Source organism: Eublepharis macularius, chromosome 15, assembly GCF_028583425.1.
Source record: "Eublepharis macularius isolate TG4126 chromosome 15, MPM_Emac_v1.0, whole genome shotgun sequence".
NCBI classification, from domain to species: domain Eukaryota; kingdom Metazoa; phylum Chordata; class Lepidosauria; order Squamata; family Eublepharidae; genus Eublepharis; species Eublepharis macularius.
The window spans coordinates 53426243-53542734 of NC_072804.1; the positions used below are offsets into that span (position 1 = coordinate 53426243).

At 47.3% G+C, this 116492-nt stretch overlaps 2 protein-coding genes across 2 annotated transcripts; both read left to right on the top strand.

The window, feature by feature from the left end:
* The first annotated feature begins 7481 nt into the window (after positions 1–7481).
* Positions 7482–33330, top strand: CLPTM1 (CLPTM1 regulator of GABA type A receptor forward trafficking). Its single transcript, XM_054999812.1, has 14 exons — positions 7482–7558; positions 12913–13031; positions 20731–20854; positions 21491–21649; positions 22591–22708; positions 25413–25498; positions 27294–27414; positions 28062–28306; positions 29887–29980; positions 30578–30768; positions 31533–31628; positions 31890–32025; positions 32184–32351; positions 32474–33330. Exons 1-14 carry the CDS (start codon positions 7499–7501, stop codon positions 32785–32787), a joined length of 2031 nt encoding a protein of 676 aa, XP_054855787.1. The 5' UTR covers positions 7482–7498; the 3' UTR covers positions 32788–33330.
* Positions 33331–45826: 12496 nt separating this feature from the next.
* Positions 45827–105928, top strand: AXL (AXL receptor tyrosine kinase). The gene is given in 19 exon segments (XM_054999499.1): positions 45827–46647; positions 59159–59357; positions 63982–64082; positions 65774–65956; positions 81637–81717; positions 82749–82864; positions 84282–84477; positions 85510–85649; positions 87822–87970; positions 90287–90445; positions 90571–90662; positions 92498–92593; positions 99875–99952; positions 100400–100492; positions 102608–102729; positions 103132–103241; positions 103365–103524; positions 103769–103905; positions 105367–105928. Coding segments are annotated over 19 exon segments (2649 nt in total). The 5' UTR covers positions 45827–46574; the 3' UTR covers positions 105731–105928.
* The last annotated feature ends 10564 nt before the right edge of the window (positions 105929–116492 follow it).

Consider the following 116492-nt stretch of genomic DNA (forward strand, 5'->3'; position numbering starts at 1 on the left):
CTTCAGTTCTCTGGAATCCCCCTCCAAACGGCACACACACACATTCACACCTTATCATTTATTTATTTTCATTTATAGTGTGCCTTTCCCACTGGGACTCAAGGCAAATTACAAGAAGGATAGAACTGTTCAGTTATTGGGTAAACCAATTATAGCCCATGATAATTTCAGGTGGGTAGCCATGTTGGTTGGCAGTAGAAGAGCAAAATTCAGGTCCGCTAGCACATTTGGGACCAACTACATTTCTAGGGTATAATCTTCCAACAATCAAAGCTGCCTTCATCAGAAAATGTTTGTTTAACATTAAAAATTCCTAATAAAACAAGTGGAGCTGGGACTGAAGAACTGGAAGCAGGGCTTTTTTTCAGGGGACACGCACTGGTACAGATTACTGAAACCTCTTTGGGGAGTACAAGCACCTCTTGGGCATTCGGGGATCGGGCGGAGAGGGGAGAATATCATGAGTACCAGCACCTCTTTAGGGCGGGGGGAAGCACTGACAAAATAGAAACACATTAACCACAACACAGGTTACCTCTGGAGCATTGGGCTGTCAAGGCCCAGACTGGCTCCTCTGAGTAGCAGCAGAGTTTCCAGTGGAGGTTTTTCACATCTCCTACAAACTGATCCTCTCTACATGGCACGTGTCACGTGTCACATGTTCATCAAGTGTAGGGAGACACCATGTTAGATGGAGAGCAGGAAGAGAGCACTCCTCAGAGGGTTTGTCAATTTCATCTTTGCCTCCCTAAGGTTCTGTCAATTTCACTTCTCCCCTCTAAAACTATGTTGGATCCCAACCAGAAGGCAGTGAGGAATGGAAATGGGCTGGAGCTGCCTTCCAAAGCTGGGCTTGGACCTGGAGAGGTTATAATGGGCTGAAGTTTCCCTTCTGGCACTTCACAACCCCTTCATACAGCTCCAATGTATAGCAAAGCCTTTGCCCTGCTGCCGGCTCTGTCTTTTTAAACTACCCTTCCCAGCTAACGTTGCTTCTCCCGACATGTGTTCAGATGTCTCGGAGATGTGGGAATTGAACCTGGAACCTTCTGCAGGCCAAGCAGATGCTATGCTGCTCAGCCACAGTCCCACCCCACAGTGCACCTTCCCCTCCTACACATGGTGTTGTGGTGTAGTGGTTAGGCTAAGATCTGGGAGACCAATGTTCAAATCCCCACTCTGCCACGGACACTTGCCGAGTGATCTTGGGCATATCATGTGTACTCAGCCTAACCTACCTCATAAGGTTGTTGTGAGGATAAACTGGAGAACGGGAGGCTGTCACAAACCGCTTTTGAGTCCTCACTGGAGAGAAAAGTGGGGTATAAAGGAAGTGAAATACATAAGTAAAAACATACTCTCTCCCTTGTACTGTTGTTTTATGTCATTAATGAAACTGTATAATATCTCATTAAAAAGGAAACAAAAACCTCTCTTTTATATCTGAAATATTAAAAGATCATATCAGAGTGAAGAATGTGTTGCTGGGGCAAAGCACCTCTTCCCCCCAAAGGACCGGGCCCTGGTGAGACCTATTCTTCATGAATGGCCAGTATCTACTATTCTGTTCAGCACAGGTTTGAAGCCGAAGGAGCCTTCTTCAGACTTAAGTCTCTCTTATTTCATTTAAACCCCCCCTTTTCTTCCCAGTAGAGACTCAAAGGGGGCTTACAACACCCCCTCCTTCCTCCATTTTATCCTTTCCACAACCCTGTGTGATTGCTCACCCACCAAGCTTCCATAGCAGAATGGGGAATCGAAACCAGGTCTCCCAAGGAACAGAAAGAGGGTCGAATCTTCTATAGTACTTTATATTTATATTAAAAGCCATGTTAATTAGTTATATTCAGAAATAATTGGTGATATTGCTATTCATTGTTATTGTTAAAATGGAAATGGATAAGAGTAATAATGAAATAATGAGTTTTCTATTATTAAATAATAAGCAGGAATACGTTTAAATTCTGTTTGTGGAGTACAGATGGGAAAATATATACTAGTTAGGCTCAATAATTACATTAATTTCTATTTTAATATTGATAAAGGTCATGTTTTGCGCTCTCTGTATTTTAACAACCCTTGCAGCATATAGTTTTATATTTGTCTTGATTTCCCCCTTTCTTCCCCCCTTTTTTTCTTTTCGTACCTCTTTTTGCTTTAATAAAATAAAAATTATTATTAAAAAAAGAAAAGAAAGAAACTAGGTGTCCCAGATCATAACCTGACCACTACACCACACTGGCAGGTTGCCAACTGACCAGAAAATAAATGCACCCTGCTTTGCTTTTGTGCCTTTTAGGGACAGTTTAATCTTCAAAAGTTAGAAGGCGGAGCTTTTCAAGGGACAGAAATCACCCTTCTTGTTCAACGTTGGCTGTGTGTGTACCATACTGCATTGTGCTAGGAAATGGGAGGACCAGGTTCAAATCCCTGTTATTTCTGGATGATCAGGGGCTAGTCTTGCCTACATGACAGTAAGGTTCCCAACCTGCAGGCGGTGGCTGGAGATCTCCCAGAATTATAACTGATCTCCAGACTACAGAGATCAGTTCCCCTGGAAAAAACAGCTGCCTTGGGAAGTGCTCTCTATGGCATTAGACCCAGCTGTGTCCCCTCCCAACCCCAGCTCTCCCCAGGCTCAGTCCCCCAAATCTCCAGGAATTTCCCAACTTGGAGCTGGCAACCCTAAGGACAAAATGAAGAAGGCAGAAGCATGCGGTTCTGTTAGCGTTGTTTGTAAACCTCAGGGCTTTTTTTCAGCTGGAACACAGTGGAACGGAGTTCCGGAACCGCTTGAAAATGGATACGTCTGGTGGCCCTGCCCCCTGATCTCCAGACAGAGGGGAGTTTAGATTGCCCTGACAATCTAAACTCCCCTCTGTCTGGAGACCAGGGGGCGGGGCCACCAGCCATGCGATCATTTTCACAGAGGGTGATTTAAACTTTTTAAAACTGACCCAAAGTGATATCATTGGTCCTGGGAACGTGCGCACGTGTGGTACCAAAGGCACCACCTCCCGCCAAGAGTTGACCCCTGTGCTAGCAACCCACTGAGTTCCACCACCTCTTTTGCCAGAAAAAAAAAGCCCTGGGCCATTTCCACACACGTTGAATAATGCACTTTCAATGCACTTTAGCGATCCTTTGGAATTGGATTTTTTGTTCCACACATGGAAAAGCAGTTCCAAATGTTCACTAACTAGTATTGAAAGTGGATTATCCAACGTGTGTGGAAGCAGTCCTGGTCACCCTAATCCGCCTTGAATCTCAGCAAGAAAGGCGGACTATAAATGAAGCAATTGGAGGTGCACGAGCAGATTCTTGGGGTTGCAACGAAAGGTGGTAAGGTGGGTGCGTGTTGTGTGCGCGCGTGTGGTCTTTTTGTCCTGTGTGTGTGTGTGTGTGAAGGTCCCTTTGCATGCAACAGGCAAGTCGGAAGGATCCACCTTGGAACCCGTTCCTCCCTCCCTCCTTCCCGACTGCGCGCACCAAAGGCGCCTTTGCATCCCGAGAGCGCATCGCTGCTGGAAGCGACTCCCAGGCTGCCGGCCGGCCGCCCTTACCCGCCTCTCCGCTCTCTCCGGCGGCCTCTCCAAGCGGCTCCTCCCGCAGGCACCGCCGGGGCTGGAGTTGTTCTTCCCGGGCCGCGTTTCCCTCCCCCGCCTCAAGCGGTTCCGTTTTGGGCTTCCGCGTTTCTTGGCTCATGTCTTTGCAGAGGGATGGAGAAGACCGGGAACTTTTTGCAGTTACTGGAAAGGATGGAGGGGAGGCGAAGCTGACATGACCGGAACCCACGGCCCCCTCCCCTCTTTTTTGGCGCCGGAAGCGCCCGCTTGCAATTTAAAAAAATTGGCCAGAGGAGCAAGCACGTGGTTTAAACAGGGTTGCCAGCTCCTGGCTGGGAAATTCCTGGAGATTGGCGGGGTGGAGTCTGGAGAGGGCAGGATTTGGGGAGGGGCAGGACTTCTGCTGGCTATAATGCCATAGACTCCACCTTCAAAGGCAGCCATTTTCGCCAGGGGAACTGATCTGTCGCCTGGAGATCAGTTATAATCAGGGTTTTTTTCCTAGGGAAAGAGATGGTGGAACTCAGTGGGTTGCCGGCACAGGGGGCAACTCCTGGCAGGAGGTGGTGCCCCTGGTACCGCATGCGCAAAGTGTGCGCATGTTCCCAGGACTGCGCAATGACATCACTTTGGGTCAGCTGGAACACGGGTGGAGTTTTTTTAAGTTTAAATCGCCCTCGGCGAAAATGGCCACATGGCCGGTGGCCCCAGCCCCTGATCTCCAGACAGAGGAGAGTTTAGATTGCCCTCCGCGCATGGCCCAGAGGGTGATCTAAACTCCCCTCTGTCTGGAGATCAGGGGGCGGGGCCACCGGCCATGTGACCATTTTCAAGAGGTGCTGGAACTCCCTTCCACCGCGTTCCAGCTGAAAAAAAGCCCTGGGTGTAATACCGGGAGATCTGCAGCCACCACCTGGAGGCTGGCAGCCTTAGGTTTAAATCAGAACTAACCTGCAGTGCCAGCAGTGTGGGGGAAAGGGGGAGCTGAGACTAGCTGTAATTTTCCAAGCTTGGTTATATCCAACGGGACAGGAAGCCCGTAAAAAGAGGATCAGACCGAACTTACCTCAAAAACAACAACAACAACAGAAAAGAGCAAGAGTCTAGTAGTACCTATAACCCTAACAACATTTGTGGTAGGGTATGAGCTTTAGTGAGTCACAGCTCTCTTCTTCAGCTCACCTAGTCTTATAGGTGTTACTGGACTCTTGCTCTTTTCTACTGCTACAGACAGACAAACACAGCTAACCCATCTTGAATAATAATAATGATGACCAGGGCTCATTTTGAGGGGGAACGTGCAGGAACACAGTTCCGGTAGTTCTCCAAAGAGGTCACATGTCAGGTGGCCCTGCCCACCTGGTTTTTGGCCATTTTGGGCCTGTTTTGGCCTGGATTGGGCCCAAAATGGCCAGTATCAGGCCTAAAATGGCTAGGATTGGTCCCAAAACGGCCAGGATCGGGCCTCTGATGGGTGGTGGATCACTCTCCTGCTAAGCAGTGGCCCAATTCTGACCATTTTGCCCCCCTTTTCAGCCATTTTCAGCCCCTTTTTGCCATTTTGGGCCCAATTTTAGCCCTGAATGGCCAGGATTGGGTCCAAAACAGCCAGGATAGGTGAGGTCAGGGGGTGTGGCATATGCAAATCAGTTATGCTACTGACACATTTCTGGTGCTGTCAAGGGGCGTGGCATATGCTAATGAGTTATGCTAATGAGTTCCTGCCGCTCTTTTTCTACGAAATGACCCCTGATGATGATGATAATAGCACTTATATACATCTCTTCTAGAAAGACTGGTGCCCTACTCAGAATGGTGCTTTTGCATACGTTGGATAATGTGCTTTTGATACACTTTAGTAGTAGTTTGCAAGTGAATTTCCCTGGTTCTCACGGAAAACTCCAGTTGCAAACCATTGCTAAGGTGCACTGAAAATGCATTATATAATGCATATGAAAGGAGCCAGTGTTTCAGGTGGGTAGCCATGTCAGTTTGTAGTAAAAGAGCAAGATTCGGGTCCAGTAGCACCTTAAAGACCAACTAGACTTCCAGAGAATCAAAGGTCCCCTTGTCGGTGTTATTTTTCACAATACAGTTGAGGAACTGATTCTGAGAAGAATGCTTTACCAAAGGCTATCTGCTGAGCCCATGGCACTAGTGGGATTTGAACCAAAAGAGTGTTGATTTGCAGCCCAACCACTTAACCACTATGCTACAGCAGCTTTAGCAGCCTGTTTCTAACAGTGGACAGTCAAGAGGTATGTGGAAAGCCCATGCACAGGGCAGAAAAGCAACAGTCTCCTCCCTGCAGTGCTTTGTGCCCAATGTCTAGTATTCAGGGATAGACTGCTTTTGTGCATGGAGGTTTTATCTAGCTGTGATGGCCATCACATCTTCAGTTCTCAAGTAATTACAGAGGCTTGTGGAAAGAGGCTTGGAATCTACCCAAGCAAGCACTGGAACTTTTAAAAATGTTATTTATAGTCTGCCTTTTTCACTGAGACTCAACGCAGATTACACAGTGTGTGTCAGTACAGTCCCTTCCAAAGACATTTTCACATTTCAAAACTATTGAGAAAACCATGAAAGAGCTGGGGTATGTTTATTAAGAATTGCTTTAAAAATGCATGAGCGACTCTTCTCCCTCATTTTGTCCTCACAACAACCCTGAAAGGTAGGCTAAACTAGGCCAAATTCACCTGGCAAGCATAGAGGGATTTGAACCCGGTTTCCCAAATCTTTGGCCAGCTCTCTGGCCAGCACAACACACCAGCTCTCCACGGGAGTAGTACTGGCCTATTTTACGTGGCTGTTGTAAAGATCACCAGAACAATGTACATGACTTTCTTTGGGCGTCAACAATGTAATCCTCAGAGGAGTTAAACAATGTAGTCCTCAACAGAGTTACACCCTCAATCCGATTGACACCAAGGGATTGAAAAAGATACAACTCTTTTTAGAATTGTGGAAGTGTTAAATGAATGCTAAACATTTTTAGAGGACAACTGCAGATATACTTATTTTTAGATATTTGGAAACTTTTTTTAGTGTAGATTTCTCAGTACTGTTGTCATCTGTTGAGGTATGAGGCTTATTCTTTTACTTACTTGTTTACGTTATTTATAGCCCGCCTTTTTCACTGAGACTCAAGATGGATTACACAGTTTTCATACACATTTCAATGAACAATGTAATAGGGTATATGAATGCAAACCTGCAGCGATGTAAAAGTAACATTTTTTCCCAAATATAATTTAAAAAATTTCAAAGGAACAAATGCTAAACGCTAAAATTTGTGACATGGCGCTTGGGGTTTTCCCATTTTGCAGCGTGTGGAGGGGTGTCCAAGAAAGCAACTGGATAAAATCTACCCATATTAAGATTTTATTTTTATTTATTTATATTATCTTTAGTCAGCCTTTCTCACCGAGACTCAAAGCAGATAACACAGTATATACAGTCAATTTCAAGGATATTTCCATAAACCATAAAACAGGATCTATAAATGCAAATTTGCAAAGATTTAAAACCAGCAGAAATCTAATACAGAGTTGGAAAGCACGGACATTGCAGGTGTCGGAGGAAGATCCGGGTCCAGTGGCACCTTAAAGCCTAAAGCCCCCTTCTTCAGCGGGTTCCGTAACTACCTATGTCAAAATCAAAAACAGTCCAGTACCACCTTTAAGACTAACCAATTTTATTTTAGCATAAGCTTTCGAGAATCAAGTTCTCTTCGTCAGATGCCTGTCAAGTAATGCAGAGCAAGGAGACATTCTTGATGCGGAGGCGCTCGGGGATTTACGGTAGAGGAATTCTTGTTCCAGGGGAGAAAGGGGAGGGGCCAGCGGATCACGTGCCCCGGCAAAGAGAGGAAACAACGCGATCGGGTGAGGAGGTCTCGCGAGAGTTACGCGAGGCAACGGCGCAGCAAGATGGCGGCGCCGGAGACGGAGGTGGTGGCGGCGGTGGGTCCCGGGGCTGGCCCTGAACAGGTAGCACTGGCGGGGCTCGCCCCTTTTCCCTTCTCCCCCACAGTGACCAACCCTCGGTGCCTTTTCTTATTTCCACCCCGGGCGGCTGCCGGTCTCCTGTCAGCTTCTCGCTTCTTGCCCCAGCCCCCCCCCCCAGGGCATTTCCCCTCATGCCCCAGCCCCGCCCCTCGGGCTCGTCATGTGATGCTCGTCACGGGTCCCCATTGGTCTCAAGGGTAGGCCGTCCCTCAGGCCCCTCCCCCTTCCTCAGGGCTGCTTCCTCGTTGGCAATGAATTGACTGGGGAGGCACCTCTGACCTAGGAAGAGCCTTACAACAACCCTGCGAGGTAGGCGGGGCCATGGTAAGAACTCCAGGCTGAGCCTGCTGATCTGCGTCCGTACCCTGTTGGGTGGTGGGAATTAGGATTGCCGGTTCCAGGTAGGGAAATTCGTGGATCTTGGAGAGGGCAGGAGCCTTAACTGAGTACAATGCCAAAGTGTCCCCTTTCCAAGGCAGGCATTTTTCTCCAGGGGAAATGCTCTCATTCGCCTGGAGATCACTTAATTCCAAGAGATCTCCAGCTACCGCCCTGAGTTTGGCAACCTTAGGTGGAAACGTGTTTTAGGGTAGTGTTGGGGGGGCAGTACCCAACTGGAAAGTGGTTGGGGCAGTAGAGAGGGAGGAAAGCAGAGAAAGTGCAGAAATGGAAACCACTGAAAAAGTGGGTGACACCTGAAGGGTTCTCAGTGTCCCCCATTGGTTTGTTGGGGTGGAGGGGTAAGAAACGATTTTCTTAAGAAATAGCAGGAGGATAGGCCACACACACCCAGCAGAAAGTAGGCCTATTAGTCTGCAGTAGAACAGCAGCATTGGCGTCAAGTGGCACTTTAAAGACCATCAAGATTTTTAGGGTGTAAGCTTTTGAGAGTCTTTAGATTCCAGGAGGTGTGGAGATCCTTGAGCCTTTATATAACAGTCAGTTGATGGGGCGGGGTGAAGCAGAGAAGGGAGTCATTATGTAAAGGTGCAGTGCTTCTTGTTTAAAAAAGAAGTTAGCATCTGTAGTGAGATAAGATTCCTGTGTCTGTATTCAGCCTGGGGGGGGGGGGGTCCCTTAGTCTGAATTTATAAATGAACTCAAATTGAGCAATCTCACTTTGTAATCTGCCTTTGAAGTGAACCACTTTTAGGTCAGCAAAGGAATGTCCTGGGAGATTTGAAGGATCAGTGAAAGGAAGTTGCTCACCATTCTAGATCCCCCTGCAGGAGCCACCACCTTTCCTTGAGCTTCCCTCTCTGTAATGTTGCTCTTGTGAGCTGGGCCCGGCCCTTGGAGCATTTTCCTCTTCTTCCTTTTGCTCTGGCCTCAGGCTTCTTCCCTAGGCTGCTACTTCTGTACTTCTGCCCCTATTGCTTGCTCCTTCAGGTGCATTCACTAAGGGGGATATGCTTTCTAATAGCCTGCCCCTTGGGGAAGAGGGAGTCTTTTTCTGCACCTGGGTAACCTTTTAAGCAACTCACTTCTGCATTCTACTTTCCCACCAAAAGAAGAGCCCTTGATGGGTGGCCACTTCTCTTCCTCTCCCACCCTCTTGTACTCCACTATACTACCTCAGCAGTTCATATCTTCAGTTGGGAAGCGGCTGTAGCTCAGTGGTAGAACATCTTGGCATACAGAAGATGATGATTCCAGATTAAATACTTTGCATCTCCAGTTAAAAGGAGCAGGCAGTAGAAGAGCTTTACCTGAGAGTCTGGAGAGCCACTGCCAGTCTGAATAGACAATACTGACAATAGACTAACTGTGAAATCCCTGTAAGAGTCTGCTTCATTTTGTGTACGTTCAGTTAATGGATGCCTCTTGATTCTCTTTTCCTTCCTTCCTCTAGGTTAGGGGGCTGTCCAGCCCACTCTTCAGTAGCTGGTTATGTTAGGCTTAACATTGATGGGGAAATGCTGTTCTCTCTTTTTCTGGGAAAAGTGGCCTTTGGACTCTTATTAACTGAACTGTTCCTCTTCCGCCTTCCTCAGTGTAAAATCTCCCTTTTGAGCACCTGCCTGGATTGTCTTCCTCTATTTCTCAGGTCCCTCTATCTAGGGGTGTCTTTTTATGAGGGATGTTAATGCACATGTACAAAAAAAATGTTTCATCTTCTAAATGAGGCCTTCCCACAACTCTAGGACTCCTTTATTTTTGCATTAATTATTTGTTTATATTATTTATAGTCAGCCTTCTTCACTGAGACTCAAGGCTATTTGCTTTAGTGTGATCAATATACATCTGCTCTTCTCCCCCCCCCCTTATGGTCTTGGGGCTGTTGCAGACACCAGAAGAAAATGATACTCTTTTCTCAGCTACCTATTCTAGATTAAACAGCCCAGTTTCCCTTGCAGATGTCCATTTGCCCCTCAGTCAGCAGTTGCCCAAGCAGTGCACTGGTGCATGTTAGTGTTGGGTGAGAAATGGATTAAGGAAACTGTTAAAGGCTGCTTCTGCCTGAAGCAGATATCCACCGAGGGTGCTGCCATCTTTGTGAGTGTCTGAATCAGTAACCTGCCCTTTCCTCCTGTTTGCTTGGGCTCTGCTAGGGGAAGATAATCCTTTTGTATCACAGCATCAAATACGATTGGAATATTCACCCCTGATACTGCAGAATTGTCCATCCTCTAGAGGTGGCTGGCTGTTGTGTCTCTGAATGAGTTTCTGATCTGCAGTTGTCTACTTCTAGACTGAAGGCAACTTCAGAACAGTATCTCCCACAGACACAGCTGAGTTCTCTGTAGATGGGTTATTCTTGCTCTTTACACCATTTTGGTACATATAAGAGTACCTTAATGATGAGAAGTTTGGGAAGCAGTACTGTATGTGGCTGGTTTTAGTTTGAGCCAAGAGGAAAGGTGAGGTATAAATATTTTAATAAAGAAAAAGTAGCTGCATTTGCAGGGGGGGCGTTACCTATTTGCTTCACTTTGTGCTGGGAAACTACCCACACATTCCCCGCCTTTCCTTGATTACCTGCCATCTATCCCTTAAAATATCTACATTTCCCCCACCTTTGGGATTCCCCTGGACATTTGTCACCTGGAGCTATAGTGTTCCTTCCCCTTTATTCTCCTTTTCCCTGCTTATAATGCCCTTTTGCTGAAACCCAGCACCTCCTTGGTTTTAGATGTAAAATGATACGTACTTGGATTTGAAATGAAATGCTGTCCAGGTTTGGAGTATTAACTTTTGACTGCAGATTTTCCCCACTCTAGAGCTGCTCTTGAGGAAGAAATGAGTCGCTGTAGCAATAGGATTGGGTGGCAAAACTGACATTTTGAAGTTGATAGTGTGCATATTCTCCAGTGAATCTGTTCCAGATCCAGAGGAGTTAGCTGTGTTAGTCTGTAGTAGCAAAATAGAAAAGCATCCAGTAGCACCTTTAAGACTAACCAACTTTACTGTAGCATAAGCTTTTGAGAACCACAGCTCTCTTCGTCAGATGCATGTACACTGTTTGTTCCAGTGTATTTTAAAAAGAGTGTTACACCCTTCTAAGCCTATTGACTTTAATGGGCTTTGGAGGTGTAAACTCTCTTTAAGGTGACGCTAAGGAACCTGCCCCCAATTCTTTTTCAGATTGAGAGGAAACTTGGATTTAGGACTTCTTCAGTTAAACTGAATTAGTAATGGTGAGCTGCTTTGCCCTAAGGACCGATACAATCAACATAATTTAATTGTGGTTTTTTAATAAAATTGTATCGGACGTGAACTAGTGCCTAAACAGTGTTCATCTAAATGCTGGAAATGCTTAATGCAGATTCTCAGTAATTCTAAGGAACAGCCTTATGATTTGGGCCAACAGAAATATATACGTGGATTTCCAAAAAACTTAACAAGCATGCCGTACCAAGGGGTTCTTACTAGTGATTGGGATAAGAGGGCCAGCCCTCCTGTGGATCCATAACTGTAAGAAAACAGAGAGGGCAGGAATCCATGAACAGTTTTCACAGTGGGGAAAGAAGCAGTTGGGCCCCCCAGAGTTCTGTATTAGAGATAGCACCGTTTAAATTAAATATTCTTAAATTAGTTCAGGTAGCCAAGTTTGCAAAAGATGCCACATGATTTAGGTTAGTGAGGACACAATCAAGCGAGTGTGCTGTTGAAGATTTTCTCCGAACTGAGTGGGCGGGCAGCCCAATGGCAAATGATGTTCAGTGTAACATCATTTTGGTGCAAAATTTCCTAATTTTGTGTATAAGCTGAACTGAGCAGCCTGAATTGATCTTGGAGTCTTGCTGAATATCTGAATAAGAACACTGTGTGACAGCACTTTAAAAAGGGCAAAATCCATTCTACACTTTTAGGAAATGGATTTAAAGTAAAATGACCCAGTGTCATAATATCTCTGTATAAATCTGTGGTTTGTCTGGATTTTTAACACAGTATGCTGTTCTATGAGATCCCAAAAAAGAAGGCATAGAGATGGGAAAAGTGTCAGCAAAGATTGTTAAAGGAGTTGGCACATCTTCCCTACAAGGGGAAAATGAAAGCATTTGCAGGCTTCTTCGTTTAGGGGAAAATATAATGATAAGTGGAATATGGGTTTATAAAAAGAATGGACAGTGTTGAGAAAACAAGAGAGGTTTTTTTTCTCCCTTTGTCATGATTCAGGGTCACCTAATAAAATGGGTCAGTGGTAGGTTCAGGGCAGATCCGGGGAATGAACATACTTCTTCATGAAGCCTGTAATTAACTTGTGTAAATCACTGTCACAAGGTGGTTTTGAAGGGGAATTATACAACTTCATGAAGGACCGATCTAGCAACAGCTATTAGGCATGGTGGCTGTGGAGCCTCAGGTCAGAGGGCAGAGAACTTCAGCATACGTTGCTGGGGGTAAGGACAGGGTGGGCTGTTCCTTCATGCCCTCAGCCTGCCTCCCAGATGCTTCTCTCTGGCTGTTTGTGGAAACAGGGAGCTGAGCTAAAGGCACCCCTTGGCCTGACCCAGAAGCGTTGTTCTTATGTTGTCTGAATTTTCACATGTTCTGGGCAGGGATGCCTAAGGCTGGGTGGTAGCAGCTGGTGAGTTCATAGCTGATCCGAGCTATGAATAAAGAACTTCTTCGATTGCACCACAGCCTCTTACCCAATATGCTGCCGCAACTCTCCGGATCGGTGATGTGTGACGCTTTGCGTATTATTACAAACGCTGCTTAAATGGTTTCTCCAGAAAATGAAATGGTTCACATTCCCCTAAAGGCAACTAAAAGGGGGAGCGTTGTCTTGTTAGATCGCTTGGAGTTGGTTTTGCAGTTGTGTTTTTTCACCTTCTCAGTTTCTTATGATAAATGGCTCTGACACCCCGTTTCTCCCCCCTCCTTTAAAGCAAGTGACTAGCAATGGAACTGCTGGGGGAGGCGAAGGGGTTGCTGAGACCCAGCAACAGAATCAACCCCAACAGCAAGCGCCAAACGCCTGGCAGGTCATCAAAGGAGTTTTGTTCAGGTAAGATCTTGATCGTTTTAGAGCAGTTGTCATTGTAGGTCTTGTATGTATATATTAAAAGCTAAGCCAGCTTCATGGGAAGGGTGCATGTGAGAGACAGAGCGTTCCTGTTTCCCCATCACAGTGCCTTTAGAAGTCACCTTTGGGATTTACAGACCGTGGGTTTGTTTTGATGAAAGCAGCGACACCCATTGTAAAACAGCCACAGCTAATAGGAGTACGCAGCATTTACACAAACAGCCACAGCTAATAGGAGTACGCAGCATTTACACAAACAGCCACAGCTAATAGGAGTACGCAGCATTTACACAAACAGCCACAGCTAATAGGAGTACGCAGCATTTACACAAACAGCCACAGCTAATAGGAGTACGCAGCATTTACACAAACAGCCACAGCTAATAGGAGTACGCAGCATTTACACAAACAGCCACAGCTAATAGGAGTACGCAGCATTTACACAAACAGCCACACCTGATAGGAGTACGCAGCATTTACACAAACAGCCACAGCTAATAGGAGTACGCAGCATTTACACAAACAGCCACAGCTAATAGGAGTACGCAGCATTTACACAAACAGCCACAGCTAATAGGAGTACGCAGCATTTACACAAACAGCCACAGCTAATAGGAGTACGCAGCATTTACACAAACAGCCACAGCTAATAGGAGTACGCAGCATTTACACAAACAGCCACAGCTAATAGGAGTACGCAGCATTTACACAAACAGCCACAGCTAATAGGAGTACGCAGCATTTACACAAACAGCCACAGCTAATAGGAGTACGCAGCATTTACACAAACAGCCACAGCTAATAGGAGTACGCAGCATTTACACAAACAGCCACAGCTAATAGGAGTACGCAGCATTTACACAAACAGCCACAGCTAATAGGAGTACGCAGCATTTACACAAACAGCCACAGCTAATAGGAGTACGCAGCATTTACACAAACAGCCACAGCTAATAGGAGTACGCAGCATTTACACAAACAGCCACAGCTAATAGGAGTACGCAGCATTTACACAAACAGCCACAGCTAATAGGAGTACGCAGCATTTACACAAACAGCCACAGCTAATAGGAGTACGCAGCATTTACACAAACAGCCACAGCTAATAGGAGTACGCAGCATTTACACAAACAGCCACAGCTAATAGGAGTACGCAGCATTTACACAAACAGCCACAGCTAATAGGAGTACGCAGCATTTACACAAACAGCCACAGCTAATAGGAGTACGCAGCATTTACACAAACAGCCACAGCTAATAGGAGTACGCAGCATTTACACAAACAGCCACAGCTAATAGGAGTACGCAGCATTTACACAAACAGCCACAGCTAATAGGAGTACGCAGCATTTACACAAACAGCCACAGCTAATAGGAGTACGCAGCATTTACACAAACAGCCACAGCTAATAGGAGTACGCAGCATTTACACAAACAGCCACAGCTAATAGGAGTACGCAGCATTTACACAAGGCTACAGCACGTTTAGAACACTTCATGAGCTTGGTGTACCTTGCACCTGTGCTGTAAGGTGCGCCAGCATCATCATACCCCTGTATTTAAGGGTTAAGAAATTAAGTGACTTGCCTAAGGTCTCTGAGTGAGTTTATGGGTATGATTAGAGGAGAGGGCTTCTGTTTATTCACAGCTTGGTCTTTCACCCATTCACTATGTGCTCAAGAGGCAATCTAAGGCCTAGTTCTCACAAACACCAGCCAAAATGTTAAATCTGGATCTCCACTATATTGTTTCCGAATGCAAGTTGTGTCATTGAATGTGCCTTGCTTTTTTTTTCCAAAAAAAAGAATCATACCTCCTATCCCCGGTATAGAAAACGAGCGAGTAAGGGAAAATTCTGGACAACAAACCATCTCCCCATTGTTAATTTTCTACATGCAAAGAATCTTTGGTGATGTGGCCTCCACCTTATAGAGAGGTATAATTGAGATACAGCCTTACCACCTCCGTTGCCTTGCATCCCAGAGAGCATATTTCTCCACAGTTGATCTACAGCCACATAAAATTATGCGGCTGCTCAAGCTGTGAACACCTGGGGCTGAAAGAGTTCCATGGCCAAATGCATTTAGTGAGGCATTCGACTGCACAGCCAGCCTCCTTTAAGTACATAACAAACAATTCTGCTCACTTATTGCCAACATTTTTTACCAAATCTCTCACACATCTGGGGTCTTTAATACTTCCATCAGAGCCAACTCCTTAGATGTCATTTGGAAACCTGATAGTTTGGTTTATGGGTGGCAGACAACGGAAGTTACAAGTTGCATAGACCTCTGGTTTCTGCTTAATGCATTGCTTGCAAAAGAGGTGCTGATGTTCCTGAAACTTGATGCAAAGAGAATGGAATGCTTCCCCAAAACAACATGAATCTTACAGGATAATCCAAAATCCCAGCGTCTTTCAGGCTGAACTGCTCTCCTTTGCAGGAATATTTATTGCCAATGGTAGCTGTGTGGAAATAGGAGTTCAAAGAGAGGAGCATTGCCTTAGATTCAGAATGATATACAACTGCGTTCCTCTATGAAGTCTCTCTTCATCTCACTAACATTGGTAGCAAATACGCTCTTGAAGAAGTGGGATTTTGGATTACTCGGTTGGATAATTTGTTAAATAAATTTTAATAAAAGTAATACATTTTTCTGCACGCTTCAGTAATCTTCCTTTCCTCACGTGGGCTTCGTTTGGTCTGTTTTCTAGACCACATTCGGAAGCAAGCCACGGAGACATGCGCATTCTTCTCTTCAATTTGTTCAATTGCTGCTCAGCACAAACCGTCATTTGCCCCAAGGTCTGATATTGGCAAACTGTGGTTTGCGTTTGTCCTCCAAACCACAATTGGAAACCTTTTTCAAGCCATGGCTTGCTGCCTGAGCTGTCAGTTTACATTAGATAGCAATAAAGGAATAGCTGTTTGTGGTGGCATAAGGAGGAGTTTGTGGCTCAGCTCCCATTCTACAACTCCAGCTTGTCTGAATCAAATAACTGAGTCTTACTTTCTGGCTAAACATCTCATAATATGCTTGTGGGCCTTGTGCATAGCTTCCATTGTGCATAGCATCCATTGCCTTTTTCTAGTTTGTACTGAAGGCAGGTATCGATGCCTTTCCCTACAATCGGTAATATCCACATAGAAACCTTCCTTACCCATCCCCTTCCAGAACCAAAGGGGCTTGTTTATTTTTTTTTCTCCCTTACTAATCCAAGGGGTTTGGGTGTGCTAACCATACATCTTTACATCTTCCTCTCGTTGTCTTACAACAGGCCAATGAGGAACGTTACATGGGTTTGCTTTCTTGAAGACCATCCGTGATTAAGCAGGGGTTTGAACTGGCATGCTTCAGGCCTGAACTGACTTGTGGCAGAGATGTATTGCTTGCCTGTGCCAGAGTCATCTTTTTTGTTCTCCCTCTTAGCGTGCGTGCCTGTCAGAAGGGGTGGTGGTGAGATTGGGAGAGGTTCCTCGAGTCCCGGCTGCAGTTTTGTCCATCTCTTTTTCCGCTGCCTCAAAACGGAGAACATCTCTGACTTTTTTTAGCCCCTGTGTTCTTGTGCAGGTTACTGCCAAATTTTCTGCTTACTGCAACAGCCAGCCATGGCATTGATTGAGAGCAGGACTGTTCCACACATGATTAGATGTTGTGCTTTAGCGCCTGTTCTGGATAGTCTTGTCTACACAGGCAAATCCAGTTGCAAATGATTATTACAGCACAACAATATAATGAAATCCTCCAATGTGCAGGTGCAGTCCAAGTTGTGTCTCGACCAACGCCTGTTTTTGTTGCTGTTGGACAACTGTTGATAGAGAGATGCTTGAACATGCACAAAATACTCCAATTTCCCACAGTGCACAGCCATGCCTTGGCCCTTCACACCACACATTTCCCTCTTTTAACACTCCCCCCACCCCGCTAGGAAGATGTCGTTAATTCAACAAAAGGAAAGAGGAAGGTATTTCCACTGCCACTTTCTAGCCTTAACGAATCTCTCCTGCTGAAGGACTAGCACTTCTACACTCTTTACTGCAGCACCACTTAAAGGTTGCACCTCTTTGCTTCACCTCCCATGTTGCATTCACCAGCTACTATAGGGGCTGGCATGTGCACGCTTGCGCACTCTGGGGATGAAGGGATTTACAGCCACCCCCTTCCCCTTTCTCCTGCTGGATAAGCGTAACTGAGCCCTGATCTGGATAGCCCAGACAAGCCCGATTGGTCAGAATTCAGAAGCTAAGCAGGATTCACCTTGGCCAGTAATTGGATGGGAGACCTCCAACAAAGACCAGGTTTGCAGAGGCAGGCAATAGCAAACCAACTGTTGTTAGAGTCAGCTATGACTTGAGGGCGCTTTCCACCACCACGAGCATGACAGAATTGTGTGGCGTGGGTCCAGGAACCAGGTGACTTGCATTCAGATGACAAAGAAGTTCAGTAAAGTAATCGTAGCACACGCGCAATCCATTTGCGCAGCAAACTGAGCAGTGATTAAAATGAAAAGTGATGTAGCCACAAATCACCTTTTCCTGCTTTTCTACATCCCCTGTGAGATGGCCGTCTGCACACCTGTGGTTCTCGGATACCCTGTCCCTGTGAAGTTGATTCATTCCTCTGTAGCTTTCCCATTGCTAGCTGTAAACTTGTAGAAAGATGCTTTGAGCATGTAAAGAGTGCTGACCCAATTATTGTAACTTTGACATGAATCCTGAGGTGTCGGTGTTTCTCCACAAATCCAAACAGAAAACTGTCTTAAGGGTTACGTGATATTTATATTTTATATTTATGTTTCAATTTATTGAACATATACCAGAAAGTGTACAGAACATATACCAGAAAGTGTACAGAAAGATAAAGGACAATGCCATAAAAGCAAGATGATGCTTACAGTGAACAGTGCAATAGACTACAGTCTTATTCTCTTCTAAACGCATCCTCCTAGACTCTTCCCAAAGGGCACCTGGCTGCTGCATCTTCTGTTGAGATGTGCCTTTAGTGTCGCAGCTGGGAAGGGAACAGTGGCTGGAAACACACATTCCACCTGCCTATTCTTCCCCTGTGCAGTGTCCTCTTCTAGCAGTGATGCAGAAGTGGCACATTGGCTTTGCTTCTCTGGAAAATCAGAGAGCCAGTCCTCGGCATCTGTCAGAAACAACGGTTAGCTGCCCAGCCCAGAGGTTCGGAGCTTGTTACAAGCTCAGGACCCGCTGTGTTCTTCAGCAGTGGATCGATCCATTGTATTTCCCTAGCTGTTTTCAGTAGTGTTGCTGCAGTGAATGATAAGAGTCAGAGTCAAAGGTAGACTGTTTTTGAACACAGAGTTTCTATTTAGCCAATGGTCATCGACATATAGCCATCGACCGTAGGTGGAGTCAGTTCGTTCCTCACGCTATACACGATGGTAAGTCTTAAGGCAGACAAACAAAGAGAAGGGCTCCCCTGGACAAAACTGCAAAGGAAGGAAGGCCACCGCCCACCGGAGGGTAACAACTACAAAAATTTAAACATAATTCATAAATGTCGACCTGAAAACTTTATTTAAAGTGCTGGAAGTGCACTTTCAATGGCCAAATGGATTCTCCGTCTATAATACACCCCATTTGGTCATTGTAGTTGTTTGGCAAAAAGATGTTTCGATGGTCTTGATAATATTGAGCCTTTGAGAAAGAGCCCTGTCACTGGCGAGATTGTAACTTTGTCCATTGTCACATACCTCTAACGTCATGTGACTCTTTGTGGCACATGGTCACAGCTCAGTAGGTCCCATGTCCAGTAAGCTCCAGACCTTCCCCTCAGCTATGAAATTTACCGGTAGCAATTTTAACCAAGTGGGGAAGCATCAGAGGCGGGCTGTGTTCCAAGGCCTTTTCCCCAGACCTCCTGGTATTGTCGAAGGCTTTCACAGCCGGAAAACGATGGTTGTTGTGGGTTTTCCGGGCTGTATTGCCGTGGTCTTGGCATTGTAGCTCCTGATGTTTCGCCAGCAGCTGTGGCTGGCATCTTCAGAGGTGTAGCACCAAAAGAAACGTCAGGAACTACAATGCCAAGACCACGGCAATACAGCCCGGAAAACCCACAATGACCATCCTCCTGGTATATGTTGCAAGTTTTGGTTGAGTGGCCAGGGAACCAAGTGCAACTGCTTTACAGGCTGCATTTGACTCAGAGACTCTCTTCTAGGCTTTGTGCTCCTTTCCACTCGGGGACAGGAGGTCGGACACAGTCCACCGAAGGGGCCACTTGCAAACTACTCACAGGCCACCCAGCACGTACCAGTTGTTGAGCCAGCCCTCCTTGGTTGGAGGCAGCAAAGACCTCCTCGTGCCCTTTGTGGGATCCAGTGTGCAGACTTGGGATCATTGAGCACAGATGGGTTAAGGCACAGCTCTTGAGAGATCCCTAGTCTGTATTTCGCGTTGCGATTTTAGAATATGCCAGTTGGCCATGGCTAGTCTAGTTTTTCATTTTGTTTTGAAAGAAGCCACATGTAAATCGTTTCCACTGAGCAGTGCAGGATAACAGCCCCTTTCCCTTCCAAATGCAGAGCTGTTTGAAGGAACAGTTTTAGTATCACGAGACGCTGTTTCTTATCCCCACCAGTCTTCAAAGGATCCTCGCTTGTAGTTTTTTCCTTTTAACAAATCCTGCCGAATCAGCCAGGCTGGCAAACTGACATTCTAAAAGGGGGAATGTTTTGAAGGGGAAGGAGCAGAGGGATGAAAGCCGTGCCACTGTCTGGAGGGTGAGCCTTCATGAAGGGCACTACGGTTTGAAAAAGGGGTACTGCATGTTACCTATTCCCTAGGGTGGTTAAAACGGAGCTGGGGGGTGGGACACACGCTGCATTTTAAGTTCCTGCAGCCTTTGCTATTTCCGAGACAAGCTGGAAAATGTCGGAGTCGTGCCCGTGTTGGCGCAATTGCAGGTAGTGTGCAAAGCAGCCCAAGGGGCAGAGCTTCGGGGCTGGCAAAATGCCCGTAGGTGTGTTGGGAGGAGGTAGGGATTGCTTGCAGGGGTTTGATTCTTTCAGGCCTGCCCTGGCAGAGGACAGCTACGCACCATGATGAGGAGTGTGTGTGTGTGTGTTGGGGGGGAACAGCAAGTTTTTCTCTTCACTACAGTGTTGTCTCCTAGGGCAGCCATTCATCACACAGTTGGGTGTCAGGCATCCGCTTAGACGGGAGAAAAGAACAGGATGTGCCTAAGTTTAAGCAGAGAGAAGAAATTTCACATTGAAGGCCCCACGGGGGGGGGGGGGCAGGCCCCCAGCAATGACTGCCTTGCTCGTTGCTGCCCGCCAGTGGACAGTGAGCAGGCTGGCCATCTTTCATGCACCCAGCTTGCCCGTTCCATCCCACTGCTACACTGCTACCACCTTTGCACCATTCTTTCCCTATATGGACAAAAGCTTCGCCGGATCCTCCTGGCTGCTTTGCCTTTTACAGCCCAGTGCTTCTTTTTCCGGCCAGGGGGAAGTGTGCTGCAAAGCCATGGTTGTGTGCTTTTTTGGATAACATTTGGGATCTGGCGTTGCCAGCCCTTCAGAGTCTGCTCGGTTTAAGCATTGCTCCTGTTTACGAGAGCTGCTTATGAACCATGTGCGGCAACTGCCGCTAGAAAGAGAAGGCTGGCGCTGTGGCATTAATTGTTTGCTTTCTCCATCCCCAACCCAGGATCTTTATCATTTGGGCCATCAGCAGTTGGTTCCGTCGTGGGCCGGCACCACAGGACCAGACCACCGCTGGTGGAGCACCCAGGGCACCAAGCCGCAATCTCTTCCCTAAAGACACTTTAATGGTAAGCGCGGCAGGGACTCGGTTCAGCTGGCCTCTGGGGCTGGCAGCTGAGCATGACCTCAGTATGTACAGCCTCAACTGTTGCTTGGACATGATATCCAGATTGGTACATTGGGTGTAAAAAACCCTCTGCACCTAGGCAGTTGCGATTTTGTCTATAAAGCAGGTAAAGTGGCCTAATTTTTCTTGTTTTGCTTAGTGGATTCTGCCATGTTTGCTCTTTGGCATACTGCTTCTGCTTCCATTACGCAGGGTGTGAGCCAGAATGTGCCACATACACACAAGTCCTGAGATCAACAACCCCTGAAAGTTTTATTCAGCGCTGTTTTCAAGCAGTCATTTCCCATCTCTTATCCAAGTATCTCTTCTCCATCTTAAGGACTAGAAACATGGCTGTCGTGTTTCTGTTGTAAATAAAAATACAAATACTGGGATTCTTAATTTGGAGGGGGCCGGGTTTGCCAAATACTGCCTTTTGTGTATAGGGTTTAATGTGCTCCTGAGGTATTGCTGTTCACTCATACAAGTTACAAAGCGACGGGGAAATTGCGGGGGGAGAAGCAAAGGTCTGTGTTTATTCTGCCCTTGGGTCTGGGTTGCTTGCTTTGGATTTAGCCTCCTTTTCTTCCCCCTGCAGGATCTTTATGTCTATATCTCAGAGCATGAGCACTTTACAGATTTCAACACCTCCTCGTCACTTTTTTGGGAAAAGCGGGATCTCGTTTATGGGGATTGGACCAGTGGCGAGAATTTCGATGGGTGCTATGAACATTACGCAGAGTTGGATGTCCCTGAGGTGTGTGTGCGTGTGTGTGTGTAACTGTTTCCCCTTACTGTGGGTTTCGCTCTTCCTCCTCGTCTCCCGTGAGCGGTCCATGCTTTCCCTCTCCCACCAGTAGGAGGCAAGCCTGCTACAGAAACAGCCTACCTAGAGCAAGACTCGCAGGCTCCTTCTCTCCCTCTTTAGATCTGCACTTTCCCTGCCTCAGCGGCTGACACAGAACCACGGCTGGCTCTCCAGCCAAGCCATTCAAACGGTAGCACAACGAGGATGGAGCAGTGATGTTCCCAGCCCCCCCACCCCCGCCCCCCGCCAGGTGACAGCCATCCCCTCCTGGGCCCACACTGCTGCCATCCAGGTCCAATCCCGTGGCAGTGCCTCCAGGAGCTTGGCTTGAACCTGGCATGTGGAGATGTCAACTAGGGAAGAGATGAGTGACAAAAAAACCTTGACCCAGCCCTAAGTAGAGCTAAGAGAGAGATGAATGGCACGCAGTCTGAATGTCCTATATGGAGGTGAAGGTTGTTGGCCACAATGCTTCACAGAGATGGATAAGGTGGTCCCTTTGCCGTGGCGTATATGTGATGCGTGCCCAGTGTGCCTGGCGCGGACAGATAGAGAAGCGACATTGCACTGTTAAATTCTGAAAATGCCAAACTGGGTTGAATGGAGATTTGGGTCCCCTTGGTAAGAGAAGGAAGTGAGCCAAGCCTTGTTTCCTGGGATGTTTCTCAGTGAAGATTTTGGCATTTAATGCACAAGTTGAGCTCCAGGAATTGGGGGTGGGGGTGAAAGGGAAGACAGAACTTTTGGGTTACATTTTGAGACAGCTGTTTTGTATGTTTTAATGCAACTGGCAGCCCCCGTTCTAGTAGCAGGCAGAAGCAGTTGGCCACTTCTTGTTGTGTGTCTGATGATGCCGATGTCATGGCTGTGGTGCCTGTGTGTGATTTCAGAGCGTCCAGCACAATGGCTCCATGTTCATCCACGTGTACTTCACAAAGAGCGGGCTCCATCCCGATCCAAAGCAGAAGAACTCGTACAAGCGGCTCTCCACAGTCCACACGTCACGAAGTAAGCCTTTCGCAAGGATGGATCCTGCCCCCTTCTCTCGCTGGGAGGAACAGTCGTAAATCATGGGCAAGCGTATTTTCATGCTACCCTGTTGGATCTTATATTTTTTAGTTGTAATCCTCTCTGAGCCCACTTGCAGGGCGAGTGGAATATAAATCTAATTAAATAAATAAGAGTTCTGTACTCACCACAATCTCCTCTCCACTCTCCCATTGCCTCTACCTCTGAGCCTTTCTGCTCCAACCTGCCATCCCTTCTCCCTTTCCGCCTTACGACTTCTCCCTCTTTTCCTTAATATCTCCTCCATGCCAGAAGTCAAGGGGCTAGTTAGCATCTTGTAAATCGGCGTTTGCTTTCTGTAGATTATTTTACAGTGATAGACTGGCAAAACGAACTTACTAACTAGAAAAGCAATTAACCAACACAGTAATAAATATTAAATAGAAAATGTATACTTAATCCTGGCAGGTAGAAATTACAATTTCAAACACACAGGCACTTGGGGGGGGGGGATTTTACCTCATCATCTGGCCAGTCCTCTCATAAAGTGACAAGTGCAATATTGGATTATTATAAAAATGCTGTATAATCAAAGAATCACACAACTACATCAAGTCAAATGACACAATCTGGATTCTGAAAACTGCACAGGTAAGTTCAATAAAGAGTTCTTGTGCAACATTCATTAATAGTTTGCTCAAGAACACTTTATTGGGCTTACCTGTGCAGTTTTCAGAATCCAGATTGTGTCGTTTGACTTGATGTAGTTGTGTGATTCTTTGATTGTACAGCATTTTTAGGATAATTCAATATTGCACTTGTTACTTTATGAGAGTATTGGCCGGATGATGATGTGTAAAAAAAAAAAAAATTCCACAGCGCCTGTGTGTTTGAAATTGTAATTTCTACCTGCCAGCATTAAGCATATATTGCATATCTTTTCTATTTAATATTTATTATTGGGTTGGTTAATTGCTTTTCTAGTTAGTAAGTTATAGAGGTTTTCCTGTTTGTTTTGTAAATTATGTGGCACGGGGTGGTATGGGGGAGCCACGTAGCTCTAAACATGCTGAGAAGCTGCCGCCTGTTAACAGCTCCCCAACATATGCCTCGCCCTTCGGACCCGTTACAGTTGGCGGTCTGTACAGATATACCCAGGCATGCTCATATCTGAGCAAGTCCCGTGCCTTTTGGAGCGTTTTCATTCACACGCTTCGCAGAATGACGTATTGCTAGCCGATCTGCTCATGTGGAGACCAGCAGGCTTGTATGACACTTCAGCAGAGTTAGAAAGAAAACATCTTGGCGAATGTTCATCAACCTCCCTTTAAAAAAAAAAAAAAACCAGTAGTCGCAGGGGGTTCTTTGAGAAGTGCCATAGGCATTCAGCACAATGACTTTTGCAGTTATTCTCCAGGAGAGGGGAAAGGTGTGTGTGTGTGGAGCAAGAGATTACATGGTATAGAGCAGCGGTCCCCAACCTTTTTGGCACCAGGGACTGGTTTCATGGAAGACAATTTTTCCACAGACCCCGGGGGGGGGGGGGGAGCGCGAGTGGATGGTTTCGGGATGATACAATTGTGCACTTTATTTCTATTATTACATTGTAATACATAATGAAATAATTATACAACTCGCCACAATACAGAATTCGTGGGAGCCCTGAGCTTGTTTTCCTGCAATTAGACGGTTCTATTGGGGTGATAGGCGGCCACCTACCTCGCCGGCTCCCCAGAGCCGGCTCTGCACTCGCTCGCCACCCACCTCCTGTGTGGCTCGGTTGCTAACAGGCCACGGACCGGGAGTGGTCCGCGGACCGAGGGGTTGGGGACCTCTGGTATAGAGATGAGGGGGAAGCAGGATGCTTGTTGGCTAGCCCCAACCCTTGACAAAAAAAATCTTTTTTTGAATGCAGATACTAGTTAAGCAGACGGGCTTTTATTCTCGCCAGAAAAAGTCTAGATTTCTTCCCCAGAGGAAAACAAAAAAACAAAAATTCCCTGCTCAAAATACATTTTGCAAAACGAGCACATTTCTCCATATTAGCTTACTCTGCTTATTTGGAGGACTTAGAGGGGGGGGGGGTTTGGACAAGGACTGGCAAGTTGCTTTGTAGGAAAAAATATTTTAGAACAGTTTTTGGGGTCTTCATGGTTCCCCACCAGAGGGTGTCTCTTCTTGGCGTACTTTTGGCTATGTCAGGATAGCAACCTTTGGGGTGCAGCCCGTGAAATTGAATAGTTTAAAAATGAAAAAAAAACAACCATAACCTGTTTTGGCTTTTCCTTCCCTTGTTGCTTGATGTGTAAGTGTGCCATTTCTCCTTGTTGTTTGTTTTGGTTTGGGGGAGGGGAGTGTCTTGCCATTGCATTTTGCAGCATAAATGTGTGACCGTGAGCATGGAATACATGTGCTGAGGATGACGGCTGTTAGCCAAGATGACTCAAGGGAGAACCTCCTTATTCAGAGGTAGTAAACCTCGGAGCACCAGTGCTTAGGGGCTAACCTCAGGGGTAGCCCTTAGCCTTCCTGCCCCGTTCGTTTCTCCAGTGTATGAAACAGCCTGCTGAACCGTGAGGTTATGGTACGTAAACAGCACGCTGAACCGTGAGGTTATGGTACGTTGTGTTAATGCTGCTGTTGCCTTGGCCTGCTGACGTGGTTTTATGCCTGCTTATTCCTGTCCTCTCCTCCTCCTTTGCAGTGATAAATAAATACAAGCGCAGACGGTTCCAGAAAACCAAGAACTTGCTAACAGGGGAGACTGAAGCGGATCCCGAAATGATCAAAGTAATGCTAGCTTCTCATACCAAACACTCTGGCTTTTGTGCTTTTTCAGCCCACTAGGGTCAAAGTTTTTTCGTAATGAGAATGGTCTTACGGGCTTCTGGCTGGTGGATCTTTCTACTTGTGCCTTTGTTCCTCATAATTCAGCCTTCCCGATCTCATACGGTTGGCAGCCAAGGTTCTGAAAGACTTGAACCTTTGATGAATTGGCCTCAGTGGGCAGTTGCTGGACTTCGTGCTGGGAAGTGATTTTCACTCTGCCTTTTTGTTTCAGCTCCCTGCTCCATCAGATGCTGAAACTTGCCGTCCCTTCCTAAAGGGTGGGCGTGGGGGGTTCCCACAAGTTGATTTACTTACAGGGGTGGAAAGATAATACAGGGCTGGTTTGGGGAAGGAGGGGGAAAAATCTGTTAAAGCTGCTCCAGCAAAAGCCAGCGTTATATTTAAAGCTTGGCCTGGAAATGGTTGTTTGTGGTTTGTGGGGGAGAAGAGTGATTAAGTGGGCCCTGCTTCCCGGAGCAACTGTCTGGCCACGGTTGAAAGAGCCACACCTCCCCTCGCACCCGTTCGGCACTTGAAATTGTGGCTGCTCTGTTAACATCCGCCCACCTCCATCTAGCTTCAGAAGAAAAACCTGTACATCTTTGGATGAATAAGCACCGCTGCCCTTCTGTCACAGCCGTGTAGCTTCTGAGGGCCGTTCCAAGAGCTTCCCTGCGCCCAGCCAAGGGCCGTTGTCAGGCCTGCTGGCTTCTGCCGCAAGCCTGTGATTTCTGGCTGAGCTATAATTAGAGCGCGCCTTTTTGGCCATCTCCACATGTGTTCTGGGCCGCAGCGAAGAAAGCCTTTTGAGAGCAGTTCAATTTAAAATGAGTAAAAATCTTTAACGATCCAGGCATATGCAGCATTTCTACCGCTGGGCCTGATATTCTAAACATCCTGAGGTTGCAGCTCAGTGTTACGCAGGTCCCCCGTGCATTTAAAAAATGTATAACCTTCCCTGTTGGCTAAGCCATCAAGAAATCGAGATAAATCTTGATAAAAAAATCTACAGTTGCTTTAAAAAGCAACAATGATCTAACCAAATACGCATTGCTGTAGTTGATGGGGTATGGAGAGAGCAATAATTCCCCTTCCTGGTGCTGGAGCACAGACCGTGCCGTGAGAAATGTGATAAATCCAGTCCCTAGAGGCTCCTGTGAGCCCAGAGGACTCCTCCGCTGTTGGACTGTGCCCGATCGATTGTCTCTGCCTGGCCCTTTTTCTAACCAGCCTCTGCTGTTAGTGGGTAAATCTGCCACACTTCTGCCTCCGGTGCAGTCAGATCATTCCGTCTCTCCCAAAGCCGAAAAACAACCCCCACCTGGCCGAGGCTGCCAGTTATGTCCCTCTGTGAGTCATTACTCTTGGCCTCTCGTCTTCTCATTCAGAGGTGCGCTTAGAACAATGACTCCTGGTGGGCAAGGAAAATTCCTTTGACGGCGGGTAATTCTTAACCTTTACACAGTTCAGAATCTGGAGTTTGAATGCGGGTAAACGACTGTCTTGGGTGTCACAGATTAATCAGTACAGCCGATGCCTTGGGATGAGTTGATTCTTCAGGGGCAGCAGTTTTGACTTCTGTTAGGGAAATCGACAACGGTCGCCCCTCAAAGATTTCCCTTTGGCTTGCCTCGGAGGTCCCCCATATGTCACCCATGGGGGCCTCTGGTTTACCAGAAGAGGCCTCGCTGTCTTGGGAGCAGTGTCTGGGGATGCGCTCCCTGCCCCTTACTACCATTCAGGCTTTTCATTGTAGAGAGCCGAAGACTATGGCCCTGTGGAGGTGATATCCCACTGGCACCCGAACCTCACGATCAACATTGTGGATGACCATACGCCGTGGGTGAAGGGCAGCGTTCCTCCTCCGCTGGACCAGTGTAAGGACACAGAGTGTGGCCCGGGGAACATTGTCGGTTGGGGAAGGGGCAGAAGAAGGGTGTGGATTTTTACCCTGCAGTGGCACAAACAGAGCTTTCACTCGCCCCTTCTTGGTCATTTTTTAGCACTATATTTTATGAGTGATAATAACAGTGACATATTGGAAAACCTAAGCAGCAAATCCACCAATGGCCTTTGAAATACAGCTCCATCCTGGTGTATTTACCCTGCTCTAGATAGCCCAGGTGAGCCTGATCTCAGAAGCTAAGCAGGGTCGTCCTTGGTTAGTAATTGGATGGGAGATCTCCAACAGAGACCAGGTTGCAGAGGTAGCCAATGGCAAACTACCTCTCCTGCCATTTGTCTGTTGCCATGAAAACCTCACCAGAGGTCACCATAAGTCAGCTATGGGCACTCTCCACCACATCCGCCTGGTATATTTAAATAGTGAAATACAGAGTTTTTAAAATATTTTCACTGGACATTCCCACCCACCCCAAAAAACCCTCCATATGATGTGACTACATAATTGTTCACTGCTGCAAGTCGGTCATTTTGCAAACATAATCAGTTGGAAACCTACACAGATACATTTTGCTTATTTCATTTTTATAAACTCACGGTCACGGTCTGCTTTTTGCTGCAGATGTGAAGTTCGATGCTGTGAGCGGCGACTACTATCCTATCCTGTACTTTAACGACTACTGGAATCTGCAGAAGGATTACTTCCCCATCAACGAGACAGTGGAGCGGCTGCCCCTGCGCCTCTCCTACTGCCCCTTGTCGCTTTGGCGCTGGCAGCTGTACGCTGCCCAGAGCACCAAGTCCCCCTGGAATTTCCTGGGCGAGGATCTGTACGAGCAGTCGGATGAGGAGCAGGACTCCGTCAAGGTGAGAAGGGGGTGTCGGGCTCCTTCGTGACGCTTCTGCCTGTTGAGGGTCTTCTGGCACACAGAACAACGTCCAGGCCGGTGCCAAATTTATTGTCCTGTTAATGGTTTCTGTTATCACATAGGAATTTTGGTTTTTTACACATCGTATTTTTTGCCATGTTTTCCAGTTGGAAGTAACCCAAAGCAGAATACAGGTTGGATTGAGACTAAATTTTCCCCTAACAGATGTCTCTGTGTGTTATGTGCCATCAAGTCTCCTCCGACCTCTGGCAATCCTATGAATTGTAGACCTCCAAAACGTGCTGTCATTAACAGACTTGCTCCGATCCTGCAAACTGGAGGACGTGGCTTCTTTTATTGAGTCCAGCCACCTCATTTTGGGTCTTCCTCTTTTCCTATTGCCTTCCACTTTTCCTAGCATTATTGACTTTTTCAGAGATTCTTGTCTTCTCCTGATGTGACCAACATACAGCCTTGGTTTTGTCCTTTTAGCTTCTAGGTAGAATTCAGGCTTGAGTTGATCTGGAACCTACTTATTTGTCCTTTTTTTTTTTTTTGGCTGTCCAGGGTATCCGCAAAACTCTCCTCCAGCACTACATTTCAAATGAATCCATTTTCTTCCTGTCAGCTTTCTTCACTAACAGATAGGGAGGTGTAATTTCCACCCATTTCCTTTCCTGTGTTTGACTCCTGATTTCCCTCTCGTGCCATTCTGGACAGTCCCCCCCCCGCCCCCCTGCCCTCCGAACAGCATTTTGGGGAGATCAGAGGGGGAGGCAGGAGAGTTCTGTTCCGCTGAAGGAAGTGCCTTCCATTCGCAGAAAATGTATTCCAGATTAATCCCCACACCTTTATATCCTCGAAACACCACTCACGAAAAGAACGACAGTGTCATCCGATACCTTGCGTGAAAACACGCACAAGTACAGTTTAACTTTGTAACGGCTTCTGTTTTCTTGAGCGAGCCAACTCTTGAACCAATGCCTGGGGTGTTGTAGGAGAAAGTCTTTTTACCTGTGGAGGGAAAATGGTTAGGAATGTGACGAGGCCAGTGTCCTTTGGGAACAAGTTGCGCCAAGTGGGGGCCGTGACCAAGAAGGCCTTGCTGGTTACCCTCACAGACTCTGGCCTGATTTAAGTGTCATACCGGCTGAGGTGTTAAGCACTCTCCTGTAGGACTTCAGACTTGCACGGTGTCTCTATTTGTGACTCGGAGATGGGAAGAGTGAAAAGTGCCTGGAGCAACCAAAGGGGGAGGAGTTGGGGGGATGGATGGGGGCCCTCAACATTCTTCTTACAATAAAGTCCCACATACTCTCCCCTCTGTTTGTAAACAGGGGCTGGTGCTTCCCACTCCCATCTAATTTGGCCCTGACGCTGCCAAGAAACCTGACTCCATGAGTACTAGAAACTTGGAGCTGGGAATAAAAACTGAGGATTTGGAAATTGTGAAAAAAGTCAAATTCCAGGATGGGTTTGCACATATCTGGCAGGTTCCTTACTGTGGAAACCCAAGCCATTATAGAAACACCTGACTCCTCTGACCCCCTTTCACCCTCTCCTTTTTTTTTTTTAAAGGTTGCTCTTTTGGAAACAAATCCATACCTGCTAGCATTGACCATTGTAGTTTCTATTGTACACAGCATATTTGAATTCCTGGCTTTCAAAAATGGTAAGTTCCATGTTGGAGATTATTTCCACCCACCCCTTCCTTTTTTAAAATCTGCCACCATTTAAGATCAGAGCAGGGAGCCCTAAGCAGAGTTTGCGTCCCGGCTGCATTGTGGCTTCTGCTGGCCAAAGTATGAAGCCAGCCAGCATCCAATTGTGGTGCCAGCAGAAATCTGCTTGGGCTGTGTGTGTGTTTGCGTATGTGGAAGGATCAGGATTAGAAGTGGGCATGAACTGAAATACGAACCAAAGTTTGTCACGAACCAGGCTTTTGTTTGTTTGTTCGCGAACTGGTGGTTCGTCGGAGTGCATTTCTGACGAACCGCGATGATTTTTAGGCTGGTTCATTTGGTTCTTTTTTCAGTTTGTCCCTGAAGACAGCCTGGTGCTGATGAATCAGTTTCCTAGGCAATGTGGTGGGGGGGCTTTCTGCAAATCTCTGCTGACCCAGAAGTGACGTATTCACGAACCAAACAAACTGGGCAGTTTCATGCCGGTTCATGGTTCGTGAACTGCAGTGAGCCGCCCTTTTTCTGGTTCATGCCCATCTCTAGTCAGAATTCTCTTTTTAACCTTGTTTCTTTTCTGCTTTTCTTAGATATCCAGTTCTGGAACAGCAGGCAGTCCCTGGAAGGGCTTTCTGTCCGCTCAGTGTTCTTTGGGGTGTTCCAGTCACTCGTCGTCCTGCTCTACATCCTAGACAACGAAACCAACTTCGTGGTGCAAGTTAGCGTCTTCATCGGGCTTCTTATCGACCTCTGGAAGATCACCAAAGTTATGGACGTCAGGGTAAGAGCCCAAGAACGTAGCCTGTCAGTGCACGTCTTGCCTCCACAGCTCTGCCCAAACCAGTCCAGAAACGACATTACCAGAAGAAGACCCAAAATCCTGGGGTCAAAATGAACTGTGCAGACTGAACATGTTTGGATACATTTGCCATACTCATTGAGCTTCTGTTACGTTCGATTTCTTGAAGGGAGAATTTCTGGGGAGGGAATTAGCAGAGGAGGAACAGAGGAGATGGTGTAGGGTTGGGCAAATACTAGAGTTTCTCTCTTTTAAGGGCTGGAGATTCTCGCGAGTATCACTTCTTGTGCCTGACCATTGATTCTGCAGGTGCACACAGACTATCCACAGTTATGTGTTTCAGTCTGTTCCCTTTGAAATGTTAGCAGTTTAGTGAAAACTTGGGATTTGGGTTGACACAAGGTGAGAAGGACAAATTCAGGTTTGAAAGTCTACATCATCTTAAGCTTTCCTTCCCGTGAGGCCACCATTCTGGGTCTTAAATCTCCTTGGCAAGCTGGCTCTTGTTGGCTTACGATCAAAATGAGGTCTGGAAATGATTTTCCTGCACAACCACAATCCTGGGATGGGCATTTCCTCGAGCCTCATTTTTCTTTTCCTTTGAACATGTGGCCGGGCTCATTCACTTGGAGCCAGCTGGCTCGCTTCGCTGAACCGTTCCTTCGCTTTAGTAACCATCTGATGCCTTTCCTCTCCACACATCCCCACCTTCTTTTTTCCTTCTTCCCCTGGATGACGATCGACAGCTGGATCGGGACAATAAAGTTGCAGGGATCTTTCCACGCATCACCTTCAAAGACAAATCAACATACATAGAATCGTCTACCAAAGTCTACGATGACGTGAGTCGAGGGACTGCTCTTGGGCCCCGGCAGGGAAGGAGTGTTCCCTTCCGAGCCTGTGATTTACAGCAACCAGGATCACTGGGTTTGGGGAGGGGGGAGAACAGTGACTCCCAAGAAGCAGGTGAGAGTGAAACTCCCAGTGACCATCCGGTTAGGCAGCTGGAGGGCTAGTCTGGTGGCCCCAAGTGTCCCGTTTTCTCTGGGACAGGATTTGCTGTTCCCCGCCAGACCCTTTCCGTTGCACATTTTCCTACACAGATGGCTTTCCGGTATCTGTCCTGGATCCTCTTCCCACTGCTGGGTTGTTACGCCGTGTACAGCCTCCTCTACATGGAACACAAGGGCTGGTACTCCTGGGTTCTCAGCATGCTCTATGGATTCCTCCTGACCTTCGGTGAGTGGCGACGATTCCACTTCCAGTGGTACCTAAAGCCAGAGTCCTGCAAAAACCAACACCGCACTTCCGCCTGGGCGGAAGCAGGTCTCTAGGGAAGGACCCACACTGGTGATTTGGGGGGCTTCCTCGTACTGATCTTCCCTGTCCCCTCACAGGTTTCATCACCATGACACCTCAGCTGTTCATCAATTACAAGCTGAAGTCGGTGGCCCATCTTCCGTGGAGGATGCTCACCTACAAAGCCCTGAACACGTTCATCGACGACCTCTTCGCCTTTGTCATCAAAATGCCCATGATGTACAGGATAGGCTGCCTCCGAGACGGTAATTCCTCTTCCCGCAGCTCCTGCTTTGTGCTCCCCCCTTCCTCACTCCCCCCATAGAGAAGATTTTCTGACCGCCAGAGCTCTCTCCTTCCCTCTTCTCCCCCCCCACTCCCCCTACAGATGTCGTCTTCTTCATTTACCTCTACCAGCGGTGGATCTACCGGGTGGATCTGACCCGAGTCAACGAGTTTGGGATCAGCGGAGAAAACCAAGCGTCTCAGACGACGGCAAGCATAGCTCAGCAAGACAACCCCTCTGCACTGCCAGCCAGCAGCCCCCTCGGAGCGATTACGGAAGGGCCAGCCAACGGAGCCCCCCCGGCAGTGACGGGGGGAGTAGCCAATGTAGATCCAGTAGCTGGCTCAGCGGGCTTGCCAGACGGTGTTCCCAAAGCACTCCCTTTGAAAACAGCAGAGGAGAAGAAAAAAGATTAACCTGCTCTAACTTTTATTTTTTAAAATCCCTAACTTGATGACACTCTCACTGTTGGATAATGGACAGATGGCAAAGGGGTGGGACGGGACGGGGCAGGAGGGCAAAGCTGCTTCGATCCTCCTGGGTTCAAAGCTTTTTATTTTATATTCCAGTAAACTTGTGGGGGGTGGGAAAGGGAGGAAATTGTCGGGGGGGGGAGAGATTGAAAAGAGAGCGCTTGAGACGTTAGTGACATTCAGTGTGACAAGCTGTATTCCCTGGGGGAGAAACGCCACCCCGCCCGCCCGCCCCTCCGTAAATCTGTGTTTAAAGCAAAACTCCACCAGTAATAATTGTGATCTCCATTCCATTGTGCTGGTATTTAGAACATTGTTATTAAGGAGTTCTTCTCCGACTTGTGTCTCCGTTTCATAAAGAGAGCTGATTATCAGAACAAAAAAACAACAACACACACACACCAAAACCACAAAGTATCGTTTCTCATCATTACATCCTAATATGGACTTTGGATTTAATAAATTCATATGGGTGTTTAAGTTAAAAAAAAAAAATCGTGCTGCGGCTCCTTCCTCCTGTTTCTTCTTACCGGTCTTGATTGGACATGTGCCTCTCAGTTTGGGGGAAGTGCCAGACCAGGTGCCGCTTGTGGAACCGAGCTCAAAATTCAGCTTGCTCTCTTTTTGAAAAGCAAGCTTCTAGCCCTTATGGTTGCTTAGTCACATGAAGCTCTGTTATTCCCTGCTGCCCAAACATCTTCATCGGCTTTAGTATAAGAAAAGCTGTGTTCTCTCTTCACGTGATCCGTGATTTCCTGTGCTTCTATCATGTCTTAGTTCTCTCCGCCCCTTTAAACTGGAAAGCCCCTTTAGCTGTTCCTTCTACAGAAAGTGCCAGTTCTTCCTCAGGTCGTTTGAAGGACCTTTTCCTGTATTTCTTCCTGCTCCAGAACCTTTTTTGTGGGGTTGGGTCATCAGAATTGTTCGCAGTGCGCTCCAAACACAGATTACCCTTTGATTTGACATTGCTCTGCTGGCTGGTTTTGGATCCAGAGGAGTTAGTCTGTAGTTGCAAAATATTAAAAAGCCCGGTAGCACCTTCAAGACTAGCCAACTTTATTGAGGCATAAGCTTTCGAGAACCACAGCTCTCTTCATCAGATGCATCGTCAGCTTTCGAGAACCACAGCTCTCTTCATCAGATGCATCGTCAGCTTTCGAGAACCACAGCTCTCTTCAGCAGATGCATCGTTGGCTTTCGAGAACCACAGCTCTCTTCAGCAGATGCATCGTTGGCTTTCGAGAACCACAGCTCTCTTCATCAGATGCATCGTTGGCCTTTGAGAACCACCGCTGTGGTTCTCGAAAGCTTATGCCTCAATAAAGTTGGTTGTCTTAAAGGTGCTACTGGACTTTTTACTATTTTGCCGGTTTGGGTTTCTGCATGAGGTGAGGTAGGACACACACACACACACCCTTCTGCTTTATCCCAAGGAGTGAGAAACCCTCTTCACTAGGTGTACAGACCATATGAAAGGGGATTGATTTTCTGCAGATCAGTTCGCAGCAAAGGCAACACCAGTGTGGGGCAACTGCCTCAAACGTGCCTCTCGGGTCCTAAATTCTATGCCAGGTTACCAGATACTCCTAGCCCTGGCCGCCTTGGCAGCCCTGTGGCACACGCAGAGCCCTGACAACAAGCAGTTGGCATGTGATTGCCACCTCTCTGGTGTGCCAGCCACCAGTTCCTCAAAACCAACCCAGCCTGAGACTAAAATAGCTGCCTCGCTCATGGGTTTGACCTTCTTACGTGAAAGATGAGATTTTTTGTTTTACTTTGTTAATAATGGTGGTCATCAGAGCTTTTTTTCTGGGAAAAGAGGTGGTGGAACTCAGGACCGCACAATGACGTCACTTTGGATCAGCTGGAACAAGGGAGTTTTTTAAAGTTTAAATCGCCCTAGGCGAAAATGGTCACATGGCTGGTGGCCCCGTCCCCTGATCTCCAGACAGAGGGGAGTTTAGATTGCCACGGAGGGCGATCTAAACTCCCCTCTGTCTGGAGATCGGGGGCGGGGCCACTGGCCATGTGACCATTTTTAAGACGTGCCGGAATTCCGTTCCACCACGTTCCTGCTGAAAAAAAGCCCTGGTGGTCATGTCTCAGGAATGCACTTTGAAACAGCTCCTCCCTGCGCTGTTCAGTGCACTTGGGCCAAGCTGTGTCTCTTGGAAGCGCGCATAGTGGGAGCCCTGCTGTATGCGTGGCCCAGTGCAGACATTACAGCATCACTCTTTAACAGCATCAAGGAGAAAGGGAGCATGCACGCTCTTTCACTTGCCTGTGAATCTCCCGTCCCTGGAAACAGAGCTGATGGGGTTGGCTTGGCTGAGCCTCTCCCCCTGTTTCTAATCCCAGAATGCTGCAACCTGCCTCGGCTTTGTAGATCAAACAAAGGTGTCTCTCATTTTCTGAAGTTACGTAATTCTGATGGCTTTGAGTGGCAAGCAAGAAGCTGCAAAGCCGGTCGTCCTAGAAATCTTGCCTGTTGGCAAGCCTGCTTGGGCCACATCTGGAGCGCAAACACATTTCCTGAGGTATCTCCAAGCCCACTGCAAGAATGATACGCCTTAAGAAAGGGAAACGAACATCTGCCAAGATGCTCAGATTGTAGAGATTTTGCCAAACTACCGATGTCTGAGTGATCACAGGCAGTCTTGGGCACCTCGTTGCCTATGTAAATTGTTGGTTCCTGAGGATGGAGTGGCGCTTTGGTGCAAAGAACCTTCCCCTGTTTCCAGAGGTTCATGCATCGGGAAAGTTTCTTGCATGGAGGGGAGCTGAAATGGATGAATAATCTTGGTTGGGGGCCAGTTCTCTGCTGTGTTGATTTTCTCCACAGCATGCACTCCTGAGCTTTGTCTGCTGTCACTTATAAACTCTCAGCTGGGTACTATGTGGCTTCTTGGTGTTCATGCGCTTGCACCAAAGCTCCTGTACAGTAAAGACAGGTTGCATTTGCTGTTTCCCAGTTCCTCCCTCCTGCCAACCTTTCAGAAATCTGATCCCCAGGTCTGGGGTGAAAGTGGAGGCTGACAGCTGGCACTCTTTCAGCATGGCCCAACATTTTTCAAAAAGATATCCCGAATCCTCCCCAAGAGTAAAATGGACAGTGAAAACAGATTGTCTCTAGGAAGGAGGGACTGTTCATAAGGCACTGAGTGTGAGAGAGAAGGGGAACTTTCAAGGGCATTACTGTAAGAAGAAAACGGGATATATGACCGTGTCAAAATACAGGAAAACCAGGAGGTTCAAACTTAGCCCAAGGCTAACCCTGTTTTTTTGGACAGGTTTGTTTCAGATCCCTGGGCGAGCTCCGTTGTTGCACAAAATGGGGACAGGGTGTGGTCTCAGCTGGCCTGCAGGCTCTGAGTTTCATGCAACTGTTGCTGAGGAAAACATCTGGAACCAGATGGCAACAGCTGGGCACTTAGCCACCCGCCGGGTTGGAAAGGGCATTTTCCTCTGCGGAAACAAATGAAGAGGCAGGCCGAGGGGGAAAGCAGGCTTGCCTGCAGGTTGGCAGCTACACATCTGGCCCATAACAGCCCCGGATAACCCTGGCTCTGGGGCACAAGTGGTTACCGTCCTCTACTGCTGTTGCATGACCTTCAGGAGGCCCCACAGTGCCGGGAGGATGACGCTTGTTTTCTTGACAGAATTTGGCGATTCAGCATGAGGTCTGGGAAGGGTGGAGAGTCTCTGTGGACAGCTGTGCAGTTGATAGGATTACCCAATGGAAGAGGAAGGGGGGGGAGCGTCTCCAGCCGTAATAGCTGTATAAGAAAAGGAGATTTCACCAGCTTCTGTGATAACCTGTACCTTGCCCGATCTCATCTTCTGCATTAGTGGCCAGGCGCAAATGGCCTCGTGGCTAAGTGTTATCTTTTCGCACAAGGCCGTGACAGTCTCTCTTTTGTTGTGGTGGTGAGTTTGAACCTTAGCAAGTTTCTCGTCCTTTGGCCTGTGAACAAGAAAAACACCGCACAAGTCTGTTTTGTATTTCTGAAGCTAGCAAATAGATCAGTTAGGAGCTGGTTAAAAAAGGACAGAAAGCTGGTTAGAACTGGCTGCCGGGTAAAGCAGATTTCAACACTTTCTTAATAAACCCATTAAGATGCGCTGTGTCATTGGTGTACTATGTGACAGTCCCCTTCTGTGGAGGTTGCCCATGGTCTTTTTGCAGAATGCCACACCCCGGGCCTTTCTCTCGGTCTGTCTCCTTGTCTTTGTTTGGATCGGGACTTATCCCTGGGACTGGCCTAGGACAAGCAATCAGTTAAGACCAGGGCTTTTCTTCTGGGAAAAGAGGTGGTGGAACTCAGTGGGTTGCCAGCACAGGACCACACAATGACATCACTTTGGGTCATCTGGAACCAGGCAGGAGTTTTTTAAAGTTTAAATTGCCCTCGGCGAAAATGGTCACATGGCTGGTGGCCCCGCCCCCTGATCTCCAGACAGAGGGGAGTTGAGATTGCCCTCTGTGCCGTTCAGCGGCGCGGAGGGCAATCTAAACTCCCCTCTGTCTGGAGATCAGGGGGCGGGGCCACCGGCCATGTGACCATTTTCAAGCGGTGCCGGAACTCCATTCCACCGCGTTCCTGCTGAAAAAAAGCCCTGGTTAAGACAGTGTCTCTCTCCTGAAACGCTGGGCCAAAAATCACCACTGCGCGCACACAACGTTCTGAGACGAAGGGAGAACATTCCCTGATCAGAGTGACGCTTCCGAGCCGGCTCCAGCTTATTTATTTTTTTAATAGAAATGTCAAAATTTAAGCCTAGGTATTACAGAATCCCATTTGCTGCAATCTGCCATTTCTCAGTTCTAAAAGGAGGCGGTGACAAAGCAGAACTGCTGGTTCCCAACTCTTAAAGGATCCTGGCAATCCGCTAAGGATGATTAAAATAGCATTTGCCAATCTCCTCGTCCTTGGCTCCAGAAAGGAAAGTTAATTCCGAGTTGTCATGGGTTGCAAGAAGGGGGGGGGGACCCAAAAATGATCCTTGTGGTCCCTTGAAGTCTAAAGATTAATGAGGCTGAAGCCTTTTTTGTCAGGTATTGAAGAGAAGGGGGGTGGGAATGGAGAAAGCAGTCAATTTTTGAGCTGGTGTAAGATTTGCCACAATACTAGAATGTCAACCACCAGGGGGTGCTCTGATAACCATAGAAATCACATCAGCACTTGAGAATGAAGAAATCAAAGCAACGGCTGTTATTTTTCAGTCCTTACAGGAGCCACAACGGCCCTGTGGCCTGCATTTTATCCTACATTATCCCCATTTTGAGCATCTCCTGTGATGCTCAGTCTAACCTACCTTGCCTGGACGTTGTAAGGATAAAACGGAGAGGGAGAGAGCCATGTTCTACCTTGCTGGGATGTTGTAAGGATAAAACGGAGAAGGAGAGAGCCACGTTCATTGCCCTTGGAGCATCTTGTATAAATGGAATACCTACGCTTCTGTATGCTGGATAAGAGTCTGTATTGAGAAAGGCTTGTGGGTTCATTCCATTATGAATCTGGCTGGGATCTCGCAGCTGAGAATCCAGGGTTGAGGATGCGGAGATGATGTGCACTGTTTAGTCCTGCCTGTACCAACGGAGCTGAAGCTGACCCATTTCCATCCTCCAAATATTTTTTTTCTGCAACTATATATCGTACTTAAGTGACATCCTCCAGTTTGCAGGATCTGAGCAAGTCTGTTAATGATAGGATGTTTTGGAGGTCTTTCATTCATTGGGTCGCCATAGGTCAGCAGTGACTTGACAGCACATAACACACACTATATATCTGGGAGGTCTGGTCCCCCAGGTATTCATAAACCCCCTACCATGTCTGCAGATGGCCTAGTTTGACTTGCCCTCCTGATAGGGCTTGACCATCAAATTTACGGCAAGGAGGAGTGGAAATACGGCCTGAATCCATTCATTCCTCAAGCCATCTTCCAGTTTCTCTAAAGAGCTGAAGCCCAGAAAGTGTTCCCTCTGCACCCTCCTTTGGTTTTTCCTCCCCTGACACAGAAAGGCCACGGGCAGGGCAGGATGTCTTCTTATCTTTGCTGCCTCAAGGAAACTTCTCTGTCCTTGGCCGAAGAACCGTCTCCATATCTGCTCTGCTTGCACTCCCACCGCTCAAATGTGCTTGCTTGTTTCTGATGTGTTGGCCTTTCTAAACCAGGGGAAAGGTCTGACATCCCTTCTCAACCAGCCAGGGATCCTCCCAACACTTGCTTGATTTTAACGGGAAGAGTTGGGGGCACTGGCGACCAAGAGCGGGAGCATTGGCGACCAAGAACAGGAGTTTTAGTTCTCTATTCTTTTATTATTTTATTTATTTAACGAGAGTGCTTCCCTGCCTCACAAACTAAAGGTTCCTGCAGTAGTTTTGTTGCCTGTCAGACATGGATTGCCCTTGAGTTTACCAGGAAGGTTCCAAGTGGGCAGCTGCCCTGGGTGGCTACTAGGTGCCAGTGGCTAGCTGGCAATTTTCAGCAATGCTACCTCTCTGGTCCAAGCTATGTATCCTCTGTGGCCCCTTGGCTTGACTTGTTTTAACATTCTAGTCTGCACCTCTCCTGTAACTAAGCCTAAGTACAAGTAAGGAAATGAAAGCAAATCTTTCTTCTCTTTACTCCCGCCTCCCCCTCCCAAATTTGAGACTGTAAACTCCTTGGGGCAGAGACCTGCTAAGTGCTCTAATGTGTTGTATAAGTCAATCAATAATAATAGCCAGGGCTTTTTTTCTGGGAAAAGAGGTGGTGGAAGTCAGTGGGTTGCCCTTGGAGAAAATGGTCACATGGCTGGTGGCCCCGCCCCCTGATCTCCAGACAGAGGGGAGTTGAGATTGCCCTCCGCGCCAAGAGGCGCGGAGGGCAATCTCAACTCCCCTCTGTCTGGAGATCGGGGCGGGGCCACCAGCCATGTGACCATTTTCAAGAGGTTCTGGAACTCCATTCCACCACGTTCCCGCTGAAAAAAAGCCCTGATAATAGCCCTTTTGCTCTCAGTGATCCCTTTTTCTAGAAGGAGTGAAGCACAGCCAACCATGGTCCCCCAGGACAAGTCAGGAATGTGCAACTTCTGAGCTGGAGAGAAGCGCACGAGGGGTTTTGTTTTGCAAGGCTTTGCCCAGTAAACAGGATTTATTCCTGGTTCAAGCCCACTTGACTATCCTCATGGGACAGCTGGAATGTGAAATATGGGGTCTGCTGCTTCGGAAGTCTCTTTTTCCCCCCATCCAGTGTGAATGAGAAGAAGATAGGGGGAAGGGGAGCGAGAAGGAAGCCAAACCCAGCCTCTGGGATTAAAATGAAAGAAGACTCCTATGGCTCCTTTAAGGTTAACACAGTTTTAACCACAGGAGCTTCTACACCTGATCTGCCTAGTTTGGCATCCTCCAGGTAGAAGTGAGCCATGTTAAGCTGTTGCAAGTCAAAACAGGCAAGGAAGGAGTCTTGTGGATCATAAAATACTGACACGTTTTTATCCCTGCCTGTGCGCTCTTGAGCTAGAACGCACTTCGTCAGGTGTGTGAGGTGCATTCTCATTTGGCAGGTATGGAGATTTGGGGGTGGAGCCTGGAGAGGACGGGGTTTGCAGAGAGCAGTGACCTCAGTAGTGTATAATACCATAGAGTTCACCCATACGAAGTTTCCATTTTCTCGAGAGGAACTGATCCCTATGACCTGGAGATCAGTTGTAATTCTGAGAGATCTCCAGCCACCTCTTGGAGGAGTCCTAGTTCTCCTAATTCTGGAGAAAAAAGCAGAAGAGCCAAAAGGCTGTGGGTGTCAGGAATAAAGGGTGTGATATTAAAAGTAGTTTTTTTAAAAAAAGGAGTTACCCTTATATGCAGTTTCCTTGATTACATTTGGATTTTACATAATTACATCACACCCTGAACTTCCATTTCATGGCCTCTTGACCCTGCTGCTGTTTGCACTTTTCATAATCTTGTTGTTACACATATATAAAGTGTGGATATAACTGTGGAGCCACCTCATGCAGCTGAGGAAGCAGACACTAGCCTACAAAAGTTTACACTTGCGTAAAAATGTGTCAGTCTTTGTGGTGCCACAAAACTCTTGCTTTTTGTTTGTTTGTTTGTTTGTTTGACCTTAGCATTTTATCTGTTCTCTCCTTGTCGTCTTCTGCCTTGATTAGCTTTGTCTCAAGTGCTGCCAGGTTAGTTATTTTGCTACCTGTGCAGTACTTTTACATAGCACTGAAATGTGAGGATCAAATGAAGAAGGGACAGCTGTGTACACTGAGCAGTTTGAAAAATGGGATAAAAGAGGAAGGCAAGAAGATAAGATCGTCCTGGAAAGAGCAAATATCACATTTTTCAAGCGAGAAAAGAAAGACATTTGAGATAAGCTTTGCAAGAGTTCAGCTGCAGGCAAAATTGTTTTCTATAATGGAAGTTCCCAAGACTCAAGCACCCTGTCTGTGAGTTGCCGCTGGTGATTCTGCATGGAGGGGAAATTACGCTGCCCGTGCAAAGGAATATTTTGAATGTCCTTCGCACAGGCTAGTTTTTCAACTTGGAGTTTTACCCTAATTGATCTCTAGTTGAGGGTATGCATTCTGAGCGAAGTGGGAGAAAAAATGGCAGAGATCTATGGCATCTCTTTTGTTTTAAGTAATATGAAATGTCTTTTATCCTGGCCTGGATAGCCCAGGTGAACCAGATCTCAGAAGCTAAGCAGGGTTGGCCTTGGTTAGTAATTGGATGGGAGCCCTCCAATGAAGACGAGGGTTGCAGAGGCAGGCGATGGCAAACTACCTCTCTTTGACTCTTGCCATGAAAACCCCAGCAGGGGTTGCCGTCAGTCAGCTATGACTTGATGGCTGTTTCCACCGCCATGAAATGTCTTTGGATTTAAGACTCTGATCTGAATGGAAGTATTAACGTTGTTTTGTCAGCTTCACTTTCAGCATAGATCAAGAAGTGGGCACAGCAAGGCAGTACGAACACTGTGGCATTTTTTAACAACTTCAGATTTTCATCCTACTGTTCCTGCTCCCATTTTGCCGGTACGGGAACTGAGGCAAAGATTATGGAAAAGACAACCTGGTTGCCAATCAACATCTTTTTGTTTTCCAGCCGCCTCTGCCCCAATGCCCTCAACAACTGTGTGACAGCCATAAATTATGTGGCCGAATCTACATTTCCAGGCCAGGAAGTTTTAACTTGTAAAGCAGTTTGCTGTACATGGTGATCCTGCTATTATCTAGATCCAGAGGAGTTGACCGTGTTAGTCTGTAGTAGCAAAATCAAAAAGAGTCCAGTAGCACCTTTAAGACTAACCTCCTCCCTCTCCCCTCCTAATTGCATCTCCTCTCTCCTCCCCTCCTCCCCCCTCCTCTTCTATATTTGACCAGTTTCTGTACCATGCATCTGACGTAGAGAACTTGATTCTCGAAAGCTTATGCTACAATAAAATTGGTTAGTCTTAAAGGTGCTACTGGACTCTTTTTGATTTTGCTATTATCTAGGATCTTTCACAGTTGAGTTTTTGCAAGCTGCTGTGGGGACAGGAAGGTGCTTGAGAATCCCCCCTCCGTGAATCACGTGTTGGAGGAACGGTGGGAGAGTCTGTTGTGCTATCCTCATACTTATGTGCAGTCCGAATTGTTACACGCCCAGGAGGAAGTGAGGAGTGATACTCACGAAACGGGTTAATGTTATTTGCCTGCAAGTCCCCGTCGGCGTTTGCTTCTATATATGCTTTGACTCCATGGACTGTTAATGTTTCTTTGGCACAAGCTCCCACCTACCGATTCTTCTTTGACATTTTTGGCATTTGCACTTTAATTGATAAGATTTGTTCCGGACAGTGACATTTTGCACAATTATATACTTGCTACTTACCTGTATCTATGTACTTGAAGTTGATTCTGTATAAATTGGCTTACAACTATGTATGTATTTATAGCACTTTTGCACTTTGTATTATGAGTAATTAGATTACACTCAATTTTTGACTATATCGTAGCCCTGGTTTGTTGTTCCTGCTAATTTGTACTAGGGTTGCCCTTGTTAGTTTTGTGTTAGTCTGTAGTAGCAAAATCAAAAAGAGTCCAGTAGCACCTTTAAGACTAACCTCCTCCCTCTCCCCCCCTAATTGCATCTTCTCTCTCCTCCCCTCCCCTCCCTCCTCTTCTATATTTGACCAGTTTCTGTACCATGCATCTGACGAAGAAAACTTGATTCTCGAAAGCTTATGCTACAATAAAATTGGTTAGTCTTAAAGGTGCTACTGGACTCTTTTTGATTTTGCTATTATCTAGGATCTTTCGCAGTTGAGTTTTTGCAAGCTGCTGTGGGGACAGGAAGGTGCTTGAGAATTCCACCCTCTCCAACCCATATAAAGTCCCATTACCACAAGCCAGTTCTTGGATAGAGCTGTTTTCTGTTAATACGATTGGTTTCCCGACTACCCTTCATGATGGGTAATGGTTAACTAACTCCAGCAATCTCGAGCTCGAGTAAATAGACATGGCAGGGACCACCAAACACACAAACAATGGGGTGTTTGAAAGTCCTTTTTCTCGTGTATTTTATTTATTTTTACAAAGTTGGGAAAGGGAGAGTTGGCTGCCCAGCGAGAAGAGAGACGTGGATACCCTCAGGGGCTGGGCTTGCAGGCAGAACTTGGGGCCCATATGCTCAGCAGGGAGGGGGGCACATAGATGTTTGAAGTATGTGTTGGCATCTGAAGGGGCTCTCCCGGGACCATTCAGCGCAGAGTCTAAAATTACCTAACTGTGCCAGAGAAGAGACAATTGGGGCGGGGGAGTGTAGCCAATGGAGAGGGCGTGAAGTGTTGCCCAGGCGGGTTGTGGAGGATGAACTGTCCACTCTTCTGTGCTGCCGCAGCGGAAAAAGCCACATTCGAGCCTGAATGGTGAAGGCCCTGCAGGCTGCAGAGAAAAAACGGCCAGGACTCACCATGTCCTTATATAGATAGTTCAGTGCGGCTGCATTTGGAACCCGGAGTACAGTTCTGCTTGCTGTATCTTGAAAAGGATATTGTCGCTCCAGGGAAAGTTGCCGAAATGCAGAAAATAGTGATGGTTGCAACACCCTGAAAGACTTCAGGAGGTCTGGGGCTTTTTTAGTTTGGAGAACCATCGACTAAGGGGGGAACGTGATAGAGGATTATAACATTATACATGGGATGGAGGGAGAGAGAGGATACAGAGAACGTTTCCCTCCCTCTCCCGTAATATTAGAGTCTGCAGGAACCCCATTAAACTCACAGGCAGTAAATTATGGACAGGCAAAAGGAAGTGCCACCTCATCCGGAGACGAATGGTCTTGTGGAATTCACTGCCACATGATGCAGCTGCAGCTGCTAGGCTAGTTGGCTTTAAAAGGGGCTTAAACAAATCCACGGAGGATAAATCCATCAATGTTTTTGAGCCATAGCTAAGTGGAGCCACCATATTCAGGGGCAGTATAACCCTCTGATATCTGTGATGGAGGGAGCCACATTTTGGGGGGAGGTTTAACCTCTGAGCCCCTGTATGTGGGCTTTTGGGGGCATCTGTCTACTCACTGTGGGAAGGGGATGCTGGAATAGATGGACCTTTGGACCTGATCCAGCACATGTGCTCTTGTTATTTTTTTTGCAGAGGAGAGAAAAGCCCCTGGATTCCATTTCCATGTGCTGGACAAGAGTTATAGCTAGTAGGTGTGGTTGAAAACCTTGCTGAGCAAAAGTGGTAAGGAGCAAGGTCCTTTCCCCCATCCCCTTTTCTCGATCTTAATAAAATATTAATAATAGCTGCTATGCAGCTCGCTCAAGCTTGTGGCTGCTTTGATTAATAACATCTTCGGCATGTGTTTTTATTATCATATTTAATATCTCTTAAGGATTCTTGGGGTGGAACTAACTCAGTTTCAGTTTTATGGACAAGATACAGGGTTTGTTTTTTTCCTTCCTTCTCTGGTCTGCTAACTTTCGCCACCTCTTTTGTCGTGATTTGTTTGTATTATAAATCTAATTATTTTTAAAAAACTGCTGAGTTAATGCCCCACTCTTCAGCTTTGTACTGTGCCAGCTATTGTATTCGGAGTGAGATTTAATGAATGGTTTTTACTGTTCAGAGGATTTTATTATGAATATTTGTAAAACCACCTCGAACCCAGCAAAGGTGATACCAAAATGTCTTAAATTTAAAAAAAAATATGAAGGTGTAAAGTGCTTTTAGGCTGGGATTAAGAATATGAGGTCATTGGGGATGAGGGAATCATCCCCCACCTCTTAAAAGCAAAGGTTTCTCAAAGCATTTATTTATTTACTTCGTTAAAACCCTGCCTTTCTTACCAACGGGGCCCCAGGTCAGCTCACTCTGTACTTTATTCCCCTGTCCTCTTTTTTATTCTTACAACAACCATGTGAGGTGCATTAGGCTGAGAGTGTATGATTGGCCCAAGGTCACCCAGCAAGCATCAGTGGCAGAATTGGGATTCGAACCCAGGTCTCTCAGATTCTAGTCTGACACTCAAATGGCTACGCTATCTCATTGGTCCTTAAGTTGCCACCGAGCTCAAATCCTGCTGTTCTGCTGCAGACCAACACGGCTACCCATCTGAAGCTGTGCTGCAATGGCTCTCGTTATTGTTTAAATCATTCCAAAAGCTCTCTGTGGAATCTTGCAGCAGATTTTTTCCCCTCTCGGGGGGCTGTTTCCTCCTCTGCCACAGATTGCTGTGTGGACTTGACCAAGTCTCTTTGCCGTCGCTGCCAGAAGAAGTCAGCAAGTCAGCACTCTCCTTTTTCAAGTTGCTGCCTTCATGATTCCATCCTTTCTCCAGAGCGCCTGCAGTCTGCCTGCTTTGGTTTTTTGGCAGGGGTGTGCATTCATGTGCGTGTAACTTTAAGAAAAGTTTTTCGGTCTTCTGTGCCTCTCCTCCCATTAACCCTCCTCTGGCTGGCTGGAATTTTCACACCCTTCCTTGGTCCTCGCTCTTCTTCTCTTTCCCCCACTCCACCCCGCTGCTAATCTCAGGCCTCCTTCCTCATAGCAAACACTTTCTGAACAGTGTGTAGGAGTGGGTGAGTCAGGGACAGAGAGAAAGAGAGGGGACTTTTCTCCTACTCTCTCTCTTTCTCTCTCTCTTGCTTTTCTCTTGCTTTGTGGAGAAGTCAGCATTTTGGAAACCGAGAGCGCTTCCAGAGAAGTTGAGTGCAAGGAAGTTCTTATGATATAGAGATCTAGCTATTTGTCTAAGCTTGTTTTGGAAGGCAGAGCAAAGAGAGAGGAGGGACGGATCAGGTGCAGCTTTTGAAAGAGTGGGAAGAAAACATAGCAACGCGCTGGGAGTGACAAGCGGCTGCCAAGCCCAACTTGGAAGTTCGAGGCAAGGAGCCTTTTATTATCACCTTGGCTCCTTTGCAAATTTCCCTGTTTTTCTTCTTCTTCAGTTGTTCTACGGGCAAGTTTCGAGCTGGGAAATTATTCTGAATTTCCACCAGGCTTCTTGGCCGGTGAGATTTCTTTTCCTCCCCTTCTCCTTTGGATCCATCATTGAAGCGTTCTCTGGGGTGCTGACTTCACCGGGCGTTTCGTCACTTGTTTTCTGCGACAGATTCTCGTCTTTCGGATTTTTAACTTCGCAACAAAGTTGGAAGTCCGATCGCTGGAGAGAGAAAACGTCCCTGCCCCAGCCCTCCTCCAATGAAACATTAGACTGCCTCGGGAGCTGAGATTCGGTGGGAAAATGGGTCACTTTGGCCTCTCTTTTCTCTCCTGCCTACTGGTTTGGTGGATGGGCAACCTCAGTAACCAGGAAGGTAAGAGCTAAGAGGCAGTATTGAGTAGTGGTTAGAGCACTGAATTTCATGCTTAGCATCTTTAGAACGCTTGCAATGTTCAAAGTCTTCTGCATATGTAATCTTCTGGTAGTTCTTACAACCAGCCTGTAAGGTCAGTATTATTATCCCCAGATTAGGGGGAAATGGCTTGCCTTAAGAATTCATGGCAGAGGTGACCTTCAAAGCAGGGACTTCCCAGTTCTTGGCTCGCTCTCTTAGCCATAACACTATACCTGTTGACTGAGAGGCCTCTGGCAAGTTGTCCTTTCTCAGTAGGACCCTACCTCACAGGGTTGTTGTCATGATAAAATGGGATCAATTCCCCTTTGGGGCCACAATGGTCACTAGGGCAGGGCTGTTGTGAGGTTAAATTGGGGCGGGGGCACAGCTTTAGGCTGTTTCTGCCTTGGGCAGGGGGTTGGACTAGATGGTCTATAAAACCGCTTCTGGCTCTGTGATTCTATGAGTCTCTCTACACAACATATCTTACGGGGGGATGCTCAAGTGACTTGCTTTCTGTGTGGACTTATATTCAAGTGTACTCTGTCTCCCTAGCTGTGCGTGTGTATCCACAATGGGAGAACAAGTGTCAGGTCTTTCACTTGAGCGTTCCTGTTTAAGATGTCTTGTGCAGAGAGTCTTGTATCCTCACCACCACCTCTGCACTCCTGGTTGGAAAAGAGGAATATTCCACTTAAACATAATTGTATCCTGCTTTTGTTTGAAGAAGAGTCAGGTGGCGCCTATGCTCTCTTGTCCTCCCAACAACCCTGCGAGGTAGATTGGGCTGGGAGGCAGACTGGTCCTAGGCTACTCTGTGTAGCTGAGCAGAGTATCTGCCCCGTAGTGACTTCAGTCTAAGCTTGATACCATTACCCACGGCTGTGGGCTGCTTCTTAAGGCAGGGTGTGCAAACTTGATGGGATTTCAGCAAGAAGCGCCGTCTGCTTTCATCCCCGAGTCTGGGGGCCTGGCAGGGGCTGATGAGTCATTTGTCCAAGCTGGGCCGCCTCGGAGAGGCTTCCGTCTTCAGGAATTTCTGCTCTCCAGGTGATCCCAGCTGGGCCACATCAGTCACCACTGGGAAACCTCAGCCTCCCTCTGGCCACCTCTGAGAGTAGAGGGAGAAACTGGACTCCTTTTGACTTGGGATTTAAGGATTGTTGTGAGAGCTGGGAAGGAACAATTGACGCTGGTTGCCTGGTGGAACCCAATGCGGCTCAGATTGTGTGAATTGGCAGTTCTGGAGCCAGTGCCAACCCCTGGCCCGCCTGCCCTTTTCAAACCTTGCTTTGATGGTGCCAGCCACAAAATCTCTATGAAAAAGAAAAGGTCTCTGCCCCAAAGACTTCACAATCTGAATGTTAATCCGGGGGGGGGGTTATAGTGTGTCGGGAGTAAAAGATGTGAATGTCATTATTTGTACTTAACAGTTCGAGATGGGAATTTCCAAAGAGTAGCTGTGTTAGTCTGTCATAGCAAAGTAAAACAGACATCAAGTGGCTTCTTTAAGAATAGCCAAACGTACTCCATAATGAGTTGGGGATGAGGACGAATGGGTTACTCTGAAATCTTCAGGGAAAAGCAGAGTTCTCAAGAAGGGTTTGAAGAAAAACAAGAGAACTGACCTCTCAGATATTTTGGGTGTGTATCCTGGGCGAGTGCATGTTTTAAAAGGTCTCCGGTTGCCGAATGGAGCATATTTAGGGTACATCTTCAAGATCAGGGACCAGTTCTATCATTTTTCATCATTAGCTTTTGTGGCATACTGTCAGGGTTCACAGACATTCTCACTACGGTCTTTACAACAGCCCTGTAAGGAAGACCAAAAGGATTATTCCCATACTGGAGACTAGGGCCGTTTCCAAATGGCTTACCTGCACCCGCAACGTTGCGCCACGTTGCGGGGAAAACGTGAAATATCGCATTTTCTCGCGTGAGTTTTGCGCGACGTCGCGCAAGAAAACGCAATATTTCGTGTTTTCCCCGCAACGTGGTGCGACGTTGAGGGTGCAGGTAAGCCATCTGGAAACGGCCCAGGCCGGGGGTCAGGAGTGAGAGAAAGCGGCTTGACCAAAGCCATCCGTTGAGTTTGTGGCAGAGCCGGGGACCTCTCTGATCACAGCCTACTTCTCTAAACAATAATGCGATATTGACTCTCTCGAGTGCTGAGTGGTAGATTTCCTTTCATATTTGGGTGAGGCTGGGATTCTAACCCATGCTGGGGATGTTCAGTACCGGAAGAACAGTGATAGAGATTTGAGATTAATCCCAATGGGAAAGGCAGGGCCTTGCGTTTCGGGCATTTGCACGCATATTCCGCTGCCGTCTGCAAGTAGAGTGCCCAGAAGCTAAGGCGACGGGTTTTGAGATTTTTCTCTTCCGCTGCACAGAACTTTGTACTTTGCAATTCACCTGGAGTAGCTACTCCCTTCCAGCCTACGTTACAACCTCTGCTCCACCCAGAAGAATGCTTTCGGACTGTGGGGGAGGAAGCACGGAGGACGTCTCTGGCCCTCTTTAGCTGCCCTAATAGTATGAAAAATTGGTTCAGGGGTTAAGGAGTTGGTGCAAAGTGATCTTGAGTAGGCACCCTCTCTGTGATCCTAACAAAGGGGCTCAGTCTTTGGAAATGTTTGCTAGGAAATGGGTTGGTTCCGCTGGTTCGAGGGAGAGCCAGCGGTTAAGCGCTTCAGAAGTAGATTTTAAGGAAGTGCAAAACTGCTGTGGAAGCGGAACGTGATTGCTTTTGCAGGTGAAGGCTGACTGTCCTTTGCTGAGATCCAGTTCGTTCATGCAAGAAGCCCAGCGGTCAGCCTGCCTGCCGCCTACCCGGGGAGCATGCCAGAGTTTCCCACTCCCTCGCTTTTGCACAATCCTGGGTGGAAAGAGATTATGTGGACTGGAATAAAGGTGGAGGAAGAAGGAAGGCAGGCTGCCCCAGTTCTGAAGGTGCTAATGTAGGCCAGGGTTGGACAAAGCACAATTCCTAAAAACTGATTTATTTATTTTTAAAGAATGGAGAGAGGGTGTTAAGGAGGGTTGGGCTTCTGCTGTTTTTAAGAGCCACATAGCATGCAAACACGTGCATACAGAGTGCTTATGGAATTCATTGCCACAAGACAGAGTGATGGAACTGCTACTTTAGAAGTTTGTTTTGTTTTGTTTTTGGTGGAAAGCTCTGTTGTCAGTTGTGCTCAGTGGAACCTAGGGTTGCCAGCTCCAAGCTGGGAAAACCCTGGAGATTTGGGGGGTGAAACTTGGAGAAGGCAGGGTCTGGGGAGGGAAAGGACCTCAGCATGATATAAAATACAATTGCATTGTGTTTTATTGTAATTTATTGTATTTTATGATGATGTGAGCCGCCCTGAGCCCATTCGCGGGGAGGGTGGGATATAAATCAAATAAATAAATTCCATAGAATCCACCCTCCAAAACAGCCATTTTCTCCAGGTGAACTGATCTCTGTGGCCTGGAGATCAGTTGTATTTCCAGGAGATCTCCAGCCACCACCCGGAGGCTGACAACCCTAGTGGAACCCCCATGCTCAGAGGCAGTATAGCTGTCCACTCTGTTTGGGGTGGTTGCCACCTTTCATGGCTGTGAAATCCCGAGAAACATTTGGCTGGTAGCTTTTGGAGTCCCAGCTCTGGGCTGGATAGGGCTTTGATTGCGGAGCAATTGCATTCCGTCATTTAAGAAGTGAAACTTGTGCCAGCTTAGGGTTAACAAGGGGGAAGTTGGAGTGCTGAACTTCTTCCAAAGCTACAATTGTGAAAGTCACCAGACCCTCCAAAGAGGAAAGGACAGTCATAGCTGGCCCATAACTCCTGCCCCATAACCACAGAGATCTATGATGCATGTTGTGTTCTTCAAAATAAACTTTTTAAAAAACTCGATACATGATCAGAAACACTCTTTATTACTGCTTCAAGAATTCGATGGAAGAACCTTGGTAATTATAACAATTTTCTAGGGAAGGGTTAAACCCAGAGTGAGAGGTGTGGATGTAGAAAAGAGCAAGAGTCCAATAGCACTTGTATGACTAACAAAATTTGTGGTGAGGTATGTGCTCACAGCTCACTTCTACTACCGATACAGGTGTGGATGTGTTTGCTTGTGTTTCAACCTCTTTCCCCCCTTTAGCCTCGGGCTGCTTCCTCATTTTATGAACAAAACATCTATGCTTTTAACATCTTGGTTCTCTTTTCCTTGAATTCTCTGGAGATTTGTGGGTCAACTTCGAAAAGTCACCTTTTCTGCTTGTGACGTTTGACTCTCCCCCCGCCCCCCCAAAAACAGCTGCAGAGTGAAGAATCAAGGCCACGATAAAGGGGAATGGGATTAATCCCTCCCCAGTTGAGAAATGATCCATCCACTCCCCATCCATGTTGCTTTAGGAAAAAAGACAGGTACCATAAGGGGGGAAAGACAGGTGCCATAAGGGAAAAAAGACAGGTACCATAAGAGGATCCCCCCCTTAGAATAAAGCTGGGGGACAGAAGGCATTATCAATCAGGGGAATGTCTTGAGGGAGATGAAGGGTTAACCCCCAGCTACATTATACTCATCTAACCACTCCCCCCCGCCCCCAATGCTTTTTGGAGCCAAATGACATACACAAATTCCAATCGTGGAATTCCAACTCATACATTGTTTTGATCCTTCTTTCTTCTTTTTATCCTCAAAACAACCCTGTGAGGTAGATTAAAGGGAGTGTGAGTGGCCCAAGGGCAGCCAGCGATCTTAAATGGCAGAGTGGGGAACCGAAGGACGATCCGCCCAGATCCTAGCCCGACATTTTAACCCCACTGGCTCTCAATGGCTCTTTTATGCTTTCCATGTGTACATGTCAATGATGTAACGCAGCTTGAGGAAGAAAGGAAGAACTGAGAGATCATGAATGGGGGGGCAGGTAAAAAGACCCCGATTTAATAGTCTTCTAGTCGAACAGGCAGAGGGCTTGGCTGCGATCCCATTGTGCCTGGATATGAGAAGGGAGGGGAATGTGTCCCCGCCCCAAGGCTTTGGCCGGCTCTATCCCCTCAGGCCTGGGAGAGGCAGGTCTGTTTACTGTAGGGAGGCTTAGTGATGTCATTGAGTAGAAAAGGAACCCAAAAGATCATCCAGATCACCCTCGTGTGGTTCTTACTAGCCCTTCCTCTCCCCCTTTCCAATCTGTGCTGCAATCAAATGGCGAATGCAGCACTGAGCAAATCCCCCAAGCAGTCTTGCCCGTTTGTTCGGTTTATATATGTGCTTAGCACTTTTTTAAAAACCCTGCCCTTCTTCCAAGGGGCTCAGGTATCTCCACGCTGTTTGTTTCCTCTCTTCCATTTTATCTTCATCACAACCAGGGCTTTTTTTTTTTAGCTGGAACACGGTGGAATGGAGTTCCGGCACCTCTTGAAAATGGTCACATGGCTGGTGGCCCCGCCCCCTGATATCCAGACAGAGGCGAGTTTAGATTGACCTCCATGCCAAGGCGTGGAGGGCTATATAAACTCCCCTCTGTCTGGAGATCAGGGGGCGGGGCCACCGGCCATGTGACCCTTTTCTCCGAGGGCAATTTAAACTTTAAAAAACTCCCCCCTTGTTCCAGCTGACCCAACGCGATGTCATTGTGCGGTACTGAGTTCCACCACTGAGTTCTACCACCTCTTTTCCCAGAAAAAAAGCCCGGACCACAACCCTGTGAGGTAGGTGAGGCTAAGAGAGAGAGAGAGTGGCATTCAGTCCCAACGGCAGAACTATATGGCTGTTTTGGAAGGATTCCATTAGCCGAGAGATGTTGTAACGGCAATACGGGGAGCCTTGCTCTGTTGTCTATTGGACTGTCCAAAATTCCAAAAGTATCGAATCATGTTTGTTTCTCGTTTTTTAAAGGATCTGATTTCTGTCCCAGCTCACCAGAAGTTACAGATTTTATTGGCTGGAAGTGATTATAATATTACTTTAGCAGTAGCCAAATCTTTCATCAAGTGTAATGAAATCTAACAGATAGCCGGATCTGGACAATCTGGTGTTTTAGCTGTAATGGTTAACATTTTTGCTATTATTATTATTTGTTGCGGTTACTGTTATTGCTTTTGTTTATTTGTTGTTGAACTGTTGGTGCCCAAGACTGCAGTCGCAAGAGCAGAGAGAATAAAAGAAAGAAGGGAGAGACAGTGAGAGCCCAAGGGCACTCGGCAAGCTTCGTCAGAGGCTCTGTCAATCTCACCTCTCTACACTAGGGTAGTTTAAAAATACAGAGATATCCTTGCCTGGGAAAGGGGAGGTGAAATTGACAGAAACCTCAGGAGGTGAAGTTGAAATTAACAAACCCTCTGAGGAGTGATCTCCGCCGGCTCTCTTTTTAAACTACATTTCCCTAACATTGCATCTCCCTACACTTGAGCATCCCCATGTAAGATGCCTTGTACAGAGAGTCTTCGCCAAGTTGGAATTTTTAAAATTTTTGTTTAAGCCAAGTCAGAATTTGAACCCATGTCTCCCAGATCCTAGTTTGGCACTTTAATGGTTCCACCGCACTGCCATGTAAGGAGCAAGAAGTTTAATTTCTCTGGGCTGGTACAAGTTTGAAACACGAGCCCCCCCCTTCCCCACCCCACCCTTGATTCTTAGATACAGTCTCATTATGAGTCATGAAAGAACCGTTCTGTTTTATTTCGGAATTATCCACAGTTAACTATGTCATGGTAATGTGTTTGTTTCCCGGATTCCTGGGATTTGGCAAAGCATACCTCCCCACATACCCTTACTCACGCTGAGGTGCTGGCCAGGTGTCAACTTTACAGGATGTGGCATTTAATATAGCCCCCCCCCCAAGGTTCCTAACTCTACACAAGACATCTGACACATGAAGAACATGTGTAGGGAGATGCAATGTTAGCCAGGAAGGGTAGTTTAAAAAGACAGAACAAGCGGCATGGCAAAAGCGTTGCTATACACTGGAGCTGTGTGAAGGGGCTGTGAAATGCCAGAAGGGAAACTTCAGCCCATTAGAACCTCTCCAGGTCCAAGCCCAGCTCTGGAAGGCAGCTCCAGCCCATTTTCATTCCTCGCTGCCCTCTGGTTGCCATCCCACACAGTTTTAGACTGGAGAGGTGATATTGACAGAGGCTTTGGGGAGGTGAAGATGAAAACAAACCCTCTGAGGAGCAATCTCAGCTGACTCTGTCTTTTAAAACTATGCTTCCCGGCTAACATTGCATCTCCCGACACTTGACGAACACGTGCGAGGCGTTTCGTGTAGAGAAACTCCGAGTTAGGACTCAATTTTTCACCTCCAGGAAAACAACAGTGACGAGGGAGGAAAGAAAGATAATTTTTGTGTGTTGGCTGGGACCGGAGAGAAGAGTTGGGAGAGGTTGGCAGAGAGGAGAGCTTTTTCATCCTGCCTGGAGGAAAGAGCAGGAGGCCCAGGCAGACCAGAGGCCTGGTTTCCTTCCAACTATGCATCTTTGTTTCTCATGCCCTGGAATGTCTCCTTCATTCCTCAAGGGTTAACAGGGGCGGCAGGGCAGGATATTCCAGTGTTGATGTATTAACCAGTCTCCTCTCCCCCCCCCCCCGTCTCCCTTCCACAGTGTATGGCGCATCGTGTACCGCTTTATGCTCCAAATGCCACACTGAGGCAACTGTTCCCAAGGCAGAGCTTTTTCATTCCAGACCAGTTTGCAAGAAATTCAAGTCCTAATTAGATATATACAGTTACTCATGTGTATCGGGGGGGGGGGCAGGGGCTGAAATGTTGAACTATGACTGGGTTCCAAGTCCCAGGCCAACCAGAAAGGCCTAGGAGTGCCAGTCTCCAGGTGGTGACTGGAGATCTCCAGGAATTACAACTGATCTCCAGAGATTGGATCCCCTGGAGAAAATGGCTGCTTTGGAGGGTGGATTCTATGGTATTATGCGCTGCTGTAGCCCCTCCCCTCCCCAAATCCCACCCTATTCAGGCTCCACCCCCCCATATCTCTAGGAGTTGCCAATCTCCAGGCTAGAGGCTGGAATTTCCCCAGAATTACAACTGCTCTCCCATTACAGAAGTCACTTCCCCTAGAAAAAACAGCAGCTTCAGAGGGTGGACTCTATGGCATCACATCCATGCCCTCCCCAAATCTCCAGGAATTTCCCAACCCGGAGTTGGCAACCCTAGCTGAGGCCCGAAGCAGGCATTGATCAGGGATTCCATCTTCGGGCATATACGCTACTATGAGAAAGAAGGGGGCTGCATTTTCCTAAACCTCTTCCTGCCGGGTTCCAGGCCTATATGTTTACTTTGCAAACAGTTCTAGATCCCTTGAGAGGTGGCTGTGGTGGGGCCAATTATGGGCAAAAGGAGGAGGGGAAGACTCAGGCCTCGGGCGTCTGATCTCTGGGCCTGGTACAAACTTGTATGGGTCCCACCGCCCTGTGCAATTCTCTCCCGTGAAAGCAGCTTCATGAACCATAACAGAAAAAGGCCTCATGTGACGAAGAGAGCTGTGGTTCTCAAAAGCTGATGATGCATCTGACGAAGAGAGCTGTGGTTCTCAAAAGCTTATGCTACAATAAAGTTGGTTAGTCTTAAAGATGCTACTAGACTCTTTGCTATTTCGCTACTGCAGACTAACACGGCTAACTCCTCTAGAAAAAGGCCTGGCGTTCTCCCATCATTATAATTGATCTCCAGGCTACAGAGATCAGTTCCCAGAGAGGAAATGGCACTTTTGGGAGGGGAGGGGTTCCATGGTGCCAAGTTCCTTCTGCCCTCCCTAAACCCCACCCTCCCAAGGTACTGGTAAAAGGTAAAGGTGCAAGCCCTGAGTCATTACTGACCTGTGGCGGGGGGGGGGGGGGACATCGCATCATGACTTTTTCTTGGCAGACTTTTTGTTACAGGGTGGTTTGCCATTGTCTTCCCCAGTCATCTACACTTTACCCCCAGGAAACTGGGTGCTGGCTGCCTGAACCCATCTTCTGCCAGGATCGAACTCAGGTCATGAGCAGAGTTTGGGCTGCAGTACTCTAGCTTACCACTCTGCTCCATGGGGCACTGACTGCCCTCCAGTCTCCAGGAATTTCCCCAAGCTGGAGTTGGCAACTCTAGTTTGTCATCTGGGCCAAACTGCCGTGCCCCCACACCCTCTTGCCTTTAGCCAAGTGTACCCACAATGATCTTAATGCTTGTGTCCTCAAAAGGGTTAAACAATTCCCACTGTCTTGTCTGATAAAATTGCCTGTTCCCCACTAGGTCACCAACAGGGCTGAGAAATTCCTGGGGATTTGGGGATGGTGCCTGGGAAGGGCGTAGTTTGGGGAGGGGAGGGAAATTAGTGGGACTGTGATGCCATAAATCCAACCCACTTTCCAAAACTGCTGTTTTCTCCAGGGGACTTGATCTCTGTAGCTTGGAGCTCTGATGTAAATCCTGGAGAACTCCAGGCTCCACCTGGAGACTGGCAACCCCTATTCAGTATGAATTTGCAAAATAAGTTTGGAAGTTCCTTGCCAACAATTCGGATGACTTGAGTCAGAATCTACCAGGGTCTCTTAAAATGAGATCTCTCCCCATGCACTAGGAAAAGCAGTGGGAACAAACGCAGCCGTGATACATCCTTATTCCAAGAGAAACTGCTACAATAAAATTGGTTAGTCTTAAAGGTGCTACTGGACTCTTTTTGATTTTGCCCTGTGGTTGGTTCAGTGTTTGCAATAAGTGGTCTTGCAATCACTTAACCCTTCCTTGGTGAAGATAAAAAGTAGCCCTTCCCCCTAATCTGGACTATGAGCACAACAGAGTAGGCAGGTAGGCAGAAATTCGAAAGGTATAACGGTTCCAAAGGCGAACGGACAGGTGCCTGGATGTATGACCTGCGGGTTCTGATTAATTCAGATCAAAGAACGACGGCATTTCCATCTGTGTATTTCAGTCCCTAAGAAGTATGATCCTATTGGGTAGTAATATGTTGTCTAATGTCAGCCCTCGAACTGCTTATGTTCTGTTTCAGCATTTCGTCAACTCTGTATTGGATTCTTGCTAATGTTACGTCTTTGTAAACTTGTGTTTATTTACCCTATGGCGCTGTTTATGGAAATGTCCTTGATATTGACTGTGCTAATCTCACACTATGTAATCTGCCTTGAGTCTCAGTAAGGAAGGCAGACTATAAATGACATTATAGCCTCCCTGTGAAGGCTGTCCACCATCCTGTTTTAAATGTGTTGTTTTTAATGTACGTGAATTTTTTAATTGTATTTTTAATATTTTGTTATCCACCCTGAGCCCGCTTGTGTGGAGGGCGGAATACAAATCTGAAATAAATTAAAATAAATAAATAAATTATTATTATTATTCAAATTTCACACAACACCATCAATAATAAAGATCACATGTTATCATCGAGTTTTCATCTAAAAGGATCCGAGACACTATCCTATACAACTCATATAATGCGGATCTGGATTTTCTGGGTAATAAAGTCAAGATACTGAAGGGCGTTCCATTTTTAGTTCGGAAAAGAAGATATAAGTATAAAAAGCTCGCAGCTCTTCTGAGGGAACGTGGAATAAAGTACAAATGGCTATTTCCGGAAGGTATTTGGTTCAGTTTCAAAGATCAAGCTTACAAGATAACATCAGAAGATCAATTAAGGGATTTTGAGGACAAAAATCAAGAATTTCAGCAAGACACCAAGCTTGGTGCTGGAAGGAAGGCAGTGGGAGGGCTTCTGGTGTCCTGGCCTCACTGACAGTCCTTTAGATGGCACTGGATTTCTAGCCACTGTGTGTGACAGAATGTTGGACTGGATGGGCCACTGGCCTGATCCAACATGGCTTTGCTTATGTTCTTATGTTCTTATGTTCAAGAAGAAAAGGCGAAGTCTGAAGGGGGAGGGGAGGGAATGAGCACTGCGGCTGCAGTTGCTCAGAGAGAATTGCGTCCGAGGCCCGGGGGGGGGGGGGGATGAAGACTTAATTCGAATTGTAATTTGTATTTTGCAAGGTCAGCCACTCCATCGATATTATACAAAGTTTTAATTTTTTAATAATGGCAGTATGAAGGGAAAGCATTATGTGTAGTGTAGTGTTGTTATATGTTGCTGTTTTTTTTTCTTTCCTTCCCCTGCCCCCCCTCTCTCCCTTTGTATTGTTAGTCAATGTAGTTAATAAAAAAATAAAAAATCTTTAAAAAATAAATAAAGATCACATGTTATCATCGATTGGCCTTGCTGAGCTGATACAAGTTTCCACCAGAGACCTAAGTATCAGCCAAGTATCGGTGTAAAATGTACGCTGTTCCAAGTAATGCTGTCTTTTGCAGTTCTGTAGGTGCTATATCAAAAAGCTGCAGTTTTTCCATATAAGTTGTGAAGTTTTTCGAAATAGTTCCTAGTGCCCCGATGACAATGGGGACTACTGTCGCATTCTTCATTCATAGTCGAGTGGTTTCTATTGCCAGATCTCTATATTTAATAAGTTGTTGTTGTTGTTAATAATATCAATATTAACAACAACAACAACAATAATATCAGTTTAAAGAGTTGGGTGGATAAAAAAGAGCCCAAGAAAATTGGAGAACTCGGTCTTTCATGATGATGCTAGAACTAATATGGGATTCATTCCTGTTACGGTTGCAAAGGCAGTCTGCACTTCCCGGGATTCCAGAAGGCATCATCTTGGAAGAGAGTTTTCAGTTCCGCCCTGACCCACGGCATCGCTTGGGTGTGGTGCCAGGGAATTACGGGAACTGTCATTAAGTGGGTGGAGCCCCTGCGACTTCCACCCTTGGCAGCAGGTGACAGAGAGGCAAGCGTAGACATTACCCAGGGCCTGCCTAGCCGGCCAGATAGGTTGCTTCCACCTCGCCACAAGCGACAGGGAAAGGTCCAAAACCTGCTGTCCTGAGGTTACCAGTTTTTAAACTGTCCCCTGCTCCTGTTACTTCCACGACAGCGTGAACTGCCGCAATCAGCAGTGAAGTTTTTAAACACGGAGAGAGGCGTGATTATCTCTATGATATGGAAAGCTTCACTTGTGGTTCAAAATAAATGCAGAAGAATAGGAAAGACTTTTTCTTTCTGTTGAGTTGGCAACATTTGTGCCCAGGGGGTGATTTGATACAGGCTCAGGCTTTTTTGCAACGCCAAGTCAAAACCTTTGAATAGGCGAAGTAGAAATAAAAGAGAGAGTATCTCTGAGCATATGTAGAGTGCTTTCTCCCTGCACATGAGATCAGCCTCAGTGCATTCCTTTGCACCAGCTCAGTATGTACGGCGGCTGTCTCATAAAACGACACACCCCAGATTATTTACAAGGGAAAAGCTGGCTATTCAACTGCTGTAAGCCTACAGTGCAGAAGGGCCTCACTGTGGACTTCCGGCCTAAAATTCGGGAGCCTTTTGGGGTAGTGAAGAAGGGGCTGGAGGGTTTCTATTCCTGTTCGGAGGTTTCCATCTCCATGGGGCCGTTTGTGTAGTTTGTGATGCTTTTCTTCCTCTTACAGCTGTGGACTTCTTGGAGGGCCCGTTCAACCTGACGTCCTCCTTGGGCAAGGATGTGAAACTGTCCTGTTCTGTCCATGCTATTGGAGAGCCGCTGGAGGTCAGCTGGCTACGCGATGGCGCCACGTTGGCGCTTGCCGACACTAACCAGGTTCAGGTGCCGTTGGATGAAGAAGAGTGGCTGACCACCAGCGTGCTGAGGTGAGACCCCTACAGACCAGACCAAATGGCCTGCCCAGGTTTCGATCTCGGGGCCCGTTTCTTTGACTCGGGCTGTAATGAATGCAAGTGTTTTTAAGCGGCTTCCCCCAAAGCAGCTTGTAAATGGGAAAAATGTTACAAGTTACAAAAAAAAAACACCCAACCCCTTATTCTGGGCTTATCTTCTGGAAAAAGAGGTGGTGGAACTCAGTGGGTTGCCCTCGAAGAAAATGGTCACATGGCTGGTGGCCCCGCCCCCTGATCTCCAGGCAGAGGGGAGTTGAGATTGCCCCCCCCCCCCGCACTGCTGGAGTTGCGTGGAGGGCAATCTCAACTCCCCTCTGTCTGGAGATCAGGGGGCGGGGCCACCGGCCATGTGACCATTTTCAAGAGGTTCCGGAACTCCGTTCCACCGCGTTCCAGCTGAAAAAAAGCCCTGCCCTTATTAGATAAAGAAAACAAAGCAAATCTGAGCTGGTTTTCGTCTGCCAAGCAGACTGCCACAGGTCTCGGTATGTTCCCCTGACTGATGTAGTTATTTGGGCAAAAACCACAGCAAGTCAAACGGACCTTGCTATTTTTGCAACATCAGGATCTGAGGCGTAGGTCATATGAATTGTTCGTTTGTGTGTCTGAGTTTGCAAGAACCCATGCTAGTCCAAAGCAAAACTCAGAACCAAAAGCCGTGCTGTATCTTTTATTAAAGCCAGCCAGCATAGGCAGGCTTTCCAGTTTTTAAAGAAGGAAATACAGATGTTTCACGTGCATCTTAGCAGGAAGAGTGAAGTGGGAATACTGATTTTATTGTTGCACGTGGGTCTCCCCTATACATTTTGGAGAAAATACAAAGATGCAATCAGAAATGGAGGGGGGGGGGGACATGTCACAGTTCGGTGAAGACCTCCCCCCCCCGCCCACTCTCAGTAAGGAGTAAAGAAAAATTACTAGCAGCTTCTTTAATGGTCCATACGCGAATAATGTAATAGACGGGACAAGATCTTGGGTTCTCCAACCCAATCCTCCTCTGCCCCACAATAGGAAGAAATGGATAGGAGATGACTGAGCAGTGATATGATAACCATCTTCAAGTACTTGAAGGGCTGTCATATTAGAGGATGGTGCGGAGTTGTTTTCCATTGTCCCAGAAGGTTGGACCAGAACCAACGGGCTGAAATTAAATCAAAAGAGTTTTCAGCTAAAGATTAGGAAGAACTGCCTGACAGAACGGTCCCTCAGTGGAACAGGCTTCCTCGGGAGGTGGTGGGCTCTCCTTCTTTGGGAGTTTTTAAGCAGAGGCTAGATGGCCACCTGACAGCAATGCTGATTCTGTGAACCTGGGCAGATCATGAGAGGGAGGGCAGGAAGGATTGCATCAGTGCTAAGTTCTCGTGGCCCCTTCTTACACGCTCAGGATAATGCCAATCACCACCTTGGGGTCAGGTGGCAATTTTCCCCAGGCCAGTTTGGCTAGGGATCCTGACGGTGTTTTGCCAACTTCTGGACATTCAGTAAGGGTCACTGGGTGTGTGTGTGGGCAGGCGAGGTAGTTGTGAATTTCCTGCTTTGTGCAGAGGGTTGGACTAGATGACCCTGGAGACCCCTTCCGAACCCTATAATTCTCAAGCTCAGCAAACCGGATATGGGTATCTATTGCATCTTTGACTTGGGCTGTGAACTCTGTCATCCTTCATGCGAATGATCAACCACCTTCCTTCTCTAGAAGGGGAACAGGCAGTAAGGTCCATGTGCGTTTGAGGGTGACAGCGTGCCTGTACGATTGTGCATGACTCAGTAGGAAGTATTATTTGCAGTGACTCAGCCTCAAGGCAGCAGAACTTGATGGGAAGACCACATCTGAAACTCTGACTTTGAACTTTTTGACGCATGACTGACAGTCCCAGCACAGCAGGGGTGAGGGTGCTGGATCCAGGGTGGGAGGCACATTTGGGATTGTTGCTGAGAGGCTCAGCCCAGCAGAGTTAGGGGTGCAGGTCAAGATCCAGGGTGGGCGTGGGGAGGTGTATTAGGAATTGCTGCCAAAGGTGCGTGTTTGAGAAATTAGTAATAACAGGGTCATCCCCATATACAATGCTTTTAATTTTAAAAACGGCTTTAAAAATTTCTCCACTGCCTTTCTTCCAGTGTGAGATCTAAGGCAGTTTACAAATTATCCATGGCATAATAAAAATGGCACACTTGACAGTTCAATTCTGATTGAAGTTACACCCTTTTTGAAGTCAACGGGTTTAGAACGGCCTAGCTTTGTTTAGGATTGTTCCGTGAAATCCATTAAAACCAGGGGCAGCGCAGTCCCCAAAACAGGCAAGGAAGAAAGGAGTCAGAAGGCAGGAAAAGGGGAAATGAAATTCTGGCCCTTTTCGCACTCTCGCCTTCCTCCCAATCTTTTTCAGAAGTGAAATCTCATTTATTTGGCCCATTTTTGAAGCTGTACTATGCAAAACACTTGAGCGTTTTCGTGAGTTCTCAAAGACAACAGAGAAGGAGGCAGGCGGATCTCATCAGAGAGGGTATTTCCTGCTGGAGAAGATTACAGACAAACCCCTCTTTGAGAACAACCTACGTTAAAGACAGTCCCCTGCCCCAAGGAGTTTCCAATCTATGTTTCGAGCAGGGCAACATCTTCTGAATTTTGCAACCTATAATATATTATGCACATTAAACAAATCTGACTGTGTTTTGTTCTTTATTATGCATATTTTCCCCCTTGTTCTAGTAGTTTTGGGGAGAAACAAGACCCTACCAGGGCAGAACTAAGCCCTGCTAACACTCTGTTCCCTTTTTGGAAATTCTTTCGAGCATTTCTTATGTACAGGCCATATGGGCTAGAAACGTTCTGTCCATCTACAGGATGGGGATGATCGTAGCGGACCAACCTGTCATGGCTGTTGTTAGTAAGATTGTGTATATAAAGCATTTTAGATGTTCAAAAATCACTTCCTAAATGCTGAGGGTTGCGTACTTCTCTAAACAATGAAATTACACCATAGAAATTATCACTGAAGTTAAAATTTCCGTGTACTGTACATATTTCAGACCCTCCGAATTTGGTATCTGAAACCAAATGATCTTCCATGGCGCGTTGTTCCCACGCTGTTTTTTGACTTTGTTTCATTCGCTCCCTGCGCTGAATGAAGCCCTATTTTTTTAAGAGACTTTAAAAAAAAAACCCTTTTCTCTTTTAAGGTTGTACATTCATTTCCACTTTGATAAACAACAAAGTGCAGCTGGGACAAACAACTGGAGCTTTTAAAACTCCGCAAAATAAACAGGGAGCCAGCAGATTAGATACTATTGTTTTGTCTGCTGGCGCTCGGCAGCCCCCTCCTTAAGATGGAAGAATCCTGACCAGTAAGTAAACACAGAGGCTGTTGGCCTCTCTGCTGACTCAAAACAAAATACACACACTAAAGAATCCCCAAGTAGATACTCTGGCCAATGTAGAAGCGAGGAGCCAAAAGTTCAATCAAAATCTCTTCTCTAAACATTAAAATGCAACCATCTACAATGTAGCACTAAACTCCACGAACACAAAATCCTGTCTCAAACCCCATCATCCATATTTGCAACGGGATTGGGTGTATGTGTAGTCTGTGTTTGCCACTGCATTTCAAACAGGACCTCCATGTGCAAAGGCAGTATACCTCTGACTGCCAAATGCTGGGAACTTAGGGTTGCCAGCTCTGGGTTGGAAAATTCCTAGAGATTTGAGGGTGGATCCTGGGGAGGGTGGGATTTGGGAAAGGAAAGGACCTCAGCGGGGTTTAATGCAACAGAGTCAACCCTCCAAAGCAGCTGTTTCCTGATCTCTGTCATCTGGGTATCTGTCAGCAAAATAGTAAAGAGTCCAGTAGCACCTTTAAGACTAACCAACTTTAGTGTAGCATAAGCTTTCAAGAGCCACAGCTCTCTTCATCAGGTGCATCAACAGAACCACAACTGTTCGAGAACCACAACTCTCTTTGTCAGATGCATCGTCAGCTTTCGAGAACCACAGCTCTCTTCGTCAGATGCATCGACAGCTTTTGAGAACCACAGCTCTCTTCGTCAGATGCATTGACAGCTTTCGAGAACCACAGCTCTCTTCGTCAGATGCATCGACAGCTTTCAAGAACCACAGCTCTCTTCGTCAGATGCATCTAACAAAGAGCGCTGTGGTTCTTGAAAGCTAATGATGCATCTGATGAAGAGAGTTGTGGCTCTCAAAAGCTTATGCTGCAATAAAGTGGGTTAGTCTTAAAGGTGCTCCTGGACTCTTTACTATTTTGCTGCTACAGACTAAAATGGCTAATTCTTCTGGATATCTTTTGTAATCTTCAGGCCCCATCTGGAGATTGGCAACCGTATGTGGACTAGCAAAAGAAGGCCTTCATACCCGGCATGTGAACTTCCCCGTTGGGGGCATCTGTCTGGCTGCAAATGGGGGCAGAATCCTGGAAAAGATAGTCTCCACTTCGTAGGTTCTTACGAGATGAACTCAGGAATGGAGTAGGATTCTGTACGCCCTTTGAAAGAAAGATTCATTCTTGCTGCTTCTTCCTCAAAGCAAACTTTAAAGCATCTTTGGGAGTTTGTGTGAATGTTCTCTTCTCTCTCCACCCCCCAGCATCCCTTCTGTGCAGCTTTCGGATATGGGAAATTACCAATGTGCAGTGTTGGTGAACGGGTCAAACATCCTCTCTGACAAAGCGTATTTGGGACTGGAAGGTAAATACTTCAGGTTGTCCAGTTGTTGTAACACAGTGAGATTTCCCCTGTAGACTTTCACCTCAAAGAGGCCAAGCCTGTTGGGTAGCCCTTGCTACCTGATCCCACACTCCGTGGTGAAGGAAACAAACTCTGTACGTGCTCCGGGGCACTCTTATCTCTGCGGAGAATTATCAGTGCCGGAGTATAGTAGCTCAGATCAAGTTCCAAAATTGAGTCTACCAGATTACGCCTTGGTTAAATGAAGGCTTGGCTTAGTTTCCTTTTAATATCATGCTTCTTTCTGTTATGAGTCAGGAAATGGGGGACTGTGGGAAATATTTCTGTGCTGTTTTTCTGTTAATAATACTCGGAGCAGCTTCCAGTCTGTGGGTGGGTGTTTTTTTAGGCCATAAGAAAGTCAGTGTCATGTAATGGTTAGACTATTGGCCTTAGACTGGGGAGACTTGGAGATAAAAATTCCTTCTTTGCTATAAAGCCTGTTGGATGATTTTGGGCCAGCCACTCCCTCTCTACCTCACAGGGTTGTTGTAAGAATAATATGGAAGAAAGGAGAGCCAGGTGTGCCAGCTACCTTCAGCTTTCTTGGCTGAAGGGTGGGATAAAAGTGCAAAAGGTTGAATCAATTTTTTAAAAGCAGCAACCTATCAATAAGAATGGATAAATAAAATGGAAAAAAAACCAGCCTCGAGCCCAAACAAAACAGTGTTCATCTAATGCCCAAATAAATCTCTGGGGAGGCTGTTCTACAAGAAAAAAAAGTCACTGCCTAATCTCAGAAAATTGGGTGGCGGGGCTCCAGTAAGAACGTAGGTGAATGGGCGAATTCCTCCAGAAGACAGTCTTTCAAAAACCTCAGCTCTATTTATTGGCCAAGCCAACCCTTCAGATTGCAGCTGGAACCAGATTTGCAGCCAGGATATCGTTCCACCAAACAAATTAATGGACAATCTAAAGACTCCCTAGAGCGCTCCGTGCTGGAATCCAGACGAATATTTCTGTGGGCACAAGGATTTCAGCCCACAGAGTGAGATTGTCTCGCCTCACCTCTCCGCAGCAGCCCAAATTGTTCCCTGAAATCATATTCCTGGAGGTCCTGCCTCTCCCATGAATAGATTTGGGGGGACATTTGGGGTGGCTAGGGGAACATGAACCCAGAAAATTGTCCTCTACGGATGGATATCCCCAGGGGTCATCTCGTAGAAAAAGAGCTGGAGGAACTCATTAGCACAACTCATTAGCATAACTCATTAGCCTATGCCATGCCCCTTGACATCACCAGAAGTGTGTCATTAGCATAACTGATTTGCATATGCCACACCCCCTGACATCACCTATCCTGGCTGTTTTGGACCCAATCCTGGCCGTTCAGGGCCAAAACTGGGCCCAAAATGGCAAAAAGGGGGCTGAAAATGGCCAAAAGGGGGCCCAAAATTGTCAGGATCAGGCCACTGCTGAGTGGGAGAGTGATCCACCACCCATCAGAGGCCCGATCTGGGCCATTTCGGCCCCAATCCAGGCTGAAATGGGCCCAAAATGGCTGAGAGTCAGGTGGGCGGGGCCACCTAACATGTGACCTCTTTGGGGAACTGCCGGAACTGCGTTCCTGCACGTTCCCCTTTGAAATGAGCCCTGTATATCCCTGCATCATAGTGATAGTGTCTGATCACCTCGTTCCTCTTCACTTCCAGGTCTTCCCTTTTTTGCTGAGGAGCCCCAAGATCTGGCGGTCACAGCTGGGGCCCCTTTCAACCTCACCTGCAGAGCTGAGGGTCCGCCAGAACCAGTGCAATTGATCTGGTTGCAGGACAGTGTTCCCCTCAACGCTCTGGGCGACCCTCTGTCCCGGACCCCTTCGGTACTGGCTGTGTCAGGTGAGTAATGCCAGATGATGTTCAGCTCCTTAAGGCAGAAAATTGGACTTCCCAGAAGTACACAAGAGAGCTGGGCCGTTTCCAGACGACTTACCTGCACCCGGGATGTCGCGCCACGTTTCGGATCATGCCGGGGAAAATGCAAAATACCGCGTTTTCTTGCAAGAGTTTTGCGCGACGTCGCACAAAACTTGCGCAAGAAAATGCGATATTTCGCGTTTTCCCCGGCATGATCCGAAACGTGGCACGACATCCCGGGTGCAGATAAGCCATCTGGAAATGGCCCTGATGTGGTATAGCAGTTAGAGCATTGGGCAAGGAACTTAGAAGGCTTGAGTTCAAATCCCGCTCTGCCGTAAAGCTCGCTTGGTGACTTTGGGCCAATCACTCTGTCCCTGCCAAGTCTACTTTAAAGGATAGTTGTGAGAGTGAAATGGAGAACGCAAGAAGTGTGTGCCTGCCTTGGGTATATGGGCAGCAGGGCTCAGCTTTTCAGAAGAGGTCAGGGCTGTTTCCACACTACTTACCTTCATCTGGAACGCCACAGAATGTCGCAAAAACTCCATGGAAGATAGTGTCTTCTCGTACGAGTTTTGCACGACATTGCACGAAAATCGCGCAAGAAGACTATGAGTGATTCCGCACACGTTGGATAATGCACTTCCAATCCTCTTTATAGATCATTTGGAAAGGATTTTTTTGTGCGCGGAACAAAAAACCCACCTTAAACGATTGATAATGTGCATTGAAAGTGCATTATCCAACGTGTGCGGAATCAGCCGTTATCTTCTGAGGTTTTTTCGCGACATTCCACGGCGTTCCGGATGAAGGTAAGTAGTGTGGAAACGGCCCATGTTTGGTGTTCAGAATTGGTTGCTCGTGCCCAGAATTGGTTCTAAGCTTCCTGATGCGCCTTTGGCGACCGGCTAAGCTTTCAGTTTGGTATAGCCCAATCAGCATTTAATTTCTACAGTGAGAAGGCCTGAAAGTTACCCAACCACTGACCCATTTTGGGAGCCTTAGCCCCTAATCCTTTGTGCGTGGAAACTGGCTTGAGGTTACCCGCTGGTTAAAACCCAGCACTTTACATGTGCTCCAAGCCAACCCCCTCTTCGCTTTCATTTGGCTAGGACTGGCTGTGGGCCCTGGTGTCGAAAGTCAACGACGACGGGCTCAGACAATCTTTCCTTTCTGAGACTTGTGTCTTCTTTTCTTATTTGGATGGCTGAGCCAAAAATGTCCTTTATTTTCTCTCCGTTCCACTGGCTGCAAAGGGGGAATTTTATTTCTCCCAGCCGTCCTACTCTAGTTTTATGGAAGGGCAGGCACGAGGAGGATAAAAGGAAAGAATTGAGAGGGCATGGGGACCCCTGTTCTCCCTCTCTACCCAGCTTCACTTCCCCCCTGCATTTCGTGTCCTTGTTAATTGTCTCGTGTCCCCGCTCTGCTCTGAAAGCGTTGCTTGTCCCCAACCCGCGGGCCCCCCTTTTGTTCCCTTTTCTATAGAGGTGGCTGGTTCCCGATGCCTTGGGTGGGGAGGGGTATGCTCTGAGCGTGGGAACGGGCTGGGCAAAGGTTGCCAACTTGCCATTAGGCAATAAGAGGCCTCTGTGTGTGTGTGTGTGTGTGCGCGTGCGTGTGTGTGTGTGTACATGGATTTTGCTGCTCATTGGGGGATCGTAAAGATGCTAGTGCTTACATTGTGCTTTTGAGTGTTTGGAGAACTCCGCATTCCTTATCTCAGGAATTGTGACAGCAAGCCTTTGAGGCAGGTCAAATGTACCACGAGATAAGAGGTGCTGTGTATTGGGGAAGGGGAAAGAAAACTCTTCCTCCCAGGTTCCTCACTGCTTTGGCAAAGAGGCTTGGGACCTCTTCAGTTGCTGTAATCACAGGCGTTACGCTATCACTGCTTCGGCGCAAGCCCAGAGCTTGCAAATGGCCCAACTACAAACAATTTCAGCAAGATCAGGGGTGGTTTTCACGCTGGGGAAACGGAGTCACAAAAGCTATGAGTGGTAGGCACCCTGAGCCACGTGGTACGGTGGAGGGAGAACCAAGGATGTCTGAGGAAACCAGGGCCCGGTGGGATTTGTTATCTTTCCACCGGGCCTGTAAGACAGAGATGTTCCGCCCGGCATATGGTGGAGGCTAGGTTGGGCCCCCACTGGCCACACTAAAGATCTGTCCACCACCCTACGTACGAGCCAGGGCTTGAAAAGCAGTATTTTATCATCGCCATCTTAAGAAAAGCTGTATTGTATAAAGCTGTTTTAATGTCATTTGTATAATGTTTTATCTGTTTTTAACTATTATTTATGTAAATTGAAATGATGTACTCCGCCCCGAGCCCGCCTGGCGGGGAGGGTGGACTAAAAATCTATTATAATAAACAAACAAACAAATAAATAATGATACCCTCATTGTTGCCACCCCTAATTCATTAAAGTCACCAACTGACAAGGGAAACAATTGGCCTGGAGCCCCTGTTGTGCCTCGGACCTCTGCCAGAATCAGCAAGTGACGCTTCGCAGAGCGGAGAGGCAAGTATTTGTTAACCTGCAAATGCTGGCACGTCTTAGAGCCGAGCTAGAAGGGATGAATTACACTTGAATGGCACGTGAACAGATTCACAGGTATTCCTCCCTGTTCACTTGCGCTTTACTCGATCACACAGAACCAGTTCAAGCGCAGACACGGGACGGAGAGCTCTGTGATCGAGTGGAGCACAAGTGAACAGGAAGGAATACACGTGAGTCTGTTCACTTCCCAGTCAAGTGTAGTTTGTCATTTCTAGCTTGGCTCTAAGAGCAGAACCACAAGTGACAAAAGGCACAGATTGGACACTTGTCAGCTTCCCTCAAGTTTTGATGGGAAATGTAGGCATCCTGGTCTTGCAGCTTGGCTCTCCGTCTGCTGTCCAATGGACTTCTCAACTGTCACTTGTCCAACATTCCGCCAAGCGGCCTACATTTCCCGCCAAAACTTGAGGGAAGCTGGCAAGTGTCCAACCTGTGCCTTTTGTCACTTGTGGTTCTGCTCTTAGGCAGAGGAACAGGGGCTGATGGAACCATGGAAATTCCGCTCTCAGTCCTTGGGATTACACTCAAGAGTCCTGGATTCAAATCCTCAGTCTAAACCCTTTAGGCGACACTCCCCTTTTGATTGTGAGGAGGGAACCCCAGAGCCCTGCTTCTTTCTGTTTCCCTTCTCTATTTCACTTCTCTTTGTAATTTTGGGAAGCTGCCTGAAGGTGAGCGAATCACAGGTTGCTGGGATTCCTGTGAGTTGAAGGGTCTGGCAGAACTTCGGCTGGTGCAGCTTCTTTTTCTGCCCCTGTTTAACAAGAAGCCTCCTTTTCTGCACCCACTATTAAAACATTTCGTGCCATAGGCTCTGACCCACAGTTGCAACTTACACCCTGTGATGGGGCTTGGCAACTTGAGATTTGGCTCCTGTAGCTCTCCTTTGAGAGCTGCGGAATCTGCAGCAAAGCACGATTGTGAACGTATCGCTGCATTTATTATTGTTGTTGTTGTTATTATTGCTGCTGTTATATATTACGTTTCTAATCCGCTCTTCCTGTGAACGGGCTCAGAGCGGAATACAACATATATAAAATACATCAACATGTTCATTTGAAACCAGATAAAACATCAATAAATATAACAATACAGTTTTTAAAAGACAGCAGCACACACATCGCACCACCCAAACAGCAATCTGTGGGGCCGGATGGCCGATAATAACAACAACAACAGCAACGTTCGATTTATATACCGCCCTTCAAGACAACTTAACATAAGAGTGGTTTATAAAGTATATTATTTATTATCCCCACACAACAGTCACCCTGTGAGGTGGGTGGGGCTGAGAGAGCTCTGAGAGAGCTGTGACTGACCCAAGGTCACCCAGCTGGCTTCAAGCGGAGGAGTGGGGAGTCAAACCCAGTTCTCCAGATTAGAGTCCCATGCTCTTAACCACTACACCTAACTGGCTCTCAACTACTAGATGTTAACAGAACAGGGGGTAAACCCTCCTCCGCATGGCAAGAGGCCAGTTTCACGGCCCACCCACCTCAACCACCATATACCTGGCGGGACATCTCTGTCTTTCAGGCCCAGTGGAAAGACAATAATACCTGCTGGGGCTGGAGCTCCACAGATAGAGAGTTCCACCAGGCAGGAGCCAGGCCCTGGTCCTGGTTGAGGCAAGACAGACCTCTGAGGGGTTGGGGACCACCAAGAGATGTTTGTCCATAGAACAGAGTGTCCTCCAGGGAATATAGGGTGAGAGGTGGTCCTGTACATGTGCTGGTCCCAATCCACTAAGGGCTTTAAAGGTTAAGCCGAAGACCTTGAACCTGATTCGGAATTCCACTCCGCTTTCCTCCCCCACGGGGACTCCAAGCAGCTGACAATATTGTTCACCCCTGCTCTGTTTATTCTCGCAATTACAACCCTGTGAGGTAGGTTCGCTGAGAGTGTGGGATTGGCCCAAAGTCATGCAGCCAGGTTTCACGGCAGAGCGATGATGCAAAGTGGAATCGGCTGCCTAGGGATGTGGTGGGTTCCCCCTCATTGGCAGTCTTCAAGTAGTGGCTGGACGAATACTTGTTGGGGATGCTTGAGGCTCTTCCTGAATTGTGCAGGGGTTGGACTAGATGGTCTGTAAGGCCCCTTCCAACTCTGTGAGTCGCTCTGCGCAAGACACCTCAGTGCGAGTTCCTCAAGTGTAGGGAGACACAATGTTAGCCAGGAAGCGTAGTTTTAAAAGACAGAGCCACCAGAGATCAGTCCTCAGAGGATTTGTTAATTTCATCTTCGCCTCCCCAAAGGCTCTGTCAATTTCACTTCTCTGTCTCCATCTTTTTAAACTTCCCTTCCCAGCTAACTTTGCCTCTCCCAACACGTGTTCTTCACATGTCAGATGTCTCGTGTAGAGAGACTCTATGATTCTATGAACCTGGTTCTCTCTATTACTCCGGCTTTTGATGTTTACTCAAATCTCTGCTGAAGACTCAGGAATAGGACAGGGCCCGGGCCAGTTTTCCCCCCGCCCTATGTCTGAGCTGCCCCCATCTCAGACGCATAGGAGCAACTGGTTTTATCCGCTTCTCAAAGAAAGACACTGTGTGTGCTTCGAGTTACACCCAGGGTTTCTTTTTTAAACATGGGATTCGGGACGGTGATTTGAAAACCAGGTTCTGAGGCCTAGACCCGGTAGTGTGCTTGGATGCAAAATGAAGCCCTGGATAAATCCACCCCCCCCCCTCCATACCTCCTTGCGGCTCCCGATCACCCTGGCAATGCCCAAGTTCCCTTTTCCGTTCCTTTGAAAGCCATTGACTGCTCAGTCCAGAGCTCTGGATCTCTCCCAAGAGCTTCCAAGCATCCTTACCACAGGCCCCCCCCTTTTTTGCTGGAGGCCAGCGGATGATGCGCCAGGGGGGCACTGCGGGTTGCTGCTTTGGCTGGAGGGGTTTTTTGGTGTGCTGAATTGGCAGCTGTGTCAGGGCTGGTCGAAGAGGAAGTGGCTCCCCAGGGCTTCTGTGGCAGAGCAGAATTCTTCCTGACACACAGAAAATTAACCCAGGCGGCAACGGCCTCTTTGTGCTGCAATTCTGTGTGCAGTTACTAGGGAGTAAGTCTCTGATCTGCAAGTGCCAAGAGAATGAGGCGGTCAGAGGGACTGCACCATGTTGGATTGCAGGTGAAGACTGCATTTAGGTGTAGTTTCCCTTCATAGACAAGCTCCAGCTTTGGGACGAACAGAACGTTGAGGTTCTCGTGCCAGCCTCCAGGAGGGGCTTGGAGTTCTGCTGTTATCACAACTCACCTCCAGACTACAGAGATCTGTTGGAGAAATTGGCAGTTTCCAAGGGCAAACTCTATGGTATAGCGTAGACTCTAGATGAACTCCTATCCCTAATTCCCCCTTTACAGGCACTGCCCCCAAATCTCCAGAAATTTCTCAGCTGGAGTTGGCAACCCCAGCTGATCCTTGGGAGGGACCCAAAGGGTACAGGGGTTCATCTCATAACTCTTGATCCAGTGGCAGACATTTGTTTTTTAAAGACCCGTTGACCATATAATAAACTCACTGTAGCAGATAACAATGCGGGAAGAAGCTAGCACGCCTGGATTCTTTCCTGTGCTGCAGGAGGGGAGGTGGTCTTTTGGGTTCAGAAAGGGGTGAAGATGGACAGCCAGCTACTCCTTGCCTAGCTATCTGACACGGGGAGGCCAGCAAATAAGAGCAGCAAGGAGGGTGGCCAGTTCTGCTTTCCTGGTGGATTAAAGCATAAAAGCGTAGTCGGCTGCACTGTGTGTGGGGGGGGGGATGGGGCCGTGTGCCTCCTGAATTTCTGGCAGGTTCCCTTGACTCGGAGCTGCGTCACCTCCTGCTCTGCGTTCCCCCACCCTGACTCACTGGGAGCTGTGACTCCAGCAAATTAGCCAGAGGAAGAAAAGGAATGGCAGGTATGCGGGCGGGCAGAGGCGAGGCAAAGCAACTCACAGGAGAAGGAGAGAGGGGACGCCTGGGAGCACGGTAGCTTCTCCGCAGCAGCGCTGGATTAGGAAGACCAGCCTCTAGTTTGGAAGCCGTGAAGAGCCTTCTCAGAAGAAGTCTGCTTAATCCAGCATCCCATGTCTCGCTGTGGTCACCCAAATGTTCCTGGAAAACCTAAAAGTGGAGCATGGAGGGCAAAGCCTCCCAAAGCTGTGAGCCCCCCCCCCCCCAACATAGGTATTCAAAGGGCTACTGTCTCTGCACATGGAGGTTCCATTTAGTCATCTTGACTAATAGCCACTGGTGGACTTCTCCTCTGAGAATTTGCCTAGCTCCCTTGGAAATCTGTTCAAAGGAGTGGCTATCATTGCACCCTGTGGCAGTGAGTTCCATAAGATAATATAAGCATGTGAAGACACATTTTCGCAGCACGGTGATGTCACAAGCTCCGGCTGCTGAAAATCCCCTCTTGGGCACATAGCTCAGGAGTTCTGTCTCCTCTGGGCTGCTTGCAAAAGTGAAGGTTTCTTTTTTTAAAAAGATAACCATCTTTTTTTTTTTAACTGACCCGGTTTTTCTGCTTTGGGGAGCTGCCAGACATGCAAAAATCTGTCAGGAGAAATTTTTCATGGTTGTGGAGATGAAACGGTCAGGAAATTGTCTCCTGCTTAATCACTGGGCATCAAGAGGCGAAGGGCCAGTAAAACTGGAAAAGAGCCGGCAGCTTTCCACTCCGTGCCCTGCTCTTCTTCCTGAGCAGAGAGAGGAACCCAGGAGTCCTGCTCACCAAGTGCACATTCAGTGGCTGACCTTTTGCCGTTCCTGGGGCTGGAAGGTGGGGGTGGGCTTGGCACATGGCCACGAAGTGATGCTGCAAGCGCTGACAGGGGGAAGTGGGGGTGTGCCAGAGACGTGATCTGAAGGCGTGCCTCCTGGGCAGGCAAGGGCCGTGTGACCAGAGTTGCTTGCGGGTGGGTCAAGGTTGAGTTGCGCACATGGAAGGCGAATGTCCACAACGTGGAGATGCATCTGCTGAAAACCCGAGAGCAAGGGGCATGGTGTAGCGGTTCGGGTCGCCCACTTCTCCACCGGCCACTGTAGCTGTGCCTTTCACAGCCAGGAGGCTCGTGGAGATATAAAAGGGGTCAGATTTATTGCCGGACAAGATGATTCGGCCTTTGAATCCTGCAAGGCACTTCTTGCGCTGCCTAGCAAGGCCCGTGCTTGGCCTTGGGCGCCTCTTGCGTGGAACGTGTCAAGTGGGTGCAGCAAGACCTGCCTAGCCATTCTCTCTCTGGCAATGCCGCCTGTTTAAGCAAGCAGGCAGGAGACCACAGTTGCTCACTGGCTGACTCACCCTTTTCAGGAATGGAGTGGTCAGAGCTGACATTTGCCATCCCAGCTTCTCCCTAATGTTTGGGGCACCTTGCCATTCCCTTCTCTGCAGAGATGCCAGGTCTACCGGGTTGCCCATCTGCATCTGCTTTGCCATCTGTTTGCCCAGGTGCCAGGCTTCATGTGCCCACCAGCTGACTCATGCTTTGCCGGAATGGTATGGTCGGACAAAGCAGCCATTGTCCCCGAGGGTTGATATTGTTAACACCGTGCCTTTCCCCAATGGGTAGTAATAACAACCTTTTAAAAGTTGAAGTTATACTCAGTCGTGGGGGATCCTACTGCTTTTACTCAGCCAGTGGGGAGTGTGTGGGGGGGTGGCATTTTGCCAACATGAAATCATCTTTTATTTCTGGAACAATCTGAGCCCATCTTACCTAGTGATCGTGACTGTACGTTGCACAAGAGTCATAGAAGCGGGGCTTTTTTTCAGTGGGAACGCGGTGGAACGGAGTTCCGGCACCTCTTGAAAATGGTCACATGGCTGGTGGCCCTGCCCCCTGATCTCCAGACAGAGGGGAGTTTAGGTTGCCCTCTGCACCCTCTGTGGCATGGAGGGTAATCTAAACTCCCCTCTGTCTGGGGATCAGGGGGTGGGGCCACCGACCATGTGACCATTTTCGCCGAGGGCAATTTAAACTTTAAAAAACTCCCCCCTTGTTCCAGCTGACCCAAAGTGACGTCATTGTGCAGTCCTGAGTTCCACCACTGAGTTCCACCGCCTCTTTTCCCAGGAAAAAAGCCCTGCACAGGAGCCTATTGGCTAGTGATGGTACCATCACCCATGACACAGATTTCTCCTTCCCAACTTCAAAGCTGCCCCATTTTGTGCATTTTTTCATGGCCTTTTAATGTTTAAGTCTTTGTGTGCTGAGCATCCTTTTCCACTTCCAGCCCCCTCTCCTGGCTGTACTACATTCTTGGCGGGGGAAAGATACGATACAGATGAACAAGACTGAAAAACGAATGGATAATTAATTCCAAGCTTTTGAACGGAAATACATATATGGCAGAATCCAGCAGGCTCCCTTCCACCACTGCCTTGCACTTCACTGATTTTTTCCAAAACACTGCGTATTCCCACTCTCTAGGGAGGCAGTACGCTAACAGAGAGCATCGCTGGCACGTATTGGCTAGCACTTGGTTCACCATGAGAGAGAGAAGCGACAGACTCTTTTCTTCCCCACCAGGCCTGCACCACCCTGCTGCTTTTTTGAAAAAGCTCTATTTATATTACTAAATCTTGAGAAGTTGAGTGCTTCTCCTCGCCAGGGCTTTTTTCCTGGGAAAAGAGGTGGTGGAACTCAGTGGGTTGCCCTCGGAGAAAATGGCCACATGGCTGGTGGCCCCGCCCCCTGATCTCCAGACAGAGGGGAGCTGAGATTGCCCTCCGCGCCGCTGGGCGGCGCGGAGGGCAATCTAACCTCCCCTCTGTCTGGAGATCAGGGGGCGGGGCCACCAGCCATGTGACCATTTTGAAGAGGTTCCGGAACTCCGTTCCCCCGTGCTCCTGCTGAAAAAAAGCCCTGCTCCTCGCAAATGAAAGAAGGAAGATAACTGCAGCGTGAATGAATCAATGTCGCCCTTTCAGCGAAATCAGTGGCGGTGGCATTACATGTACTTCCGTGGTGTGTGTGTGTGCTTTGTCTATCTCTGGACGGGTCATGTGAAATCCTGTTTGCTTGTTTATAAAGAAGGGTAGCATTTGATAACAGGGAGTGACAGCCTAGGCTCCATCTGGTCCCATACGCTTTTCGGTATCTACATGAAACTGCTGGGTGAGGTCGCCCGGAGATTTGGACTGGGCTGTCACCAAGATGTGGAGGAAACTCAGCTCTAGTTTACGCTTCCCATGGATCCTTGAGATGCTGGAGAAACCCTGAACTGGTGCCTGGTGGGAATTTTGGCACGGATGCAGGCTAATAAAGCTTAATTCCAACAAAATGGAAGTGGTGGGTGGAAAGTGGATGTGGTGGGTGGAAAGCGTTACCCAGCTTTCCACCCATGACTTTAGCTATTGTGGAGGGGGTTGCACTCCCCTTGAAGTAACAGATTCATAGCTTGGGGGTACTCGGGGATGCTGGTTTGCCTGTTTGTAGTGGGAGGCCTCCCATCAGTTGCCCCCCCCCTTTGCCCTTGCTCCTCAGAGTTGTGGGAGAAAGCTTGGGGCAGGAAATGACATCCGGCAATGCGTGATGTCACATCCACCCAAAACCCCGGATGTGACATCAATGCACCAGGTAATGTTCTAGCCATCCCTGAAAACTAGCTTTTGGGGATGGCTAGAGCATTACCTGCCCTGCCCTGGATAGCCCAGGTGAGCCTGATCTTGTCCTATCTCAGAAGCTAAGCAGGGCCGGCCTTGGTTAGGAATTGGATGGGAGACCGCCAACAAAAACTAAGATTGCAGAGGGATGCAATGGCAAATGACCTCTGTTAGTTTCTTGTCTTAAAAACCCCACCAGGGGTCTCCATAAGTCAGCTATGACTTGAGGGCATGCTCCACCACCACCAGAGCATTACCCAATGTGCTGATGTTACATCCTGGTTTTTTGGGGGGCGGTGGGGGGTGCAGGATGCAGTATCAAACATCACTGGACATTCTTTCCGCCCATCACCCTGTCTCAACAGCTCTGGCATCCCAGCGGCTCGAGGGGTACTCCTGGATCCGAGTTTCCTCCCGGATAAGCAGGTGGCAGCTGTGCTCAAGAATGCCCTTTTACCAACTTTGACTAGTTAGCCAGCTGCAACTTTTCCTGAGCAAGAAAGATCTGGCCTCTGTGGTGCCTCTCTTCCCCAATCTCTCTTTTCCTGAGCAGGATAAATGAACCCAAGAGTCCTCTTGGCTCAAAGGACTGTTTGAACATGGAAAAAAAGTGCTGGGGCCAGACATGAAGAAACCCAAACCACAGACGGGTGGGCGGAAGGAACAGGACATACCAGCTGGGACACACGACTGGGCCCCAGATGTTCTCCTCTGGCCGAGGGGGGAGAAACTGAATTGCCCATATAATGGGAAACTGGGCTTTTTCCACTCAAGGATGGTGGGGGCTTTTTGCTGATGACCTATTGCTCTATTTGGTAAATCCAATTAAATCAATTATTCCCCTACAGGAGACACTAACAAAATTCAGTAATATTTCAGGGTTAACAATTAACCAAATGAAATCTCAATTGCTCCCAGTCTATATTCAAAAAGATTCAATTACCCATCTAAAAAAAATCTGTAATTATCGTTGGGTCTCTAAATACATAAAATATTTGGGCATTAATATCTCTACAGATTTGAAGCAACTGTTTAAACTAAATCATAATGCAGTTATAGAACAAATAAAATTGAACTTAGGCAAATGGAACAAATTAAATCTCTCTTGGTTTGAAAGGTATCATATAATTAAAACATTTATTCTGCCAAAACTTTTATTTCTTATGAGAGCAATTCCACTCAAGATCCCGCAGAAAACGATGAAAAATTGGCAAAGTTTGTTAAATAAATTTTTATGGAACTATAAAAAACAGAGAATTGCTTTTACCACACTCCGACTGAAATATGGGAAAGGGGGTTTTAATTACCCAGACCTTAACACATACCAAGTAGCTACCAGGTTATTGAATGTAGTCCAGATTTTACGAACCCCAACTTCTTTGAATTGGGTTACAACGATACATCCTAATTATGCACCTCTTGTAATACAGAATTTAATATGGAATGTTAAAAATGATCATTTATGCAAATTGATAAATAATCCTTTTTTAGTGGATATACTGAGCATATGGTCTCAATACAAAAAAAAGATTTTGCCAAAATTATCCCGGTTTTCATCCTTTTTAGGACTAACATGGTTTCCCCCAGGCCAATCTAATTCTTTTATGTCTTTCTGGCAACAACAGAATTTAACTCGTTTAATTGATATATCCACAAGTACAGGTTTTTTAGGTAAACAAGACTTAGAACATAAATTACAACAAAAAATGCAATGGTTTACTTATCTTCAACTTTCTCACATGATGTATCAAATTGGAATTAAACAAATCCTTAGTAACCCTATGACAGAATTTGAACAGCTCTTAAATCAAACAGATTGGACGCAAAAAGGTTTGATATCCAAACTTTATAATTTGCTTCTTAATACCTTTGAATTAAAACCTCAGAAATATCAGCTAGACTGGCAAACCGATTGTGGATCTGTAATTCCCCCAGACCAATGGGAAAAAATTTGGTCTTCTAATATAAGAGATTCTCGCATAATAAACAACAGAATTCAAGCTTATAAAATTATCCACAGATGTTATTTAACACCAAAGAGACTCTCATTATTTTCACAAACTCAGTCACCTTATTGTTGGAAAAGATGTAATTTGATAGGTTCTTTCGATCATTGCTGGTGGAATTGTCCCCTTGTTAAAAACTATTGGATAGAGATTTTAAAGAATATAAAAGAAATAACAGGTTATGAAATACCCTTTGATATTAAGCTAATTTTTCTAAATCAATGGGACAACATGGATATCCCAAGCATTAGGAAAGAATTAATTAATGACCTCCTAATGGTCGGAAAATCCCTTTTGGCAGCTAACTGGAAGTCCCCCAAGATCCCATCTATCGACAGTTGGTTTTCCAGAGTCTGGGATTATTATATCCAGGAGAAAGTTTATGATTCTATTTATATATCTCAGCATTTTCCAAAAGAAACTGATTTTATGACAAAATGGCTCCCTTTCTTTGACTACTTATTAACCAATGATATACACCCTCCAAAGCACTTATTGTTTGTCTCATGGTGTTTCTGAGCAATATGTTGGGTTTCATACAAACTGTAAAGAACCTCCCTCTCTGCTTAGGTATATTGCAATTCTCTAAGCAAATTTTCTTTTTCCTTTGTTAATATTATATTTGAAAACTGGTAGTATATTATAAGCTATCTGTTTTTTCTTGTATTATAGTTGACTTTAATATTGTGTAATTTGTTTTCCTGTTTATGCATTGTATGTTGTTTTTTTAAAGTTAATAAAAAGTTTATTTAAAAAAAAATAAAGTGGAATTAAGAATGCGGATCACAAAAAAAAAAAAAAGGATGGTGGGGGACCCCTTGCCCTGTCCTTCCCCCAGACGATTTGGTTGGGGGTGGGGAGTTAGCTGTGTCAGTCTGTAGTTGCAAAATAGTTAAGAGTCCAGTAGCACTTTTAAGATGAACCCACTTTATTGTAGCATAAGCTTCCAAGAACCACAGTTCTCTTCGTCCGATGCCATCTAACAATGGCATCTAACAATGGCATCTGCCGAAGAGAGCTGTGGTTCTCGGAAGCTTATGCCACGATAAAGTTGGTTAGTAGCACCTTTTGTTAGTAGCTCCTTTAAGACCTTTAAGTTGGTTAGTAGCACCTTTAAGACTAACCCACTTTATTGCAGCATAAGCTTTCGAGAACCACAGCTATCTTTGTCTGATGAAGATAGCTGTGGATTTCGAGAGCTTATGCTACAATAAAGTTGCATCTGATGAAGAGAGCTGTGGTTCTCGAAAGCTTATGCTACAATAAAGTGGGTTAGTCTTAAAGGTGCTAGTGGACTCTTTACTATTGTCAGATATGATTTCGAAAAAGTTTATGAACTGGGCCCAAGCTTTTAGGGTATGGACTGCTTAGAAAGAGGGGGGTGTGTGGCCTTGATTATATGTTTTGTTCTCAGCTCTAGAGGCTAAGGTTGCCAACACTGGGTGAGAAAATTCCCAGAGATTTGGGGTTGGAGCTTGGAGAGGTTTATAATGTCATAGAAACAGCAGGATTTGATTCCAGTGGCACTTTAGGAACCAACAAGATTTTCAGAGCGTGTAAGTTGTTGAGAGTCAGAGCTCCCTTCTTCAGAGAATGCCATAGAGTCCTCCCTTCAAAGCAATCCGTTTTTCCAGGGGAACCGATCTCTTAGTTCGGAGATTGTTTGTAATTGCAGGAGACCTCTAGGCCCCACCTGGAGGTTGGCAACCCGGACGGATGCTCTTTTCCTAAAGGAGATTCAGTATGAAATCTCTCTGGTGGTGGAGTCTTCAATGTCATTGTAAGGGCAGGAATCTATTGTATTTGGAGAGCTGGGATATGGATAGAGGCTTGGTTTTTGTTGCACGTTTATGAAGCTTTTAAAAAATATTTGGAGCAAGTGTTTTGCAAACTTTGCAGTGGTTTGAGGGTCCAAGGCAGTGAAATGGATAGCAGCTGGATGCAAGAACCGAGGCTGTCCTAAGTTCAAGTCTGGGTTGATCCTTAAACTAGCCCCTCTCTCTCGGACTCCGCTTGCAATCTCAAGATGATAAAACTGGCCCTCCATGCAGGGTTGTTGTTAACGTTATTGAAAGAATGTGTGTGCAGTGCTTTGAGTAGCTGAAAGAGTTGGATGAATAGCAGGATGATAATAGAGCTGGGTGGGAAAAGTACGTAGCTTGAATGCAATTAAGAATATCTTCTGTACAAACTTAAACTGGTCTTTTGCCATCTTTTCACTGTCAGGGCTGCCCTTAAAGGATTCTGGAGATTAACAGCTGCTAGAGATCTCTGCTTCCTCTCACAGTACGAGAGATCCCAGGGTCCCCTGGGGAGAGTGAACAGCTGTTAATTTTAGCCCTGTAGTTTAGAGATGCTCTTTTACTGTAACAAAGTTTTCGTTAACAGTCGTCGGGACAGAATAGGATTACTAAACGGCTGCTTGCCTTGTGTGGGGAACTTTTGGACCAGGTTCAGAGAACTTGGCCTGAGGCATGCTGGCAACACGTAAAACATCGTAGCTGTGTCATTCCAATTGGCACTGTGCCTTTTGTTTGAAACCAGTGGGGGAGCAGGGTGCTGCCGGTTATGTGTAAGAGGAAGGGGCAGTGTGGAAACTGAACATCTAGGTTCGTACCTCCTGCCCTGGGATGAATTCTCTGGATGTCCATTGGTACGTGAGAAGCCTCAGTCTTTGCCCCTGATCTTTGAAATGGGAAGATAAACAGCTTTGACCAATGATGTTGGCAGGGTTCTGGAGGAACAGGCTGAGAGGTTGCCAGTAGAGATGGGCACGAACGGAAATACGAACCAAAGTTTGTGACGAACCGGGCCGGTTCGTGGTTTGTGAACTGGTGATTCATCAGAGCCCATTTCTGACGAACCGCCACAAACTTCAGGCTGGTTCGTTTGGTTCGGGTTTTTTTGGTTCGTCACTGCAGATTGCCTGGCACTGATCAATCAGTTTCCTAGGCAACAGGGGATGGACTTCCTGCAGACCTTCTGCTGACTCGGAAGTGGCCTTCTGCTGGCCTGGAAGTGACCTTCTGCTGACCCAGAAGTGATGATTTGCTGACTAAACGAACCAGTTTGCAAACCGGGGCAGGTTCGTGAAAGTTCGTGATTCATGAACTGTGACGAACCACAAACCGCAGTTTGTTTTTTTTCCGGTTCATGCCCATCTCTAGTTGCCAGTATAGCCTAGGAGCAAATAGGGATAGACTTGAATCCAGGATATAAACTCCAGTCTCCACTCGACCTGAATGCACTTGTGGCCTTGCATGTCAAAACTCTTCCATCCTCAGTTGTGGCCTTGGATATAAAAAAAAACCCTTTCCCATCCTCAATCCCCCCATATCTGAACCAGGACTCTTAACTATCTACTGTGTTTTTGTGTGCCGCTTCATGCACTAAATAGTGTGAAATCCCTCTGAACTGTCAGTTGCTATAGAAATGCTAACAATATTATTATTGGTATGGATTAATTAATAATGCCCACTTGCATTTGTTCTTCCTCTCAGGCCTGAATCGCAGCACATCCTTTTCGTGTGAGGCTTACAATGCAAAGGGAATGAGCACCTCTCGAACAGCCGCAGTGACAGGTGAGGGGTGGTGGAGGTGTTTAGGAATGTTCCAGGGGGGGGAGTGTTGGGATCTGGTGGGAGCCCCTGCATGGCGGCTTCGCACATGCCAAGGATGGCCGTAAAAGTCAAAGCTGATGTATTAGAGTTCAACACGTTTCAGAGTTAGAAGACCTCACTTCTGAGGGACAACAGAACCAGTTTCTGCAGAGGAGCTGCTTAAACACTCTTGCAATTGTTCTGAAAGCAAGCTGCTACTTGGGCTCAGAAAAATGCACGTGGCACTTCAGGGCTGCATGTTTTAGATGCTCTTCCAGTTCAAAGATCTCCCTGAAAGTTAAAAAGCTAGCAGATTAGGAAAAAGGGCTTCTCCCTGACAATGCTAGCTTTCTACAGGCAAAGGGAAAAGGCCCCTTTCCTTATGTATTCAACTTGCATCAACAATGTGCTTAATGTTCAACTCTCCCTGACACGCTAGCTTTCTAAAGGCAGGGATGTCTTGACACACATTTAGGAAGACAATTCAAATAAGCGCCTGTAGCTAAATAACTTTATGGTTATTCTTGACTCCTTCTGGCACAAAGTAGTAACGAGGAAGACCATGGAGCAGGCACCCAAACTTGTTTTTTTCATGGGTAGAGCTAAACTGGAAGATATGCTGGGAGGTCCACAACTGCATTGCAAGCACATATCCCCCCCCTCTGTAAATAGCATCTGTGGGGGGTCTCTGATTTAGCTGCTGCTTCCCCATTGGAGAAATATATGGACTCTTTACTGGCAACCTGTTTGTTTTCCCCAAAGGGGGTAAATGGCAACTTTGGGGGAAGCAGGCATTTGTAGTTGGGAAAATGGCTTATAGGAGGAAAGAGTTGACATCTCACACACACGCACCGTGTATCACAGCCCTCAGCCGAAGGAGGTCTCCCACAGCTGCTGTTTCAGACCGGAAAGGGCTGAAGGTGAAATACGGTCACATATCTCCTCTAGCTAGATCCTATAAGGTATGTGTGGCTGGGATATACCTCATGTCTACTCTCTCCATTTCCCTTTAGTGGTCCCCGGACGGCCGCGCACCTTGTCCCTTGTGCACTCCACTGACCGCAGCCTGGAAGTCGTGTGGGAGCCCGGTCCTAGCGGGGCCTACGTGCTGGAGGTCTGCACCATCCAGGTAAGAAGAACGACGGTGTGTCCAGGAGAATTTTGGAAGGAAACCAGCCCAGGATCCGTGCCCGGCTGCTTTGGAAAGGATCGGTCACTTCCCCTCAGTCTTGCCCAACTAGTGCAAAGAGTTGTTTTATTTTTAGGAACTGTTTCCTGTCCAACTTCTGCTTCCGTCGGACATCCGCTCCCCACCACTGAGAATGTGACATTCCCCCTGCCCTAGGATAGGGAACTAAAAAAGCCTGAACAGTGAATCTGGAGGGCTAAGAAACAAAACTGAGAGCAGGTGGGGAATTTCCAACAAGATCTTGCTGCCACTCTCGATGATGCCAGGAGATCTATGATTAGGATCCGCCCCCTTTTATAATACTGGGAGAGGGGTTTCCAATCCTTTGCCCTGTACAGATGTCTGTAGTGGTACCTATATCCCCCCTTCCCCATGGAGCATTTTTTAAAAAAGGGAATCCTAATCAGAAATTGCGCATAGCCACTCTTCTGGTTGGTCCTCTGATCTAGTCTATTCTAGCAGCAGAATGAGTTGGTAGAGTCCTGAAGTGGTAGGTAGAACATACCATTTTCAGACAGCGGGTGAAAACATGCCAGGTTTGCTTGTTTACCACACACACACACACACACACACACACACACACACAACCCTCTGTGCAAGCAGAAAGCTAGCCTATCAGGGAGGGACATTCTCACCCAGCTCTTTTCCTTCTGTGCTATATTTCTAATCACGGATTGGGTGGTGGTTTTTGTTTTGACATAGGAGAGCATTAAAGTGAAGTGGTCTAGATCAGAATTCCACTGTATTAGTCCCACTTTACCCAAGGGCCAATCTTCACTTTTAGCAAAAGGAGGCCTTAGGATTTGGGATGGCACTGCTGCAGAGAGAGAGGGCTGGATTCAGTGAAGAATTTCCACTGATGGAAGGGGGGGGATGAGAATTTACCCCTCTTGCTGCAAACCCAACAACTGCCCCTTCAAACTGTTCCTGGAGTGGTTCCCCTGTCACTCAGGAGCAGAATGGGGGGGTCGAGGCTGCAGTGGGGGGCCATGGTAACAAAGTCCCACTCCTGCAATGGAAATCCTTCCCATCAGTGGAGATTTCCAATTGGATCCAAGCCACAAGGTAGTCACTGTTTTCTCTTAGAACGTTCTGCGGGGAGAATCTCCTTGCAAGGAGTAAGGTAACACCTCAGGGAGACATTTTTTTTAGCCATTTAGTTCACAAAAATGTTCACAAAACATGGCAAGCTTTTCACATGAGAGTGTATTGGGAAAACGCAAGAGGCTCTGCTCCTTCCCGTTTAGCCTGAAATGTTCTAGCCTACAACTCCATCAAGTATTTCGTCTGAAGATGCAAAGCCTCTTCCTAACCTTGTCATCCACTGTCCATTTCTTACCGTTGATCCTTTCCCCAGGCTGTGCGCTCGGATGAGGATCTCAGCACCGTCTCTGAGCGGGCACTCTATAACCAGAACCTCAATGTGCCCCCCTTCAGCCACACCCTGTTCGGCCTGACCCCCTTCACCCAGTACCACGTCCGCGTGTCCTGTCGATCCAGAGAGGGTAACTCCCCGTGGACCCACTGGGTGGCTATGGAAACCCTGGAAGGAGGTGTGGATCTCTCTCTCCAACTGTTTGCATTTTTTAAGGAGTTCAAGGCAACGTATATGATTCTTCCCCTTTCTCTATTTTGTCCTCACAACAACAACCCTGTGAGGTAGGGTAGGTGAAAGGCGTGTGGCTGGCCCAAGGTCACCCAGGAAGCTTAATGGCAGAATGGAGATTGGACCCCTGTCTTCTCACTTGACTCTCTAACTACAGCACCACAATTTTGTGACCTTCTAGTTCTCTGGAAAGAAACAGATTCAAAGTTTCACCTAATGGTCAGACTAGACAAGGTGCCTGGGAGGTCTATGACTGGTTCAGCATTTTGAAAAGGGAAATTGCAGCTGCCTGGGGACCCTGATTCTAGCTGGGGGTCATGGCACAAGAGGAGCAAGAGATAACTCTTCCTCCATGCCCTGTTCCCCTGCTGCTGTTAAAAATGGAAGGGGGGAAAAAGACAGGCCCTCTTTCTCTGCCTGTCTTTTTTCTTTGTGCCAGTGCTGACGAAAAGGCTCTTGGGTGACTTTGCTGGCAAAACCCTGCAGAGAAGTGCTAGAACTGTAGCCCCAGCCCTCATCAGGGACCTGCACAGCTGCTGTTACCTTTTCTAAGATGCTGGAAAATTCTTATTGTGGATCTCCCATGTTTTGTCTTGTTTGGCCTTTAGAGGGCAGGGAGTTGGGAAGGAAGGGAGACGGAGCGTGGGCCAACATTTCAGCACAGGTCTAAACTACGCGTTACGTTAGGGATCTGGGGTCTGAGATGCAGCAGCTTGCCCAAGGCCATTCAGTGACCCTTTGGGCTGAGCAGAGGTTTAAATCCTGCTGTTTGGATCATAGTTCCTGCTCTTAACCACTCAGCCAGCTCCAATGCATAAACATGAGGTTAAGAAGTTTGGCGGCATGCGCTCCTTTATCGAATGCATTATGTTAACTTGGGAGTAAAGAGTTGCTGCCCAGGTGTATCCTGGGAAATGGTCCCATCTCTCATGCACCTGTGGGTAGAGGTGCCCATGGTAACATATCCTCTCCTGGACAGTGCCAACAGCTGCCCCAGAGAACATCACGGCCTTTCAAAATGGCACCTGCACCATCGTACAGTGGGGGGAGCCGCGAGGCCATGTCAACGGGGTCCTGCGTGGATACAAACTCATCTGCCAAAGAGGTGACTCGCCTGAGGTGAGCGTTCCTCAATGAGGAAAGGAGGCTTGTACCCTTTCCTACCGCTTCTGGCCTCCATCGTTGGCGGTCCATCTCCGTGTGCCCCTGCTGTTTGAAGTACGGTGGGGGGCCTGCAAGAGGAAATATCCTCGGTAAAACCCTGGCTTTGAAATTCCCTCCTGGTTGGGGGTCCATCTCACAACATCTTTTCTGGCATTTTGCCCTGTGTTAAGGCTCTGATATATGTCTGAAAACAGCCTTTTTGACAAGCTTGTGGCTGGTTATGTCGTTAACTATGGGTTAAGGGTTGGCCTTGTGGTTATTAACAATGCTAAGTCTTAGATGCAGAGGAGTTAGCCGTGTTAGTCTGTGGTAGCAAAATCAAAAAGAGTCCAGTAGCACCTTTAAGACTAACCAATTTTATTGTAGCATAAGTTCTCTTCGTCAGATGCATGGTACATTTTGATCAGTTTCTGTACCATGCATCTGACGAAGAGAACTTGATTCTCGAAAGCTTATGCTACAATAAAATTGGTTAGTCTTAAAGGTGCTACTGAACTCTTTTTGAGAATGCTAAGTCTTAAAAATGATGGAGTTTGAGTTACACGGATAAGAGGAAAATCAGGGGCTACTTTATTGGCTGCCCTCTGGCTGTTTCCTTGGTTGTAATCAGGGCTTTTTTTCAGCTGGAACGCGGTGGAATGGACTTCCGGAACCTCTTGAAAATGGTCACATGGCTGGTGGCCCCGCCCCCTGATCTCCAGACAGAGGGGAGTTGAGATTGCCCTCCATGCCGCCGAGCAGCACGGAGGGCAATCTAAACTCCCCTCTGTCTGGAGATCAGGGGGCGGGGACACCAGCCATATGACCATTTTCTCCGAGGGCAACCCACTGAGTTCCACCACCTCTTTTCCCAGAAAAAAAAGCCCTGGACCCTTTTCACACTACTTACCTGCTCCCGGAATGTTGCAAAACATCGTGCAAAAAACGCGGAAGATAGCATCTTCTTGCAAGAGTTTTGCACAACATCGTGCAAAACTCTCTCGAGAAGACACTATCTTCCGTGTTTTTTGCGCGATGTTTCGCAACATTCCGGGAGCAGTTAAGTAGTGTGAAAAGGGCCTAGGCTGTAATCTGCCCTGGGGGGATCTGCTAATTTGGAGGAAAGGATGGGATATGAATGGTTTAAATAAATCATAATAATTTTATTTATTTATGTCATGTATTTTAAATATGTGCCCCTATGTGCTACCGTGCATCATGTCGTCTAATGTCAGTCCCAGAATTGCTTATGCTCCGTTTCAGCATTTCTTCAACTCTGTATTGGATTCGTGCTAATGCTATGCCTCTGAAAACTTGTATTTATTTACCCCATGGCATCTTTTATGGAAATGTCCTTGATATTGACTTTACTAATCTCAGACTGTGTAATCCACCTAGAGTCTCAGTGAGAAAGGCGGATAATAAATAAATAATGTATAGTCTGCTTTTCTCACTGAGACTCAAGGCGGATTGGATAGTGTGAGATTAGCACAATCAATATCAAGGACATTTCAATAAACAATGCCACAGAATATATAAAATGCAAGTTTGCAAAGACATAACATTGGCAAAAATCCAATACAAAGTGGAAGCGATGCTGAAACGGAGCATAAGCAATGCTAGGACTGACATCCGACGACATAGAACTACCCAGTGGGGTCATACTTAAAGGAATAAAATAGGAAGAGAGACAAAGAGAGCTGTGGCTCTCGAAAGCTTATGCTACAATAAAGTTGTTTAGTTTTAAAGGTGTTACTGGACTCTTTGCTATTTTGCTACTACAGACTAACACAGCTAACTCCTCTGGACTTAAAGGGATAGCCCATAGGAGCACATACTTAAAGCAATAGATAGTACGTACAGCTACATAATGGTGAAGTCTATGGTCCCGAACTTGTTAGCGAAACATCTCTTTGAGACCACCTCCCTGCAATACAGCCCTCCTATCTGTGTAAAAAGCCCTTTTGAATAATATCCTGCTTGTCCTCTGCATTAGAAGTGGATGGGGAAGTGAAAACCAGCCCCAGAACCAGCTAAGCTCGATAGCCTTTGAGTCATTAGTTAGGGCAGTGGCCCACCTGGAAATTTCCAAGGAAGTTAGATAGCCAGTCTGCCTTTGCCCGACATCACACTACTCTTTCCCACCAGGTGGTTGTGGACGTGGGATTGACCCATGAGAGAGTCTTGGAGTGGAATCCACCCGTGAAGAATCTGAGTGTCCGAGTTGCAGCCTACACAGGGGCAGGCGATGGGCCCTGGAGTAACGCTGTCATGATTTCCCCCTTGGGTTACGGTAAGTGAAGCCCCAAGCTTTTCGGCTAGCTTCTCTAGAGTGTGACTCAGTGGTCTGGCAAAGGGGCTATCTGGAAGAAATGTTTGGGAAGCACCAACGGGTCCGGAAGGCAGTCATTCGAGAGAATAATAATAATAATAACATTCGATTTATATACCGCCCTTCAGGACAACTTAATGCCCACTCAGAGCGGTTTACTAAGTATGCTACTATTGTATTGTCGAAGGCTTTCACGGCCGAAGAACGATGGTTGTTGTGGGTTTTCTGGGCTGTATTGCCGTGGTCTTGGCATTGTAGTTCCTGATGTTTCGCCAGCAGCTGTGGCTGGCATCTTCAGAGGTGTAGCACCAAAAGACTGAGAGAGCTCTGTCTTTTGGTGCTACACCTCTGAAGATGCCAGCCACAGCTGCTGGCGAAACGTCAGGAACTACAATGCCAAGACCACGGCAATACAGCCTGGAAAACCCACAACAACCATTATGCTACTATTATCCCCACAACAATCCCCCTGTGAGGTGGGTGGGGCTGAGAGAGCTCCAGAGAGCTGTGACTAGCCCAAGGTCACCCAGCTGGCTTCAAGCGGAGGAGTGGGGAATCAAACCCTGCTCTCCAGATTAGAGTCCTGCTGCTCTTAACCACTACACCAAACTGGCTCTTGGGAAAGAAAATTAAGGGGCATTTATATTAGGTAGTTCTCAGACATTTCAAAGGCTTGCAATAGCCTCTGGGACAGAACCCAATAACAAAGCTCAAGAGCTGCTTTTAGAAAGAAAATCAAAGTTTTGACTCAGGACTCTTGGAAGCTGTTAACTGAGTGTTGATAACCAATTATTCCATCGCATATTTTTAAGGCTATCAGACAGATGTGAGAGGATGTGGTGACTGAAAGTCAGCTGTATATTAAAAAGAATTCTTTACAGGTGTCATCAATCTTGGTCGAAATTCTTTTCCCACTTATTCTAAAAGTGGCTCTCTTGATCTCTGGTTGGGGCCCACCTCCCCCCGGTACTGAATTTGGCAATTCCTGAAATTGGATCAGACTCAAAGTGTAGAATACCAATTTTAAATTCTGGCCCATTTTTTGAAGCCTTGCTGGGTCACAGAACTGGAGCCAGTTTGAAAACTGGACCTGTTGTTTCTGATTATAGACAGCTTTGGAGTTTTAATTCATTTCCTTGTGTCTGGAAACGGGCCTGTTTTTAAATGAGGACCGGTTTGTTAGAAGCCTGGTCTTTTGTGATTGCCTGCAGTGGAATCTTTATTGAAATAACCTATTTATTGTTTTTTCTTTTGCAGATGAATTTTCTCTGCGAGCACAGCCAGGTGAGCAGCAACATGCTGGTTCTCTATCCAGCGCCCATCAGAAATTGAGAGGGAGTTTGGGATGGGCAGGGTTAAGGAGTGAAAGCTAGTGCCTTCCATTTTCTTGAAGGCTAGTGCACCCAACTTTGATATGCGCCCAACTTTGATATGGACATATCCCTACCTTTTAACAACGGCTGCCTCAGGAAGGAGAGGAAGAGCAGGCCTTTTTTCTGCCAGAAGGAACCCTCGCTCTTCAGCTGGTTAGGGGAAGCCCCAAACAGGCTTTAAACTTCAGCTGAGAGGAAAGGGATTCCCTCCCTCCCTCCCAGCTGAAGCCTTCCTTCCTCCCTCCCTTCTTTCCTTTCTCTTTCCTTCTTTCCATGTCTTTCTTTTTCTCTCTTTCCTTCTTTCCCTCCCTCCCTTTCTCTTTCCTTCCTTCCCTGTCTTTCCTTCTTTCCTTCCTTTCTCTTTCTCTCTTTCCTTTTCTTTCTCTCTTTTCCCTTCTTTCTATTTCTTTCCTTCTTTCTCTCCTCCCTTCCTTCCTTTCTCTTTCCTTCCTTCCATGTCTTTCCTCCCTCCCTCATTTTCTTTCTTTCTTTCTCCCGGGGGCAGGGGCAGCCACGCCGTGTGCAATGACATCACTTCCCAGAAGTGACATCATCTCACGGTCCCAGGAGTGTGCGCATGCAAAGCAGTGATAGGGGCACTACCTCCTGCTGGGAGTTGCCCTGGGTGAGAGATCTCCTTTCCCCAGAAATAAAGCCCAGAGGAAGAGAGAGTCACAAAAAAATCAGAGAATCTTAACATTCTGCAAGAAGAGACAGTAATTTCAAAAGCAGGGCTCCTGAAAGAGAGGTAGGAAATTAGGACAGGGAAGGAATCCCCCGACTTTTCCCCTCCTAGGTATGTTTTATCCCAAAGCAGATCATTAGATTCCCTCCTTTCTGTGTCTTTTCAGCGCAAGTAAGGGAAGGGAAGTTCCAATGTATTGATTGGGGTGTTGGAATGGCTTTAGCGAATAACCCTTGCCACTCTGCTCCATAGTAGAAAACACTGGCTTCGCCTTCTCCTGGCACTGGTGGTATGTGGTGATAGCTGTAGCAGTGGCTGCCGTCGCCGCGGTTTTCATCATCATCTTCTTGACACGAATGAGGAGGAAGGAAACACGATATGGGTAAAGTGGAGAATCGAAAATCAGGACTGTGACATGCCTTTCGAGGGAGGACATGTACATTGGGTGGTGATTCTGACTGCAGGTCTAAGAGGGACCCTTTTTCATTGCTTCTCCCCCTTCTGCAGGGAAGCCTTTGAACCCAGCATGGAGCAGGGAGAACTGGTGGTTCACTACCGTGTCCGCAAATCCTACAGTCGCCGAACTACCGAAGCCACCTGTGAGTATCCGGCAAGGAATGGGTCCCTCTTTCCCCACCACTGAGGATTCCTATAACCCTCTGTCATGGTCCAAGATCTGTCAATAAATGCTTTTCTGCCTCTCAGTCAGGGAGTACCCTGACTGCCCTTCCCAAGACAAATTCATCCCCGAACGTTATCCGTTGCTTCCATATGCTCCACCTTTGGAAGATCTCCCTTTTGTCTCATGCATTGCCTTTATCCTGGTTGTTCCCCTTCCTCTATTCCAAGGCTATTTGGCCTGTGCCCTTTGTTATTAAATCCACTTTGAACTATATATATATAAAAGCAAAATATCAGCAATGATCAGTATCCTGTAGAGGAATTTCAAAGGGCGGTTAGAAAGAGAGACTGCTGAATTGCAACTGATAACGAAGCTCAAGACAATGCAGCCACCTGGACTGAATCGAGATCTGGATTTCCTGTCTCATTACCAATGCTGATTTCTCCACACCCACCACCCCTCTGCATACCCCACCCTATTCAATCACACCTGCTGTTGTCATTCACCGGCTATTAATTTGGCTTCTGCAATCACTCCACTCTCCAAAATATAAGGACAGATGGACTCACATTCTAGCTGTACCTGAAGAAGTGAGCTGTGACTCATGAAAACTCATACCCTACCACATTTTGTTAGTCTTATAAGTGCTACTGGACTCTTGCTCTTCTCTATTGCTATCCATAACTGTTGTAATCAATGATTATTCTGGGGTCAAGCCTAGGAATCCTGCCCTCTGGGTGCCCCAATTCTAATATTCTGAACATCTCAGAGTAGGAACTTTGACTCCAAATTGCATCTTGGGTCAGGTCCTGGTATGAATCGCTTCAGGGAGGTAATAGCTTTGAGGGCCCAACAGGAGCCGTACTGTATAGATTCAAAGGCAAGACTTATTTCGTTGACCGTGTAAGCTGGGGTCAAAGTTCAGGGAGGCAGTCCAGCCTGGAAGAAGAAGCAGGCAAGGGAAGAGAAGAGAGAAAGACCTTTCTGCACTTGAGAGGTCGCAGCTTACAGAGCAACACTGGGCTGTCTGAGGGTCAAACCACACGAGACAAAATACACTTGAATTACACTCGAATACACTCGAATTACAAAATACACTCGAATTACCCGTGTAATTCAAGTGTCTTTTGTCTCATGTGGTGAGACCCTGAGATTAGGGTTGACCTGACTTGAAAGAGCTTATTTAGAGTGAGCCAGTCAGAAGACTGGGTTGGGAGCCAGTTAGAGTTGATGGTTGTTGTGGGTTTTCCGGGCTGTATTGCCGTGGTCTTGGCATTGTAGTTCCTGACGTTTCGCCAGCAGCTGTGGCTGGCATCTTCAGAGGTGTAGCACCAAAAGACAGAGATCTCTTCCTCACATCTGCCTGAGATGTCATACTGTGACGCTGAGAGATCTCTGTCTTTTGGTGCTACACCTCTGAAGATGCCAGCCACAGCTGCTGGCGAAACATCAGGAACTACAATGCCAAGACCACGGCAATATAGCCCAGAAAACCCACAACAACCATCGTTCTCCGGCCGTGAAAGCCTTCGACAATACATCAGTTAGAGTTGGTTAGTGCTTCCTCGTTGACCTCCTGAGGTTTCCATCTTTAAACTTGAGGTACCTTTGTGCTAGTCCTGAGGAGCACGAATGCCAGATATCCCAACCCTTCTCAAACCATGTTTAGAAGCCAGGCCTGTTTTCCTGTCCAAATCTCACATCCCTCACTCTCAGTGCCACAGGGAAGAGCTTGCAAGACTGGGCTCTGTTTTTGGCATGGACTCCGTTTTTAGCGTGTGTACGTTCCATAACCCTCTTTTCTCTCTACAGTGAACAGTCTGGGGATTAGTGAAGAGTTGAAGGAGAAGCTGAGAGATGTGATGATCGATCGCCACAAGGTGGCCCTGGGAAAAACCCTTGGGGAAGGTATGTTACCATGGCAGCTGACACTCTTCCACAATGTCTGTTGCCGATAGAGAAGACCCAGGAGGGTGCATGAATGATAAGTGGCCCTGGACCAAATAGGAACATGTGGAAATTGTAATCAATTGGGACGTTAGCAGCCATTTGGGTTGCAGCTTGCCTTAAGACCTTTATTTTCTTAAACTCTTGGACTTGGGCAGATGGCATTCTTTGGGCACCCGGGTGGGTAAACTGGGGTGTGGATTCCTCCTCCTGTCTCTCCCTTCCTCCCTCTCTTTTCTGCGGATTCCCATTTTGCTATCCCAAATCAGCTCCTACTTCTTTACAAGTAAAGATCGGCTGGTTGGCCACAGGATGTTGGGTTAGAGGGACCGCTGGTTTGATCTGGCAGGGCTCTTCTTATGTCCGTAATTTCGTGAGGTAGGTTAGGCTGAGACTGCGTGACTGGCCCAACGTCACCCAGCAAGATTCCACGGAGGAGTGGGGGATTCGAACCTGCAGTCTCCCAGATCCTAGTCCAACCCTCTCACCACTACACCATGCTGGTTCTCTCTTAGGCCGTTGTCAAAGAGCCCCGACTCAGTTCCACTTATAAGGCTGTGGCTCGATTAGTACCAGGGCTTTTTTTCAACTGGAACGCAGTGGAACGGAGTTCTGGAACCTCTTTTTTTTTTTTTTTTTAATTTTTTATTTTTCATAGCTACAAAACACTACACAAAACTATCACAAGGAAAGGGGAGAGGGAAGGGACAAAGGGGGGAGGTGGAAAAAGAAAAGGGGGGGAATGAACTACAAACACTAAACACTACACTTCAATGTTTCCCTTCATACTGTCATAATACAAAAATAGCTCCATAAAATAATGATGGAGTGGTTAATCATACAGAGAATAAACATTTCAAATTCTGGTTAAACTTTCCTCCCCCTTCTAGGTCCCGGACGCAATTCTCTCTGTGCAACTGCTGTTGCGATGCTCTCCTCCTCCCCCCCCCCTCCGGCTCCTCCTTTTCTTCGTTCTTGGTGCAGCAGAGTTCTGGGTTTTTATTCTCAAAATCCTTTAGTTGATCTTCTGATAATATCTTATAGGCCTGATCTTTATATCTGAACCATATTCCTTCCGGGAATAACCATTTGTACTTTATTCCATGGTCCCTCAGAAGTGCTACAAACTTTTTATATTTAAAACGCCGTTTCCGGACTAGAAATGGAACGTCCTTCAAAATCTTGACTTTCAAACCCATAAAGTCCAAATCCGCATTGTATGAGTTATATAGGATGGTGTCCCGAATCTTTTTAGATGAAAAGTCAATAATGATCTCACGAGGCAACTGTCGCTTTGTTGCATATTTTGAAGAAGCCCGACGGACCTCCAAAATGGCGCTTTTAACCTCTTCTTTAGTCGTCCTCGCGGGTGTCGCCAGTAGTTCCGAGACCAAATCCCACAGATCCTCATTTTCCTCCTCTTTCACGTTTTGGAGACGCAAAATTGTCTGCGTTCGTTCCACCTGTAGCCCGATCAGCTGGTTCTCCACCAACTTCAGGTCCTTTTTTGTAGCCTTCACAAGTGACGCACTTTCCAGAGCAGACTTTTCTGCCCCCCCCGCTACTGCCTTAATGGTTTTCACCTCGCTTTCAATTAAGCCCACCCTTTGATCAGTTTCGTTCAGCTTGTCAACAAAGGGTTTTATAGCTTCCACCACCGCCCTGCGTACCAACTCTTCGAGCGACTCCCCCTTCTGCAAGGTAGCCGAGATTGACTTACCGAGAGCGGGACTTTGCCTCTTTGCTGCCATTTTGGGGGGGGGGGGCGCCATGAGTTCTGGAACCTCTTGAAAATGGTCACATGGCTGGTGGCCCCGCCCCCTGATCTCCAGACAGAGGGGAGTTGAGATTGCCTCTGTCCCCTCTAAACTCCCCTCTGTCTGGAGATCAGGGGGCGGGGCCACCAGCCATGTGACCATTTTCGCCATGGGCAATTTAAACTTTTAAAAACTCCCCCCTTGTTCCAGCTGACTCAAAGTGATGTCATTGGCCCTGGAAGTGTGCACGCACTTCGCATGCACACATGTGGTACCAGGGGCACCACCTCCTACCAAGAGTTGCCCCCTATGCTGGCAACCCACTGAGTTCCACCACCTCTTTTCCCAGAAAAGATTCATACCCTCATCCACAGATCTTCCCATAGAGCATGCAGGGCACATACACATGTGCAGGACAAACCACCACAACCTCAGTGACTAGTCTTTGGGTCAGGGATCGAGGCAGAGCCAAGCGCAAGACCAAACAGTTTGAGAAATGCTGGTGAGGTCCGATTCCATGGAAAAAGTGAAGCTTGAAGGGAGAACGGGGGAGACAGAAGCTGCGCCACGTGAATTTTCTAGGAGGAAGTTCTAGGTCTCAGCAGCAGCAAGACGGGGGCCGGAGCTGCATTTCACGTGACGGAACTGGCTTCCTATTTCTGGTGGCTGTTTTTTCAGAATGTTGGTAATCCAATGGCTGCTTTGCAGTGGTAGGAAGAGGTTAATGGACCACTGGCCTGCATCGCAGCTGACCCGTGTCATTCTCCAGAACCTGGAAACAACCCCAGTGTTGCACAACTAGTGCAGAAAAATTGCGCAACTGGGAAACAGCATTTGGAGTGATATAAGCAGACTGATTCTTGCATGACGTATTTCCATCATTGCAATTTCTCAGCGGGCCAGACGCCGGTCCCTGTTTTCTGGTTCTTGTCCCAGGAAATTCCCTTATCTCTGTTTTCAATGATTTTATTTTATTCTATTTTGTTTGTTTGTTTATTTGCCTTTGGGGAATGTGCTTTGATAAATTTGTGGGCGGGGAGGTGAGATGCAGAGAAGAAGCTGGATTCTGAATGACAGCTTCAGCAACCGACACCCAAAAATGTGAACAAGGCACAGGAGGGTTGCTGTGAAATCTCTGGGGAGGTAGATGTATCACTTGAGCACATGCAACAGAAATGCACAAGGATGCTAAGGGCCAAGCTACAAGTGACGCCTGACACAGGTTGGACACTTGTCAGCTTCCCAAGTTTTGATGGGAAATGTAGGCAGCTCAGCAGAATGTTGAACAAGTGACAGTTGAAAAGTCCATTGGACAGCAGTCGGAGAGCCAAGCTGCAAGACCAGGACGCCTACATTTCCCATCAAAACTTGAGGGAAGCTGACAAGTGTCCAACCTGTGTCAGGCATCACTTGTAGCTTGGCTCTAAGCCTCCATGCCATCTCCCAGCTGCCCTTTCATACATGGCACTTGCCAAGGTACCTTTTGAACGATTAGTATATATTGTAGAACAAATACATTTTTAAAAAAACTAAAGTCTTGCGGCACCTGAAAGATGAACAAGTTTTTGTTCTAACATCGGCTTTTTTGCAGACCAGACATTTTACCCCCACGGGAGCGAAAGAGCTTCCCTTCTGCTCTTTTGCAGCAGAGCTGCATGGGGGCAGAAAGGCCTGTTTTGCTCATTTGGGTCGTAAGCCTGGCATGGTTTTCTTCTCATCTTCATTTAGGAAGTCGAAAAGTTTCCTCCAAGCACAGCTGGGATTAGTTTGAAAGCTTTTTGGAAAGCTGAGCTGGAAAAGCCGCTGGCTATGGCACAAATGTTCCCCCCTCGAACATTTCCACCCCCTTCCTTTTTTGCCGGGTGCTTATGGGGAGGGGGTGTTCCTTAGCCCAATTCAAACATCCAGAGAGCTTACTGTAAAGATGCAAGAAGAACAATTGGACAGAGGATCTGCTGGGAAAACTTTAGGTCTACTTTTCCTGAAGGACCACCTGGGAAGAAAGTAAAAGAGTGAGCCAGCACTGTGAACTCTGCCCCCTCTAACGGCATGTCCAGATGCCACTTTCTCCTTGTCTCTTCCACTTCTTGATTGGCAAACTATCACCGTTAACATTGGGTTACCCTTTGGTTTTCAAAATAAAAAAGAGTCCAGTAGCACCTTTAAGACTAACCAATTTTATTGTAGCATAAGCTTTCGAGAATTACGTTCTCTTTGTCAGATGCATGGAGGGCAGAAGGAAACTGGTCAAATATAGAGGAGGAGAGGGGAGGGGACCCTCTATATTTGGCCAGTTTCCTTCTGCCCTCCATGCATCTGACGAAGAGAACTGTGATTCTCGAAAGTTTATGCTACAATAAAATTGGTTAGTCTTAAAGGTGCTACTGGACTCTTTTTTATTTTGCTACTACAGACTAACACAGCTAACTCCTCTGGATCTATAACCTTTGGTTTTCCTATTTCAATGCAGGGGGGTTGGGTTGCTTTTCAAATTTCCTATCCTCGTGGGATCTCTTTCCCCGTTGATGAGAGACCTCCGTTTATCTGGCACAGAATTCCCGAGCAGAGGATTTGGAGCTCATGTTCAAAGGTGTACAGTTCACACCAGGTGAAGCCTAGAACACGCCTAACGTTTCCAGCTGTCTTTCAGGGATCGCTGCCCGGTATTGCTGTTCTTCTCATCAAGGAAACTCTGCCAGAAGTTCTGAGGGTCTCCTGGAACATAATTTGTTCCAGGAGACTGGATTAGGGGATCCGCTCCGTTCCTTCCAATTCCATGATGCTTTTAAAAAGATTTTCTGATATTTAAGTGCATTTTAAACACAAAATTAAAGCATGCAGAGAATAAAGGAGATATATGACCTATTACAAAAGAGTGAATCCAAAACCTTGAGGTATCCGGAGGAAAATATTATTTAAACATACAAACAGAGGAACAAGAGAGAAAGAGGTTGACAGCCAATTGTGACGTGGTTGGAAAATCACAAGACAAAGTATCTGGCTCTTAAGATTCCAGGTCTCTTGGAGCAGCCAAAAGTTTAAACTTTTTTTCCAGCAAGCTTGAGTTGCAGGATTAATTCCTAAATTCAGAGGTGGGCAGCGGCACGGCTTGAGCCTGACTCTGCGATTCCCCTGGCCACCTTGCTTTGGGAACCTTGAACCCAGAGCAGAGATGGGGAAAGGGTCTCTGCGAATGCCCAGAAGCCTTCTTGCTTTTCAAGGCTGAACCCTGGCATTGCAAATGTAGGCCTAACAACCTTGGTTCTTATTAAGCAGTTCTCTTTCCCCTTCCTATCCTCCATCAACCTGCCCCGCGATGCCATAACTTTGGGAGGAAGCTTACAGCTTTCCAAGCCATGTGCGCCTGACTCCCAGTCTTGGCTGGTCCTTCGCATGCCCTAGATCTGAGAAGGCAGAAGACTGAGTCAGACACGGAAAGTCTGAGTCTGTCCTGGAAATGTCAGCAGTAGGCTCAGCTCTGGCAGGGCTCACGTCGCGTGCCGAAGCCCTTACAAGACTCATGTTCTTCTGCCCCAGGAGGGAAGGGAGAAATGGATCCCCCACCTGTCTGTATTTCCTCTCCAAACAGATGCCTCTGGGGGGTTGTATCTGTGACCTCCTTTGAGAATTTGCAATGGAGAAGGACCTCTTTTTCTAGACTGTGTCCACATATATGAAAAGCTAGGTTTGCCAACCTCCAGATGGGGTCTGGAGTTCTTCTGGGATTAGAAATGCCCTCCAGACTGGAGAGATCATTATCCCTGGAGGAAAGATCAAGATGGGTAGCCATGTTAGTCTGTGAGTCTAGAAAAGAGCAAGAGTCCAGTAGCACCTATAAGACTAACAAAATTTGTGGTAGGGGATGAGCTTTTATGAGTCACAGCTCACTTCTTCAAATACAGCTAGAACGTGAGTCCATCTGTCCTTATGTCTTGGAGAGTGGAGTGATTACAGAAGCCAAATGATAATAGCTGGTGACTGACAATGGCAGGTGTGACTGAATACAGTGGGGTATGCAGAGGGGTAGTGAGTGTGGAGAAATTAGCATTGGTAATGAGACAGGAAGCCAATGTCTCGATTCAGTCCAGGTGGCTGCATTGTCTTGAGCTTCTTTATCAGTTGCAATTCAGCAGTCTCTCTCTCCCTGGAGGAAAGGGCAGTCACGGAAGGCAGACTCACTCACTCACTCACTCACTCACTCACTCACTCACTCACTCACTCACTCACTCACTCACTCACTCACTCACTCACTCACACACTTTATCTATCTATCTATCTATCTATCTATCTATCTATCTATCTATCTATCTATCTATCTATCTATCTATCTATCTATCTATCTATCTGTCTGTCACTGCTCATACGGTTATTGTCTTAAGCAGAAATTAAAATGGGAAGAACCTTGTGAGTCTCTGACGTTTAATTATTGCCCCTATATATTTTGCCACAGAAAGGGTAACAGAATCATCTGTATCTGATAGCAACCACGTCACCTGGGCTCTCACGCTAGGTAGTTCCACATTTTTCAAGCAGAGGGAAGATCAAGCTAGCCCTCAGCTCATTAAATATGGGACACTCTATAATCATATGTTCAGTGGTTTCAGTTTTATCATATTGGCATCTGCATGTGGTTCTTTCTTGTATCTACCCTCCAGAACTGCCGAGAGAAGGGCACTCGTTCATTCTTGCCCATGTAAAAGCTCTTCTGAGCTTCGGTACTGTCAGAGGATAAAAATGCTTCGACAGTTGCATCGGGAGGGCAATGCCTAAGCAAAGAGTCGAACACACCCTCCGGGACCTAACAGGCGTACTAGTAATGTCCAACTTCCTGACATGCATTTTTATTTGCCTAATTATATCTTTGGAAGACAGGCTCTATGATATCACGTTCCTGCTGTGCTCCCCCCCCTTCCCTAAATGCCACTGTCCCGAGCTCCACCCCCAAATCTCCAGGAATGTCCTAATTGCCCGTGAGAAATTTCGCACCACACTCTTTTGTTTCCTTTTGAAATTCCTCGGATGTTTCCTCCGAGTGAGAACCTCCACAGAAAATTACTAGCCAACAAACTCTTTGCTCTGTTGTGATCGTCATCGTATGTAGGGAAAAGAACGTTCCACTTTTGCAAAAGTCCTGCGTCTGCTCCCTTGCAGGCGACTTATACTCTTCACAAATAAGCAGTCTGTTTTCAAGCCTGGGTTCCGAATCTGGGAGACCCGGGTTCGAATCCCCACTCTAGCATGGAAGCTTACTGGGTGACCTTGGGCCAATCACACACCCTCAGCCTAACCTACCTCGCAGGGTTGTTGTGAGGATAAAATGAAGGAGAGGAGAACGATGTAAGCTACTTTGGGTTGCCATTTGGAAGAAAGGCAGGGTATAAATGAAGTAACCAAGTAAATGAGTCTATATAGCAGGGCTGCTGATTCTTTCTGGCTGTCCTTCCTGTCTTTTTCATAGATAATTCTTCTCTCTTTGGCTCCACAGGAGAGTTTGGCTCTGTCATGGAGGGGCAGCTCAGCCAAGACGGGGCAGTCCAGAAGGTTGCTGTTAAGACCATGAAAAGTAAGTAACAGCAGGAGAAGGACGCCTATTTTTCCTCCAAGCCTCTGCCACTACTCATTACTTCTGAGGTTACCACTCCGTTTCCAGGGATGCTGCCTTTAAATAAAGGGGTGTCATGTCCCAAGCTTTCTCACTATCTCAGAATCCTTGCCCCATGTTAGCCAGCCAGGCTGTGTAAATGTCATTCTGCACATGCCCAGAGGCTCACTCTCCTTCCCGCCCCCCTGCTTCCCCCATGATCCAGCAGGCTTGATCCCCGATATTGAAAACACATTTGGGCTAAGCCATTGGAGATCCCGGCTATCATTGCATCTCCCTACACATGAAGACATGCTGAGGTGTCTCATGTAGAGAGACTCTGCGTGAGGCAGTAAATCTGTCTAGAAGAGCGGTATATAAGCACAGTTACCGTTACTGTTATCGTTATCATTATGTTTCTCCCCACAGTTGCTATCTGCACCCGCAGCGAGATGGAAGACTTCCTCAGCGAGGCAGTCTGTATGAAAGACTTCGACCACCCCAATGTCATGAAGTTGATTGGTGAGGGATTGGTGAGGGCTGTGTGGGAGGAGCCACCTTTAGCCATGACATGGGAAGAGTTAACCCCAAGTGGATGCTTTGGGCTGCATTATGTCTGCGTCATTTTCCGCCCATGCCATTCTTGCACTACCCTATTGCTAGGGTTCCAACCTCCAGGGTTTCCCCCCAGAAAACATGGTCGCTTCGGAGGATGGACTCTAATGGCATTACATCAGCTCCACCTTCCCTTAGTTCTGCCCCCAAATCTCCAGGAATTCCCCAACCCAGAGTTGGCAACTCTATCTATTGCTAAGATTTGTTTCCAGATTTTATCAATGGGATCTTAGAGGAAATTGAGGAGTTCATGCCCTGGAGGATTCTGGGACAAGATGGTTTGCCCCAGGGCTTTTTTTCAGCAGGAATGCGGAGGAACGGAGTTCTGGAACCTCTTGAAAATGGTCACATGGCCGGTGGCCCCGCCCCCTGATCTCCAGACAGAGGGGAGTTTAGATCGCCCTCCATGGCGGCGCGGAGGGCAATCTAAACTCCCTCTGTCTGGAGATCAGGGGGCGGGGCCACCAGCCATGTGACCATTTTCTCCGAGGGCAACCCACTGAGTTCCACCACCACTTTTCCCAGAAAAGAAGCCCTGGTTTGTCCTGATGCCAACCTGCTTTGCCTGGCTAGGTCGGCACTGGGCATCCGCTCGTTCCAGAGTTCTGCAAGGCTGTAGCATGGGAAACGGAAGAGAGTCTTCGGATTAGGGGTGAGGAGGGAGGAGGGATGGATTGTCCCTGGAGAACAGGCCCGAGAGTGACGGGGAAGAGAGTGAACTTCTTGGGAAAACAGATGTTGGCAAGGATGCTGGGATCCGTGCTGCGGGCGGGGGCAGAGGGGTGTGTGGAGGCTCAGCCAAAGCAGAAGGCTTGCTCTGTGTCTCGGGAGGCTTCTTTTATACTTCCTCCCTTCCCCTCTCTGGTTTATATTAAGGAAAGGCTCAGTAAAAAAAAAAAGTTCAGCCACAAGGCATGCAGAAAGGAGATGCCATCAGCTCAGGAGGTGTCCGAGGCAGGCAGTTTTCCTCGGAAAGCCCTGAGTGCAGTAGAGGGCAGTTGGGGGGCTTGGCGTTCAGCTCCTGGGCTAACGAGAGGTGCGCTCTCTTGATTTTTCCCTTCTCACTCTTCATCCATAAAGGACATTTGAGAGGATAACTTAACATGCAACTGAGGGCCCTCCATTCCTACCTTGAAATCAACAGAACCTGGTTGGGGGAAGCCCAGAAAGAACCTGGTTGGGAGGTCTTCTCTGCTGAGGATGGGAGAAAGCTTTTCTCTCACTGGGTGTGGGACCTGTGATGTCCCCTTTTGCTTGCAAATCAGGAATAGCCTAAGGGACTCTCTCAGGTTCTTGCGCTTGGGTTCACACAGCAGAAACAATGGCCGTTTCCACACGGCTTACCTGTGCGCGTAACGTCCCGGCAGATCATGCAAAAAATGCGGAAGATTGCGTTTCTTCATGCGAGATTTGCACGACATCACACAAATCTCACACGAGGAAACACCATCTTCCGCATTTTTTGCGCGATCTGCCGGGACGTTACGCGCACAGGTAAGCCGTGTGGAAACGGCCCTTATCGGAAACAAGTTTGGCTGTTCCAAACAATATCCCTTTATCAGCAAGGAGGCACAGAGCAACTGGTTTCAGGACAAGGGAGGTCCTGAAGTCTACAATGCTAACTAACAAAAAGAACTAACTGAGCAGGGACTCCACCCCCAAGACTAAGGCCATTTCCACATGTCTTACCTTCTGCCAGAACATTGCAGAAGACAGCGTCTTCACGTGCAAAATTGCACCAGGAAGACACTGTCATTGCAGAAGACAGCGTCTTCTCGCATGAAATCACGCCAGGAAGACGCGATTTCGTGCAAAAATCCCGGATGATAGCATCTTCCTGGCACGATTTCGTGCGCGAAGACGCTATCTTCGGCGATGTTCCAGCAGAAGGTAAGACGTGTGGAAACAGCCCAGACCAACACACACAAATATCAGAAGGGGGGAGCAGAATGTTCCATTGGGATGTATTCGCTGCAGGCCTTCCCAACTTCCTCCCTGGCTTGCTTTCTTCCTTGTCCCCAGGAGTCTGTTTGCAGAATACAGAAAGCGAAGGATACCCTTCTCCAGTGGTAATCTTGCCCTTCATGAAACACGGAGACCTTCACAGCTTCCTGCTGTACTCCCGGCTTGGGGAGAGCCCCCTGGTATGTATTCTCACCCCATTAAAAAGCCCTGTATTAAAAAAAAAAAAACTAGGACCACCCAAAGTGGCTTAGCAAGGTTTTGAGTTCCCCAGACTTCTTCATCAGGACAAAAAAAAAAAAGGAAGCAGAGAGGAGAAATCATGACTATGGATTTCGTGGCAGTGTTATAATGTGATTATTTTATAGAATTTATTGGTGGTTCTGTGTCATTTTGTATTCGATAGTGAAACTCTATGGAATGGTATAGAAAATTAATTTATGGTTGTACACAGACCGGCCACTAGAGGGGGACAAAGGGTGGTCTCTGTGTGGGGTGTGTGATTTTTTTTGGAGGGCAGGGCGAGATCGTTGCAACAGATCCCATGGTCATAATAACAGCTCTGTTCTCCTTCCCCATCCCAGTACCTGCCCCCACAGACGTTGGTCAAGTTCATGACGGACATTGCTAGCGGGATGGACTATCTCAGTAGCAAGAACTTCATACATCGTGACCTCGCTGCCCGCAACTGCATGTGAGTGGGAGTCCGTGAGCAAGGGGCTGTATGGAAATGACAGAAGCAGGGGTTTGCTTTCATCTCCAAAACATCTTGCATGAGTATCTCTCAGACTCACACATGCCTTCTTTCCCCCAACAGGCTGAATGAGAGCATGACGGCCTGCGTGGCTGACTTTGGCCTTTCCAAAAAGATCTACAACGGGGACTATTATCGGCAAGGCCGTATCTCCAAGATGCCCGTCAAGTGGATCGCCATTGAGAGCCTGGCAGACCGCGTTTACACCATCAAGAGTGATGTGGTGAGAAAACCAGTTGGATGCCTTTGTTTCTTCTCGCACTGCTTCCCTTATAAGCCAATGAGAAGGCTGGCTGCTATCCCGCTGGCTTAATAGGGAAAGAGGGGGGGCTCTTTTTTCACACTTAACCAATTGTCTGCCCACCGTTCCCCTAGTTGTGGCCTCTGAACATGGAGACACTGTTCAATTGTCATGGCTAATAGTTGCCGATAGATTTATCTTCCATGTTCAAACTTCTTCCCCGCAGTGGTCATTCGGCGTCACCATGTGGGAGATAGCGACACGAGGCCAAACGCCGTACCCCGGTGTGGAAAACAGTGAGATTTATGACTACTTGCGCCAAGGCAACCGCCTCAAACAGCCGATCGACTGCCTAGATGGCCTGTAAGCACCTTCTCTTTACCTGGGAACAAGCCCTATTTCTGAAAGTCGTGGAAGCCTCTGTCGATCATGTGATATTCCCACAATGCAATGCAGTGCGGGCCACAAGAATGGTTCCCAAGCTGAGCAGGGGTTCAGATGAAGCCTTCTGTACAAATGTCAAAGTCCAGAGCCGTTTGCAGCTCTGACAATTTTGCTGTTAATTTAGGGAGAATACATGGATTTCCCTGGTTGTGTTCCGCTGTTGTTCTGTTGGCGTATTCTGCTTTCTTTCTGACGTAACATGGCACGCATCTCTGATTAATTCTGCAGTTTCCTGCAGCCCTTGTTCCAGTTTATCTCATCTTTTTCTCCCCTTGACTTCTCTGATGTGCACCAGCAATCAATAATAAGACTCTTTACACATGACGAGTTGAACTCAAAAGGGCATCAAGGGCCCTTTTCACACTGCTTACCTGCTGCCGGGACGTTGTGAAATATTGCGCAAAAAACACAGAAGATAGCGTCTTCTCGCGAGAGTTTTGCACAATGTCTATCTTCCGTGGGTTTTGCGAGATATTTCACAACGTCCCGGCAGCAGGTAAGCAGTGTGAAAAGAGCCAAGGTCCCTTTCTGGGACTGGGTGTTGTCAATTCTTTTAAGCTCCCGCGCACTTCAGCAAGATGGAGGGGAGAAAACAAGACGAAAACAACTGAAAGGACTTTTGAGCAGCAGAAAACCCGTTCACGGCCGTTTCCACACAGCTTACCTTCCCTCAGAACGAACTGGAACACTGTGCAAAAACCACGGAAGATTGCGTTTTCTCACGCGAGATTTGCGCAACGTCGCACAAATCCTGTGCGAGAAAACGCGATCTTCTGCATTTTTTACACTATTTTCAGGGTCGTTCCAAGAGAAGGTAAGCCGTGTGGAAATGACCCATGTGTCACAGTCTTAGTATAGTCAGGATATCAAAATGGGAGAATGGTGGGTACCAACGGCATCAGTGCTGATCTGCAAACAAGATCTAGTATCTAGAACCCCAAAATCTAGAGAGCTTTTGATGAGATATGTATAAATCTTCCTTGTGTAATAGCTAGAGATAACTCCAGTGAGGAGAACTAAGCTTCCTCGCTGCCTATGGGAGGGATAATAATAATATTTTATTTATATACCGCCCTTCAGGATAACTGAACTCTCACTCAGAGCCATTTACAAAGTGTGTTATAATTATCCCCACAACAATCACTCTGTGAGGTGGGTGGAGCTGAGAGAGCTCTGGAAGAGCTGTGACTGACCCAAGGTCACCCAGCTGGCTTCAGGCAGAGGAGTGGGAAATCAAACCTGGCTCTCCAGATTAGAGACCTGCCGTTCGCATCAAACTGGCGCAAACCACATCCGCCCACACCAAGGGTGTCTCCGTTTCAGACGAAAGATCTCTTCAGTGACTGCTCTCCGTATTCCCCCACCCCCACCCCCATACAGGTACGAACTTATGATGAGCTGTTGGGCCCTCAACCCACGTGACCGTCCCAGCTTTGAGGTCTTGCACCGGGCACTAGAGAAGATCTTCAAGTCCCTCCCGCCAGCCAAGGACCCCGAAGAGATCCTCTATGTCAACATGGATGACGGAGTGGCTGCCGAAGAAACTGAGTTGGGGGCTGTTGGGGGCCTGGGCCCTGAGGAGCCCCTTGCCAAGGAGAACCAGCCTCTCAAGACCACTGTGACAGCGGCCGATGTGCACCAGCCTCAAGCCATGGGTCGCTACGTGATGTGCCCCACCCCACACGAGAGCAGCCGGCTGCTGACTGAGGCCCCCGGCTGTGCTGCCACAGAAGAAGGGGCTTGACTGCTCCCCTTAGTCCAGAGGGGAGGAAGGTTACAAGCAACCCTACATGGCAGAGTCTCTATAGAGTTCAGAAAGCCCCACCTCTGTGAGGAGGGGCTTCGTTGGACACCCCACAAATGTCTCCCCTTTCCTTCCCAGAATGAACCACTACCCCCAGTCCGCCTGACCCATTTTCCCCTTAGAGATGATACCAGGGGGTTGCCTCTTCCCTTTTAGGGATGGGCTTTGAACCACTGAGTTCTTGAGGGTGTCTTCCTCCCCCACCCGCACCCCACACCAATCCTTCCCCACATCACCAGCCTGAGGCAGATATACCTGCCGTGGGGCTCTGGAACACAGAGGTTGGAGATGTGGGGAGAGTCCTTCTCAGGTTAATGAGGGAAAGGGTCCAGTGGGGGGCACAGCGGGTAACTTGACACAACTTGGGTCACCCATTCCCCCTCCCCGGTCTTAAAGGGAACACCGCAGTCTCAGCTCTGTGGTTCGAATTTAGCTGGCTGCCACCTAGCTAAAGGGAACAAGGGTGGCCGTCCTGCTTCTTTGCCAGCCCCGCTCCTGCATCTTGACGCACAGCGATGGAGTGAGCACGGCTTTCTCTGGCCTGGAGAGGCAATACTTCACCCGCTGAATTTCTGCATCTCCGGCTGCTGTTAAAAGTGCAAGAACGGGGCCAGCGCGAAGCAGGCCATCCTAACAGGTGCTCTTGGCATAGCCAAACGAGAGCCACACATGCCTTCTTCCCCGAGGCCCTGTCTGCCCCTTCCCTGTTTCAATTAAAGCTGTTCCACTGCCAATTCCCACCCAAAGCTTGGCCCAAACCCAGGCCAGCTAGGGACTGTGATGACAGAGGTACTGGGAACTCGAGTCTTCCCCTCAGCCGCCTCCCTCCCTTCACCCCCCGGTCTCAGGAGGTGGCTGCGGTTAGAATAGTAGTGACAGGAAAGCACTCTTGGGTATGCTCAGATGCACTCTTCTTTTTTTAAACTATTGCTTCTCAGGAGCCAGCCCTGACCGTCTAAACAGATTACCCCACCACAGACAAAGCTGTCTGTCCAAGAGCGCGTCCTGTGTTCTTCCCCAAACAACTTTTGTTGTTGTTACATTCACCATCCGGTACATGGCTCTGGCCCCTGCAGCCTCCCAAGAGTTTGTGATCCCGTTGGCCCTGAGGCCAGCACGCCAAAGGGCACAGAAGCCATATCCAGACGGGAGCCTGAAAGGAGCCACAAGGAGTTTGAAAATCTCCCTCTCCACCTGATGGCACACATCATAGGGTGGCGCCTACCTGCTAGTAGCAAGGATAACCTTAAAGAGTGCTGGAAATGTTAAGGCTGTACTATCGTCTCTCCCCCTTCCCCTAAGCAAAGGTTCTTTGCCTTTAATAGTTGCAGGACAGGCAGAAATTCCACAGATTTCCTTATCACTGTATTCTCGGGAAGCTCTACCTGTTGAATAACTATTCACAATGAGCTGTAATCAACCTCCCTCGCTGCCCCCAGTTAAACATGGCCTGAAGTCTACAGGTGTCTAACACGGAGCCAACCACCTCTGGCCACAGAGGACTTCCTGAAATGAATCAGACAGTATTTGCAGACCACATTCCAGCATTTCCATGGGGCTTGAGTGGGAATCCTGGTCCGCCTCGATTTGTGCCTTTTTATTCACAACAAAACCACTCTTTGCATTATTGCACATGCCAACAATTGCCAAAAGTCCCTTTCTGCAGAATATCACATCTCTGCAGAAGAAGAAGAAGAAAACACCCCCTCATTTCAGAGACAGGCCCCTTTGGTTCTATAGATCAGCTATACAGAGTACCTTGAGTGGGAACTTTTGCATCTAGAAATATGACCCTCACTGCTCTTCCACGCCGTCTTGCAAACCAGCCACTTACGAGAGCATTTGCACACTGATGTCTTGGGTCTCGTGGCTGTTCTTGTCTTGCTCACCTAGATGGCGTGAAATGGCTTTTTTTCTGGGGAAAGAGGTGGTAGAACTCAGTGGGTTGCCCTCAGAGAAAATGGTCACATGGCTGGTGGCCCTGCCCCCTGATCTCCAGACAGAGGGGAGTTGAGATTGCCCTCCACGCTGTGGCGCGGAGGGCAATCTCAACTCCCCTCTGTCTGGAGATCAGGGGGCGGGGCCACCAGCCATGCGACCATTTTCAAGAGGTGCCGGAACTCCGTTCCACTGCGTTCCCGCTGAAAAAAAGCCCTGGTCATTTCCAAAACCGACCAACCTGCCTGGCCAGAGTGGGACCAAAGAAATGGGTGCATGCGCCGTAGGGAATGAACCCCCTCTCAAAACCGTGCTTAAAATTATGCCTTCTGTTGTGCATTTCCCAGCAGGGCCACCTGAAGGCGTGAGAGCCACACATGGTATGTGCTCTGGTGCTGCCGACTCCTCCTGTGGTCCTACAGCCTACCTGGACACCACAAAGCACGACCTGGATCGTGCGGTGTGGCTATAAAGCGGGCAATTTGCAGTGCAATCCTAAACAGAATTAAACCCTTCTTAGCCCATGGACTACGACTGATTTAGAAAGGTGTCACCCTGCTCAGGCTCCTGTTGCCAGTGATGCCACAGGAGATGGGGGGCAGACCCCTTCCGTCCTTTGCTGTTTTTGCCCCTGTGGCACCTCCCCTGCTTGTGTTTCTCCCAGCCTGATGTGCTTCCGATCTCAGATCCTGCCTAGAAGGAAAGGGATCTGGGGGACAGAAGCTGTAAGGGGAAGGGTGCCCCACTCCTGCCAGCCACTCCTAGGCTATACTGCGATGTAACGGGGCAGTTCCACAGCTAAACCGCACAAGCACCTGTCTGGGGGGAAGCACAAGGAAGGAAGGTGCTCAGCTTGTGCCCAGCCTCCCCTACATGAAAGGTTGGCTGGCCATGCCCTCCTGGACCTGTGCTTCTGCCCACTGGGTATTGTGGGCAATGCTGCCAGGCCCAGCTGGCAGTGGCGCAAGCCCAGAAAGGAATGACAGAATACCTTGGCCCAACCTTGAGGTCAGACCCATCTTACGCTATAGGTCTGTCGTCAGGTCTAGCAAAGGCCTGAATTTTCGGCGGGCTTGCCAAAGAGAGGCGCGGCCAGGACTTTTCAACTAGCACAGACTATTCCAAAAGGAGGGGAATGTTTTTCACTTTCTGAAAAATAGGTGCAATATTTTCCAAATCATATTTCCAGTGACTGCAGTTCAGGTGTGAAATCAGGTTTCCCATTTGGGTTTGCAAAGGGTATCATTCGTCTCCCTTTGGGATTGTGGAAGGAAAGGAGGAACAAGAGAAATTGCGCACGTTCCACAAAGACTTTGTAAGCACCCCAGCCTTCAGGTGCTTCTGTGCTAAAATAAAAAATCTTTTCTTTCTGTCTGCTGTAGTGTGTCTAGAGAACAGCCAACCATTTCCACCCTAGGGACTCTCATTATTTTTTATATAAATGTATATACTTTTTTTAAAAAAAAATGTTGTATATTAAAAGTTTTTCCACCCCTTTTGTACAAAGCACATGTTTCTCCTCTCAGGGCAAGGTTTGTTTTTAGAGAAAGAGAGAGAGAGAGCTCTTTGATATATTTTGCTTATAAATAAAAGCTTTCTTTTAAAAAAAAGAAGGAAATTTGGAACTGGATTTAATTTTTCAACAAGAAGGAAACAGAGGTGGGAAGGGTCGAAGTTCGGTGTCGGAACATGCCTCCCATAGACAAGATCCTGGGTTTTAGTCCTTGGCACCTCCAATGAAAAAGTGTCAGGTTTTAATAAAGGCACAGGTGTTACTCAGATGTTGCCTGGAATCCAAATGCATGGGATTAACATAGGCCTTCCACTGGGGGCAAAATTCCATTTTCTCCAAACTCAAAAGGGCAAAATTTAGTCACTCGGAAAATTCGGTTCCGCCTGATCCCTAGCTAGCGCTGTGTGAGAAAGTATGGTGTGTGATTGCATTAGCCAGTGGAATCTGATAACAGTAGCCTTGAGATGTATGCTGGCAGTCCTATCTCAACCGGCAAATTTCCTCCTGAATATGCCATCTCTTGTGGGTCTGATCCTGCTCTTCTGACGTGGAAGTCATCTGTTTAGTGGCACCAGGCAGGGTAGAGCAATGTTGTTTTCCTGGAGTATTTTGCAGACAAGATGACTTCACCCTGGCCAGCACCATCAAGGAGGGAAGGGGGGTTAGCTTAGATTTTTTCAGCTGCAGTCACTAAAAAGGTTGGGATATCCTGAACCTACACAATTTTGTACCCTTTTGAAGCTGTCTTTCCTTTTAGGAAATTATCATCTGGCTTGTATCTTTAGCAAACAAGTGCTTCATAGAATCATAGAGTTGGAAGGGGCCATACAGACCATCTAGTCCAACCCCCTGCCCAGTGCAGGATCAGCCTAAAGCATCTCTGACAAGTATTCATCCAGCCTCTTCTTGAAAACTGCCAGTGAGGGGGAGCTCACCACCTCCCTAGGCAGCTGATTCCACTTTTGAACTACTCTGACGGTGAAAAAGTTTCTCCTAATATCCAGTCGGTACCTTTGTGCATGTAGTTTTAGCCCATTGCTTCGCGTCCTACCTTCTGCTGCCAACTGGAACAGCTCCCTGCCCTCCTCCAAATGACAGCCTTTCAAGTATTTAAAGAGAGCAATCATGTCCCCCCTCAACCTCCTCTTCTCCAAACTAAACATTCCCAAGGCCCTCAGCCTTTCCTCGTAGGGCTCAGTCTCCAGACCCCTGATCATCCTCGTCGCTCTCCTCTGCACCCTCTCGATTTTGTCCACATCCTTTTTGAAGTGAGGCCTCCAGAACTGCACACAGTACTCCAGGTGTGGCCTGACCAAGGCAGTATAGAGAGGGGCTATGACCTCCTGCGATTTCAATGCTATGGCCCCTTTAATGTATCTTCAGTTTCCAAATGGTTAACCACTGGTAACCCTACAATCTGAATGTTTTGACTGTTTTCTCTCCTCTTTGCAGGAGAAGCAACCATGATGGGGCAGGCCAGTAGTTGTCCTCCCTGGCCAATTCTTGAAGAGAATCTTCCATCTGCCTTTGGGTTGGTGCTACTCGGGTTTGAACAAGAGGATGCAATGGCCTGGACCAATGGGATGCCCCTGGGGTGCTTGAACTCCAGATGTGTCACGTGCCTCAAAAGACCCAATCTAGATCAGGCAGGTAGTGCTGGGTGTTAACTCTTCCCACACCATGCCGTTTTTCCAAAAGGAAATCCCTCCCTAGTTGCTTTAAGCCTTAGCAGGGTAAAAAGACAGGCACCTGTATTCAGCCAGTTTTTTTCCATAGCGGGCCTTAGAGCACTTGACAGAGGTCATTTTCAATTGCAGAAATGACAAGGTGGAGTAAGGTTCCCAGGTCCCTATACCCTGCCAGTGGGTACTGATTGGGTGTGTATTCTTGTGCACATGGCAAAGCATGTGCAAGCTCCCAGTGCCAACATGATGACTTTACTTCCAGAAGTGACGTCGCCACACTGGCCACAGGAGCTCTCCCGCACTCTGCACAGGGCCAATTATTTGTGAGAATTGGTTTGTTTGGGGCCAAAATCGACCCCAAACGAAGCCCAGGAGCACTCCTGTGGTCCGCACAACAACGTTATTGTCACGTCCTCAGGGAGTGCACATGCCATGCCTGTTCCTGGGGTGCCTGCCAGTGGCGGGAGATCTCCAGGCAGCCCTAAACCTTGGGCAAGCTGGTAAACCAGCGAGCACCTGGAGGAGGGAAGAGTTAACCCCTCATTCCAAGCCCTGCTCCAGATGGGGAATCGCACATCTGGAGTTGAAACTCACGGCACACCACAGTGTACACTGCAATTTAGCCCTAGGCTGCTTGGAGTTTTCTGGGGCAGCCCCCAAAAGTGAGCTCCCAGCTATCCTAAGGCAGTGCCCGTGCTAGTGATTGGAGGCAGAAGAGGTTGTTTATTCCTGGAAGGCAGTGTGGTGGGGGCTGCAGACTGCAGACTGTCAAACCCCCCCCCCATCCCTGTCAGGCAGAGGAGAAACCCTATCAATGGCCACATTCAGAGTCTGCCCTGCTCTCATTGTTGACGTTCAGATTCAAGGGTGTATAGGAGAACAAAGCCACCCATTGAGAAGGGTATCTTCCTCACAGACCCTCCCTCATAATTTGGGGGCGTTAATCTCTTTTGCAATTGTCCATAACACTTAGTGTGTGTGTGGGGGGGGGCTAAACCTCTGTGATGAAGACAACAATCCCCTCTTTGTTACCCTGCAGCCTCAGAGAGAAGGGTTTGCAAAGAGGGTATTTCAGAAAGAAAAAAGACGGATGGGATAGTGCAAAATCTGGGGAGAGGGTACTGTGGATATCAAGATGTTCTTGAACAGTGTGCAACTGCAAACACTTTATCATACATGGTAACTTGGCTTGACTGCAGGCTCCAGGGGTAGAAACCTGTCTAATGGCTGAAGCTTTTTTCGGTACGAATATTCCGTTTCCAGAGCAAATGAAGTCCCGAACGGGGGGTCACCGTGTTGTGTTGGATTGGTGCCTTCTCTGTTGTTTTCAAGGGGTGGTTTGCTTTGTAATAACTCCATCCCCTCAACTGCTTCTCATTCTCCCATGGTTCTAGGATGAGGCAGTCTTTAACAGAAGGGAGTACACAGAAGGAGGGAACCAGACTATCTTCCACCATATTCCTTCCACCGTGTTCTTTCCGGCATGGATCTGAATAGGGGGCAGACTGGAAGAACCTGAGGCAGTGGAGCTTGGGGGCTGGGGGCAGAATTATATCCCACTTTCCCAGTGGGACTTTGTTCAAAGCAACTTAGAAGTTACAAGTAAAGTGAACTTCTTGTAAATTGTTTACAAATTTGTTGGAAGACAATACGCAGCTCGGATGGAATTCTGCCGTAAATAAACTTTTTGGTGTTTCAACTATAACAGACGAGAAAGAATCCCAACAGCTGGCAAAGCCCACCCAAGGCCACTGTGGACTTTCCCAAGGACCTAAATGCCAAGAATGAAAACACTAGGAGGACCGCATGGGGGAAGATGTCCCAAAGATGTGGGGCCACAACTAGGCAGGCCCTTTCACTGGTCAATATCCACCTCACCTCCAATGGGCAAGCCCCCCACATACACACTGCTTTCACTAGAAAAGAAGACCCCACCCTACTTTAGAAATGAAAGAGGCAGACACGTGAACTGCTAATGTGGTTGCCCCCATTGGTTCAAGTTGTGCACTTCGGATTCTTGTAATCTATCTCGGAGGCTGTTATCTGCCCAGGAAACCAAAAATCCTGCCATTATTGCAAACTTGATTTAAGGTACAGCATGCTATGGCAAAGGGATTGTTTTCTACACCTTTCCCCACACTGCCCTACAGTGCATTCCACAGCTGGTATAAAGAGGACTGGCCCATGCAGCTCTGGGACTTTTGAACAATGGAGATTCGCACAGGAGCTCTGTTCCTGGTCACCTGTTCTTTTTTTGCCTTGACAGTTAGTATTATGATTTGTCATCCCTTGTGCACAAGATGCCCCTAAATTCTGGTGACCTTAACAAAGCCCCCAGCACACCTGGATACCCGGCAGAGAAATGGTTGCTGGCTCTAGAGATCAGCAGCTCTCCCACCCTGGGAAATCCAGGGACAGACCAAATGCAACGTAAAGCACTCTGTTGTTTTTTTACAACATGTAGATTTGCATATATTGACACACCGTTTAGTGTCAGCCCTCTATGCATTCCAGTTGAAAGGGCCTTTGGGGTGTAGGTGCTACATTTTCCCAAAAGAACTGCATCCTTTGGGGAACTTTGCTTGGAAACAAATCTCATTTCTATGCTGGGTAAAGCATAACTGACCTCTAGTGGCCAAGGGTTTGCATTGCAAATATCCAGAGGAGTTAGCCGTGTTAGTCTGTAGTAGCAAAATCAAAAAGAGTCCAGTAGCACCTTTAAGACTAACCAATTTTATTGTAGCATAAGCTTTCGAGATCAAGTTCTCTTCGTCAGATGCATGATACAAACTGGTCAAATACAGAAGAGGAGGAGGGAGAGGGGAGAGAAGGGGACATATATCAGAAGGGGACAAGATGCAATTAGCGGGGAGGCAACCAAAACATTCCTTTGCTAGTAAACATAAACATCTCCTTTTGGTGTGGAGTCAGTTTGCCGTGTTAGTTTGCAGCAGTAAAAGCATCCAATTCCTATGTAGTATAAGCCTTCGATAACCACAGCTCTCCCTGCCAGATGCATCTGGCAAATATGACATTGCAAATATGTGTTCAAAAACAGAATTGCAGGACTTCTATTGAATTAACACAGTACCCCTACACAGAACTTCAGATAACTGAAGTACCCCTTCAGTATCTGAAGGAGTGAGCTGTGGCTCATGAAAGCTCATACCCTACCACAAATGATGTTAGTCTTATAGGTGCTTCTGGACTCTTGCTCTTTTCTACAGTACCCCTATTCACCCTGGAGTCAGTCTTATTTAACAACCTGGAACATAATTCAGAGTACAACATGCTCTGATTGTACTGCCAATTGGTATGGATCTGCAGATGAGTAAAGCATCTTTTGTGTGTGGGGGGGGAGGGGGAAGGAAAGTATTCTGTCTTCGCTTTGAGCCATGCATGTTGGTGCATGACAACGAAAGATGCTCTCCCTCCCATGTGCACATAGTGTAGAGTTAAGATTTTAATATTCCTTTTCTTATAAGGGTTTTATAGAATGTTACACTTTTATACCCATATATTCTTAGAATGAGTGAATTAATAGTGCAGAGTGCTTTATTCTTGCAACCCCCCCCCCCGCCTTTCTCTCAATGTTTCATTTTTACTGAAAGCTGCTTTAGAGAGACAGCAAACTGAAGGCTGAACTGTTTGTCTTTCTCAGTTGCCTAGAGAACATAGATAAGGAGACATTCCAAAAGACTGTTTTCTTCTGAGAAAAAGATACAAGAGGAGCACATTCACTCCCTGTATTCATAACTTTCGATTCTAGAGTTTGAAAAAGTCAGCAAAAAGTGTGAAATTCAGAGTCAGCGAACGGTGTAGTGACCAAATAAGGAAAGATGGGAAGTTACACTGATAAGATGCACTGTCGTGAGACTAGTTAGAGAACTGAGAAGTAGCAAATTAAAAGAACTATAGAGATCAGATGTATGTAGACAACCAGGGCTTTTTTCCAGCTGGAACGCGGTGGAACGGAGTTCTGGCACCTCTTGAAAATGGTCACATGGCCGGTGGCCCCGCCCCCTGATCTCCAGACAGAGGGGAGTTTAGATTGCCCTCCACACCACTGGAGCGGCACGGAGGGCAATCTACACTCCCCTCTGTCTGGAGATCTGGGGGCAGGGCCACCAGTCATGTGACCTTTTCGCTGAGGGCAATTTAAACTTCAAAAAAACTCCCCCCCTTGTTCCAGCTGACCGAAAGTGACATCATTGTATGGTCCTGAGCTCCACCACTGAGTTCCACCACCTCTTTTCCCTGAAAAAAAGCTCTGTAGATAACCAATTATCAATTGCTCAGGAGGTAGTTCCTTTTGTACTAGAAAAATGTCTTTAAAACTGCTTGTAAGCTTTATGTTCTCTGGTACACTCGGAGCTCTTTTTTTGAAGCTGTGTACCCAAAATTGCAATATTTAATACAAATCTTTGAAGCAAGCCCTTGCCTGTCTCCCCTTCTGCTCTGAAGAATCTGGGTAAGGGCAGAAGGGCGCTTAATTTGTGCAACAATAGGATTGCACTCTGAAGACCAACTAGATTTCCAGGGTATGAGCTTTCAGGAGTCAAAGTTCCCTTCTTCAGATACGAGGAAGAGTGGAGACCCTTGAGCCTTTATATTCCAGTCAGGAGGTGGGTGGGGTGAAGCAAAGAAGGTAGACTTAAAGTGGGAGAGGCTCAGGGATCTTCATTCCACCTTGTTTCTGAGGAACGGATCTCTCACTCTCAAAAGCTCATGCACTGGAAATCCAGTTGGTCTTTGAGGTGCTACTGGACCCAAAACTTGCTCTTCTACTGAAGAACATGGCTACCCATCTGAAACTATGTTCATAGGATTGCAGTTGGAGTATGCTATTAAGGCTGTAATTCTCTGCACACTGAGGAGTACTGTGGCATTTGGCAGGATTTAAAGATGTGTAGTATCAAGTAGGAAAAAAGCGAGGTAAAGCTTTCCCTGGCATAGAGGGAAGCAACGTGCACAGCTGCACCTCCAGTGTTTCTGCCTGCCAGACTGCTGCTGTTAAAAGCATAGCAGAGCCAATCCCTGGTGGCCTTTAGGCACAGGCCCAAGACAGGGTAGTTTGTGCGGCCATTTGGCTTGACTTTATGACTTTAATCATGTTTTAGGGTTACCAACTCTGGTTGGGAAATTCCTGGAGATTTGGGGGTGGGGCCTGAAGAGGGCGTTGTTTAGAGAGGGGAGGGGCCTCAGCAGGCTGTAATGCCATAAACTCCACCCTCTAAAGCAGCCACTATTTCCAGGGGAACTGATCTCTATCTTTTGGAGAGAGTAATTATGGGAGATATCCAGGCCGCTGGAGATTAGCAACTCCTGTATATGGCACCTCATCATCACCAGTTTTAAGTGATTTTTTTAATGGTAATCTTTGACCTCAAATTAAAGGCGAAGTATATGTTCAATAAATCCAATAAATTTCTCCACTGAAGCCAGGCAATAAATTGGACGCACCCAGAAAGAGGCCCCCATCATGACTCAGCCAATAAAAATCCTGTTTACAAACGCAAGTGGCAACGTCCATCAAACTAAAGCTCCGCCAATGAAAAAAGGAAGG

Coding starts and splice junctions, on each gene's coding strand:
- CLPTM1 (XM_054999812.1), top strand. CDS start 7,499: ATGGCGGCGCCGGAGACGGAGGTGGTGGCGGCGGTGGGTCCCGGGGCT. Junction 28,307..29,886: donor AGGAGCAGGACTCCGTCAAG/GTGAGAAGGGGG, acceptor TTTTTTTTAAAG/GTTGCTCTTTTGGAAACAAA. Junction 31,629..31,889: donor CTACCAAAGTCTACGATGAC/GTGAGTCGAGGG, acceptor TTTCCTACACAG/ATGGCTTTCCGGTATCTGTC.